Genomic DNA, 119,633 nt, shown 5'->3' with positions numbered 1-119,633 from the left:
ATACAAACCCACAAAGCGACATAGTAATATATAAATAAATAAATAAATAATCCTGAAATCAAATAAAAATGAATTACCGTACAAAAAAATTTCAAAATTTTCAAAAAAATAAAATTAAAAAGAGGAAAAGCTTTAAAAAAAGGCTTTTTTTATAGTTAAATTTTTATTTGTTGTGAATATTTTAAAATTCTTACCAAAATAATAATAAGTGGGCAGTGAAGTATATTCCATGGAGTTATAAAATAATTTATTTTTCCCTTCAAATTATAAAATATAGATTTGTATAAGAAACTTTCCACTTTGTTATATTATTATATTTTTATCATGTTATTGAGTAAAAGCTTCTCAACATGAGTACAATTTATTTCTTACTTTACAATAATTTGTTCAAAATATCTAAAACTTTGTTCGTGATTCAAACCTCGATCATCTATTTAATCACTATATACGATATTTTGAGATCTTACTTTCCTAGAAACGTAGTATAATATTAAATATAACTTCACCTATTAATTTAAGACTTTGTCTCAATCAATGATTTTAAGATGATATAAAGGGTTTGTTGGATTTTATGTCATAAAACTTTTAGTTTGTAATCATATTTTATTCAATAAAGTCGTTATTGATAAATTGAAAAATATAATTTTAAATCCAATAAACTAAGTCATAAGACTATTTTTGAGTAATATACTCGAACTCGATTCGCGTTTATGTCTCTACATAAAGTTTAATGTTTACTCAAAAATACCCTCAGGACTTAGTTTATTGGATTTAAGATTATAGTACTCAATTTCTCAATAACAACTTTATTGAATAGAATATGATTACAAACTACGAGTTTTAGAACACAAAATCCAACAAACTCCCACTTGGACTAAAACTCCTAATGGTATAAATCAACGTTGAATTTAATCATGAGAGAGAATAATATATATGAGTACAATAAACGTATAAATAATAGGGCACATGCCTAATAATTAAGTCTCCCACCTGTCCTAGTTTACAAACATTGTAGACCAAAACTATGTAGGTGATGTGTATAATGCCCGAAATTAGGAGGAAGACATGAATGAACTAGTATCACATCTGAATAAGAGGGATTTTGAGAACGTGAAAGTAATATTAAGAAAGAATCAAAAGTTAATACATATACCAACAATGTGCACCTTCCTTTTCAGTGGCTCAATCATAGAAACTCCAAAGAGCAATTCTATGTTGAGTGACCTTTTGGGAATATTCTTAGGATGCATGTGAGTGAGGATAAAACGTGATGAAAAGACTCGTGTTGGTTTGTGGGGAAATTTTTCACTCTGATAAGTCTTTAAGAACAGTAAGGATGATGCTGTTAGGTTGTAGGGGATGCAGGCGAATGTCGGAGATCCGAGTTTCAAATCCTGGTATGAATCTTGGCCTGGGGTGTTCAAAGCCTTGTAATATGATTTCATTCTTAATCTAAATTGATTTTCATTTATCTGATTTTTTTCATCCATCGAGTGATGAAGGAGACCACTTGATGACATAATATTAAATTTATATTCAGTAACTACCTTTAACTTTTGGGAGATGATATTACTAAGAAATATTTATGAAAAATTATAAAAAACACAAAGTATTAAAATAATTTTAAATTAGCAAATAACTATTTAAAGATTTTTAAACAATAACTTTATATGCATGATGTTATTTATATTATTATTTAGATAAGTGATAGTTTTTTGTTGTATTATGATAGTATCGATTTACTATTTTATCGATATCGAACTTATAGAAGGTAGAAATATGTGGACATGCAGACGTAAATTTAATTAATACTATAATGGAAGGATGATGTGAATAACATATCAAACTCATGTACTAACTTTCTCTTTTACTTATTTCTTACATTGTTTTAGATGCTTAGGATAAATTAACTAACCATGCATTATTTTATTTGAAAAAATAGAAGGCCATTTTAAAAACAAAATAGTGTGTGTGTGTGTGTGTATGTATAGAGAGAGAGGATTTCATTTTACCAAGAAAAGATGGAATCAATTCCAAAATGATTTGTTTGAAATGAGGAATTGAGTGTACACGAAAATCTATGCGAACCAAAAACCCTAACTTAACCTCATCACATTTTGTCCCCAATACATTTTTCTTAACATCTTACTCATATATATACACATTAAACTTAGAGTTAATAACAATAATAAGAGAAAATATATTTTACAACCTTGCTAAAAAAGTTTATTTTTACTTTTGGTGATTCATAATTCAAGTGAATCTAAGAAAGTTGCCAACCATGAGAAAATAAACTAAAATTGAAAGGAGTATTATGATGTTAATTTTAGTTGTAAGATAGATATGTAAAAAGTAGATAACAAAATAAGAATGTTAGGGAATTTGAGATTGGGTATAAAAGTGATATTTTGAGGAGTTTTGTGGTGGAAAACAAAATAATTAGTGAAGCAAAGGAAGGTAATTTCTTAAAACAATGATTAAATAGAAAAGTTTGGAATTAGAGAATAAAAAAGAAAAAAGAAAAAAGAAAAAAGAAAAAAGAAAAAAGAAAAATGAAAAATGAAAAGTTTAAAAGAAAAAAACAAAGATGAGTTATAAAAATGTCCCCATCTCTCTCTATAAGAATCCATTCTCCCCACGCACTTCTTCCTTCAAATCTCCTCTTCTTCAACCTTTGACCACTGCTCTAACTCTCACTCTTAACTTCATTTCTCTTTCTTCTTCCCCTGTTTTCTCCGGCCAACCAACACTGCTCACTCTTAAACACTCACTTAACCATTACTCTTCCACCATTTTCCCTTCACATCTCTTTTCCATTCTTTTCATTCCCAATGCCTTCTTTTTAACTCATTCATCTTCCCCTTTCATCCTTTGCTTCTGCTCTCTGTTCCCGATCGGGTTTTTTTTCTACGACCCTCCAATGGCGGAACCGGTTACAGAGCCTAAGGCATTACCCGAGCCCGAAAAGAAGAAAGAACAGAGCCTTCCCTTTCACCAACTCTTCTCTTTTGCAGACAAATACGACTGGTTTCTCATGATCCTTGGTAGTTTTGGTGCCATTATCCACGGCTCTTCCATGCCCGTTTTCTTCCTCCTTTTCGGCGAAATGGTTAACGGATTCGGCAAAAACCAATCCAATTTTCACAAAATGACAGCTGAAGTCTCTAAGGTTTTCTCAATTTCAACTCAATTTCTTTCTTTCACTATTCTTCTTAGTCTTTAGATCTCAGATCCGATTGTTTTTCTTCTCCCTTTAATGTGCAGTATGCTCTGTATTTTGTGTACTTGGGTCTCATTGTCTGTTTCTCATCCTATGCCGGTAAGTATGAAAACAAACTCCTCTGTTTTTTTCCTTCTCCTTCTCTCTTTACAAACCCAGAAAAGATGAAAATTTCTTCATCTTTGTGTGTACAGAGATCGCATGTTGGATGTACACAGGGGAAAGACAAGTGAGCACATTGAGAAAAAAGTATTTAGAAGCTGTTTTGAAACAAGATGTTGGATTCTTCGACACTGATGCAAGAACAGGGGATGTTGTTTTTAGTGTTTCAACAGACACTCTTCTTGTACAAGATGCAATCAGTGAGAAGGTAACTTCTTTTTTCTAAAATGGAGAAAAATCTAATAGTAGCTAATGTAGGGGCAAAATGGATTACTTCATTCAGCAAAATACCCATCTGGGTAGTTGCTATTTTCATTAATTAAAACCAATATGCGCAAATTAGCAAGAAGATAAGTTTTAACATGCGCCGTTGCAGAGCATCGCCATTAATACACTGATTCCACACCAAAAATAAGCATCTTTCTTCTTTTTTTTATTGAAATGGGGTTTCATTTTTTTTTTTTTTTTGTTTAGGTGGGGAACTTCATTCACTATCTTTCGACTTTCTTGGCTGGATTGGTTGTGGGTTTTGTGTCAGCATGGAGATTAGCTCTTTTGAGTATAGCAGTAATTCCTGGAATAGCTTTTGCTGGTGGTTTATATGCTTATACTCTCACTGGCCTTACTTCAAAGAGTCGAGAATCCTATGCAAATGCTGGCATCATTGCCGAACAGGTGAAAGATTTTTTCTTTTTTTCCCTTTCTTGTCTATCATTGTTGTAATGTTTCAGTTTCAACTCTGTTTCACTGTCCTGTTTTCCTTTTTGTTCTTAGCAACATGTCATAATTATGTTTTGATCATCATTTTTTGCTATTAATTTCATTCTAATCTTCATTCCCTAATGTTTCTCAAAGTTTGATTCTTTTTTAGTCAAACCCACAGTAAAGTAGAATCACAATCACATGGTATGTTGAACATAAACATGATATGTCTCTTTCATAAACGTTCTCTTATTAGGCGATTGCTCAAGTTCGAACTGTTTACTCTTATGTTGGGGAAAGCAAAGCTTTGAATTCCTATTCAGATTCAATTCAAAACACTTTGAAAATCGGATACAAAGCAGGAATGGCTAAAGGGTTGGGTCTTGGTTGCACTTATGGCATTGCTTGTATGTCTTGGGCACTTGTTTTCTGGTATGCTGGCGTTTTCATCCGAAACGGACAAACAGACGGTGGTAAAGCCTTCACTGCTATATTCTCCGCCATCGTCGGTGGCATGTAAGACTCTCAAGAAATTAGAAACTTTGGTTTAACTAATCATACATCAGGATTACAGTTTTTGTTGAATGTGGTTTTGTGTAATGCTATAGGAGTTTGGGGCAGTCATTTTCCAATTTGGGAGCATTTAGTAAAGGGAAAGCAGCAGGGTATAAATTGATGGAGATTATCAAACAAAAGCCTACAATAATTCAAGACCCATTAGATGGGAAATGTTTGGGTGAAGTTAATGGCAACATTGAGTTCAAAGATGTAACCTTTAGCTACCCATCTAGACCGGATGTGATGATCTTTAGAGATTTCTCCATTTTCTTCCCGGCCGGTAAAACGGTGGCTGTTGTTGGCGGTAGCGGTTCCGGGAAAAGCACTGTTGTTTCTCTCATTGAAAGATTCTATGATCCCAATCAAGGTTAATTATCAAACCAATGCATATAAACCAACACACACCTGTGAATTGTGTTCTTACTTTATTTCTTCTGTTTTCTTTTAAAAACAGGGCAGGTTTTATTAGATAATGTAGACATCAAGACACTGCAATTGAAATGGCTACGTGATCAAATTGGTTTAGTGAATCAAGAACCGGCTTTGTTTGCAACCACCATATACGAAAACATTCTCTACGGCAAGCCCGACGCCACCACGGCGGAGGTTGAAGCTGCCGCGGCTGCAGCCAATGCACATAGCTTTATCACATTGCTCCCCAATGGCTACGATACCCAAGTTAGTAAAATACCTGAATGAGTTTTCAGTATCGATATAATTTAGTTGTTTTTTACACAATATAACAAGTTTCTGATCAAAACCCAGGTGGGGGAAAGAGGATTACAACTCTCCGGTGGCCAAAAACAGAGAATCGCCATAGCCAGAGCAATGTTGAAGAACCCCAAAATCCTTCTTCTCGATGAAGCCACTAGTGCTCTCGATGCAGGCTCTGAGAGCATAGTTCAAGAAGCTTTAGATCGTTTAATGGTTGGAAGAACTACGGTGGTAGTCGCACATCGATTATCAACCATAAGAAATGTCGATTCAATTGCAGTTATACAACAGGGGCAAGTCGTCGAAACAGGAACTCACGACGAACTAATCACTAAATCCGGTGCTTATTCTTCGTTAATCCGATTCCAAGAAATGGTTCGAAACAGAGAATTCTCCAATCCATCGACACGTCGAACACGATCGTCACGGCTTAGCCACTCATTATCAACAAAATCATTAAGCCTCCGCTCCGGTAGTCTCAGGAATTTGAGCTATTCGTATAGCACCGGTGCTGATGGCCGAATCGAAATGGTCTCGAACGCCGAAACCGATCGGAAAAACCCTGCCCCAGATGGCTATTTCCTTCGTCTTCTTAAACTCAACGGCCCTGAATGGCCGTATTCAATAATGGGAGCTGTTGGGTCTGTTCTCTCCGGTTTCATCAGTCCAACATTCGCCATTGTTATGAGCAACATGATTGAGGTTTTCTATTACAGAAATTCATCCGCCATGGAAAGGAAAATCAAGGAATTCGTTTTCATCTACATCGGGATTGGGGTTTACGCAGTTGTAGCTTATCTAATTCAGCATTATTTCTTTACAATCATGGGCGAAAATCTCACAACCAGAGTCAGAAGAATGATGCTCGCAGGTAAAAATCAATCATTAATCATTGAGCTTATAAACCCTTATTAATATAAAAGAAAGTGAAATAAATCCAATCCTTTGCTGTCTTTCTTGTGTTATATTAGCTATATTGAGGAATGAAGTCGGATGGTTCGATGAAGAAGAACACAACTCAAGTTTAGTAGCAGCAAGATTAGCGACTGATGCAGCTGATGTAAAATCCGCGATAGCTGAAAGAATATCAGTGATATTACAAAACATGACTTCACTTTTCACATCTTTCATAGTTGCATTCATTGTTGAATGGAGAGTTTCTCTTCTCATCCTTGCAGCTTTCCCTCTACTTGTTCTTGCCAACATGGCTCAGGTAAAACGACTCAAAACTCAAAACTCAAAACCCATTTCCCAAAACTCCATTAATGTCTATTTCAAAGCATTTTAAAACAACCTACACAAAAAAGATTAGTTTTATATATCTTTCCTTTCAAGTCCTGCATGAGTTGACCCTAGTCTAAAAAGGTAAGCTGCAGTTAGTGAAAAATTGAAACTTTGAAGAAATGGGTCAGATTCTTTGAAGTTTGCTTTTTACAGCTCTTGGAATATAACTTCACTGCATTTGAAGTCCTATTCTTTTATTAAGCGACAAAGAACCTGAAATATTTAACTCTTGCCATCTCTGTGCTCTGCACGTGCCTGCTCTGCACTAACTTCTGAAGTCTTTGCAGTGATAAACATTAAAGAAATATATGTATTTAAAATGTTCGTAGCTTTTCAATTTTAATATGTAATAATAAAATAAACAAACAACCAACGAGAAACCTCTTCGAAATTCCAACATGATTCAAACTTTACTAAAAAATTCCTCACCCCCTTTTCATTTTTTCAAGTAGAATCCATTCTGCGTTTTTTGTTCTGTTTTTGGTTTTACCTTTTTTCTTCGAGCCCAATGCCTATTTATTTTCCTTCTTGGTTTCTCTGTTTTGAAATGTTTACAAACACCGACTCTTCTGCATCTTTGCAGTATTTTTTTTTTTTATTCAAAAGATTCAAGTTTTGACCATCTTTCACTCCCTTGAAATCCGAGCTCTTTCTCTGGCTTTTGACAGAAACCCCATGTGAAAAACTGCAGCTAAATTCTCACTCCCCGTGATCTTCATTCTTATAATATAAAGTTTTCAAACTTAGCTCGTCACATTTTTCCATGAAAATTAAAAAAAAAGGGGTATAGTATAGTATTTTTAGCTGCAGAGTTCTGTAACTGACTGACTTCATTATACATTGTTGTCTTTTTCTTATAGTAATTTCTCTTTAAAGTGATTTAAATCTAATGGTTTTTTTTTTTCAAACTATATAGTGTACTGAATCTGACCATTTGTCTTGTGTTGAACAGTATTGTAAAATTTGCGCATGCTTCTAATACAGTGAAAGTTACGATTGATTGCTAAAGGACATTACTTTCTGCAACTTATAAATGTCTTTGTCATTGTTTCTTTTTCCATGTTTAGTAAAAAGAAGAGCAACCCCCATGTTAATAGAACTCAGCTTGTTCTTAATTTAACTTTTATTAGTGAGGTTGATTTGAATTAAAGATGAGTTTAATGACTTAAATTGAACATTGTTATTTATTATGCAGCAACTTTCATTAAAAGGATTTGCTGGGGATACTGCAAAGGCCCACGCGAAGACAAGTATGATTGCAGGGGAAGGTGTGAGCAATATCAGAACAGTAGCTGCCTTCAATGCTCAAGACAAGATCCTTTCTTTGTTTTGCCATGAGCTTCGTATCCCACAGCGACAGAGTCTCCGTCGAAGCCAAACGGCAGGGATTCTTTTTGGTATATCGCAGCTAGCTCTTTATGCTTCTGAAGCTTTAGTGTTGTGGTATGGTGTCCATTTGGTCAGCAATGGTGGATCAACATTTTCTAAGGTGATCAAAGTCTTCGTTGTCTTGGTTGTTACTGCCAATTCTGTGGCGGAAACTGTTAGTCTTGCTCCCGAGATTGTTAGAGGTGGTGAATCGATCGGTTCTGTTTTCTCGATTCTCGATCGCCCAACGAGGATTGACCCTGATGATCCTGAGGCAGAGACTGTTGAGACGCTTCGTGGAGAAATTGAACTACGGCATGTTGACTTCGCATACCCGTCTCGACCTGATGTCATGGTGTTTAAGGATCTCAATTTGAGAATCAGAGCTGGTCAGAGCCAGGCATTGGTTGGAGCTAGTGGATCAGGGAAGAGTTCAGTGATTGCTTTGATTGAGAGATTCTACGATCCGCTTACCGGGAAAGTTATGATTGACGGGAAGGACATTCGACGCCTAAACTTACAATCCTTGAGGCTGAAAATTGGATTAGTACAACAAGAGCCAGCCTTATTTGCTGCCAGCATTTTTGATAACATTGCATATGGAAAAGATGGAGCAACAGAATCAGAAGTAATAGAGGCAGCAAGAGCAGCCAATGTTCATGGCTTTGTAAGTGGACTACCTGATGGCTACAACACACCAGTTGGAGAAAGGGGAGTTCAGCTATCTGGTGGCCAAAAACAACGCATAGCTATTGCTAGGGCTGTTCTCAAGGACCCCACAATCCTCCTCCTCGACGAGGCCACCAGCGCCCTCGACGCCGAGTCCGAGTGTGTGCTGCAAGAGGCTCTCGAAAGGCTCATGAGGGGCCGAACCACGGTGGTTGTAGCACATCGCTTATCCACAATCAGGAGTGTGGACAGCATTGGTGTGGTCCAAGATGGGCGCATTGTTGAACAAGGTAGCCATAACGAGCTGCTAAGCCGAGCCGAGGGGGCTTACTCAAGGCTTTTGCAGCTGCAACATCAACATATATGAAATGGGTGAGGGTCAAAATTTTCCTATGGAGCAACATGGGGTTGTTGGTTGTTAAACCAAATTTGGGGTCCCATTTTAGATGATGTTTTATTTTTTCTTTTTCATCCTTTTTTCTCTCTCTCTTTTTTTTTTCTTTCTAGTTGTAGATATCAATGTGGAATGTGCAATCTATTCTATATCATGTTGACTGCTCCATTTCCAATGGGAAAAAGGCAAGTATGTTATTATAATTGAACATTATGGTGCACTGCATGAACCTCTTTATCTAATTGTCTGTTTGGTCTACCAAGTCATCTTTATTATTATCCTAAAGGAAAAAGAAAAAAAGATGCAAAATCTTAGATCCAATTTGCCTTTTTAGAACTTGATGATAAGACTTGAACTTACTGTACACCTTTTTCCCACTATAGTGTTCTTACCTGTACCATCATTAGTTATGAAATACATGGTGATAAAAGATAACAAACCAAACAATTGAGAAGAACAACATAGAAACAGATATAGATTTAAGGCAAAGGACAACAAGAATCTAAATTTACAATTATCAAAATCCAAATCTGTTACACTTCATGGATTGTTGCATACACGGCATCTTAATAACTAATAACGTACTCCTTGCTTATCATGCACAGTAAACTGTTTTGAAAGGTCAAAACTAATGTTTGATGAATCTTTTGCAGATTGCTTTAAGCTAAACACACTTAACTTTTATATTTTCATTATTAAGTTAAGTACACAACAAAGTTATGATTAAGTGTAGATTCATTTATATATTCAATTTTTTCTTGAAAAAAAGACATGAAAATGAGTTTTTATGACTCTTTTCACTCTTTCCCTAACTATGCTACTTTGTGCATGAGTCATAGAATGTCCATTATGTCGTAGAGCTCCTTTAACTAAACTGAGGTATTACAAAATCAGTTTGTAAATAAAATAAACAAACTTTATAAAGTGGGTTAAGAAGATGGGGTGAATGATTGGAAAAGCAAGTGATGGGTATTATATATTAGACTTAAAGCAGAAGAAAGTGTGGAGGATGGAAAGTTGGGGTATTAGGGACCCCATCAACAGCACTTGACATCATCAAATGCACCTAAAAGCTCAAAAAAGAAGGGCAGTGGCAGTGGCTGTGGGCAAAGGCCAACACACTGTTTAAGGCATGCCCTTTCATATTATTTCAACTACTTTTTCCCTACTTACATCAAATTGCATCTTTTCTTTTTCTTTGTAAAAAGCTCTTAATTGAATCAAACTTATCACTTCAAATACAATTGTCCCACATGCATTCTTATAAATTAGTAATAATATATGTATATATAAAAAAGAATGTCCCACATACATGTGTGTGTCTTTCATCTATCAAAAAGCAACCAAATTTCTATCCAACTGTTTTTCTTCTTTTGATTCATGGTGTCCATTGAAATTAAGTTTGATTTAATATTGTAATCTTTGTCTCAATGTCTTTAGTTGCTTTTCATTTCTCCTCAAAATTTTCTTTTGATTAAGCACGGATGAAGCTTCCTTTTATGTTAAATATTAGAGATTCTAAATAGATAAACCCAACAAAAACATAAGTAAAATGTTATGTAACAATTGAAAAATTGAATCCGACAATATTGTCGATGAACAACACTTTTAAATCTTAAACTCAAAATTCTCAAATAAAGTCCATCATTTTTAGAATCGTTCCATAAATAAGATTGATCAAATCAAGCTTGAATGATTCTGAACTTGCGAAGGTCATGCATCCCAAAAGAAACATGGCATATAAGACTAAAAGAAAGTACCAATACTCTTTTTTCTACATTTTACACATCTCCCTCTTTTCAAAAATTACATTGCATTGCATAGATCTATAATCCTAAACATTTTAAGAGTCAGTAAATCTCATAATTTCACTTCATTGTAACATAAAAACACATTAATAATCTAAAACTTTTTTTAAAAAAAAGCGTTTAATAAGTACAACAAATTATCTAAACTATTTATTTTGCATCAGTATCCCATGCATTTGCTACCATTTCAAGAGTAATGAAGCCTTATCCACAGTAAATTTGAAGTATTTGCATATTCACCAAACTTGATATCATTTGACTTCACATCATTCAATTTCTTTCGGTTTATATATGCTAAGACAATTTTTATAATTTTCTCGAGGTTCGTATGACATGATTGAAATTCCACCATTCATGTCAAATTTAGTGTTATGAAATCGATAAACAAATAAAATAGAAAAGGAGTAAATGATAGAGAAATCAAAACAAAGATTCACGTATTTATCAATAGGGTGTTAGTTATGGCTACAAGCACAAATAAATATTGCATTATATTAGACGAAAATATGAGAGTAAAAATGTAAGAACTTTTTTTAAAAAAATGTTATTTTAAAAAAAGTATGAAAGAAAAATGGGTAGAAAAATTGTGAACCCGACTAAAGTTATAATATTAAAAATATATTTTCTTATTAAATTGAGATCACGTTTATAATTTGAAGGTTAATGTGGTTATTTACTTATTAACGACTTTTAATAAAATATCACATTTATAATTTGAAGGTTAATGTGATTATTTACTTATTAACCACCTCTAATAAAATATATCTTATGGATGGAATAGAAGGATATAAGTTTAGTTTTTTTTTAAAAAATCTATATATTTGTTTAATTGATGTTTAAACTTCTTAATTTTACATGTAAAAAAATGTATAAACTTTTTTCTTATTATTGTTTTTTTCTAGTTGTTGTTGGTCACATTGGACGATGGATTTTGATTTTATGACTATATTACTTGGTTAATAAGCCAATAGAGTAATTAAATTGTAAGTTGGTACATATATTGTTTTTACAATTCTCTCTTTTTGTTTTTTAATCTCTTATTTATGTTTCCTAAATTTGTTTTATTTTAGTTTTTTTCAACTCTATCGAATATTTAACTTAATTTTCGAACTTCCTAGAAATTGATTTTTGTTTCTCTTTAAATATTCGAACTTCGTAGAAATTGATTTTTGTTTCTCTTATTCATCGAAGATAATGTATATACAGTGACTTTTCATAGACATAATAACAACAAAGTTAATCAAAAAAACTTAATAGAGCTTGAGTCATCGTTTAGATTTGATTATATTTTAGTAAACGATCGTTTAGATTTTTTGATAACTAAATCTAAACGATTTTTTTCAAGATTTTTTTAGTATATATTTTAGAGATTTGATCCTTTAAATTTGAATAGCCAAATCTAAACGATTTTTTTTTATGATTTTGTATTTGTCACACGATCTTCAACCACCTGTTTGAAAAAAAGTTTGCATAAGAAGAGAAAAAGATGATGAAAAGCAAAAAAAAATAAGAGGATAAGAGAATAAAGAGGAAAGAACAAATTTAAAAAGTGACTAGTTTCATCTAAATTTTCATCTTGTTACACCTACAGACAGTAAATATTTTACGAATTTGTTAAATTTATGAAAATTAACTCCTCTCTATATAAAAAGAAGAATAAAAAAGTTTGTTAACAAGAAAACAATCAAATTAAAATTAGAAAGGTAATATTAATTTGATTAAAAGAATATTTTTGGGATTGGAATTTGGAAGTGAAGATATTTAGTATATATGTATATATAAAAGAAAAAAAAGATGGAACAAAGAAGATATGATATCTCATTCACTATTCTATTTTTGTTAATAATTTATCTCTTATCATATTTTTTACATTATTTTTAAAAATAATATATATTTAAAATGTTCTAAATATAGACGTGTTAATATAAAGAGTATTTATGTAGTGCATTCTTCTAACCCCAACCCCTAAATTATAAATATAAGACAAAGTAAGATCTTTAATTTCAAATGTTAAATAACATATTTAGATTGAAATTATAGTTTTATTTTACATCACATCCAACCTACTTGTAATTTATGCCCATTCTTGATTTTCTTTTTTAAAAATGTCCAGGCCAAAATGTTATTAGAAGAAATATTATTTTTAAATATAATTAAAATTAACTAAAATATTTAAATATATATAGCAAAATTTTAGAATATATCACATTATCATTAATAAATTATAAAATTTTGTGTTTAACTTAGCTTATCATTATCAAAACAAGTTTAACTCCACAATGAGTGACATAACTTTTACATTTTAGAGTTACGAGGTTCAGCCCCCTATCATTGATGATAAATTTTAAGTATGAATATAAAGATAACTATTTTAAATAACAAAACTACTAAAAATATTTACAAATATAGCAAAATATCTCTATTCAGTACGTATTGAAAGTCTATTTGTATTTATCAATATCTATTGGTGATAGATGATAATAGTTTATCAATATCTGTCATTGAATATCTCGATATATTTCTAAATATTTTGGTTCACCAGAAAATAATATCTGAATTAAGTTTGTTTGATAGTCTTTAAGTTTGAGTTCTGTCCATCCCTTGTTTGGATGCCCAATAGCAATGATAACTATTGTTGAATTGTAGAGTCCAACTGGAAGTCCACCTAAAGGCTTAAAGCCCAATATGTAAAAGCAATTGATCCACACACTCATCTTATATTCCTCTTCTTCTTCCCTTCAACTTTCTCTCTTTGTTCCAAAAAAAAATGTTTATATATACACCTTGATATATAGGCAAACATATATTATTATAAAATGTTACCACCAACCATATATTTGTAGCAATTCCTAATAATTAGTTTACTATCAAATGGGTTAATAATGATATATATTTAATCAATTAATTTCTTTTTTTTAAAAAAAGTGGAATAGGCCTACAAGCCCAAGAAGATTATTTTAAATTACTTAAAGAAAATCACAGGTTATAAATCACCATAGCCTATGGATTATAACATGCATTTTCAACCATTAATTTATACAAAGAGAATCAATTACTTACAATGTAACCTTTATATTTAAAAATAAAAGAAAGTCCTTTGCTATAATATTTTACACGAGGGACTATAAGTGATTGTAAAAAATTATTTGACTTCGCTTTGCCCATATATTTAGCATTATATTTACGTCACTTCTAGAGGAGTGACATGCATATCGATCATATGTTAATATTATTAACACAGAATTAAAAGAATAATTAATATAAATACTATATATATTAATAAGTTTCATATTTTTTGTTCAATGACTCTTAGTAATAGGAATTTTACAGTTTGGTGTGTATTTAGTTCATAAAAATCCCTTTGAGTAAGGAGTTTTCTAATTTCTTGGTAACATGATCTTGAGTCATCTTGATATTACCTAAACTTATAAAATTCGTTAGAGTTGACTTTCTAAATGCTTATAAACACTTATTTTGGACTTAGAAAAAAACACTAATTTAAATATTTAGAAAGACAATCTAAATTATACGCCATTAGAAGTTTTGTTGGATGAACTATCACTTTAAATTTCTCTTAAAACATCTTTTTTTAAGTCCTCGATTCTCACCCATTTTCTATTCTTACAAAAGAGTAGTCAAACATGTGATATAACAATGTATCTAAGCTAAGTCTATCTAAATATATAAACAACTGAACAAATCACTTCAGCAATTTTAGCCTAAAATTTATGCTTTGAGTAGGTTACTTAAGGTGTATTCATTTATGAGTTACAGGGCGTTTAAGAAGTTGCACTATACATAAACTCTTTAATCCTATTAATGTCTTTGCAATTTGTATTAAATGATATATATTATTCTTTTCTCTATTAGTGACATTGGTTACACTATTAGTGAACTCTTAGTAAGATTGATTACATTTTTTCACTTTCTTTACCTATCAAATTTTATAACAAAAATATCTAACTTCAAAATACACAACACAATGAAATACATCAAAACTCACCAACGAAAACAAGGGAAGACTGAAAAATAATTAAAGAAGATAGGAAGAATGAACCCCAAGAGTTTATAGCACTCTACACTCACTTTCATTGAGCTTTACTTTACTAGCTAGCATGTGATCATGTACAAACATCATTTGATAAAGTCAATTTGAAAGGACTTTTTAAGTGTAGCTAGAAATGTTTTTAATTAAAATAACACTTAGAAAACCATTTTAAATATGTTCTTACATAGTTAGGTGCACACGAAAACAACTGAGTGAACCAACATGATTCTCAAGTCTCTAGCCAACTCAGCAAATTACTGGCATGCCATGTCAATCGAAACCACACATCAAAAGCATTATACACGTCACAAAAACATTAACAGTCCATATATACACTCACAAAAAGTTTGCTATCCATCTCTACATTAATTAGCCAAAATAACAGTACATTGTTTAGAACCCTAATTAGAAAATAACAATAATGCAGAATTCAACGTCTTATGATATCAATAATTGAGGAAAAACCTGACAGAAAAACATTGTTTAACGATCAGTCGCATCCAAAGAAACCCATCAACTTTTTTTCTTTCAATATTCATTTATTTATTTTTCTTTCTATCAAACAAAAAACACACAGCAGTGAATGAAGCCGTACAAGTTCATGACACAATCACCACACAAACTCTTATGCCAAACCGACAAATTAAACATACAATATTACATAATTTTTTTTATTTTTTTTTAAAAAATATTTTGTTTCTGTTCTTTTAATTCTATATATATATATATATATATATATATATATAAACAATTTATGGTGTGATTTAGACAGAATGAAAAACAGTGTTGGTTAGCTTGTTCTTCTTGACACAACCATTTCTAATGACATGTCTATTCAAAATCCAAGGGCATGCAGCTTCCTTTTTTTAAAAAAGAAGAAATAAACATAAAAAATTTATAATCAGACCCACAACACCAAAAAAGTCAAATTTTAAAGATTTTTCTGTTGGGAATTAAATTGTTCGTATATATATTATGTGATTGTGAGAATTAGAGTTAAAGAATATATGACATATTGGTTAGGGTTTATAAGAAATTTGAGAAGCTGTCGAGAGATTGACCTTAGCTACTCGTCCTGTCTTCTTCGATTGTTTGTTATGTTGATCATAAAAGGTTTATGGGGTTTGGGATCAATAATATAATCTTCTCACCTTTCATTTCATTAGTTGTTAATTAAATTAAATTGGTTATGGGTTGACTTCGGTGCTTTGAAACCATTTCAGTTCTTGTTGGTTGATGAGGTTCTAAGTTGTCTCGTTGTCATGTTAGATTAAGGTTTTTGAGCCAATCACGATTAATAATAAAAAAAAGAATATTGGAGATGAGTTAGAGAATCCTCTAGAAAAGCTTAAGAGTTCTTTAGGTGAATCCAACGAAAGGGCATGCATGTCATAACATGAGTACTTTCATTTCAGTTGATTGATTTTAAGATAAAATTCTATGTTTATACAAAACATGAGGCCGATCGTGTGCCGGAACACTTTCATACGTTGATTGAATCTTTTTAGTTAATATTTATTTTAAATAAAATCAAACAAAGGGAATAAAGAAGTGTGTGCCATACATATTTCTAACTTGTAGAAAAATTCACACATAGGTTAAATAGGCGATTTAACTCATCTCTAACAAATACCAACACATATACTAATTTTACTCCACCCCTAAAAAGATTATCCTTAGGTAAGATGATCCAAGCCCAAATCTATGGGTTGGGTAATAGACAACTTTTAGAGTTTGGGCCAACTTGTTGATCATCCTTATTAATTAGATAATTTGAAATGGGTAGCTAAAATATTTTTTTATTTCTATGTATAATAACATTCATATTAAATCTAGGTATTTAAAATAACACTAAGACATCTTTGATATTGTTGATATTGTAGGTATAGTATGTTATCGCTCATAATTAACTCTATTCAAATCAACAAAAACCTAATTAAATTAATATTTGTACACGTTAAGGATCAAGAGGTTTGTGATTCAAATTCTCACCCTTACTTTGTATTAAAAAAAACTCTATTATATTCGAATATTAAAATTCTCTCACATCACTTTATATTAAAAAAAAACTCTACTATATTTAAAGTATATGTCAAATTAGTTATTGGGCATAACATTATTATTGTTTAGGGTTTATGACACTTTTATAAGCTCTCCTCTCAATTTAAGTTAATCAATGTATTTTATATTTTTTGTAAAATACTATATTTGCGATAATTATTTAAAGAATTATATATTTGTGTTGTGTTATATTAAACAATATATATAATTGTATAAGAAAATAGTAATATTAAAGTGCTAGGGGATCCAAAAATTTAAGGAAAGATTTGAAATCCACAATTTGATGGTTATGACAGTGGGATACAACCACTCTCCACCAACCATATTTTGTTTAAAATAAAATTTTATTTAATATATACCGTAATCTAACACTTGAAAATTAATATTAAAATACAAAAACCGATAATATAAGTGGAGATACGTATTCCCGCTGACCCCTACGTAAATCTGCATGTTGCTACACCTCTTGTAGCCTAATTAAAATTTCCTTTAATAGTTAATCAACAACAATGTTCTACTTCTCTAATATTATTAGAACATGCTATCTTTAAAAAAAAAAAGCTAAAATAAAGAAAAAGGGAAAAAAAAAAAAACTATGTTGGTGTTGGGATCTCGTTTGCATTAGGCTTTACTGTAGCTATGGTCGATATTCTCCCAAGCTAACGTGTGTACGAGATCCTTTCATCAATGTGGTGTCAAGCTTATTATCGTATATATTTTGATACTTAAGTTAGTGCAAAGAGTGACTAATTCAATCCAACACGAAAAAAAAAAAAGTAAGATCAGGTCTATACTAATTTAAAGATTATTTATTTTCTCCTTTAAAAATCAAATGAGATTATTTTAAGTTAGTCCTCTTACGTACATCTACGGTTTCAATGTGGCAATAGTGATGTTAGACATGTCTTTTGCACTAGAGATTAAATGATATCAATTTGAACCTAATTTATTATTTATTTGATGGTATAATCCAACGGTCTCGATTGGTTAGCCTAAACAATCAAGACATTGGTATTTTTCTTTTGGGACGAGCGACCCCATACATCCTTGCTTGATATCCGTTAAACTTGGACCCACATGTAGACTTTGGACCTTGTCTTGGACAATCCCAAACAACGTGCAAAACTAATTATACAATATAAAAACTAAAGTTTTTTTTTTTTTTTTGAAAAAGTTACCTTTTTAGTCCTAAACTTTTAAAGAACGTGTGTGTTGTGTTTGGTCCCTAAGTTTTAAAAATGTATCTTTTTAGTCTTATGTTTATAAGAATAAACTCATTTGATCCTCAAGTTTACAAAATGTATTCTTTTAATCATCGAGTTTTTTAAAAATAAGGTTTAAAAAGTCTCCAAATAACTTTATATTTTCATTTTAAATAATTATATATGACATTTTTGAATTAGAAGAATCATTTCTAAGATTATATCATCTCTAAAACTACTTTTTTTTTTAATTTTTAAAAAAGTACTTGTTAAACTCATGAATTAAAATCTTAAATTATCGATTAATCCAAAAACTTAATACAGTGAATGAAAGTAAATTTAATTATATATCTAATATAAAAAGATATGAAATGAATATATTTTTAGAAAGACGAAGGAGAAAATTACATTTTTAAAACTAAGCAACTAAACAAATCTTTTACAATATGAATGATTGTTAGGGTAAAATGAAATTGTGGAAAGTTATAAAGCTTTTGAGAGACCCCCTCCGGCCTCCCCCCAACTAATCTTTATAAAAGGTTTCGGTGGTTGAAATCTAAACAAATGAATTTCACAATCCAAAAAGTTATATATATAAAAACATAAGTTTTTGGGTTTTTCTTTTCTCTTTTCTCTTTTAGATAAAGTTTAACCAATAAGCACGCCTTAATTTCAGGACTTAATAACTAAGATATCAAAATAAAATATAAAAGAGATTGTAACACTAAACTTGTGGATTCTTATTGTAACCACTAATTAGCAACAAAATTAATTAAGCTAATTAAAGCCCTAACCATTCTCAATTATTATTATTTCTTTTTTGCCTTCATAAATATACCAAAAAGTCGGTGATTTATTAATAATAAAATAAGATTTTCTCTCATTTTTTCTTTCTTTTTCTTTTCCTTCAATAGATCTTATTTTACTTTGTGCCCCACACTCCTTTTCTTTTCTTTCAAAAAGTAAAAAAATGTTGGCATTAAGGTCTCTTTATGGATGAAAATTATTAGTTTTTCACATCTATTAGACTTAAAGGAAAGGATGATGGAGTTGAATTGACCCCTTTATAAATATCTTTCAAACTAACCCTACTTCTAAACCAACTAAGTTAGTTTCAACTTTCAACTAACCTAACCGCACCCAAATTACTTTATTTTACTTTTCACGATAAAATAAAACTCCTATTACTTCCGCATGAAATAAGGCAGAAAAATTTTATTACGTAAAAGTTATTATAATCGTATATAATTTTTCTCTCTCGTCCTCTCTCAAACATTACGTATCACTCTTACAAACTAAGCTTGTATTCTAATAAGCTTAAAGGGATTAACATTAAGATGATTTGAAATCAAATGTATAAACTACTTTTTTTTTACCGTGTTCGAAGCTTATCACTTTCTTAATTAACCCTCGTAGATGTAAGATCACTTAGATCTCTTCTAATATTTTTTCAAAATCAAAAGCATTTTTGAAACTATTTATTTAAGAGTAGGGATTGAATTGTCATTTTTTTTTAATTTAGAGACCAAGTAGAAAACTACCATGACTTTTAGATATAGAAGATAAAAAAAAGTCATTAATTCTACGATATATTCTCAAATTTGAATGAAATGATGGCGCTACATGCATGCATATTATCTATATCTTGTTCTAATTTCAAAGCTTTTCAAGAAAGGAAAATGAACATAATCTTATACCGACATCCAAAGATATGATAAAAATGTCAAAGTGTTAGATTATTCAAAACAAAAAGTACATGTAGATAATATATATATATGGATATATGTGAAGTGCATGTATATATAACTTTCTTTACCACAAAACACAAAATTAAAGTAGGGGGAGGTGATATATATTGTAAGATTCAAAAGTGTAATAAGAACATAAAATTTCATTGGAAAAGAAGAATCTTGTAGAACAAAAGAAGATGATGATTAAATAAGTAGAAAGAAAAGAAAGGAGGATCTTTGTATAGAGATCTACAAGATTTGGTCAAAGAGAACAACATGGGATTGTTGAAGAGAAATTGTGGAAGTAAATTAAGGAGAAAGGTAAGGTTTTTGCTGATTTTATGTGTTTTTAAAAACACTTTTTAAAGTGAATTTAATATTCAAATTGTCAAAAAGGAAGGCTTTTTTATTTTCTTTAATAATATTTTTCTTTTTTCAGGTGAAATTGTGAATATTTTAAAAGCCATTGGTAGCCAATGGGACATCATCTTTTTCAATTAAGCACTTCATCAACTTGTTGCTTTGATTTGCTTTATTAATTATTATTATTATTTTCTCTTTTTGGCATTTGTTGAGGTTAATCCACCTTAAAATGGTAGAGTGCTTTTTAAGATATTAAACAAAAAAGAAATTTTAATTTGCTAAGACTATGCATTTAATGATGCCTTTGCTCAAGGAAAAAAGAACCCAACAAAAAGGACAACAAGAATTATTATTTTTTCCTTTCCTAAAAGCTACATTTTGTAGTGGTTGAGATTTTGGTTTGAAAATGTATTTTCCTTATGCAATTACTTTTTAATCGTGGTTGAATTTGATCCTTCAACTTTTAAACTATCTATTTTAATTCTCTTTCATTTTAAGATCTCATTTTGTCTTTTTATCTTTATGTTGTTTAATTTTTAACAAATTAATGATAAAGTTTTGACTTTTGAGTATGTGTTCATAACGTGTAAATATATGTAAAAATTTCAAGCAATATTAGATTGGAGACAAGCATTTGGAAAGTAGGTATTTAGATCGATACATACCAAAATCAACCTAATTTGTTTAATGTTTAGGAACTATAATAGATATTATAAAAAAAATTAGGAGTTAAAAATAACAAATAAAATAGATAATTTAAAAGTTTAATCACTAAAATTGATTCCAAATCCAAAAATTTGTTTGAAAATTGAAGGTCAATATATTATTGAAGTAGTTTATAATTGATTTTGGGAGGGTGAAAAGTGTTTTTTATTCCATTAATTAAACAAAGCACTTTTTAGATTTTTCATAGTTAAATAATCCAAAGTGATTTTGAAAATTTTAAACTTTTTTTATAAATTAAGCTTAAAATGTCATACTCTTGAGAACTTTTTTCCTTTTCTAAAACTATCTACAAATAAGTATTTTAATTTGAAAGCACTTTTCTTCAAACTCATACCAAGAACAGTGAAAAGTGACCCATTAAAATTATTTTTTAAGAAATATTTATCATGTTTTGATTAATATTATATTTTATGGGTATTTTTAACTATTAAAATGTGCTTTCATTTGGGTTTTTTTTTCTTATCAGGAATATTTTATCATGTTTGATTAAAAGTTAAATATAGTTTCAGTGTCAAGTGTTCTTGTTAATTAGTCATAATTGTCTTCTTTTTTTGGGGTCAAATACACATTAAAATATTTTTATAAAAAATCAATTTATATGTGTTTTATAAAGTGTTTTTTTATATATAATTTAAATCAAAGACTTCTTCATTAATCTGTCATCATTACACATAATTTCTTCTTTTTTTGGAAAAAATAGAATATATACATTTGTAGGTAAAAAATTAAACTTAAGTGAAAGGAAAAGAAACTCATTATCATGTTTTGGTATGCCCTAGAAAATGTGTAATTGTAAATGAACATTTTTAATAAATAGAAAAGACATTGAAAGTAGAAGGCAAAAGAAAAGGGTTTAAATATTATTGCTTTAAGTCCTTTTATAGTTTTAGGTTTGGTTCATGTTACTCCTTCAAGTTTAAAATATTAATTTTTCATCTCATATTTTCAGTTTTAATTCAGTTTGTGTTTGAATTTATTTTTAAAAATGATTGTTTTGAAAATTAGAAGTTGAATTGTATGTAAAGTGGACTACCAAATATAGTAAAAATTTAAATTCTATAAAGAAAAAACCTTGGTAGAAGTTAATCAAAAATCTATTGATGCTTATCATTTATAATAATTTCCTTTTTTTAAAAGAATAAAATTACAACAATCAAATGAACAATAACCAAAATGACCATTTTAAAAGTTAAATGACTATTATGAATTCGAGTTGAAAATATGTATAAACTAAAATAAGCATTTTTAAAATATAAGAACTAAAATGAGCTAAAACGAAAAAAAAATGTATACGTACTTAAAGTGGGAGGGTCTAATCTATCTTAGTTGTCATGATTGGATTGAAAAAAATTGCAACATTTATTATAAGCAAATTAAATGGCATGGTGATGATCAATAATGTAATGGGACAAGATATAGAAGTTTGTAGAATGTGTAAATTAATTGTCACTAGATTACAAATTTTCACTTAATTTTTTCAAAAACAAATTAGAACATCGACTATTTCCTAACTATTATAAGTTAAAAATATGGATTCAATTCATGAAACATCTAACATGTAAACTATTAATAACATTATGATATATAGAAATTAATTATAAATTTGGATACATTTAAAAATACATTATGAACACAAATTAATATAGTACTAAATTGTACCATATAAATAAAATTATATTTAAGTAAATTAATTAAGTTAGGTTATCCGTACATAAAAAGGAAATGAGTGAAAATAAATAAAAAAGTTGCATGCTTAAACATCATTAATTTGCATGTCGGAAAGATTAATAAAAAATAAATATATATTATTCTGTTAAACAATCTTTTCACTACTTCTTTTATGCTATAATTACCAAAAACTAAATAACTAATTTTATGTAATTAATTAATCAAGTTTATGGGATTTATTAACTATCATTAATCATAGCAAATTTAAAGAGGAGGGGTAAAATTAATCAAATATAGAGATTGATTTGTCGGAGACTCATGGGGTCTTCCCACTATGGACAAAAACAAAAGTTAAAGGCTGAGGTTGGGTTGGATTAAAGTTAAGTAATTATGACTAACTTAAATTTAACTAACTAATTAATTAATTAGTCTAAGTTGAAGAATATATACATTTCCTTCAAACTAAAGGGTACTCAATATTTTTGGATATTCGCATGCATGGCTTAGCCACGAGGACCCATTTTCAAGTTAACTAATAATAATTCTTTTACTTTAATTAATCTCTCTTTTTCTTTCACTAAATTCCAATCTACATGCATGTCATCTCATGTATACAATTTTATTGGCAATTAACACTCATTTTCATCATGATCAATAAATGAAAATATCAACTTTATCATGCACATTATTTGAAAATAAAAATGAAACTTCATTAACGCATAGTATCATTTTTTTTTAAAAAAAAATACAGATTCAAATCATGTAATATTAATAATTGAAATCAAGCGTTCAAGATAATTGATGTCATATTATACATTTTTTACGTTGTTTATACTCTAAAGATTTTTAATTTGACTAGCGAATAGATTACTTCATTCTTATCTTTTTTAAAAGTAACGTCATTATGAGACTATCCTTTGATCCATTTGAATTGAATAGAATAGCACGAGAACTTAAAAAATGTGGCAAAAAAATTAAGATTTTCTAATTTATTATATAATAATAATTATTGAAAATCTTATGTTAAAAAATCCAAAAGACTTCACCCTCCTTAAAAGATGGATGAATTACTTTTTCTTATTTTTTCGATGAAAAAGTTTTGTTGTTTATATCATGACTTTCATTTCAATAACACAATTATGGATCTAATTAACAAAACTTGAGATTATATAGAATATTAAAATTTTTGGAAAGTAAGTAAATAAAAATTAAACGAAACATTATTTAAAAGTTAGGGAAAAAAGTTAACTAAATTAATCTATTTTTTGGAATTATTTTCTATCTTAGAAGATTATGTTGACATACCTAAAAAATTCTTGAATAAAATGATTAGTTGAAGGTAATAATGATTCAAATCCTATAATACTATACATGAAATCCACAAGGTTTAATATTTAAAAATTACAACAAAGATTAAGAAGATTACTGAAGCATGAAGATAAAGGTGAAGTGAATATATATATACAAATAGGATATATATATATTATATATAAATATGTAAGATACAATAATTAATAATAAATTGGGTTTAGACATGAAAATATATGATGAGTTTGATAGAACCCTAAATGTCATATATATTCTACTATGGCCCTCCAATAAGGTGATTAACAAAGACAACATGGTTTGCTTTTGCTTTGCTTGCTTCTACTTTACTCTCATTAATTCCCACACCAAAATTATATTAAATATTCAAAAACTAAAAATCTCATTCATAAATTTTAAAGATAAGAGAGCTCCCCATTGCCCCCACAAACTCTTCTTACATCACTTATGTCTCCCCTATGTTGATAATATTATACAACTACCCTATATCAAGGCAAAAAAAAAAAAAAAAAAAAAAAAAAAAAAACTAAAAAAACTGTCCAACTTTAATAATTATATTATTTAAAAAGAAATATATCATATTTCTCGACACAATCACTAAAATATGTTAAAATAAATTCAATCAACCAAACCAAATCTAACTCGTGTAATTTGAGTTGTGTTAATTCATTAATTAATAAAAGTTTTATGAATTAGATTCGTTTATGAGTTCTCCCCTATAAACTAACTCAACCTTATTATTAAGTTAAAAAGATTATAGCTTACATTTTGGCTACAATTATTCTCCCACCAATCCAAATATTTTTTTTTAACAATGGGTAAAGAAAAATGTAATAATGTTGAACTTAATTAAATATACAAAAAAAAAAATAGAACAAAATTTGTAGGTATAGAGAATGTACTTGTTTTGAGAACAAAATTTTAAAAGATAAGGTAGAATAAGGAGAAGTAATAAGGAGTGAAGTCAAATATTGAAGGATTGAATACACAGAGAAGGGATGAGGATTAAAGAAAAGGTTAGAAGAGAAGGTATAATTGATGAATGTTTAAAAATAATTGAATGTAGGGGGAAAATGTGGGTGCCCCTACAAAAGAAGAAGTTGCTGGTTGTTGGCAAAATTATAAATTTGGTTTTAGTCATACCAACAAACTAATAATAGAGAGAGATTAGAAGGGGAGAGTGTGTGTGTGTGAGTCACGTGAGTTTGCTATAAAAAAGTATGGAAATTTCACATCCCATCCCTTCCCTCTCTCTTCCTTTTCTTTTTCCACTTCCCTTTTTTTCCTAATTTTAAATAAAACTTTTATTTTTATTTTTTCAAATCAAATCTATGCCCGCCACGTGGCATGTCGTTTGCTCTTGAGAAATTGCATGTGACTTTGCCCTTTCATAATCTTATGCAAATCTATCCTTTCTCTCTCACCCCTTCAATCAAACCTTTACATATATATATATATATGTATATTAGTTTTTTAATTTAATTTATTATTAAAATATCATTATAAATACCAAAACTCTTCAAAAAAGTATTTACAAAAGTATCCAAATTTTAGATTTTATCATTAATGGTATAAATATTGCATGGAAAGAACTTCGATCAATCTATCAATGTCTATAGAGACGGTATTTTTGTAAACATTTTGATTTATTATATTATGTTTGAAATAAACATTTTGATTTATTATACCATGTTTGAAATGAAATGTTGATGAGTAGAAAAAGAGAAAAAGTTGGAGAAGTGGTCTTGATTTGAGGAATATTTAATATTTGTAAGAATCAAAATAAAAAATAGAGTTGGAGAAAAAAAAAAGTGTAGTGAGAAAATAGTAGAATTAAAAGCAACTTATACAAACATTAATAAATTGATCTAAAGAGTTTGAAAAATAAGATATTAATATATATTTTCAAAGTTAAAGAGTTGAAATAATGCTTTTTTGAGATAAAAGAACGGATGGAAGAATATTGAATTCTAAATAATATATAATTATATCTACATTTAACAACCATCTCATATTGAAAAAAAAAAAAAAAATCTCTCTCTCGATATTATGTATACTCACACAACCTAACAAAATTTAAAATCTACTAACCATTTACAATAAAATCTAAACAATGAAAAATATAAAACTATCAACACTAACACTAACGTGAGTGACATACTGTTTGTACCGTCAACTTCAAAATCAGAGATTTGATTTTCTCACCTCACGCTTTAATTACAATAATAATTATAGAAATATATGAACAGATCTAACAATATTCCTCGCAAAAAAATCTATTTTTCTTATCAAGTACGATAATGATAGGGTAATTAAGATAGCAATTAATGCTTATATCATTTTATGATCGATATGGAAACTAGAAGGGTGAATGAAGTTCTAATTAGAGGTTTTTTCTTTTCTTTTTTTCTTTTATCTCTCATGCCCTAATTAATTAAATTACAACACTTTTGGCTAACAATAGATTAGAACAATAGTTCGTATAAATAAATTCATCTCAAATTACATGGAAATTTGACAATATCAATAACAAGCACTCTATTTCATTCTAATGGTAAGATTGACAATAAAAATGCCCAATTAAATTCAACCAATATAAATAAATTTTTTAAAATAAATATTAACAAAAATAAGACAAGCGTGAAATTATTGATAAAAATAGTAGATCCAAAGTCATGCATTCGATATATGACTTCGTTAAATCGCAGACCGGGTACATGCTTACAAGCCAAAATATGACTAGCGACATTTGACATAAATCGTATACCCAATACACGATTTCAATACATGTGTACGTTCTTGCCGTTAATGCTACAATTGACTATCAAATTTGCACCAAAACCGGGGTCATATAATTCACAATTAAATTCAACCAAAATCCTAATCGATAAGATTTCCACCAAACTATGCTATTTTTTTTTTTGTCATTTTTCACAAACTACTCTATTTTTGTCATTATTTAAAAAAACAATATATTTTAAAATAACTCAATATAAAGAATTAATTTCAAGAACTAATTTTATTTTTAAATTAGAATTAAAATAGCTTAAATATCTATACTATTAATAGCATGACATTTCCTTGATGTTGTTAGATATTTGCTCACTAACTACAAATATATAAACTTTTATAATATTCATTATGAATGTCATATTAATTATCAATAAGGTAAGGTTTGTAATATAAATTTGAATTTAAAAGGTATGGATGAAAAGAAAGAAAATTGCTTTTGTAAAACAAACAATAAACCACACACTAGAAAAGTATATATATATATATATTATGAATATGTTGTAACAAATAAAAGGGAAGAAAAAAAAAAAAAAACTCTTTTTAACTTAGAGTAGCACATGATTTGAACAAATTGATATTGTTAGGTGACAATCTTAAAAGAAATTGTTTTGAAAAATATCCTAAAAGAAATTATTGATATTGTTAGAAAAGTATAATTATTTTATTTATTTTTTCTTTACACATTTTATTAAATTTAAGGCTTATAATTAATATGAATCTCTATTAAATTAATTTAACAAGGACAGGTCATGTATCAATACATAAAGTATCTCTATGTCGCTTTCTTATTATTTTAATTTTTGTAATTGAAAATATGTATGTACATATATATATATATATATATATATATATATATATATATATATATATATTATTATTTACTTATAAAATATTTTATTTCATGATTTAAAACTTTTTTTTTTAAAAAAATTCTTCAGTATCTTTTCAAGAATAATAATGACAAGAAATGTTTTTAGAAGTTGTGAAGTTCGTATAATAATGATAATTATGATACTATTCAACCTCAATTATTATAATTTTTTTTAAAAAAATATCAGTATATTAATGCATTTAAATTAAAATTTCCTCTTTTCTTAAAATTCTAAATAATGGGAAGAAAAATAGGCAAGGTTAATAAGATGGATAAAAATACTTATTAAGAATAAAATTTTGCTATTAATAGTTTTATAACCTAATAATACTTTAATCTCTACGTTTAGAAAGAAAAACTTGTACATGTATTAAAATGGAAAATGGAAAATTTAACGGTGAGTACACTCTAAATTAATCAATTTTCACGAAAATATTATATTAGTGTGAGAATTAATTGGCACTGAATTGAAATCCAAATTCTCTCTCTTTCGTAAAGTCGACGTTCTCCTACAACGTGGTAGCATCATTTTTTCTTATCGATTTTCAGTATGCTTTATCCTGCACGTCACTTAACATAGGATATATTGCTCCGAGCTAAACAACTTTGAAATTTTCATAATTAAGCCACCGAAACAAAATGTACACATGTTATTGTATATGTAGTTAACTTTTAGTTCTTTTGAATATTTTTTAATTAACTATACTTTCATATTCTCAAGATCTCTCTCAGTCAGATGTGATCCTAGTTTATTCGTGTTTCTCTCCTATACTTTATTCGTTGCGGTAACATTTTAATTACTATACACAAAAATAATTATTCCTTATGTTATTTTTATTTATGTGTAATTTGAATCAACTTGTAATGTCTCGACTTTAGGAGGGGAACGTGAATGCATCACGATCACAGTCGAATGTGAGAGATTTTGAGAACATGAAAGTACATTGTTAAGAAAATTTTTAAAAGAATTGAATTACAAGAAAAACTGTCTACAATGACAATTATTTTCTGTCGTAAATAAAATATGTGACAATTTTTTATAGTCATAGAATCGTCTATTATGGAAAGATCATCAATGACAGTTTTCAAAAATTGTCACAATAAGTGTTTTCATATCAGAAAATAAATGTCATTATTTAATATTTTATGACATCAAATAACCATCACTATTTATTTTTTTACGAAAACAAATAATTGTCATTAACCTATACATATTAGAGTAATTATCTGTCATCATTTGCATATTTTTTTTATGACAACAAATAATTGTCACGAATTCGTATAATTTGACATTTTTTCTTTGTCAAGGATACGTCAATCGTGATACATCTTTTTATAAAATTAAATGCCATTGTTTTAATATTGACGACAATTACAAAATGTCACGAATTCATATAATTCGACATTTTTTTTTCTATCATATATTCCACTATTACTACATTTTTTTTTACAATAAAATACATTAATGACATTTTTTGTTCTTCTTGTCATCTTGTCATTACACTAACCAGTTCGATCACAAAGTTGTTCTACACATCCATATGAAAACAAAAAGTCAACACTTTAATATATATACATGATCACTACCTATACCAAGAAGGTTCACTTTCCTTTTCGATCACTTAATCATAAGAACTTCAAAGTTAAGTGTGCTTAACTTTGTGCAATTCTATGTTAAGTGACCGCCTGAAATGTTTTTTAAAATACATGTTAGTGAGGAGAAAACATGTTGAAAGAACTTACTTCTAAAGCATTAACACCAAATAAAGATCTAGGCCCCAAGGAATTATAAAATTAGATCTCTTCATTAATGTGAAATGATATTGAACTAGATCACCCATAAAGTATGACACAATAAAGATGCCAATAGTTAATTTGAAATAATGTTCAACAAAATGGTCCAAATTCTAAGCATGAGGCGTTACATAACTAGACTTCTTCGTTAATTTAAATTAAATGTTGAACATGTGATCATTCTAAAGTATGATAATAGTTTCAATTATATCCTCAAACTTTTTACTAGCGTTAAAAATATAAGTCTATGGAATCCCTAAACTTATACAAGTGTTAGAATTTGACCTTAAACTTACAAATTATATAAGTTTGGTGTTTAATTTTTATCGTCTTGAGTGTTTGTTTTCTATATCAATTACAAGTTTGAGAGTATAAATTTAGCACATGGTACAAATTTGAGGAGTTATATTTCTTTTATAGTTGAAAGTTTAAAGATGTGTAATTGCAACACGACTATACTTCAAATGTAGTTTTTACAAATTTTTTTACTTATAGAATGGAAAATCATGTGTATTAGTGTCGAGTTAAGGTGAGTTTGAATATGAAGTGTTGAGGTGGGGAAAGGAAAGGTAGATGTAAGGGTAAAAAATGGTAGAAAGATGTGAAGATGTTATTAGTGAATGAAAATTGTGATTTTTTATTTATATTTTAGTTGGAGAGTAAGGTAAGGGGAGAGAGGGGGAGAGTGTCCTTTTGTAATTGGCAATCACATGGAGTTGTGGACTGAGACATGTACAAGCAAGGCCCACTATGTTTACTCCAAAACAAACATCATTTTTCAAGCCCACTTGAGTTTAATCCCTAACTTGGGAACATAAAAAACAACTACACTTGTTATATTACAAAAAACTCTTTTCCCTCTTCCAAAAGAAAAAAAGAAAAGAAAAGAAAAACCAACCCAACTCCCCCACTCCTTTCTCTAAATCAATTGTCTTCTTCACATCCAACATCTCCCATCTCTCTCTCTCTCTCTCCTAAGTTTATTTTTTCCTCTGTGGTCCTTCCCTCTTTATAACTCTCTTATCACTTCCCCCCCTTCTTCCTTCCTTCAAACCTTCCTCTCTTCTTCTTCTTCTTCTTCTTTCTCCACTTTCCATAACCACTTTCCCTCTCTTCATCCCTTTCTTTCCAAAACAATAACTTAATTCAACATCAATTTTACAACATGTCTAGCAGAAGATCAAGGCAGTCAAGTGCTTCTAGAATCAGTGACGACCAAATCATTGAACTTGTTTCCAAGCTTCGCCAACTCGTCCCCGAGATTCGCCATCGCCGCCCCGACAAGGTACTTATCTCTATGCTCAAAATTTCTAATGCTACAAAATGACAAGGATGCTATATAAATATGTGTTAAACAACGTAGTAGTTGAGACGACCCAGTACACCTACCCATACTCTGTTCTATTTCTCTAATTTCGTGTAAGGGTGTAGCACATTTTAAGCTTTTAACCTAGATGAAATCTTGGCAATAAGTTCTTCTTCTTCTTCTTCTTCTTCTTCTTCTTTTTTTTTTTTTTAAGAAAACTCAACTTTTAAAAAACTTAACTTGACCCGGATATCATGGGAAGAAAATACTAAGCAAGTTTTTCTTATTTTTTAAAGGAGAATTTAAAGAAAAATAAATTAGTAAAAAAGAAAGTAAATGTTGCTTTAAGCTAAAGATTCTCATTGTCTTGATGGGGGGTTCACATTTGACTCTATTATACACTTAATTCATGCCACCAATTGATAATGTACGGTCTAAAGAAACTTCATTGGTCTAGTCAATTAAAGAATTTAACAAATTAACATTAAGCTAAGTAAAGCAATTTATTAAAAAACATCTTTAATTTTCAATTGGATGTGCCATAAACATGATTAAATCAAACCCACTTGATTATTCAAAATAGGCAAAACAAACCATACAAAAGTACAACCAAATGTTTGCTTTTTTGTTTAATTTCATATTTGACTTTATTATATATTATTCTTTATTTTAATTAATTAGGTTTCTTCTTCTTCTACTTATTATTATTTTCTTTTGTCTTTTCTTCAGGTATCAGCTTCAAAAGTCCTTCAAGAGACTTGCAATTACATTAGAAATTTGCATAGGGAAGTTGATGACTTAAGTGAAAGACTCTCTCAACTTCTATCAACTATAGATTCTGATAGTGCAGAGGCAGCCATAATTAGGAGCTTAATTATGCAATAGGATCAAGAACAAGAACAAGAGCGACAAAGCTATTGGGTTTGGTAATCATATATATATATATATATATATAATATAAGATATTTATATATAAGATATGATGTTACTATGTTATCTATAAGGGTTTCTTTTCTTCATATTTCCTTTTCTAGGTTTTTGGTCTCTTAGATCAAAAAAGGGTGTATTTTTCCATGAAAAAGAGAAACGTCCCTTTATTATTATTATGCATAGGGGATGTAACTAAAATGTATAATAGAAGGACTTACATTAGTAAAGCCTTCTCTCTCTCTATATATATATATTTATATATATAAAGTTATATAAATACACCCAAAAAAAATGTACCATCTTCTCACTTTTATTAATTGAGAGAAATGAATATCTAATTAGTCTCTTTTTAATATCTTTTTTTCCTCTCAAAGTGTACTCTTTGATTCATTTGCAAGGACCTTAACTAATTAACTAATTAAAGCTAATTAATTAAGTATCTAAAGGGACAACCCTAATTAATTAAAATTAAAAGTCCTTAGCTTTATATATCACCACATTTTCTATGATAACTAATTCAAGGACAGAAAAGTAAGAAATTAAAGGGAAAGCAAAACAAAGGGCTTAATTCATGAAAAGGGTTTTGTTAACTTTTTGTTTTTATGTATGATGGAAAAAAGAAAAAGAAAAAGAAGAGGGAAGTTGGGCTTGGACTTTGGAGGTTAAAGAGTCAAAGAAAAGTGGTTGAATTTCCATGCATGGTGGAAGGTTTTTTTTTATATACCAATCAACTCAACTTTACTTGAGTAAAGAAGGATTTGAGAAGGAACGTCTCAAAAAAAAAAAAAAGAGAATCGTAAATGCGTAACCAACCTATCACAATGTAGCTAGCTATCTTATTGTAACCGATAAATATAAATTTAAACAAATACTACATATTTTCTATATCTATATCACATATAATGTAAATTATTTGTGATACTTTGATCAATCGTTTTGGTCTCATACTTTTTAACGATGTAAAGTTATGAACTACATTGTAAGTGACAACGTATTATTTTATTTATGACGATTGGAGAGACTATTTGAGATTGAGATCAGAGAGTTGCATGCATGGAAAGGTTTGGGAAATAAAATTACTCAATTTGATTTTAGAGATCAATCACTATTTGGAAAGTGACTCAACTTTTTTGCAAAATCTTGTTGCTGTCGGTCGTTGAAAATGACCCATCACTTTGAACACCTTAGCCACCCAAAATAAAGTTCTTGGTTCGACCAACCAAATATATATATATATAACAATTCTCAATAATATATTTTATTTTAGTTGTTTTCTTTTTCTTAATATAATCTTTATTCCATATGCACACACCTTCTACTTCTTGTAGCTAGCCTTATATACAACGTATTCAATGGATAACATTGTATGTGTGTTTCTATATGTTTTATTTTTCCTTTTTAAAATCAACGTGCTCGAGCATCTCAAGTAAGTTAACGTATTATTCTTTTGATCAAAATTGTCTCTAATTAACACGTTGCAAAACTTTTAATGAGATTAGTAAATTTTATTAAAGAATCTTATAAGTCAAAGACTTCACAATCTTTATAACGACGAACAAATTTTACTCCTAATCTCATTATCAATTATTAGCTTTGACGATATGAAATCTCATATTTGTCTTCTTGGAATTGAAATGAGTGATATTTGATCTAAAAAAGACACCATTTTAAAAATTATGACAATGATTAATTTTACCTTATAATGAATTGAGTTTAGTAAATTTGATTTTGGTTTAGATTTACATCATGTTTGAAGGAGAGAATTGTTAATCAAAATCCTTTAGAATGAGAGTATATTTGAAAATATCACTTAGAACAAAGATTTTCTGCCTTGGTCCAAGTAGGATTGATATTGAGAGATTACTTTTTGTCTTCATTGAGACCTTTTTTGCATTAATTTCAAAATTAATGGCTAACATAATTAATTAATTTATTTTTTCTTTTTCTCCAAGGGGTGTTCAAGAACTTCGATTTTTCAAGAATCAATTCAATTGTCACAATCAATTAAATTAATTAAACTGATCTCATCCTAAAAATCCTTCTACCTACACATTTCCATTTCACATATAAATTGCTTTTACATGCTTAACTCAATAAAAAAAAAAAAAATCTTAACGTCATAAAAAAAGTTTATGAAAAAGCATATATATTTTAAATTTTTGTAGAAAATCTGTATTAACACACCATTTTAGAAATTTCAATTTCTATAACCTACACCCTATGCTGAGTAACTGATTATTAGTTTCTTCTTTTGTATTTCTGTTCAGCGATTTTTTTTAGTTTCAAATTCCAAAATTGTATTAGTTTCTAGAATTCTTGTTCTCGAATTTGAAAATATTCTCGAAAAATAGATAAAACAAAGAAAATATATATAAGTGAAAAGAAAACGTTTAATTTATATACTTTCTCTAAACTCTAAAACCAAATTAAAATCGTAAATAACTCAAATAACACAATACAAATACAAATTAGGCCAGTTTAAAACGTCACATATTGAATTCAAAAGCATTTCACCCTGAAGATCAAAGGAAACCAAACCCTAAATAGTTAAGAAACGAGCAACGGTTCATAAATGAAATTAGGTCAAAAGGAGATGTGTGTGTGTATATACATACAAGGGTAAAAAAAGTTTGGTATATGGTATCAAAAGAGAAATGGGGGATTTTTAGAAGGGTAGTTAAAAAAGTTAAGAATTCAACCCGTGAAGGTGAAGAAAATTAGGAAGGGAAGGAGAGAGTGATTGATGGAACAAATATATATATAAGATATAAGAAAAAAGAGGGATGGAAAAAAATATCTTTAGGTATCTTTTTGATGAGGACATAAAAGAGGGGACAAAGAAACAGAGTCTTGCAGTGGGTAGTTGAGGCATTTTAGGGTTTGATCGAAGTTTTTATTTTTGTGAAATTTAGAGAGGAAAAAATTAAAAAGGCGAAGGGGATGAGATTTTTGTTGGCAAAAAGTGTGTTTCCATAATATGATGTTATCCTTCTTCATCTTCTTCTTATATTTTCAACCACTCTCTCTCAAAATCTCTCTAATAATGGGGAAAAATTATTGAGGGAGACACATCTTTGTTTTTGTAATCTATTAACTAACTCATATATTTTATTTCAATGGCTTTATACCAACTTCCCCTAAACCCAACTTTACTTCCTTCACACTTTACTTCCTTCTCTTTTGATCATTCTCTTACTATATGTTTGTACATACTTATTTCGATAGATATTTTTACCATAATCGGACAAAATCATGTTGAGTGCAAATGAGGCTCCACACTAGTTAGGAAAATAAGTGGTTATGGAATAATATATAAGTGAGGATCATTATCTATGAGACATTTTGGTTTATGTTCAAAGTGATATATCATACTATTATGGAGATTTATAGCATATACTAGTCTTAAAAAACTACTAAGTAGTTGTAGCAAATTACAAGAAGGAATCTATAAAAGTAAGTGGATTTCGATGGAGAGAGCAAACAAATAGATAGAGAGATTCAAAGTGGGTTTTGGTCTTAAAAAAACTCAACACTTCTACCACGTGGACAACCTCTAGTTTTTTAAGACTAGTTCTTTGCTTTGAATCTTCTCAATTTACAAAAGAAAAAAAAAAACTTAATTAGATGTGGTAAATAAGTAGAGCTCTATTAGATTTGGATGGAGAGTAAACCTTTCATGTTGGATAGCGATAGGTAAAAGGAGTATGTATATCTAATATCCAAGAAGAGGTGATTAAGGGTGCGATGGATGAAATATTAATTCCATGTATTCTATTTAGTTTGATAAGAACAAGCTTTCACAAGTGATTCAAGAAGCATGCAGAAGGTTAAGAGAAAGCCTCAAGATGGTTCTACTTTGTCCTATGCTAATTAGAAGAAGAAGAGATTATGCATATATATAAGTGATAACAATTATTTCTAGCTATGATATGAGACAATATTTTAGGTGGTTCTAAGAAGTAAAGTCATGAAGATCTATGTTTTAAATGTACAATATCATTTCACTAAATAAAGATAGGTCGAGGTTTTGATCATCTTCAATAATTGCCCCACGTTGATTTGGTCAAGTATATATAGTAGTAGAACTTCATTTTTTTTTCAATGAAACGATCCTCTTTTTTTCTTCCTCCAACGTAAAGATTGATCACCATTCAAAAAGTTGCACTTGGACATATCTCAACACACAAAAAGTTATAAGATCATAATGTTAATAAGCAAATTAAGGTAGCTAGCTAGAGGTAGGTACAAAATTCGTATGAGATACCATCCACGAGTTTGAAGAAGATATATGCAAATTTCTCTTGACCTAAATTGTACTAAGGATCACTTTAACAAATATTAATACCATGGTCACATCCATCAAAGACATTAGGCAAAATCTACTAAATTTCCTAACTATATTACTATCGCATGCATAGTCTACCATGCACAAAAATCTAAATTTTAAATAACTGAAAATATTTTAACCATTTTATAACTAACACAAACTTATTTAAGTCATGACATTGATAATGGATAGAAATTTTATTTCTTTTATAATCACGAATTAGAAAAATTATTCTTCAATTATTGTGTGGGTAGTGATTTTTTCTTTTTGTGTGTTTTCACCCTCTTAATATTTATTTGGTTGAAATAATATTATTGGAATGTTGCTATAAATAATTCTAAAATATTTCTCCTATCACATCACCCTTTTTCTCTCTCTCAATTCATTCAAATGGTTTTTTCGGTTATTCGAACAAGTTTCCAACAAAGTTTCACGAGTATTTTTTTTGACCATTTTCAACATTATTAGTATAGTTTTTGTTCTTTTTTGTATTTGATAATTCATTCCTTTTTTGTTTTTGGTTCTTGATTTTTAGTTTTAAAAAATGAGTGTATTTAATAAACTAATTCACTATTTTTTTTTAAAAAAATAAATTTTAAATTGCAAAGAAAAATTGAAAAAAAAGATCAAATATTTATCTAACGTATATGGTTTTCTTAATAAACAAAAATTTAGAAGTAGAATTTAAGTTAAAGAAAAAACAAAAACAAAATAATTGAAATAGTGACTAAATGAGGCACCCTAAAGTTAGCAGTTCTTTGTATTTAGTATTTTTTTTTCTCTACATTTAAATGTGTAATAATAAGATTATATTTGATTGGTTTTTTCTTACCCTTTAGGAAATGAAAAATCAGATTGTATAAATTATTTATAAGCATTATGTGTGTATACATATAGACTGAAAAAAGGCTTTTGTTATATTTTATAATTTATAATTTGTGATTCTTTTAACATTACATATTGTTATTTTAATTTTCAACTTTCATTTGATTATTTATGAAACATCTTGTAATCTATCATACACACATTATAATCTCTAAAATATAAATTAGTCTTAGTCTTTTGACGATCATGAGAAAAAGTATATAATTAAATGCAATTGATAAAATTTATGGAAACACTAATTTATTTTCAACTATATAATTTTTCTTCCCTTTTCTTTTTATAAAATACTAACACTAATATTGATACAAATTTAAGAAATCTTAAAACAATTCACAATGAAGTGGTGTGATCAGGAAGGTTTGTTGGTAAAGTTACAAAAGCTCACCTTTTAAACTTAGACATGACAACTTTTAATTGGATGAAGTAGGAATCACACAAGAAATAAGTGCATCATCGTAATAACACTCTAACAATTACCACTAAAATCGATAGTTTTATGCATATAATCATCCTTAATTTCTTATTTCTATCATTCATCTTTTTATAAGAGATGTAATTTAGATTATAGATATATTTCTATAGAAGTGTTAATTAAATTAAATATTGGACTTTTTTAAAATATAACAAACCACTAAAATATTTACCATCTATAGAATATATCAAAAAACTAAAAAAGTGTACATGTCCATGAAATACAAAAATGTCCCGTAACTAATTGGCAGAGCGCGTAATATATTTGAAAACTGTCGTTACCTTTGACTATTCTTTCTACGTGATCGTTTGGATTTGGAGCAAAACCTAAACATAATTCTGAACAAATTTTTTAAATTTAGGAGCAACGACATTTTTTTCAAGATCCTTTAATAAATAAAAAATAGATATTTTATATTTGGTATATGGTCTTGAACTAAATAACAGTTTGAAAAAAGATAAAAGAAAAATGATAGAAAAAAAAAGACGATGAAGAAAAAAAAATGACAGAAGAGGAAGAGAAGAAAGACGATGAAAATAAAAGACAAATTTAAAATATTTTTTAAAAAATGGTCAGCTTTATAGATATTTTCATTTGGTTAAGCGAATTGTAAATATTTTGATTGTTTTTTATATAAAAATATTATATAATAAATTTAATAGTAAACTTTAAATCACTCTTCAAAAAGAAATATATAACGTTTAATAATATAAAGCTAAAATATTTGCTGCCTGTCTAACAAAATAAAAAAGCTCATTAAATTGGCCATTTTTAAAAAAAAGTATTTCAAATTTGCTCAACGTTTTTATTGTTTTTTTTTCTATTATTTTTCTGTCATTTTTCTTTTATTTTTTTAAAACTCGGTTAAAGATTGTGTACCAAATATAAAAAATACATATTTTTTCATTATTTTTTCAAGAGGTTGTGTTCAATATCGTCTTCCAAATATAAATGATATTGAAAAGAACGTTGTTTAGATTTGGGAGAAAAATCTAAATGTATACATAGTTAAATTAAACAATCATATACCAAATAATCTTAAAAAAATCATTGAGATTTAGTCGGTCCAAATTTAAATATTAAATATAAACAGAATAGCTAGGATCGTGTATCCAAAATATTTTTAAAAAAATTTAGATATTACGATCAAATCTAAACGATCTTTTCGAAATATATAATGGATTGTATGTCGATTAATCGAGACTTTTTCTATTTTTGAAATTGTTCGATAAATATTTGAGCGCTCTGTTATATCTTTTAAAAGATCCATTTAATATTTTTGTTTTTCAAATGAACATATGAATAAAATATTTTATCGAACAACATCAATGGATATGTCGTGACTATTAAGTAATATTTGTTTGGACGATAGATTAAAATGTAATATATATATTTTTTTGGTTGAAAGTACATAGGAAAGTATTTATAGAATTTCTAAAATGTACTTTTGGGTATGTAAGTAAACATTGGGTTAAACTCGAAAAAGAAAAATTAATTAGTTAAACACACTTTTCACCACTTTAAGAATAAAGTTGAAATGACTTTTGAAAGTAATATATTTTTTTAATGAAATACCTTTAGAAGAATTATATATTATATTGGGTAATATTTTATTTTCTTTAAGCGTGAAATCCTCTCTTTTTGTATCACTTTTCAAAAGCATCTATTAATCTTATTGGTTAGGTAAGTTAATCAACCTCGTGATTAATTCCCTTTTTATTCTTTAAATATATCTTCTTCAAATAATTTTCTTTTTTAGGTAAGATTGGATTTCAACGTCAATGAATTAATATATTCTTTTTTAGAGGTCATAGAAGAAACACATGGTACCATTCAAACACATTTATATATATATAAATGTTAACTCCTTTAACTTTATGTTCTTTATATAATATATTTATATCTATAAACTGATATCATACCCAAAAAAAAAAAAAATAGTGTCTAGCTTGGTTCTAAAATTATTCTTTAGTCTCTGTCTTAGTTCGATAGCATTTAATTTCGATAATTTGAGTGAAAATCAAGTCAAAGCCCATTTCCACTTGCAAATATAATATAAGAGACCAAGGCATGTGCTTGGTGATTGATCTAAGATATTTTCTACACATTAAACTAAATTAATATATATGACAAGATTTAAATAAACAATAAAACTATATTAATTAAGTTTAATAATTTTATACCGACAGTTTTTTTTATTTGATTTAATGAAAAAAAATGATATAATTTGAGGATAACACAATTAGATAATTAAAGGATGTTATTTATATATTATTATTAAATTTTAGGAATGACTATGCGTTTTTAATTTCAACGATAAACAACATTTTACTTCGGTAAGAAATAACAAAAAATCTTATTATATTTTTAAGAAATGATCGAACAAAAATTTAAAAGTATTGAAGTCTGACTAATAGAGTATAATGACATCTTCACATTTAAAAATGTTTGGATCATGCTCATCCATTCAACTTATTAATCTCGATAATTTTATTGTTGGTAGTGAAGTGATCATATTGAAACAATGTCAATTGGTATTATATTATATGAACTTTTGTAGTATACAATAAGTAAGATTGGAAGATAGTTGGATTTCTTTTTTAACGTGGAGAAAAAAAATAGAAAGTCAATTGCTATTGATTACTCTCTTTTTTTTTAACTTCATGACTAACTTTAATTAAGAAATTGGGATGGAAATTAAAAGGGTTAGAAGCATATATAATTAAAATGACAAGTTTTTACAAATACAAATATGAAGTATGTATTTTTTTTTAATAATATGTAATGTTTGAAGTTCATGAGAAGAGACATAAATGAACTGATATCATATTTAAATGAGAGGAATTCTGAAGACATGAAAAATAAGGTTAAGAAAGACTTAAAGGAACTTAGAAGTTACTATATATTTTAATGAGATGCACTTTTCTTTTTGATATCTCGCACAATCATAGAACTTGAAAGTCAAGCATGCTTAGTTAATTTGGAGAAATTCTATGTTGGATGACCTGATTTTAAACATGCTGAAAGAACCCGTGTTGATTTATAACAACAACTTTCACACTGATAAACCTTTAAGACAAACAAAAATGATAATCAATATACAAAGTTCACTACGTTAGGTTAGTTAGTAGAGTTAGTAGAGTTAGAAAGTCTATACAACGTCCTCTTCAAAATAGCGAAAATCATAAACCCAACCTAAATTTTCAACTAACTATGTAAATATATATCATCAAAGTTTGGATTTGTAATGGTGACTCATTTTCAAAGAAACAAAGTACAAAAGTAAATCTTTCCATGAATCTTTGTTAAAGAGTTTGCAAACTTAAATTCCAATGTATACATTTACTTTTCTTACTATTGGACCATTTTAGTCCATTCAACATGGTAAATTATACTCTATTAAATGCATGTCCCCCCACATTTTCTTTCTTCCTTTTATTTTCCTTTTTCTTACTTTCCAAGTGGTCCATAACACAATTTAATTGAATGTATACTTTTTCTTTCTTTTAAAACCAAAATCAAATTAAAACAAAACATCAACTTTTCAAAACTACTTTAGTAATAGCTTTCAAATTTGGTTAATTTTTCTAGTTTAAAGAATTAAAGAACAATAGTAGATCAATTAACTAATTAAACAAGCTTTAAGTAGTAAAATTAAAACATAACAAGAATCTCTCTTTTACATCTTAAAGTAAAATTAACTTTTTTTTTTAAAAAAAAATAGACAACTACCTTCCAAAATTTTATATGTGACCGCTTGTGCTTTGTTATTATTTTAAAAAAGAACAATAAAGAAAGTATTGGTTTTCCAGAAGGAATAAAACAACAAACAAAAAGTGTAATTAATTAAATTAGACCGACCTCCATTCAAATAATTAAGAACCGAAAGTGAAAAATAAAACAAAGAAGATATATGTTGGGAGCTTACAAAAGTATTATAAGATAACATGTATGGATATGCTAGTCATGATATATTTGTAAATATTTTGGAAATGAATTGCTATATTTACAAGTGTTCGTAAATTAAATTGAATGATGCAAGAATGGTTGTCCATATTATATAATATATATATATATATATATATAGTAATAGATTGAATTGTGAAGTCATTTTCAAAAATTAATAGTAAGTTTGAAAAAAAGGGTGGAAATGGGGAAATTGATTGGAAAAAGGAGAGAATGAGAGTGATGGGGGTCTTCTTCTCTGCCCTTTATTTCATTCTCTCTAAAATCGCTTTCTACTTTTCTCGAGGGAAAAGAATTAAATTATTAGAAAGAATTAACAAATCAATGTCGGTTCTAATTAATATATATATCATCATATTCTCAAAGTTGCTTGAGAATTCAATGTTTGGAAAGCTCCACATGCTTTGCTCTCTCAACAAAAAGGAAGACAAAGAAAGAGAGAGTTCAATTTGATTCATTATTACATATCCAATTTTTGTAAAGGAAACTTGTTTTAGGGCAATATGAATGAGACATATATATTATGTTTGATGTTAGAACTCAAACTCAAACTCATCCACTATTAATCAATCATTTCTTATAGATATATATACCATCAACACCATTCGACTTGTATATATTGTTATATAAAAAGAAAAAAGAATCAACATGGAAAGGAAGCCAAACCCATTTTTGTAATATGGTATATTATTTTATCTTATGGGTGAAACTATCCACCATTGTTCCACAAACTCAAACTTGAAAATAGAGACGTAATAAAGTCAACCTATGACATAAATCTTATCTATAGAATTGGAGACTTAAGATGAAATGGGTAAGAAGAATTGGAGATGAATAAGGTATAGAATTAATCGGACCCCAAGTAATGTGGTCCATAAGTTTACAAGCCAGGGAGAAGTTGTGACCCACTATTGTGGGTCAAACAACAATAATGGTCAAGTCTCAAACCCTACAATAATAATGTGTGTCGTCAGCCTAGTCGAGACCCATCTAGGTCAATAAATCAAAGTGTTGGCCGTTACTTCCACGAAGGCTTGGTTCTGGCCCATTTCCCTATTTTCTCATATGAAGGATATCAAAATTTTCTATCGAGAACCTCATTTCTATTACTCTACAATACAAAAGAAAAAGGTGAGAGCTACACTACATTTGTCTAAGGATACTAATTTAAGAACTAAAAATGTATGTGTGGCCATATTAAGATTTTGGTATCCAATACCCCTTTTATTTCTTCAATTGTTTTAAAATGGAACACTCCCTTTAGTTAAGAAAAATGATTGAGTGTTTTCCGAGTTTACCTATATTTTTGCAACTCACACGAATATCCGATCACAAATTCTCGTGTGATATATAGATTTTTCTTGTATGTGTGTATGTCGTGATTAATATGGATACATAAAAATACGTGTAGCCTAAATTATATTAAAGTATTACTCCTTAATTAATTGAGCTTGCATGAATAATTTTTTTAGAACGAGCTCATATGAAGATATTAACCATAGTCAGTTTCATATTCGAATATGAATATGGTATTTAGTCGAACTATATTTTCATGTAGTATGAGTTGAAAATATATTGTATTGAAAGATGCAAGATTCAACCAAATTTATAGTTATATTTCACGTTTTCAAATGTCTTAAATATACCTGATAAAAAAATTATAAATAATAAACAATTAACTATATATTTAATTGAATATCAATTGTTATTGATTTATTTATTAACATATTATATGTCATAGTTTTTTTTCATATAGAATAGTATATATGTTTTCTTTTCTATTATTATTAATATAGGTTAAATAACTAATTTGATTTCTATACTTTGGTTTCATATACCTTTAAAGGTCTAAATTTACTGCAACATCTGAGTGTACTTGAATAAACCAATAAAAATGAACCAAAATCACATTCAAATGAGATTAGATCATAAAGATATGAAAGTATGATGAAGAAATGTTTACAAGAACTGAAAGTTATCCCTTGTAGAAATAAGGTGCACCATCTATTTAGATTGTTCAATCATATATAAGAACTCTAAAATTAAGTGTGTTTAGTTTACAGTAGATGGTCTCTTGAAAGTTTTACTAAAAATTAACATTTGAGTGAGAACAAAAGATGCAGAAAGAATCCGTGTTGGAAGGACCTACTCTTGGTCTGTGAATGTTGGGCCAATGGGCCTTCAAATTATGGATCCCAAATGATAAAGTCTCTCTTTGAATGACTTTGGACATGTGTAAACATTGGAGTGCATCTCCTTCCTCTATGTATAAACTTTTAGCCACAAGTTGTAATGAAGTGATGCCCAAATAAGACATAAGACATAAGAGATTGAAAGGGAAAAGGGAAAAAACTTAAGTTCTTATGACTATGGCGAATTGAGAAGTTAGGAGCAAAAGTAACCAAGGAAGTGTGAAAGAAGATAAAAAAACAACAACCAACAACTAGACTTACGTGATATGAGAACAAGACCTACATTCATGAAAATGAAACTTTCTTGATTAAGTTCTTTGAAATATTAAGAAGTAACAGATAAGTTTCACCTTAACATTATTGCTTTATTACTAAAGCAAATCCATTATATATCACTAAGATGTATACAAGAGTAAAAAATTAAACCACATGTACTCCATTAATCTTGACTCATTTGAAGAATATTTTAGAGTCTTTTCAAACGGTGTTACAGTAACCAATTTTTCTCTAGAAAACATTTGCCTTGATGTTGTTTTAGAATCAAGTTATAATCACACTGTACTTGACAATCGATTATACGTATGACGCTTTTAAAAGAGCGTCGTGTATACTTTTACTTGACATTATTTCTTTAGTAGTGATTGTTTATTGCCTATAAAGAATTCGTGGAATGTTTTATTTATACGGACGATAATAAATAGAATCTTCTCCGATTGTTGAGATATGCTCAATCTCTTTGAAGTTATAAGATGAATTTAGTTAAACTATACTTTATAAATATAATACATGTCCCCAAACTTAGAAGGTGTTTGATCTGAATGGCACAATTTTATAATTTTCCTTTGCAATTTCTTAAAACGAGTTAGTTAAAAGTTAATACCAAGGTTCAAAAGTTACCGCTAACCAAAATTCAAAACAAAAAATTGTACAAATTTAATTTGTGAGACTAAACAAAAACAAAATTTGAAATTGGGAAGAATGACTACGGACTAAATAGAAATTAAGGTCATGCGTTAGAGTATGATATTTTAACACTTAGTGACTAAATACATGGTTGGACTTAAAATTTCATGTGATGGACACACAAAGATAAAAATATAGCACATGAGCTTCTAGATTTGTTTCCTATTTCATACTTGAAAAAATTACCAATAAATCCATGAATTCATAACCTTTTTTTTTTTCTTTTTTGCATCTAATGCATTCAAAATATTAGGCATTAATTTTTTTCTAAAAAAAACCAGACCTTAAGTTTAACTTTGTGTCTAATAAATACTATTACATTTTTTTTAATTAGTGTATATATTAACAACAAAAACAAAGTTGTTGTCTAAAGAAACAAATAATCAATTTTCATATTTATTATATATAAAATTGAATTTCAAAAACACTTCATGAGAGTGATGATTGGAATTTACTATTCTAATTTTGGTCTTAGATATCGCTTAGCATTTTATGTACCATGATTGACTACAATATCCGTTTTTGAAATGTTAAACTTGTACTAAGGAAGTTGACGATTTTTCTTAAATTTCACTTGTAAAGATGATTTCTATTAGCCATCAAAGGTTAAATTAGAATAGATGTCAATTGACAGTTGTCAAACATTAGTCATATATTATAATGTCGATTATAAACCGACATACTATAAACCCAATAATTATAAATGTATCATGCTATGAGTATAATATAAAATCTTAGGATCGATGACAATGTGTAATTCGTCTATTACACAAATAGCTTTAACATATTTACGGAAGGATATCATTTTATATTTTATCTGCGTGAGAATAAAAAGGAGAAGAGATTGATAAATTCAAGAGAAAATGGAGGAAGAAAGAGAAATAGAGGAAAAACGAAAGTTGTCGACAACCAACTATCACAAGCGACCTATTGACGATAAACATATAGTAATCAGTCAAGCATCGATAGTGAAGATAGTGAGCGGTGATGGTGAATCATGAGTGTAAAGGATGATTATTGGATTGGAGTTGCAATTTCAATTGAAATTGAGACATGTTATAGTTCATCTCCTTTAATTGAAATCTAATTTGGAGAATACCATTTTTGATTTGGGATGGATAAAGGTGACCTAATGTTGATGGTAGAGTGTTGGAAGTTGGAAGTATCCGTTACAAAAAACGGTGCCGTATGGTGTTGCACTAGTGTACGAGAGCTTAAAAGCTACAGAGTTTGATGACGGGGGGATTCTCTGCCAACAGAAAAACTCTCAACGAAGAAGATAAGACTTTATTCCAAAACTCTTACCTTCTTCAATCACTCTCCCCCACACGCTCCAATACTTCTTCTCCGTGCCTTACACGCTCCTTTCAATACCAATTTTCAGTACAAATCACCAACCAAATTGATACCAAAAACCAAAAAATGTCGGCTTAATTTTTCTGGTTTCAGCTCAGCACCCCCTTCCCCGGCCCCCTTCTTCTCTTCTTTTCTCTCTCTGAGCTTTCAAACAGGTACGCCATGACAGAACTTCCTATTGTTATTTTTTTTTTTTTACTTTTCTTTTATTTTTCATGTCTTTCGTGTCGATTTCTATGTTTCTATCTCTTCGTTTGATTGTTTTGGATGATGGGTTTGCTTTATGTTTCCCTTTCAAGATCTGGGTTGTGGATTAATTTTGGGAATTTCTTTAAATTTTTCATCTTTTTTTGTGTGTGTGTGTGTGTGTGTGATTGACTTGCTCTTGGTTTGAACTTCCTCCTTTTCTATATACCCTTTTGCTCAAATATTCTGGGAATCTCTCATTCTTTACTTTTTCTTCACTTTTCCCCAATGTTCATATTCTCTCCCTTTAACCACCCGCATTGTTCATGCTATAGAGACTTAGTTTTATAATGAATATATAACAGTTTACAATTTTGGGATAAGCCTGCTAGTGATAAATTATACCTTTGGACCATTAATTATAATTATGGATGTCAGAGTCATCATATACCAAGTTGGAACATTTTGGTTGGGGGTTAAAGGTGTTAAAAAAAGTTTTATGAATATGAAGTGTAGGGGTAGTTGATATTTCAGTTTTCTCTAAACAAACTGGTGGAACACCCCAGGTATTTTGCTCTAATTCAAGTTTTCAACATAGAAAGCTGTGTGAAACAATGTACAATGGGGGCTATACTGCTGAAGTTACAAGTTTGTCACCGAAAGCCACAGAGAATGATGTTTATGACTTTTTCTCTCATTGTGGCACGGTCGAGCACGTAGAAATCCTCAGGTGAATTAAACATAAATCCCTTGGCTTAATGGTTTATTACAATTTGTAAGCATACGTGTACCTATTACCATTAGCTTGTTATACATAAATCAAAAGTTTTGAAACAATTTGTCAAGGTATGCTAAAAACCTGTTTCAGTTTTATCAACTTCAACGAGATCTTACATAGGAACTTACTGGAGCTTCAAAAATCAATTAATAAACTTGGAAAATATGAATTTCATATTTGTTATTGCTGTTGCTGTTGTGATTAGTAATTAAAAGTGTTAGAAATAGTGAGATTAGGTCATGTTGAAAGCCTAAAGGTAGTTAATATTTACTTTGCCCTAAAAAGAAAATAATAGAAAATATCAGTATAGTGGATTTTCCCCCGTACCAGGGTTTCCATGTAAATCTGTGTTTGTTATACGTTTCTACTTTCAAGTGAACTTTTTGAAAATGTTATAGAGATAAACTAGACTGATGATGAGTCTGCCTTTGAAGTCTACATTGATTTTTTAGTGTGCTACTATTTTCAATTAGCTGTAAAACCAAGCTACTTGAAAATGTTTTTTCTTTCTTTTGCGATAACAGATCAGGCGATTATGCATGTACTGCTTACGTGACCTTTCGAGATGCTTTTGCTCTGGAAACTGCTATATTACTTAGTGTAAGTGCTTGAGGATTATTTGATTTTGGTTGACTTGAGATTCTTCTGTTCTCCTTCATTTTGAAATGGCTAGCTTCTCTCGTTTATACTTAATGTATCAATCATAGATTTTTGTAGAGTACTTTCCTTTTGTTTCTCCTCGCTTGTGTGCTTTGATGATGTATGTGAACACACAAATACACTCTTTAGGGTGAGTGGATGAGGAGGAGACAGCTTTGCAAAAGGTTGATGTGCACAATTGGAGAAATGGTTCGAATCCTAGGATTGGGACAATACAATTTCATCTTTAGAGTATCAATCTCTTGCTTTTAGATAAAGCTATGTACATGTCTCTTTGTTTCTTTCTTTTTCACAATGTTTCAGTTTCTCCAACTTACTCATTCACTTTCCATTTGTACTTTCAAGCATTCCCATGAGCCAGGACACTAGTGGATATTTGTTCTTGTAATTCTTCTGATTCAGTTCATCTTTTAATGATGTCAAATAAATATTTTTTAAGTTTGAGATGCTCTCTCCTTGCATCATAGGGGCATGGTTTGAACTCTCAATCCACATTTCACTTTTTTAGAAGAAAATTGAACAGTTGTGATCTCTCAAAACACATGCCTACGTGTACGTTGTAACCATTCAAATTAGTTATCTTCAAACATCCCTTTTAAGCTTTTATAACGAATTCATTTATTGATTTTTTCGTTCCAGGGAGCTGAAATCCTTGATCAATGTGTGTTCATATCCCGGTGGGGAGCATACATAGATGAATCAGACAGTTGGAACAGCCCTGCGCAAATGACCAACGACAATACAAGCTTAATGGTAAGCGTAAATGGATAGGTACACATTCTTTAAATGTATCAACATGTCGTAATGCATCCCAAACCTACTTGCTACATTTTGCTTGGTTGGTCTTCTGGCTTGTACTGATGCACACAATATTTTGAATTGATCTCCTTAAATTTCTCTTCATGGAAATCAGGCGACCAAAATAATGCATTCTGTTCACACACCAGGGGAAGCTGTTACCATGGCTCAACAAGTCGTAAAAACAATGCTATCAAAGGGATATGTGTTAACCAAAGATGCTCTTGTAAAGGCTAAAGCTTTTGATGACTCTTGTCAAGTCTCAGCTACTGCAGCAGCAAAAGTTTATGAGCTTAGCAATAGGATTGGACTCACTGAGACAATTAATTCTGGCATGGAAACCGTTAAGTACATCGACGAGAAGTTTCACGTTTCCGATATCACTAGATCCGCTGCAGCAGTAACTGGAACAGCAGCTGTGGTGGCGGTGACTGTGACAGGGAAAGCAGCAATGGCAGCAGGGAATGCTGTTATAAACAGCAGCTACTTTTCTAAGGGCGCACTTTGGGTTTCGGATATGTTGAGCCGTGCTGCTAAGGCTGCAGCTGAAGCAGGTAAGAGTATCAGTAAATGAAAGAAAAGAAGGGTAAAAAATTGAGTCAAACCAACAAAAAAATAACTATCATTCTTTATCCCCATCATGAGAATATAAATGTACTCAAGTTTTTTTCTTGTTTTTCACTCAAAATCAGAACCCTGATGTGCATTTTTGTATGGCTATGTATAAGTAATCATCACAATGCACTGTTGTTAACTTGTTTGGATAAATATGATAGATACAACGTTCAACATCTGAACGATTTGTTCTACTTTTATATTATGTTAAATTGGGAAAATGGAGAATTACATTCACAATATTTGGTAAAACTACATACATATGTAGCTCTAAACTCCTCTATTGGTCTACCTAAAATAGGTTACGTTTCAAATAAAAGTAGCTAACCGGTAATTAGCATCTACTCATTCTTTTTAGAATTGAGATTCAAATCTTTATACCAAACTCAATATAAATAAACAAGGCATGTGACATAGTGAAGATTGTCAAAAACTACGGTAAACTTCTAATGGTTAATTAACTAATAAGTCCTTCAAATTTTCATACTTTAAAATGTTAAATGGAAATATTTAAGTCTCAATATTTTCAATATTGATAAAAATAACACTAAGATGTTGATGGTGATTAATATATATTTATGAAGGCAAATTATAAAAGAAATTTGAAATAAAAAATAATTAAATTAATGACAAATTTTTAGATTTTTAAATAAGTGAAAGATTATTATTTATATTATAGTTACATTTTGTTGTTTTTGTTGCTTATTGTTTATGATTTATGGATTGTTTTTACAACGTAATGGAAGAGATGATTGACAATCCATATCAATTTTGAACCATAGAAATGTGAAAGTGCCAAATATTGAACTTAATACCATGATTGCAATTGCAATTAGTCGTAAAAAATGAGAGAAGATTTTTTTTCAACATTTGGTTTAGTTACATCATTGGTTCATATTCCTTTGATTTCATTCCCATCCATAATTGAAAATGGGTGTATGGACCCTTTGATTTGTATGATCCCTTCATCTTCATTTTCATTTTCATTTCATATTAAAAGTGTTATATGGACCGTAACTTGAAGTTAGTGTCACTTATTTAATGAACCATTCTTTCAAACCATTGTCACGTTCACTTTTTCCTACCCATTCTATATTTTTCTATTTGTTTACTAAAGTAGTTTACCAAAATAAATATTTGACAATTCAATAATTTAAATACAAATTTGTGATTGTGCCATATGCCAATTGGGTCTGAATACTTCAACAAATTGATTAACTTTTCACTATCTACAAACTAAACATTGATTTTCTCAAAGATTTAAAGACTTCAATAAATTAATACAGAATCTTCAGTCTACAAACTAAAGATTGCTCGTTTCAAAGATTTGAATACTTCAACAAACTAATCACCTTCTAAAGATTGATCTTCTCAAATATTTAAAGACTTCAACAAATTAAATTGATCGTTTCTCCAACAAACCCAAAAATAAAATCATAAAGCTCAAAGGTTCATCATCATATTCAAGAAGATCAACAAACTTAAAAATTGAAATAATGTATTCAAGAATAAGCATTGAAAGATAAAACTAAACAACGTAACACTTATATTACAAATCAATAAAATTAAATTCATTTCCATAAATCAAATTACTTATTTTTCAAAATCTATTAAACTAAAGGAGCAGATAGATAATTGGTTTTCTGAATGCATTTGGATTGAAAATAAAGTATGGATTATTGACACTAACCCGTGAGTTTTGCATTCATTTGAGGGTGAACTTATTTGTTTTCGTTTTGGTTTTTTTATTACCTGGAATCTAGTCTTTTACGTAAATTTGCCTCATTAGCAATGATAGTACCGAAGAAAATAGGTTAGTTTGTAATAATCTTATGTCTTGTAGTCCTAACTTTCCTTTTATATGAATGGAAGTACTTGAAAAAGTTAGAACATAATTCCAACCAAATATACCTAAAACATTGTGGAATATATATAAATCCCATATGCTCTTATTTTCATCCTTACATTATATTTCACAATAATTTAGTGTAGTCCATTATCAAACTCTCTATTTCTCTACCAATCATTCCATATATTGTTCACTACATTAAGTTATGATATTAGACTACATTTGTCAAACCCTAATTCATGAATAATTAAGTCACAAATTTATGAAAACGTTGATAGAAATATCAACAATACGTCAAGTCGTCAACAACATCAATAGATATTAATTATAGTAAATCCGAAAAAAAGGTATTTATATTATTTTATAACATTTGTTTAATTTTCAAATAAGTTTAAATTTCTTATTATCAATATATTTAGGTAAATGAGGTTTAATTTTGTAATAATGACATAACTTTTGTTGCCTTAGAAATTGGAGATTCAATTTTTCGCTCTTTATCGTTGCACTGAAAAAAGATATAGACTTTAAATACATTTAATTTAAATTCAACTAATTCAACCAAGGAATAATGATAGTGAATGGATTGAAAATGCTAAGGAGTGATAATGATATGTAATATTATATGTAGGTTGTTTTAAATAGGTGGACATATTATATATTAAGATTATTCTTAGAGATTTATATATGTTACAATCAGAAAAGAAATGGTCTCTAGGGTTGAAATATTATGAATCAATCCAAATCAAAAAGCCAAATTGGTGGAGTTTCAGCTTCTCCTCAATGTCTTTTTCCTCAACCTCTCCAATATGAGGATTGGGCATTGAACCATTGACCATTCTCCATTCACTTCACCCAATCTTATCTAAACAATATATTAAATATGTTATGTATTTTTAGTAAATTTAATAAACATTCGACTCAAAGAAAACCAATAGTATTGATATATTTTCTTGGTTTAGCTAACAAAAATTTAAAAACAAGGTCTAAAAAAGATGACCTCAATGAGCCCATATGGAAAGAAAGTAGGGCCAAAACATTTTTCTAAGAATGAAAAAATAAAATCAACCTATGAGTTACTTATAAAGAAAATGGGGAGAAAAGCAATCAACCAAACATTGATATGTGTATTGCACACACAGTCTTTGTTGATTTGTTTTCTTATCCTCGAAACACGTGATGTATTATATCAAGCAAGATGTTATGTCATGACAACCAAATTCTAGAAGAATTTTTTATCCGAGTATAGATGTTAAGGGTTTGATAGATTTTTTAAAAGTAAAATACTTGAGTACGTTGTTTTTTATCACTGTGTATACCTCGTTGTTGAGGGTGTTGTTGAATATGGTACTAGGTTAGGTAAGAGTATAATTATTGTTTGTAAGCCATTATCATGAGTACTAAATTTTTTTTCCCATATTTAGGGAGTCTTTATTTCATTGCATTGGAAGGGTCTCATTCATATGTTTTGAAGAAGCTTATCCATGAAGGTGAGGGAGCTCACTTTTGTTGTAACTTTGAGTTTACAACCAGAAGAAAATTTCACATAAAAGGTTGGGAGGAGAAACTTTATTTGGAAACGGAGCTTGTACTTAGAAGAGTCTTACAAATAAGTATTTTGTTGTAATTGTTAAATAACTCTTTACATAGTGAAGTTTCTTTTCACCATACACATAACCCTCATCTAGAGATGATATTGCATGAAATTAGGTTACCAATCTCTATGTTAATTCTCTATTGCTATTTTGTTTTTTCAAATGTTCATTTATATTGTTTTCTCACTTAACTTGCCTCTCATTTTGAAGACAAATTTGATTTTACTTTACTATAATAAATGGGTAAATTAGGTTACTTCTGATTCTATTTTATTTAGGTTATCTACGTTCTTTTATTATTTGCCTCTCAAATCAATCAATTTGTATTCATGTTTTATTATTATTAATATCAATTCAAATATAGTAAAATGATCATAATTAAAATATTTACAAAATATAGAAAACTATTATAAAAGTAAAGTCTATCCAACCTTTGTTATTTAAAATATTTTTTTTACAAAAACCAAATAAAACTACCATTTTAAATATTAAAATTTTAATTTTAATTACTTAATATGGAGGAAGGAGTCAAATAAATTTTTAGAGAATTTTTAAAGTGAAACCCCGAAAAGAAAAGAAAAAAGTTTCTTTCTAAATGGCTTTTATTTGTAACGTGTGACTTAAAATTTTAAAAATCATTTTTAATTATTAAAATGTTACAAATATTTGCAAATATTTGAATTGGTTAGTTATAAATTTAGTTCAATGATAATTGATACCTTCGTTAAAGATGGAACATTCTATTAAAAGAGAAATCTTTGGGTAACCTTTGACTTTACCTAATACACCTCGAAGCTTAAGTTTAGTATTAAGAGTTACTCATTCAACTAAGTACTAAAATGTATTCACCAAGCTAACATTTCTTAAAATCTCTAAATTAGTGTTTGGTTTGAAGAAATATTACTCCTATGAATTGATGTTTTTTTTCTTAGTACACCAAAGATTAGAAAATTGAATCTTCAATCTAAAGAAAAACTATAGAAGATAAGTAAAAGTCGAGATAAAAATACAACCAAAAACTATTATTGGTCTTCTCTCGGGCTCCTAAAAGTCTCAAACCTACCAACTCCCTACGTTTTGTACTCTGTCTTTCCCCTCCCCATGATTGTTAGCAAACTCAATTTGAAAATAAAGCAACAAAGAGATTACTTTTTAGAAAAATTATTATTATAAGTCGGAATCATTTCATAACAGCTTGCCTAAATAAAGCTGTATTTTTCTTAGCATCAGTTAGAAAAATTTTACATCTCAAACTCTCAAACTCTCCCAATCAAAAACCAAATCCCCTTTTTTCACTGTACACAACAAACAATCCAAACAAACCCACAAATTAAATCTGAAGCAAATCGAAAATTTTGTTTCAAATTACACTAACAACAACAAATCGGACATCGAATTAACCCATTTTCATTGCAATCCGGACATCGCTGAAATCCCCCTTCTTCTTCTTCTTCTTCTTCATCTTCTTCCTCTCTCTCTTCCTCTTCTTCATAGTAAATTTTGCAGCTTCCACTACATCTCTCACATGGAACAAACCTCACATCTCCACAACATTCACAACTCCCTCCCCCGTCTCCTCCCACACCTTCCTCCGCCGCTCTCTCACACCCTTCCAAAATCTTCTCCAGCTCTCCATCTTCGTGAAGTCTCTTAATTTCCTCTGCCCCACCAATGTACTTTTTTCCCGCGAACACTCTTGGCAATCCCCCACGGTTCATCCCTTCTCCTAGCAGCTCCTTCAATTCCTGTTTGAACCCGGAATCCATCGACACGTCCCGTTCGTCCACTCGGGCTCCCATTGATTTCAGAATCATCCTTACTTCACAACAATCCTCGTATGTCTTTCGAACCCCTCTCAGGCTCGTGAAGTACACTACAATTTTGTCTCTGTTTTTCCCTTCTGTCGTATTTCCAGCGAGCTTCTCAACCGGTGATTCGTCCTCCAGTGGCCGGAGATCAAATGGGTTCTCAAAGGATTTACTGAACGAAGAAATCACTTCAGGGTCCAACTCTGAAACCAAACCATGAAACAAAGAAACTCAGATTGTTAAAAGAATGATCTAAATAATTTGAATTGAGATAAATAAAGTAAGGATTGTTATTAATTACCCGATGGTTGAAGCCAGAATGGTTTAGAGGAAGTGGAGGAATGGTTAACTTCTTTCAAATTTGAATTCCCCTGTTCTGAGGAATCGCATACCGGAATTGCACTGACATCGAAGGAGAAGCTCCGGGGACGACACGTCGGACGGAAGGGACTAATATCGTCAAGACCTTCCATGACTTCCCAAACATTAATAGTCTCGGGTTCGCCGGGCGGCGTCATGATCGGAGTTTTGGGGGCAATTTTGGGAATTCTGTCATTGATCAAATTAGACCAAGTTTTAGCTTCAATTAAGGCCATCGAAGCTTCATTCTTAGATTGAGATTCATCAACATCATCAACGGTGTAGATTTTGTTATCGAAGTGAATGTTTTCGAGCTTGAGAGAGCCGAGATTGGAGGAGGAAAAGGCAACGAGGTGGTAGCCATCGGAGTGGCGGGGCGGGGATCGGTGAGCGTGGAGGGAGTTGGTTCGTTGAGTGAGGGAATTCCGGCAATGGGGGCATCGGCGTTTTGGCTTAGAGGTAGCACAACCCATTAGAGAAAGAAATGAGAGGGAACACAGAAGGATTGAGGGAAGAAATTGCAAAAGGAAGAGGAAATTTGGGGGAAGATGACAAAAGGAAGGGGTTTGAAATTAGAGGATTGAATTGAGGGATTGAAAGGAAAAAAATAAGTGGGAAAAGGGGGGGTTGAAAGTCAAAGAAAAGAGGGGGTTTTATTTAAATTTTAATTTCATGGGACTTTTTTGTTATTATTGGCCTTTTAAGCCCTCTTAAGGCTCAACTACTTCCAACCTTGGTCACACAAACAAATTCATACAATAAATTAAACAAAATATAATAATTAGATTTAATACATTAATAATTATTTATATATGTAATAAAGATTGACAAAATTTATCAATGATAGAAACGGCTATAGAAACGTTTGTTACGTAGGTTTAGAATCTTAAGTATGGAAATGTTAAACACAAAGTTAGCAAATTTTGTTATCCATTACATTTATATTTTATCCAATTTTTCAATCATAATATGATTTACTTTTTTTCTCATGGTGTAATACTTAAATATCTATCTTTTATGTATGTGGTGAAAAGAGATACACGAAAATGACTTAACTTTATTCAATTTTAATTTTTATATTTATAATGTCCGATTATAATTCTACCCACAATCAATAACTCTTAAAAATTAACCTCTATCGATTGATTAACAATAATAATAATTTTAATGAAAAATAATGATAAACTAGTATTTAAGACTAAAATTAAAAAAATAAAAAATAATAAAAAGATTAAACAAATACCAAAATATAAAAATATTTTTAAAAAATTATAACAAACTGTGCAAATATTTAGATGGGGTAAATACAAGAAAGGGGATTTGGTACTCCATTCTTTTTAAAACTTTTTTATTTAATAGAAAAGTTTACAAAAGTAGCCAAAAAAAAATTATGATAAAATAGCTCCAGTATATTTTCAAAATTATAAAAATAAAAAATTTTAAAGCATACTATCGTCCATTGTCAAATTTACGGTATAAAAAAAATATAAATATTTGAGTGTTTTTTATATTTATAAAAATTAAGGAAAAATAGAAGTCAAAATTATAGAAAAAGAAAAACTTAATGGGTGGGCGTCGAACGGAACGGGTAGCCGACGAATTTCCTTTTCTCAAATAAAATAAAAAAGTGTTAAAGTTTTCCATATAAGTTCGTTTTTGGACGTATGGCTATGAACCGAGTCAAATGAGGAAGAAAGCTAAGAGATATCTAGAAACCTTTTTGTGTTATTCTTCTTTTCTTTTAGGTTTACATTTAAATTCCATTACATCATTTTCTACTTCATACAATAAATTAACCTTGAGGATTATAATACAAATACCCTTCAATATACCAAATTAGAACTTTAGGTATTTGTGGAAATATATGGCTTGAGGTTAGTGCAAAATCAAGCAAAATTTTCATATGACAATTTTTTGTACTTCTTTTTATTGAAGGTTTGGTCCACTTCTATTAATATGATATCTACTAGTAATTACAAAGTTAAACTTATAGTGTGAATAAAATTAATATGGTACTTTAATATTACTAAAAAAAATGTTGTTTCAATGTCATAAAATTTAAGAGAAATAGAAAAATAATGCAAAACTAAGAAATAGCTAAGTTTCATTCAAAAGAAATTTGATAATAATTATACACATCTAATAGTCTCTACTTAGATCATTTAAAACCAAATAACTAGCTCCTACCAATTAGGATTTTCAATCTCTATCTCTCTTGTTGATTCTTTTAAGCAATATCTCAACCAATAAGTCAACTACTAATTAGTTCTAAAAAAATGATAGATTCACGATACAATGTTAGGGGTTACATTAAATACATAGACCAACTTTAAAATCAAAACTTTGGAGATAGAGAGCAAGTAACTACAAGAGTGTATGCTTTTCTTTTTTTTTTTTTTAAAAAAAGACTATAAATCACTGAAAAAACCCATATCAACAAAGAAAAGGTCATTGACATCGAAAGAGTTTTTGTCGACAATAAAACATGAAGGTGTCAGAATATAAACATTTCTCTCGACATCATATATATGCAATCAATGTAGGAATGATTACATCTTTCGATGTTGTGTAGAAGAGACCACTGAAAAGCTTTGGTAAATGTGTGACCTTGATCCACATCCAATACTCTCTATTACGAGATAAAAATGAAATAAGATTAAACATGTTTCAAAGTTTTGTTTACGTGCAACTTAAGGCAAAAATTACAAAAGAGATCATGAAGCTGATTGTGATTTGTCATAATTTCTTTAAAAATCTAATTATAAACAATGTTTTAGATGAACTTCAACAATACTTTGGATATCAATACATTATCAACTATAATAAAAAGAAAAAAATACTAAAATACTCCTATTTAGAATGTTCTAAAAAGAATAAAGTTAAAACTAGTTCCAAATTATTAAAATATATGGGGAAAAATTTAAATGTATGCATGGGTGTAATTTATATCAATAATCTAAAATTCTTACCCTTAGATACAAGGTGAAAACTAAAATGTATGGTTTGAGAATAAAATATAAAAATGTGAGCCATATTTGCAAATAGTTTCTTACTAAATAAACAAATTTTATTGTTTTATCATAAACTTTTTTATGTCATACGTCACCATGATTTAATCATAACATACTTAGAGCTCGTTAATTTAACATGTCTTACTTAATTTAGAGTGTCAAAAAACATTCGAATTTCTTTAAAGAAGTATCATATTAATTAGTATAATTCACTAATACAATACAAGTGATATATTACTTAAATAGTTATAATATAATCAAAAGTAAGTCGTGAATTGTTTGACTTTAAATATCTCCACAATAAACGTTAATCATGTCCAATGTCATATTATATCATAAATTGAACTTGACCGAATAGAATAGACAAACAATCCTAAAGAATGATTTTGAACTTTATAAAAATAATTATCCTAAAAGAAGAATAATTCACTATCAAAATACATTCATAAATGTAGAATTTTAAACTTAAATTTTCATCGACCAACTAAATATATATCCGACAACATTAACATAGTTCAACTGAAATAGTGTTTGTACTATTATCCTCGAAAACAGATATTAAATTCTCCATATCTTAATTACAATACCTTTGAAAAGAAAAACCCTAAATACATCGGCTAGAAAATACCCCAAATATATTGCAAGGAAATTTCAACCTCCAAGATCTCAAACACGTCACCATATGTTACTATTTTATTGTATTAATTTGAAAATAAATTTAGTCAATCTATAGAACACTCAAATGTCATATTAATAATTGATAGAAATTTTAGAGATAGTAATCAAGTATATAACAACATTTTATAAAAAATGTAAATATAACAATCTACATCATCGATAAACTTTTATCATTCATAGACTCTGACATGTTTATTTATATTTATAATTTCATGTTTTTATATATGTTAATATTTTGAATCGAATTGTTATATTTTGAACTGTGGTATCGTTGATCAATAAACAATATATATGTGTATAAATTAATCTTAAACGTGGGTGCTACTTCCACTAGCCAATTGGCTCAAAACCAGGAGTTTGTTGTTTGGGAATGGGCAGCCCTTAATGACCTATCTTCTTCTTCTTCTTTTTTATAATAATCCTATTTTAGCTATTTCTTTATTAATCTATTGACCATATAATAATAATAAATATATGTCTCTTTTTATTTTTATTTGACTTGATTTATATATTTATTTATTTATTCGTGGCCTATACTAAGATTAAGATTAATTTGATCTTTTGAAATATGAAAAAAACAAAAAGAAAGAGAGTTAGTGGCTTAATCCACGGAATGTCTGTCATCTGTTGCTTTCTTTCTTTTACTTCATCTTTATTTAATTCATTCATTCATACATTCTTTGATTAATTAGCCTCCAAATATATTTTTTGTTCACTTTCATGGATTCCCACTATGTTTTCTTTTTGCTATCACTTTGAGGTGGATTTTATTTTATTCCTTGCTGGGTTGTTCTCAATTTTACACTTTTTATCAGGATTGAAACAAATATGCACGATACAGTGAAGATCTTGAGAAGAAGAGTTTACCGCCTCTAAGAGAAGTTCGTGGCGTTTAGATAGACTTTATTTTTCATATTGTATATTAATTTTGAGATAAAACTTCCTATTTATATATATAACACGAATCAAACAACATGTACATTTTATATTCTCAATATATGAAATCTTTGTAAAATTGTAAACTCATAAACCAAACGGGACTTTTTGTACACTACAAAAAGGTTAATTGTTTCCCATTTCTCTCTTAAGAATTAACAAAATATAGTTAGAAAAAAAAATAATGTTTATCATCTCGCAATAACTAATTTTTTTTAAAAAAAGCTATTGCCATATGAAAGATTATCAGTCTCATATATCTCCATCACAAGATATCTTCACTTTGTCCTAAGTGTTTTAATTTCCTAGAATGATTAGACATACGCTCCGTCTATCATTTATCCATGTTTCTATCTTTGAAGATAACAGTTTCATAAGCATAGCTTATATATATAACCCTTATGCACTGCTTTCTTTTGTGTATAATTGTGATAAAATCTGCACCTAATTGCCTAAATATATATACTATACTAATTATTGTAGTTAGTTAGGTTACTATTTATTAAACCATGCTTTGCATCATAGTATCTTACTTTCTACGTACATTCATATTCAATTGAGTGTAATTCTAACCTTTTATCAAACACTATCACTTGTATGTATAATTATGGTCGTATTTATTGTTGGATCTTTAAATAAAAGTCATTAATTATCTTCATCCCCACAAAATTTTCTCACATTTATAGTGAATACTTCCCACCTCCCTTTAGTAGATATCCAACAAGGAACAATCTCTTGATCCAATAGCCATTAAAGAGGACTTAATTAACATCACACCCAACATTAAAAATAGGAGGTGTGTGCAACTTTGTACACATCTAGACATGTTAGTACTACTGTTGCAGCTAAAAATTTAATCATGCATTAAATTTCAAAATGTGATGCCGCAAAAATTAGATGTATTGATGTAAATTATGATTATAAACTTTTCTAACAAAACTATTGGATTAACATGTAAGATAGATAAATCAAACTTAGTATAAGTAGTACTACATGTCCGTTGAGTTATGCTTATTTTAGACATTATGTGACTTTTCTCAACTACCTATATTTCAATTTGACATTTCTTATAATTTGGGGTGGTGGAATAATTATTGGAAATGATACGTTGAGTATTTCATTTGAAAATTATGGTCGAATCATGCATGGGTTTCCATGGGCCTGAAATGGATGCTACTCAGCCTATTTTCTTGGGCTTGGGCCAAACTAGGCCTAAGTTCTTTTAACTTTGTTTATGTGGCCAAGCTTTAGAAATATTTAATTTAGAGTCAAAATTTCAAAATAATTACAAAACTAGGTTTAGACTTTTTTTTATCTTAAGTAGAAAAAATTTAAGATTACAAGAGAACTTAAAGATGAAAGGTAAAAAACCGAAGAAGCAAAATTCATCCATGGAAAGTGGTCTTCAAGTTAAAATGTCAAATATTTATTTGAGGCTTCAAGTTAAAAATCTTCAATCTCACTCGTCTAATTTATACTTCTTCATTCTTATCTAAAGAGCTCAATAATATAGGAATGTTTATTTCCCTAAAAAAAAGGGGGGGTAAACATGGTTGGATTTAAATTGGCCAAAGACTCATGTTATAATCATAAATCATAAAATTTAAAAGAATTTTGATTGGGTCATCCATCCAACTGGCTAAAAAGAGCTATATTATTATTTTATTTCTCTTTGCCCATGCAACTTATTATTAGCAATGTGGGGAGAAAAAGATTCATGCATGCATTTGAGAAATATATATACCAATCATCAAAAGCTTTAAATGAATTAATCATTAAGTAGGCTTGTCAATGATCATATATAGATAAAGTATATGCAAAAAAGGTAGCATAAAGTCAAAGCTTTTATTTACACACACACATATATATTGTGTCCATAAATCATGATGATCATATCCCTCAAGTTGGCAGAAATAAATTAATTCACATGCCTTTTGCCTAGCTACTGCTATTTAAGCCAAGCCTCCTATGTTTTTCGTCACACACCAATATATATAAACATATTACAAGAAAAATGTCTTTTCAAAATAATTCATGAAGAGGGAGAGCTACACAATGAACCATAACTCCCATGAAAAGTAAGCAGTGTGTGTAAAAAGCAGCACTTTGTATCAACATACTTTTGTCCATTTTTTTATGTAGTTTGGAAGGAAATTAAAAATTATATATCCTCCAAATCCATAAATTGAATATGTATATATTTTTAATATATATTTGAATGTTTGAATGGATCTAATTCTTCATAGGATATATTTTATTTTAGATATTTAAATGACTACTGTGGATTAAAGCTTTAATCTCTTAGTCTTTTGATCAAGGTAACGCCACACATTTAACTTATCAATTATCCTCCAAACCCAAACGAAATACCATATCTATTCATTGTCAAACAAAATACATGTCAAAATTTTCATGGGCTAAAAGGTGAATAATTAAACTTAAAGAAAGAGAAAGGCTTTATGTATTAATCTGAGCTCTAACATAATATTTGGATTGTGGGAATTAGATTAGAATAAAGGTTGTCTTATCCAAAATCCATGAAGGTAGATAGTATGAATATTGGAATTTGAGGCATAAATGAATTAGGGTTTATAAAAATATATATATTAATAATAAATGTGTTAGTGAAAAGAAATGTTATTCAATGAATTTGCCCACAAAGAGATGATCTCCATCATGAGACAAATGCCTAGGATTGCTCTCCAATTGTGCTTTCAATAATTAGAAACAACCAAAATGAATTCTTTTATGTATATGCTACACTTAATATAGGATTATTGTTTTCAATTGGTTGGGTAAGAATATATTTAATTAACTTTTTAATTTTGTGTTTCCATTGTGATTGTTTGTCCTTTTGCAACAAATCCCCCTACTCTTGTATTACTTTTAGGGCCCTCTCAGTACCCCATTGGTATTACATATAAAAAAAATTGAGGAGATATAAACATATTTGTTCATAATATCAATAGGTTCAAGTTCAAGTTTACAAGGGTCCTTTTGTAAATTAAAAAAAAAAATCTTAAGAATTGTCAAGCTTAACCTTTGATATATAAAACTCGACCATAAATTTAAAAAAGAAAATTAAATACCAAGATTGAAGCAAATTTTGATAGGTAGATTGAAGAATGAGTCCAAGAATAAACTGGGTTTGAACGGCCAACATATATAGCATAGCCTATGTAAGGGATGAAACCCTAGCGCGTGTCGGTTGGGTCGATCAAAGAATATCCACACACAATTTGTCTAATATAAGAGGTAAGGGTTTGAGCAAAAAATAGTGTATAAAATGGTCGAGTTAAGGAAAAGAGCTAAAACAATGGAACTTTGAGTCAAAATAGTCTAATTGGTCTTATCTCAACTAAGGATAATGCGATCAAGGCTAACCTTCTCTATTCAATGATCAGAGCATATATTATGACCTATTTTGATTGAAGATGATGGTATGACTCGAAATTCCAAATCAACCACCTTTGATCTAGCCTTGGCCAAAAGGATGAACTAGGATGTCAGATAGACAAGTACCTTCTCCATTTTGGCATGCCTTGAATAGAGATAACCTATATATGGTTAGAAAACTCATATACTGATTTTAGTTGAAAGGTAAATCCTATAGAAGTTCCATATAAATATATTCAATATGGTTCCATACGTGGTAACTTAAACTTCTAAATTCATTTCTATTCGGTAATTGATCTCTTGCTAATTACTTAGTTATCACAATAAATATATATATATATATATATATATATATATATATATATATATATATATATATATATATATATATATATATATATATATATTTATTTATTTATTGTAGATTCTCTCTCCTCCAAGTTACAAGTCAACCGTTGGTGTCACATGAGAGTCACTTGCATTTTTCCTTGGCTGAAATTTGACATCAACAAAATTAAAATTATTCCCACACACAAATGAACTATACAAAAAGTCGTAAAATATACTAACAACATGACCACCTCGTAGTTGTGCTAAATGAACCAACATTTTTTGGATTCTAAATTTTAATTTTATTTTCTATCTAGACGGAAGTTTGAATCAAACTAAAATTATTTTTCATAAATCAACTATATATAAAAGGCTCTCAAATGCACTTTTGGTGTAAGTGGTAGTTTACATTACTATTAGTTATACTTTTCTATTTTAGATCTTAAATTTAATTTCTATTTATGATAGGTGACCTATTGAATCTGCAAGTTTGATTTTGATTTTTAATTAGGGTTGATCAGTAAATGTCAAATGGGTAATGATTAACCCCCTCTTACATCTTCTTTCCATTCATTAGAATTTAGATGTTATTGTATGAACTGCATCAAATTATTTTATAAATGACAAAATGAATAGAGTACGATCTTAACATAACTTTTTGACCTAATTTTTATAGGTAACACGACGGGAAAGTAATTAGAAATAAGCTTTGATGGTATGTATTATTTTTAAAAATAAGATGTTAGAATATTTTTGTGTATGTATTGTTTTTTTAATAATTATAAGGTACAAGTTATAGATTAAACCAACTTTCTTTTCAAAAGAAAAAGAAAAGTTAGAAAACCTATTTTTCTGATTTTAATGCAACAAATTAAACTTTGATTTTATTTTTTAGAAACTATTTAAGTAGAAACCAAATCCTAGGTGAGATCAAACATATAATGCAACTCTTAAAAATTTAATAAATTGAAACTAAATTTAAATTTTAAAGACAAAATATAATGTGTTAGGTTTTGAAAATTCAGTAACTCAAAGTAGAAATTGAATTTGGATCGAAAGGGTAAAAAATGTAATTGCTTTATATAACATAAAGTCACAAAAAAAATATTCAAATCCAAATAAAGAAAATGCTAACCTAATTAAATACAAAAATCAAAGAAGTTGACTTACTTTAAAGCAAATTCAAAAGGAAAGAAAAAGAAAAAAGAAAAAAAAAACTCACACATTTCAAATAGAGAACATCCCATACACACACTCAATACAACATTAAAATAGTTACCCATAAAATAGTATTATCCTTCTCATACACTCCAACAAAAACATATCTTCAATGAAGATATACAACTAATGATACATGGTTAATTTTATCCACATATTTAATTATATTGTCTGAAATTTACATTTTGTTTCTTCGATATAAAAAAGAAAGAATTATTTTATATCAATTGAGTTATATTCAACCCAACTTAACATTTTAAAAAAATTATTACATTATAATATAATATGTGGTATTAAAAAATTCATTTCAATTAAAATAGTATGGCCATAACGAATATTTGTAGACATGTATAATGAAAAAAGAAAGTCACTGCCCAAAAAAGAGGGTATAATATAAAAGGCTGAAATCTCCATATATATATATAAATTTAAAATTAAAGGAAATTCTTTCTTCAACTTTATATATTTATTCTTCTCCATCAATCTCTCGATATGCTTCCATTTTATCAACACTTATATCGATCGATTATTCTTCCTATACATATTAACATTGTTAATAATATTAATGGGAAAGTTTTAAGAATAATATTTATAATTTTTATGGAGCTTGGTAGATGGGAAGAATTCAATATAATTAACTTTTGGGTTAATATAATGATGGACATTTTTTTTATCTTTGCTATTTCACAAAACCTAGCTAAGATTAATGAGAAATTTTTTAAAAAGAGCCTTTTATGGAGAAGTTCTTGGATTAGACAAAAATGGTTAGTATTTCAAGTTTAGTGTTAAATCAACACAATTTAATTTAGTTACATATCCAAGGTTGCTTTTCTCATTCCTATTTCATTGTTTTTTAGAAAAGAAAAACTATTTCGTTTTCTTAAGAAAGTATACAAGGAAAATGTGAATTCATTCTTCACATGTCAACGTTGAACTAACATATGCAAAGAAAAGTTAAATATCGATGGAAATATCAACATGTTGTGAAAATTTATAATGCATTCGTTTTTTAATAATTATAATGAATTACCTTTTTATTGAGAAAGAAAAAAAAAAATAAAGAATACGAAGACATACATAAAAAGAATTATCTAAAGAAATAGTTCTTAGCTAAGTAAGATGCATTTATTCAGGGAATAATTATAAAAAAAAAAAAGGCAAAACAAAGCAAAAGGAGATCCAATCCTCATTAGGGTTGTTATTCACACACCTCTAAACATTCTATTCTTCAATTTTTATGTTATTTTGTAATAAGCTATTCTTCCAAGTCATGCATGTATTTCTATATATTTATTAATCGATAGAATCTAATTGAAGGACGACAAAAGTGTTACAAATGTGTCAACCTAGTTGAGATATTTTGCTATACTTACAACCTCCTTTCTAGGTGTATTTTGATTAAAAAAACAAAAAGTATTCTATATTTTCATTTTCCTCCAAAGATATAACAACAACGCACAAGTCGCACACACCTCTACATACCACTCTCACTCGTGGACTCAAACATCTGTAGAGTACTCAACTAATATCAAGACTAATTTGAAGAAGATAACGACATTGAAGAATTTGAACATTAGACATACGGTTCGATGCTATATATATTAAACTACTAATCAATTCAAAAGTTTAATGGAATAGATTACCATAATTAAAATTAGTTATATCAATCACTTATTCAATTCACATGACTATTAAAAAGTAATAAGAAGAAGAAAGAAAGAAAAAACTTCCTTTTCCCCATGCATTGTCATTGGTTGTGTGTTTTCAACTTTCTAGCTACTTTGATAAAGATAGTTTCAAAAAGTGAGAGTTTGAATTTCACTTTATCTACAGGAATGTAAAAGTTGAAACTGATTAATTAATGCATTGCTTTTATAATTTTGCTACCCATGCAAATGAAAACAAGTAACACTAATAATGTTTGTTTTTTGGACATATTTTAAATAACACTACACAAATTGGACGAACACCATGATCAATAATTTAATTTTCTTATCTAATTATGTTACAAAATCATACCTCAAACTTTTGGGATGATGATGATGATGAAATATAAAGTAATTAATTGGGTTGTGTGTGTTCTTGATTTGGTTTGGTTTTCCAACAAAAAACATGACAAGATGATATGAAAGGAAGTTGTTGGTATTGAAAAACAGAAAACCAATTAGGGTTTTTGATTGGTTTGTAAAGAAAATTAAAGAGATAGAGAAATTAGAATAATTGAAAAGAGAAAAGAGTTTGGTATTGAAAAACAAATAAAGGAGGGAGGTCCCCTAAAATAATAAACAATTACAACTGTTGGAGAATAGAAGAACCACGTTGTGATGTGTGAAGAGAAGTTTGTAACTAAAGAAAGAGAGAAAGGGCAAAAGCACATGGGAACAGGGAAAGCAAGTGGAGAAGATTCAAAGCACTTTCTCTTCATCAATTCCATTTCATTTACAAATTTAGGTTTAATTTACTAGCTTCAATCTCTTAACTTTCATATTCATGTGCTCCTTGTTTGTTCCACGTTTAGTAATAGTTTCTTTTTTCATCTTTTATAAGTATAATGGTTGAATTTTTTTTTGAAGAGGTACGTTATGAGAACTTCCCAAGTGATCATCCTACTTACTATTGTCCTTTGGTCAAGTATGCTTATCTACGAAGTGCTAATGAACCCCGACGCACATGATCACACTCCAATAGGCTCGTAAATTTTGAAACTTTCAAAAGTAGTTCATAAACTAAACTAATAATTTTGAAATTTTTCAAAAGCTAAAATATAGATACCAAATTTCAAAAGAAATTATTTTAAATGACAAAACTCTTGAAAATATTTACAAATACAACAAAATATTATACAATCTATATGTGATAGAACCAAAATAAACTACTATATGAATCTATCGTGATTCAAATAGACATGCATAGTAGTCTATCTAGGTCTAATATTGCAATCCATCGTCAATAGACGGTGATATATTTTGCCACACTTTTTAAATATGTTGCTACATAAAATAGCTCAAAATTTCAAACTCTCATATAATTCAACTAAGAAGGTTAAGAGAGAGAGAGAGGGAAAGAGATGGTAATGGAGAGTTTTGGAAGAATTAGTATATAGCAACAAAAGAAAAGAAAAGAAAGAAGATGAAGAGAGAAATATCCACACAATATCCTTTCCCTACCCTTCCCTTAGGGGCATGCATCCCCTAAATCTTGCTGAAATTCACATGTGAGCAGCTTCACTATATGGCATTTTTCTAGGACCCACCCTCCCTCCATTTCCCACAAACACTCCATTTTTAAGTGTCCCCCAACTCCTTCCCTTTCCCCCTTAAAAATAATCTCCCACTAACCCTTATCTTTCTCTCTTCTAATACACACAAAAATAAATACATTTTAAATCCCCAAATAATGTTCATCTTTCAAATAACCATTTCCCTTTTCCAATCAATTATTAATAAAAAAATTTACTTATCAATATTAGGGTTTAAGGTAGGATGTCGATAGAAATTTAAAACTACGTCATTTAACATTTATATGTGTATATGTATAGCACTTGAAGAACAAATAACTTATTTTAACATGTTATAGAATACATATGTGAGCTCTCCTCTAACTCACTGTATTTATTTTGGATGAATTGAATGCATCTACCACATCTCAAATTACCATATATGTGGATGGTTCTTAATCTTTTCTTTTAATATATCTTGTTTTTTTTTTGTGAAAAAAGGCATTTCATAGTACATACTTTTGTTCATATAGATAATATTGGAGGTATATAATATTAATTAGGGTTTAGATGATTTTTTTAAATTAGTGATTCACATAATCTTTATATTATATTTACAAGAACTACTTTTATTTATAATTATAAAATTTAATTATTCTCATTCTAATATTCCTAACCTCGACCCCTAAAAGATTTTAACTAACAAAGCTACATTATTATTATTTTCTTTCTAGCTACAAATAGGTCTCAAATGCTATAACACACTAACTTCATACTCTAGTCTCACCTAAATAAAATAACATAGGATTAATTTAGAGAAATCATATAATATAAGTATTAATTTTGTAGATCCCGAGGTACGTAGCCCTAGCTTTAAGAGAGTTTATATATATAACCGAAATTCTTGCAGCAATTAAATTCCAAATTAGAAAATGAATAATAATGACATAATAAATAAAATTAATAAAGAGAAGTAATAATGTTGGTGTTTTGGATTATATTGATTTAGAGGATGGCCCCCTCTTCTTCTTCTTCTTCTTCTTCTTCTTCTTCTTCTTTTCTCTTTGGCCCTTTGAAACTTTAAACTATTTGACTCCAAATGATTGTGTTCTTGCAAGAAACTCATAAAAAAAACTAAAATTAAAAGAAAAAAGATGAGTTTTTCTTTTATTTTTTTGATGATGATCTTTTACTTTTCATGTTGGGCGGTTTAATTTACACTTCTTTTTTCTTTTTTTGATTTGTGTGCAAATTGGATAGATATTTCTATGATTTGTCAGAAGGGTTAAAAAATTGATTTTTATTATTTTATGTGTTTTCTTTCTGGACCCTTTGCTGGCCACCATCTATTTTTCTAATCCTTTCCATGTTGATATAATATATTATATTTATTTATCATTGTTTTGATTCTTTTTAATAAACATAAAAGCAAAAAGGCATGGCTAATTATTTGAATTTTTTTGTTTTTAGAATTTTTGTGAGTATTTAATTATGAGAATTTTGATTTCATTTGATAACCTAGAGTTGAGATAATGGTGAGTTCTAGGGTTTTGATTATAGTGTTTTTATTGTATATTCATCCTATAATGTAGGCTTTATAAAATTAGATTTTGGAAATAATGATGTTTTCTTCTCCATAGATTCAAAATAAATTACCCAAAAACTCAAACTTTCTAATCTTTTCAGTGTGTAAAAAATTGCCCAAAACAACTCTATTTCCTATAAGAAATTTGTGAATTATTTATTCATCACATCATCTTCCACATAAAATTTTGCTTTAAAACCAAAAAAAAAAAAAAACCCCACACAAACCCAAATGTTCTGTTGAAAATATTGTTGATATGTAAACAATAAAATATTCAATGTCATAATTATTCTTTTTTAAAAAAAAATTGGGACTAAAGTCAGCATCATTATATATTAAACGGTAAATACAAAATATATTTGCTAATGAAGAGGCCTTTTAATTGAAAGATATAGTTGTTGAAGTATTACATTTAGAACACCAATTAGAAGGGACTAGATTGATGATATCTTTCCAATTGTGAAGGAGATATTTTTCAAAACTTTGAATGTTAAGTTAAGTATACTAGTTGAGCTATATACGCTCATTCGAGACCATACGTTACTATACAACAACCGTAAGAGATAGTGAAAAATTAAGTCTTTGATCTTTAAGAAGTAATACATATCATTATAATACTATTGAGTTAAGTCTATTTTGATCGACGTTATTGTTATTAGTTACCTATGTGAACTTATGGATATTAATAAGAAAAAAATAATGATAATATTTGGTCATAGGTGACGGAAAAAGAATTATAAAAATATGAGACACACCCTTATAATATGGTATGCATGTGACAGCCAAGTTAGGGAGAGAGATCCATATCATGGGATGGGTCCACGAAACCTCCCTTCCATGACAAAAATATACAGCAAAATTTCTCATTTCTTTTTTCTCTTCTTATTATTTTTTATTTTTATTTTTATTTTCTCATCTCTCTCTCTTTACCTAAAATTCGCTGTCTTTCAGACTTCTCTGCCTCCACACTTCCAAAATCCATCTCTTCTCACCATGAGAGTGAGAGCCACACCATTTTCCCCCTCCTCCTCCTCCTCCTCCTCTTCTTCTTTATCTTTCTCTCTAATTTGATCAATCTCAATCTAACTCACAAAATAGTATTGAGATCTAGCATGCATTGCCATTCCTATGGCTTCTCCTCATCACCATTCCCATAGTTTCATGTTCCAATCCCGTCCCGCCCCCGATCACCACGAATACATCCCATCCGCTTCCTTCAACACCATCCCTTCCTGCCCTCCTCACCTCTACTTTCACGGTCTCTCTCTTCCTCCTTCCTCTTTTCTTGTTTTTGCGCAGTGCAGACCCATAATTTTTTTTTTCTCTGATGACATTCTATCTTTTCTCAATACTAAAAGTTCTTTTTTATATATATATATAAATAGGACAAGGGAAATACTGTATAGATGATCATATTTTTCATCCAGAATATTTGAAGTATGATGATGAGAGTGATATGATTGTGTTAACTAACTTAGTTGAGAGGTTGAGTGTACCTCTTTCCTTTTCATTAGTTTCTTGTTAAAGAAAAAGTATCGACTTTATGGCTTTTATCTTTGGTTTCTCTCTTTCTTCTTCTCTTTTCTTCTTCCTTTTGTATTAGATGATATAATATTAAATATACTTCTTCGCTTAAATTTTTTTAGTTTGGTTTGTGATTCAGCATGCTATTTACTGTCCCCTTAAACTTCGAGTTAATTGCTATTTTGGTTTGCATGCATTTTCATACAAATTTAGATGACAAGAGATTTGATTTTGAAGTAAGGTTTGTGTGGTTTAATTTAGTATTATTGTGTTTTTAGATGGGGTTGTTCCGGTGATGATGAAGAGATCGATGTCATTTTCAGAAGTTGAGAATGGGTGCGAGGATGTGAACGGCGATGAAGGGTTGTCAGACGACGGATTGGCGTTGGGAGAGAAGAAGAAGAGACTGAATTTAGAGCAAGTGAAAGCATTGGAGAAGAGCTTTGAGGTAGGGAATAAGCTTGAGCCAGAGAGGAAAATGCAATTAGCCAAAGCATTGGGGTTGCAACCAAGACAAATTGCTATTTGGTTTCAGAATAGAAGAGCCAGATGGAAAACTAAGCAATTGGAAAGAGATTATGAGGTGTTGAAGAAACAGTTTGAAGCTCTTAAAGCTGACAATGATGTACTTCAAGCTCAAAATACCAAACTCCATGCAGAGGTAATAAAAAACAAAAAACATTACTTTCAAATTCGACATCTTCCTCCTTTGCTAATCATTTAATTTTTTAAAAAAAGAAATTAATTTTATTTCTACTATTTTTTTACAATCATTTTCATCCTTTTTTATAAGTAATAAAATTTAATTCTTAGTCAAAATTTTAAACATAATTACTTTTCAAAAACTATTTTTTATCAAAGCAAGGCTTGAATTTTATAACATTAACCAAAATTAGATAATAACCAAGTTGAAAGAATGTTTATGGATTTAATTTTTTTAAAATAAAAAATTAAAATTTCCTTTAATAATCCTTTCATCTTTTGATTTTAGTTTTTAAAAAATAAATTTATTTTCTTTAAATTTTTCGAGAATATTTTGCATGTTTATTCATAGCCTGAATACTATGAACGAAAAAGGCGTAGCATGAGATTAGGTGTAATATATGTTACCCCTAATCCTTGTTCATTTTCATAATAATAGTCCAAGTTTAATGTGTTAATACAAATGAAAATATCATAATCTTAACTTATAAACTATATGTGTTAGAGGTGGATCAAGCTGTGGTGTTTTAAGGTTTCAAAAATAAAAATCAGAAAACCGATTAATTAATGAACTAAGTCAAATAATTATTGAATAAGGCTTAGTTTTTTAAACTTGTTTTTCTTTTTCTTTTCATACTATCTATTTACAACTATTTTCATCTTATTAACACCTTTGAATTCATAGTCATATTTCAGATACAATTTTTTTATTAGAAAAAAAACTATTCCTTAATTAACAAATCCAAAGAATAATTAATGCAATAAATTTCAAAAGGGAAAGTGGAATTTAGCTATCTGTTCAAAATTCCTGAATTTGTGGGTTATTAAATTTTCCTTAAGGAAAAATAATAATTCTTTCAATTTAACCCTAGTAGGTATAAGTAAGAGTTCCTTATTAACCTAATTTTATTGAGTGTGTGCATCAATATATATTTATATATACTATGAATTAAAAATTATTAAGTAAAAAAGTGTGTCTGTTCGAAAAAAAAAATGCAGAAAATATAAGTAGACAAGTAATTATGAAGTCGTAAATATTCAAATTTATTAATATTAAATTCGTTGAAAATTTTAATTTCAGCTTTCTTATTTTATTGTTTATAAAACAAGTGATATGAAATCTTTTTAATTTAAATAATTCAGAAAATATTAAGTTGAATTTAAAATATAATATCAATAGTTGGTAGATTAATATAATTTAGGATAAGAAATATGTTGAGATAGGTAAATTGATTTATTTGTCAAATATATAGGGGTTACTTTAATTAGCAATCTTGTATCATACCAACCTAGATAATCTGTTTGGATTATTCTTATGTAAATTAATTATTCTCTTAATTCATTTAGTGATTATGTCTAATCTATTAAGTAAAAGTAAGAGTTGTTTTCACAATTCCATTTTGATTCAAACATATCTTTTACCCAACCTAAAAACTGTCGGTTAATTTAAATGATAACCAAAATTTTAAAATGTTAAACTCGACAAAAGATCTAAATTTTACAAAATTGTCGATAATAATATCGATAAAATATCAATGTCAAGTGATATTTTTTTTAAAGAATTTATGAAAACAAAAAAAGAAAAACTCAATTATGAGTAAATAGTTTTTTTTATGATTTTTATTTGAATAAACATGTTAATTATTCATATTGTATCTTTTTTTAGTATAAGACTTGTTTTGATTTATTTATATTATATTTATGCTAGTGATATATTGTTATTTTTTTTATATGTTTGATGGAGTTTAGTAAGATATAATAAAAATTTTGATAATAACCTATGATTTTTTTTTGTAGTTATTAGCATTGAAAACCAAAGACTCCGGCGAGACAGCGGGGGGCGGCGGTGCCACCATGAACTTAAAGAAAGAAAACGAACGTTGTTGGAGCAGCGATAACAGTTGTGACATCAACCTCGACATCTCGAACACACAAACACCAATAGGTGGCAGTGGCGGAAGAGGATGTTCTCAACCAGGAATGATCAAAGATCTTTTCCCCTCTGCGGCGTTCCGATCCGCCGCCATAACGCAGCTGCTTCAACATGGGTCATCCCGATCAACGGTGGATCAGCATCCTCAAGTGATTCAAGAAGAGAGCTTCTCTCAAATGTTCAATGGCATTGAAGAACAACAGCAAACTGCAGCAGCAGCTGGGTTCTGGCCATGGAGTACTTCGGATCAAAATTCTCATTTTCATTGAAAACCCATCACTACTACACAGTTTTTTTTTCCCCTCTTATAAATCAGCTAAAGTTTTAAATGAATTAGTTCAGTTGTAATATTGTTATTGGGAATTTGGGATTAATTTATAATGATTGGAATTATATAATTAAATTAAATGATACGCATCTGTTTCGTTCGATTTTTTCTAATCTTGGTATATATATTTTTATAAAAGGAAAAAAAGAAAACTATTTTGTGGAAAATAGGTGACAAATTTTGGTGGGTTGGATCTGATGAAAGAAAAAAGAAAAAAAAGAAAAGAATAATAGTAAAAGAGAGAACATGTGAATTTGTGTATGTGTGTCGTGTGGGTTATTCAGTGGCTTTCCAGCTCTCTGCATGTGGGATGGGCTATGGAGGTTTTTGTTTTTATTTTTATTTTTATGATTCTCTTTTTATCTTCTTCTCTTCATTTATGAAGATTTAGTATTTTAAATGCAACTAGTTCTTTAGCAATTATAAATTTACTTTTTAAAAAACTGCTAGAATATGATATAAGGTTGCCTTAATAAACCATAAATATAATAAAATTTTGAATTCTATCAATTATAGATATTGATAGAGTTTATCTATCGTATCTATTTTTTTAACAAGTCACAAGTGGAAAATCGAGATTAGGAGGTGTACCCCATCATCTCAACTAAGTTGACACACAATCGAGCACTCACATCAACATCCAACCCCATACAAATGGAAATTCATGGCTACAAAAAAGAGTTTGTAGAAATAAAATAAATATAGATCGTCATAGAGGAAGATAGGTCTCCAATAATGAGCAGATAAAGATAAAAGTTATCTAATCAAAACATAAAAGTTATCGTGCTGTTCAGCTAATGGATTGTAGATCAATCAAACCAAAGACTCAAAAAACCTAGCAACACCAAATAGAAAAAGAGAGAGTGCTAATGAGGGAGGTAGAGAGATAGAGCAACAGAGCAACCAACGAAAATGGACACCCAAAACACCATAAAGATCATACGTAACCTTTTAATCTGAGATGGTCTAACTGTATATATCATGTCCAGCTTTTACATTTCCAGGCATATCCATGGTTGATTGGAAGCTATTGGTATTAAACAAAAATTGTTTTCTTTGAGCTGAGCGTTAAGATCCCATTGAAATTCAGTTTCTTCTTTCTTTCTTTTTTATCCTTTTGGTTTTTCCTTGTGCTTCTTTTTCCTTTGAGGGTGTTGTTCTATCTTTCCTCTTTTAAATCAACTACAACTTCTCTAGGATTGATGAAGGTGATGTCATGATTATGGAGTAATATTCTTCTATATTTTGAAACTCTTTCAAATGGTTTCTCATCACTCACGTGTATTATTCTAGAAAAAACATTTAACATATAAAAGCTAAGCACACTTAACTTTAGAATTTCTATGATCAAGAAGGTATTAACTCTTAATTCTTTTAAGCTTTTCTTAACTTTATCTTCATGTCCTCAAAATCCCTCTTATTTAGATGTGAAATCGATTTATTCGTGTCTCTCTCCTAAACTTAGAGTGTGACTGATTTAGAATTATTTTTTAAAAATATTAAAAAGTATATAGGTGTCTTAAAAATAAACTTTGCATTAGTAATTTTTAGTATTTGAATTATTACGATTATGTGTAGAAAAAAATACAATTTATTACGAACATGCATGTTTTTTATTCAGAAATGTGAAACAAAACAATCAATATAATCTTGGATTTGGTTCTTGGGTCGTCCCAGGAAGACCGAAACCGAACCTATGATTTTTATTTTACTACTTGGTAATAGTTAACTTATCATTTTGATATCTATATTTTAAAATTTGTTGAATTTTAGTATTTGTACTTTTAATAAGTCCATCTTTTATCTTATTTTCAATAAATTTTAAATTTTAATCTTTGTTAAAGTTAATTTTTAATGAAATCGATTCAATAATAAATACAATTATGATAATTTACCTGCAGTAGATTAAAATAGATAAATAACATTTTTCTAAAATTTATAGTAATAATGCAATGCTAATAAAATTAAATGGTCGTGTGAATAGTAAACAAGAAAATAGCAAGAATAAAGAAACTATATTCAAGACTCATTAAAAACACATTAAGTATTTAAAAATAAATTGTCTAAATTAAAGTTGAATGAGCTTTCAGCTACAATTAAAACTTAATTACGTTAACCAATATATACTATATACTACACAGATACATGTATATTACTACCCATGTATTGTATATAGGTATATATATGTCTAACACATAACTCCACAAGTTTATATTGTTTAATAAAATGAGCATCTATATAGTAGAACTAACATCATCAAAGTATGTATACTTTTCTTTTAACTTGACCACGAAAAAATATCGTTTAATTGGAAATATCACATGATGGGCCAATTAAATGACAATACATGCTTGGTAAATATAATATATAGAATCTTGACAAAAGAATATATATATATTAGATTTTTGTACAGAACGAAAATAATGGAGTTTATGGTATAGGATAGTATTTCATGTGTGGATGGGATTTTTAAAATTGAAAATAACCTCTTTTTTTTTTTAATTTTTAAAATCAAATTTAGAAGCAAACATAATAATTCAAAATCATTTGTAAGTATATTTGAAAATTACTTTTATTACATATAGTTATAATTTGATAGTTAGTTTATTTACAGTTGCTTATTAGTTATTAAATATTTTGCTCTTAGTTAAAGTTGTATAAAAATGCCTTGGAAATTCATCCATGATTAAGATTATTATTTTCCATCTTCAATTCTCTTCTAATCACTTTTAAAAGTTTGAACCAAATATAAATTTGATGGTTAATTAAAAAATTAATTGTACATACATTTCTTATTCTAAAATCACAATTTCAACTATCATTTTCAAACAAACTCTTATATTCTAGGTTGGTAGCCAACATTTAAAAGAGAATTTTTCAACATTTAAAAGAGAATTTTTTAATAATATGAGTACAAGTATTATACGCTTTTCTTTGTTCAAACTATATACATTTACATTCATAAATATTTATATACCGTATACCTTACATTAATTTTAATGGATCCTACTCTATTTTTTAAAGATGCATGGAACAATTCATACCATGAGTGGAGCTAATATAGAAAATTTTCCATATATCACCAATAGTATAGGAAAATACTCATAAAATAGAATAAGTAAATTCACTACATGCATGCATTCATATGTACAAAAGAATATGTACGGTAGTGAAATAACTCACACTATAAATTGCACGTCCTATAAGTCGTTGTAGCTAACAAATTAGAGAAGAAACCAAATTATAGATAATTATACACAAACTACGCATTTACTATATGTGTTAAACATCACGATGTCTTTTATAACTAAACTTAATTTATTGAAAAAAATTGGATACTACTAAACATCCAAATAGTTTGAAACTAGAGTTACAACAATATACAACAATATAAAAAAAAATATACGCATTGTAGTTATAGACTATAGTTGATGTACCATTATTGTTTTGAATTGTTTAATCAATTACACGTTACAAATTTGAGAGCACATGATTAGTGAATTATTAGTCAACTTTGAGCAATATTAAAAAAAAAAGGTCAACTTTGCTCTACTTAAAGAAAAAAGAGAGCAAAGAGAATATGAATTTTTCTTCTAAAAATATAAAAGGGAGAGAAATATAGAAGTAGATACGTATCCTCCTCCAATGGAGGAAAGAAAAAGGAAGATAATTAATTAATATAATTTCTTTCTCTTTTTTTTATTTTATTTTTTGACATAATATAATATAATTTCTTTATGATTCCTAGTTTATGGTCACTAAAATTTCTTTTTAAATCTCAAAATGGACAACAACCTCTTACCTTTATCTTTATATTTTTTTAATAAAAAACAAGTGTCGGGCTTTTGAATTGTAGCCAAAATGAATCAAAATATTAATAAAATATATATAAAAAGTTTTACTATATTTTTTAGTTTTTAAGCAAATTTGCTAGTTGATGATATTTACCCTTCATTAATGGACTACATACACAATGTTTCTTTCTTTGAAATTCATCATCGATAAATAAGAAAATATGAGAAGGTGCCGCTATTTTAAAAGAAATCAAATGGTAGCAAACAATTCAAAGTGCTAGCATTGATGGACAAAAAAGATTTGAACCACATAGATCTTGATATTGTTACATATTGTATATTACTTGTGTTTTGTTTGCTTAAGTTGCCATGAGTATAATTTAACTATTTAATTAATGCTTGAAAAGCTATTTTATACGAGTATATATAGGTGCATTTCAAACTTTGAATTTTCACGGAATAAGAGAAAAAAAAACATTAGGTGTTTGAGGTATTTTTAGGTTTTTTCGTAAAATATTTTTTTTAAAAAAAAAACCTGGAGAATAATGTTTTTCTTAGGTGCAACATTTGTGGAGAGGGGAATCAAACCTCATAACTCTCAATTATACAAGACATACTTACAGCTAAGCTAAAAGTTTCCTTCAACAAGAGATAAAGATGATTTATTTGAAGGAAATTTTTTCGAAATAATTACACTCTAAAAAATAATTTATTTTCGCAAATAACTTGTTAACTAAAACAATTTTTCTAAAGAAATTGTAAAAAAAAAAAAAAAAGTTGCATTAAAAGTGTGTATATTGTCCTTCCAAAAACAATAAGAACTTCCAACTTTATTGCATGTATTTTATCTGTTGGTCAAAGTTGTTTGATGACAAAAAAAAAAAAAAAAGGATCAACCATTCATTTATATTACAAGAAAGTTAAATTAGTCCAAGTGCACTCTAAGACGGAGGAAATTAAGCATCGAAATGGTGTCAAGCTACATGTAGATATTTCATAAAGCCCCTTTCATAATGTCTCGCTTGAGGTTTCAATGTTGTTAAAATGTACTTTATATTCATACCAATTTAGATCCATCTTCATACATTACTCTCAAATGAATAATCATAATTTGACATACGACAAATTCTTAATTACTCCTCTTTTTTATAAAATATTATTTGTTTTACCTGTGACGACGATAAATACATCTTAGATAAAATATTGCTTATATGATTGAGGAATAAATAATAATTGAAATTCATTTTCCTATGCAATAGTTTGAGTTTGATCACTTATGTCCTCATATGAAGACCAACTCTTGTAGTATTAATTTTGGTGCCCAAAAGGTTTCTTGATGAGTCAATATTGTCATGGGGTACATCACAACTGACTACTCTTTTTAAGTCTTTTAACTCATTGAGCTATTGATTCATCCTACCTTATAGGGGCTACTATAGATCTTCTTTACACAACAATTATTTTATAGATAAAAGGATATGTTTGAATTTGTTTTCAAGAAGTTGTTTTCATTTATAAGTTTAAAACAATCATGTAAACGTTTATATATAAGTTTATGGTTTGTTATATGCTAAATGTATTTTTATTAATTTCAAATTAGGGTAAAAGATGATGGTAAAATGTTATGTACTAATAAATTCAAATAATAGTTGTTAAAGTTGGTTATTTTGAGTGGTCGTTGCAAGAATTGGTGATATGGTATTGGTTTATGCAAGTGGTCGTTGGGGTCGGTGGTCACATATGGTACGGTTGCCGAAAGTTTCTCTAGAGGTATAGTTGGTGACCATGACAACGTGGTGGAAGTGGGGTATAGGACTAATGAAAGCATTTTGGTAATTTCAAAAATCATTTTTTATTAAAGTTATTTCATAAACTCATTTTTTCGAAAGTTATTTTAATTGATTATTGAAGACTATTTGCTTTTGTTAAATACTTCAAAAGTTAAACCAAATCCCACATCTCGAATTTAGTAGCATATAAGTCGTGTTTTAGTCCTCCAAAGAAAACTAAATTGTTTGTTGTTGAAAGATAAACAATAAATCTTGGAGTATATATATATATAATTAGTGAAAAAATACTTTTCGTTATTCATCTTCCATACAAAGTGTATACATATGTATCACTTTGTTACTTAGTATTGATTTAATTTCTATGGTTGGATATCCTTATTCCATCAATTATTTTATCTGCATCTTTGAAATTAATATCTATTGCGCTTTACTCCATTTAAATATCCAATCAATTAAGAATGAGTAACTTAAGTGTTACATTTATCTTCATGCATTTTCTTTCATTACAAAAGAAAAATATAGTAAAAAAAGTATTATTTTTTTCTGTCATATGAGTTTGTGATTACAAACACTAAGGTAGTATGCAAAAAAATGGATATCATCTATCATGCACCCAATTTTTTTTATCAAGTATTCAATATTTAATATTTTGCTCAATTAAAAGAATAGTTCTTTGTCTCAACATAGGAATTTGATTATTTTAACATTTTACCTCAAAAAAGGAGTATATATCAATTACCACTAAGTTATGTATGTTTTGCAATGACAAGAACGCTTATCATTTAACTATATATAGTTGAATGAAGATTTGAATCCCGAACACTTTGTTAAATACACATATTCTTAGTCAGTTAAATTGGGAAAAGTTTGGTATGTTTTGTTAACAATTGTGGAGCATCAATCAAATTCAAATAAAGTTGATTTTTCATGTTAGGTTTGATTTACTACATTTTCAATGGGTAGATGTGGGCCTAAATGCTCACCTATTACGATGGTTGCAACATAAAGAGTATTGTTTCCAATGGGCTCAGCCCAGTACTGGAGACTTGGGCCATGGGCCGTGGGCCGCCATATTTATAAAACAGACCAATCTACTAAGCCCTCCAACCAATTCCTCCGCCCTAAACCATCTGTACGACGTCGTCTTTATCATCGAGCTCGAGCTTCTTCTTCATCGTCCATGTTCTGACCAAGCAGAAATTCGCTTCTTATTCAGGACCTTCGGGTTCGAAAGCTCCAAAACCCCAACAATGGGTTTTCTGAGAAAAACTTCACAAAACATAAGTCCTAAATGCTTTCATCTGTGGCGAGCTTCCTCTTTTCTTAGAGCCAGTATTGTAAATTCTAAGCTTTCTCCTCATCGTTTCGCTTTGACCCAATCATTTTGTTCTCCTTCTCGCCAAAACCTCAAAGAAGCTGGTATTGATTTAACGCAGTACCCTCCTGAACGAATTAGAAACTTTTCTATTATTGCCCATGTGGATCACGGCAAGTCTACACTGGCTGATCGTCTCTTGGAGCTCACTGGTACTATTAAACGAGGCCATGGTCAGCCTCAATACCTCGACAAGTTGCAGGTTCGTTGGTTATGGTTTGTGAATATTATTGGATTTATGGTTATTTTTTACTCTTTTGCATTGTCGCCAACTTTTGTTGATGACAATTGTGTTTGTTTTAGGCTGTTTGTGTAAATTGACGAGAAACCATACATTTGTGGTATTTGAATATGGAGGCTTAAATTACTTTGATAAGACCATTGTTAAATTTACTTGGAAAAACCAAGTTTGCCAATGTTGTCATTTGCTTGCTTTTTTCATAATAGTGCTGAATCTGTTAAGCAATTAATGTTGGGGAAATGATGTTACATAAGTATGAAATACACTAGCAAACAATATTCAAAGTTTCAAACTCAAAAGTCAGATGGTATAATAAGGCTTATAACTTGAAACAACTCTGTACCAGTAAAAACCTAAAAAATTTGCGGAGAATCAAAATTTAGTCGATGCACACTTTTGAAAAGCATTGTTGTGAAGACAATTACTTCTTTGCACGAGCTACAAGTAGACTATTGTGATCATCTCAGTAGAATACAACAATTAATTATGGTGGAACTGCAATCTTGAACTACACGAAACAGGCAGGACTCTTGGATATTTGTGAAACGAAGAAAGAATCGAATTCTTTTTGAAATGGGATGGACCAATGAAGAAACAAGTTTGCTATTGATAGATGAGAAGCTCGTTTTAAATTTTTTTTTTTTATTGAAACAACAACTTTCATTGAGAAAAAAATGAAAGAATATAGGGGCATACAAAAAACCAGCCCAACAAAACAACCCAACTGCAAGAAGGGGGTCCAACTAAGTAAAATGTTACCAATGGAATAGTTACAAAAAATCTTCAAAGTAGAAGACCAAAGGGAAATGTGAAATCTAATCAAAGACTAGACCTCACTACGATCCCTTTCCCTACCACAAAACACCCTATCGTTCCTCTCCTTCCAAACATCTCAAATAATAGCACACACCCCAGCCAAGCACAAAAAACGCCCTTTCTCTCTAAAGGGTGGATGGAGGAGGAAGTCCTCTATTGTCACCCAAATACATGGATGATCAACATAGGTAACTTCAAACTCTTTCATAGAAGAGCTCCACAAACCCCACGCATACTAGCAACCCCAAAAAAGATTATCAAGGTCTTCCTCCACCTGCTGACAAAGCAAACAACAAAAAAGCCCTACAAGGAAGATCCTTCTCCTAACAAGACTATCAACACTGTTAACCCGACCAAGCAAGACTTGCTAGATAAATAACCTGACTTTCTTGGAAACCTTAATCCTCCAAACCTCGTTAAAAATCGACTCCCTAGGTGGGGAGGGATCCAACAACAAATTAAAAATGGATTTACTCGTGTAGACGAGAAACTTCCAAAATACAAAGTCAAATAAAATAAATACAAATTAGAACATTTACTATATTAGCTTAATTTAGTTGTTCCTTGACCAAATTCAAACAAAAGTCATTTGAATTGAAGGAGGTGCAAATTTAACTTTCATATATGTTAAATTGTACATGTAACATCGTTTAATTTGATGATTTCAATCCAATTTGAAGTTTCTGACCATGAATTTAATCTACATAGTTGAGTCCATTATTTTATATTTCAATATTCAAGAATGTTTCAGTTTCTTTCTCTACATTATAAATATAAAACAATTAGGTCCGAATGTTATGATTGCTTGAAAGTGATCTTATTTTATTCTTCATGAGGTCTTTGTTTCAATATATTTCAATATTCAAGAATGTTTCAGTCTCTTTGTTTAACTCGGCGTGGGAATTTTTTTTTTATTTTCTTTTCTTAGGCGGGTAATTTACCTTCATTGACTTCTCTGTCACCGTTTGCTCTAAAATTGATTGCCTTATTGTTTTTTCATTTTTTAACTTGATGAAGCCCAATTATTTAGGTGGAGAGGGAGAGGGGAATTACTGTTAAAGCTCAAACTGCAACTATGTTTCACAAGTGTAATCTTGTTGGTGACAACACTAGCGAACAGCCTCCTTTCTTGATAAACCTTATTGACACACCTGGCCATGTTGATTTCAGCTATGAAGTATCTAGATCCTTGGCAGCTTGCCAGGGTGCTCTTTTAGTTGTAGATGCTGCCCAAGGTGTTCAAGCTCAAACAGTGGCTAATTTTTACCTTGCTTTTGAATCTAATTTAACAGTTATACCAGTTATCAATAAAATTGATCAGCCAACTGCTGACCCTGATCGTGTCAAAGCTCAACTGAAATCAATGTTTGACCTTGAACCTACACATGCTCTGCTGACATCTGCCAAAACGGGGCAAGGTCTTGAGCAGGTCCTTCCAGCCATCATAGAGCGCATACCTCCACCTCCTGGAAAGAGTACTTCGCCATTGCGAATGCTTTTATTAGATTCGTACTACGATGAATACAAGGGAGTGATTTGCCATGTTGCTGTTGTTGATGGTGTGCTGCGCAAGGGGGATAAGATTTCTTCTGCTGCCACTGGTCAAGCTTATGAAGTCTTGGATGTTGGGATCATGCATCCCGAACTTACCAGTACAGGAATCCTTCTTACTGGTCAAGTGGGTTATGTCGTGAGTGGAATGCGTTCTACTAAAGAGGCACGAATTGGGGATACACTTCATCAGAGTAAAACTGTTGTTGAACCCCTTCCCGGTAACTCTTCATTTTCATTTTCACAATGTTTTATATCTCTTTTCAGTCCCAATGAAAGTTATGTGTCAGAAGTTAAGCTTCAAGGCGATTCTTTCTACTACTAATGAATGGCAGTTATTTAGGTGAACAGATGGGATATATTTTATGAACATAAGATTTCAGTAATGTAGCATTCTGTTTTTTGCTAGGTTGTTGTATGCAATGGCCTGTATGTTGTGTTTGCTTCTCTTAGTGACATTTTCCCTTGTTATAGGTTTTAAGCCTGTAAAGCACATGGTTTTCTCTGGTCTGTTTCCAGCTGATGGGTCAGATTTTGATGCACTCAACCATGCAATAGAGAGACTTACATGTAATGATGCCAGTGTCTCTGTGACTAAGGAGACTAGCACAGCATTAGGGCTTGGTTTCAGGTTTGGCATTTGCATCCACTGACTGAAGTTATTCCTTTTGCTATCAAAATAGATTTATATTAGCTTTATTCATACATGCCAACCCATGATAATTGAGTCCCATACACAGGTGTGGTTTCTTAGGATTACTTCACATGGATGTTTTTCATCAGCGGCTTGAACAGGTGACGGTTTTTATTCATTATTAATGTATGTGATAAAACGTAGGCCCACTTTTGTCATCAGAAATTGAGAACTCGTGTTATTTCTGATGGTTGACAGGAGTATGGAGCTCATGTTATTTCTACTGTTCCAACGGTGCCCTATATATTTGAGTACTCTGATGGAAGGTTATCTCAGTGGCATATTCTTTTCTCTATGTTCCCCATTTGTTTCCAAGATCTAAATTAGTATTTTCTTTCCCTTTTAAGCAAAGCACATGTTCAGAATCCTGCTGCTTTGCCATCAAATCCCAAGAAGCGAGTAATTGCTGGCTGGGAACCTACTGTGTTGGCTACAATTATCATTCCTAGTGAGTAAGCTCTCAAACTCTTTTCTATCTTCTTCCCCTAAAATTTTCACATTAAATCATTCAAAATTATTTCTTGTTTATTGCAGATATGTTGGGGCTGTAATTACACTTTGTTCTGAGAGGAGGGGTCAACAATTAGAGTACTCATTCATTGATAGGTAATGAAGAACTAAATAGTATATGTTTTGGTGCAACAAAATTATCCTATTTCTGATGCCACCATGTTACTGGACTAAAAGAAACATAATGTCATTTGGAAAATCTTCAGAAAAATAAAAACTTACATTTAACGCCACTAGCTGGCAGAACTTGCAAAAGGCACTTGGTCGAAATTTGCTGTTTGGCCTCTAAATGTTCATTTAATTCATTCTTTATATTACAAAATTGTTAACGGCTTTGCATCTGTTGTGAAGCTTTCATGACACTAGAAAATGTTGCTCCGTCTTCCTAACCCCATTTGTGTCCTCAATTTTTGCCTTGAATCCTTGATCCTAATTAAAAATTGCCCCAAGTTTAGTATACCTGTAATACCAACAATCTCATTTATTTATTTCACGTTTGAGAAGCATTCTTTTTTAAAATTATTTTATTTTAATAATAAATTGAGTTTTGATAGAGAATAAATGGAAGAGTATGAGAATACAAAGAAACCAACTCCCAAAAGGAGACAAGCTAGCATAAAAATAATAATAATTAAGTAAGAACTAGTCTTTGTTGAAATTGTTGGTAATCTGTGTTACAATTTCATATTTACATCACCTTATAATATAATCTGAAGATGATGTGAAGCTTTTTATATTATTTGGGAGTAGTCTGGTTTTCTTTTTTACAACCTCTTGCAGTTCCCCCTATCATGTCAAGTTTGACAGTAATCTTAGAAAATAATTGGTTAGATATTGAATAGTACTGTATAGTTCACATCCGTTTTCATTGCAACTTGTCTGATTTGATGGGAATAAAATTTGTTCAAAAGGTTTTTTTGTCTGTCTGAAGTTGCTTAAATTTAATATACATACCCATGCCTGTTATTTTGCATAGTCTCAAGCCTGAAGTTCATCTGCATATTCTATTTGCATTTGAAGCTTTGGCACGTGACATAATCTTGTGGCATCAGCTGCTTACCATGTAGCATCAACAATCTTGTGATTCCTGCTATTAGCTTCAACAAAAACTCACATTGGATTGAGGCATAACATCTCACTTGAAAAAAAAAAACTAGATCCTTGTTTAATTATTTTTTCTTCCTCCATAGACATGACTTTTCTTTTCTTCTTAAAGCTTAGGAGTTAGAAACTGCAAGTACCTTTTGTTATTGCGTATCTGTTAACAGTAACGTTCTTGCTTGTATTTTACTAAGAACTTCCTTTACAAAATATTATTTTACTAAGAACTTAATACCTTGTTTTTTGTGTGTGGCTTTTATAAAGATTAATCCTAAGTTTTGTGCTGCAGTCAGAGGGCATTCATGAAGTATCGCTTACCTTTAAGGGAAATTGTTGTTGACTTTTACAATGAATTAAAGAGTATAACATCAGGATATGCATCATTCGATTATGAGGACTCGGAGTAAGTTTATTGCCCTTTCTTTTCATTTACATTAATAAACCCTTGATCCTGAGTCTCCCTGGTCTTTTCTGCATGGGCATAATGAGAGATGACTGATTTTTGAAATTTGTCAAATAATTTTCTTATTCAACATTTGATTCATAGTCAATGCGTGTAGCTTAATATGTTTCATCAGTTATGTGAAAAACCTGATATACTAGTATTATAGGCTCTTCGTAGTTGACTGTGCTAATATGATGAGTCTTTCAAAGTTAGGGGTAGTGGTTGTGTCATCTTCATTCATATATTGATGTATTGACGAGGGATGTGGTTACCAGGTATCAGGAAGCAGATTTGGTGAAACTGGATATTCTATTGAATGGGCAGCCAGTTGATGCAATGGCAACCATTGTTCATAATTTGAAGGCACAAAGGGTCGGCCGTGAATTGGTGGATAAACTGAAGAAGTTCATTGACAGGTATGTGCTTACCTTTTCTTTTGTTTTTTCCTTCTTCCTGTTCTTGTGTTATAACATGAGCTGTTTTTATGCTGACAGGCAAATGTTTGAGATATCAATACAAGCTGCGATTGGATCTAAGATTATTGCAAGAGAAACGTAATGGTCTTTTTTATTTACTTGTTTTCTTTAAAAGGTTTTTACTTAGAATTTTATTACATATTCAAAGTTTGAGTGACCTAAAATCTTACACTTCCTTTCTAAACAACTGGAATGCTTAGTATAATACCATGGATGCATATATATGTATGTATATATATATATAGTGTTGTAAACGAGCTATTTTGATTGTTTGATAGTGTTGTATGATTACTCATTGATGTTCTTCAACTTTGATTGTTAGGCTGAACTATTTATGTTGATTTTAGGATTTCGGCCATGAGGAAAAACGTTCTTGCAAAGTGTTATGGTGGGGATGTTACACGGAAGAGGAAGCTGTTGGAGAAACAAAAGGAAGGAAAAAAACGAATGAAACGTGTTGGATCTGTTGATATTCCTCAGGAAGCATTTAATGAAATCTTGAAGGTCTCATAGGTGGAAAAGCGGAATAAATTAATGAACCATACTTAATACAGGTACAGTTTTCATTTAACTACATGAATCACATGTGGAATACATTTTCACTTTGTATTCAATGATAATCATGAAGTTTAAGTTTAAGTTTAAGATGTTCCAATGGCAGTTTGTTCAAGAATATTTCAGAGGACTGGCATTCTATTATGCAGTTTTAACCATTTACAACTCCCTTCTACCTATACTTGTGACAAGAAATTGGTTGGAAAAATAACGAAAAATCCAAGGAAGACTAGAGTGCAGATTGATATTTCGTGGCAAATACTCAGCCATCTCGTTAATTCTCAAGACACCAAGGTCAGAAGATTGTTGGTAGAAACTAGAAAGATTAGTCTCAATTAGAGATCTGTTTTGGTGTTGCAGTTTATCATAATTTATTTTTCCTTTCCCGTGTCTTGTAACTTGTAGTTGATTGATTGATACAATATTGGAAATTTTGAGATATCTTGATTAGAATGTGTGCCATGGAGTTGGCTTTTATTGATTGTATCAATAATCCCTTGATTTTGTGCATGCATGTATTTGTGTTTGAGATGCCTCCTCCCTTTGGGCCTTTTTCCGGCTTTTGCATTTGACTCTTAAAGTATGAAAATCAAATTTGTCATATTCAAGATTACTTTGAGATACGACTTCAATTGACATGGGTTGGATTGAGCCAGATTATGATCAACCCAAGAATCCGGATTGATTATAATCCTAACTCTATTGATTGTATATAAGAGTCAACCCAATCCAATAACATATCGGTTCTAATGTTCCATTCTTAGAGAGAGAAAAAGACTCAGAATAATGATTTGATTCTTTCCTATGTTTTCTTTCAATCCCTAGCCATTTAACAATACTCATTTACATCTTTTGCTCCCTATACCTACTACCAAAATAATTACAAGAATGATCATATAATATGATTGCATGATGTATCTTTCTTTCATCATTCTTACCATGAGAAGTAATCATTCAATATGATTTACTTAACTTTAACACAAACTTCTTTTTATCATGAGTTTATGTCAAAGAGATTAAAAAATATTTCTGAGATCCATATCTAATGATGCCCAAAATAATGATCACCTACATTGAATGATAATTTTTACTACAAGTGTTTTCTTGATTGCAACACCCTTTTTTAGTTCTTATATAACCATCCCATGACAACGAAAACAATAAATCATAATAATCTTCATTTTACTCTAGGCAAATACATTGTCCACCCAGACTTTAATAAAACAGGAGGAAAAAAGAGAAGGTTTAATGGAAAACTTTTTCACAAGTATTTTTCTCATATAATTAGATTTTGTGGACAGTTCTACTTTCATGGGAGAGACAATTTATTAGTCATGAAACTCAAGCACAAACGATAACTTTAAGTCATTGAACTTAATGCATACAAGGTTATGTATTTTCTTATTTTTTTTATGATAATTCTTATAACAATTATTATTTTTTTTTTGAGAAAAAGGGACATTATCTTGATATTTCGATCAGGTGCGGTTCCCTCTACGTTGAGGAGATGCAAGGTTGGGATTACAAAATATGACTAAAAAGCATTTTAGTCTAAATCTCTATGATAGAACTGTGCTTTTTCCAAAACCAAAACAAAAGAGCCAACTCTAACTTCTTACTTATGAACCAAGATATATCTTATAATATACAGAGAAATGACACCCTAAGCTTCAAAAAGATGATTCATGAGCAAAAATATAGTAAGAAGCATACTGCAATGTATGTTATCTGCATCGAACTTCACCTCTGAGTCGATATAGCATATCATTTGATAGGAAAAAGAAAAACTGGGGATACAGTTGGAGAAAGGATGTTGACTGTGGAGAAGGCACAAACACACAACTCATTGATGATAGTTACAGCAAACAAATAGGATTTACAGATTAGCTTCATAACAATAGCCTTCTTCAAATCTACCATCATTTTTCATTTTCTTATCTACTTCTTTCATAACTTCAAATCTCAATCAATGGCATAAAAACAGTCCCAATCAACCTTCCTTTTTCACTTCACCCCCTCTCCTCCAAATCTAAAAACAAAAAGGAAAGAATAAATGGACAAAAGGAAAAGTCTTTTCAAGGCTCTAATATGGACATAAAGTCAACTGTATAGACATGAGGCTAAACCATCCTATGTGCTAATGAACTTTGATTATACTTTCACAAATAAGTGTTAGATTTCGAGGTACTAACTTGCTTGAGCTGGTTATTAAGGTTATCTCCTGTCAGGTTTTGGTGACTGATTGGGATGATTATATGGAGAAGCATGAGGACCATTTGGACTTGATAAGCTTCTAATGTGTTGCCCGTTCCTTGCCACAAACATCGACTGCGTGCGGACGACACTTTTAGCATTGGGGGTGGACCTAGCACGGTCTGCTTGCATGGTTTGGAAGTAATAGGAAGAACTTGCCATGTCTTTGAGGTTTGGCAAAGGTTTTAAAATTTCAACAACTTCACTCATCGGAGGTCTGGCTTTAGGATCTCTACTAAGGCAGTGAGCTGCAAGCTCTGCAGCTTTTTGTGCACCTTTGATTGAGAAGTGACATTCGAGGCGAGGATCTATAAGCCGGTAGAACTTCCTCTTGTCTCCAAGCAGGGGTCTAGCCCATTCAACAAGGTTGTGTTCCCCATTCGGTCTATTTTTATCCATCGATCTTCGACCGGTTAGCATTTCAAGCAAGACAACTCCAAAGCTGTAGACATCGCTTTTTGATGTCAAATGCCCTATGGAGATCAAGAATATTAGAAGTTAGATAGATGAGTAATAAAACGTGCATTGTTTTATGACAATTGTTCAAGTTTATATCCCAACACCCAAGACTACACAAAACTTAGAACATCTTCTAGAAAGTTAAAGAACTTTGCAAAAAGTTCTTTTTCATTATTAGTGAACGTCAAGAAAATCTTGTCAGCGAATGAGTTCTACTTGTAGGGTGTAATAGGGAGGGTTACAGTGGGTAACAATTTTCTCAACAATATACTTCACCCTCTTCACTGGGCAGCTGTACTTAAAAGAAAACTGCTTAATGGATGACAAAACGTGCTGTCCAAGATGTCGCTGATATTTCAACATTAAGCATTGATAAAACATCGATATCTATGGATGTTTCTGAAAAAAAAAATTGTAAAATAATTTTAAATAACAAATTTTTAATCTCAAATCATGTTATAGATCTTGTTATTCTTACTAGTCCATATCTTCACGTTGAGATTTAAAGATGATATTTTTTCTTATGTTTAATGAGTACATTAAAATCTATTGGTTAATCCTTTTCCTTATTATCAATTATGAAACCCTCCGATGTACAAGGACCAACAATTTAAGACATTGCAATATACTTTTCCTCCTAATGTGTACATCAACCCACCACGACCAAAAAAAAACCAACCAATATATGTGTTTGTGTGTTTGTGTGAGGATACATAATGAAATGAAAAAAAATAGTAAGAATAAGAAGAATAAAAATAATAAACTAATTGCCAATAAATAAAGAAGGAAGAACAAATATATACTTCAACACTAATTGGGAAAAATGGTAACCCCTTGACTTTGATTCCTTTGTAGTGTTCACGAAATTATATTTCTTATTCAATTAAGTGTGAACTTCAACGAAATGCAGGCTCCTTTTTGTGAAGGGCTTCTTTATTATATATTATCTTTTTGTGTTCTTTAAGTTATCTAAATGAAAGTTTGTTCTTTCATAGAAAAAAAAATATAGAAATGCTAGAAGTGCTCACATAAAATATGAAAGAAGTCAAACCTACCAGTCATCACATATTCTGGAGCTGCATAACCATATGTTCCCATAACCCGAGTTGAAACATGAGTTTTGTCACCCTCAGGGCCATCTTTTGCAAGTCCAAAGTCTGAGAGTTTAGCATTGTAGTCCTAAAACAACATTTTCAACCTTTTATAGGAAAGGTGGGCTTGAGGATAACAAAGTAAAAAGACACATAATTTAGTAGACATACCGCATCTAATAGAATATTAGACGTTTTAAAATCACGATATATCACTGGTCTTTCAGCTTCTTCATGAAGAAAAGCAAGGCCTTTAGCAGCACCAAGCGCAATTTTCAATCTGATAGACCAAGGAAGTGGCAAGGGCCCTTCTGTGCAAAATATGGTAATTACCATCGAACATTAAGCATATGAAATAAATTACGAAGTATAGAAACATTAACATTCCTGAGATCACATCACTAATAGAATGAATGTCAAAAAATCACATCATACATAGAGAACAATGTGCTTTAACACAAAACCACACCATATGTACATATATGTAACCCTTAATTTCAATAAGCTCAAACAGAGCAAAATTATATATATTTACATAATTTATAGCTCTTAAATTTCAATAAGCTCAAACAGAAAAAATTCTAGAAGTTTAACAAACACTTCAATTCATTTAAAAACTTCACATGAAAATAAGAAACAGAAACTCCAAACTGTATGCCCGATATTGCATGGGCTCATTAATAAGGTATTTAAGAAGAAATGTTTTGAGTTTTAACTTTATGTCATACTTAGAGCTTGGAGGAATAGTCACTTTTTAATGATAATTTGAAACATAGTGACTTCATGTTATATTTGTTGGGACTAAGGAAAAGTAGAATTTATAAAAGGTTACGTCACATACTTCTGAAGAGGTGGTTCTCCAAACTTCCACGAGGCATAAACTCATAAACTAATAACCTTTGATCATCTTCAATGCAGCAACCAATCAATCTTACAAGATTAGAATGGTTGAGGTCACCGAGGAAGTTAACTTCAGCCTGAAATGGAAAACCGATTAAATTTTAACATGGAAGAGAGAAAGATACCCCAAAAGTAACTGTGATTGTGTGAGACAGAGGCGAAGAGTGCCCATACCATCCACTCCTTGTGACCTTGTAGGCCATCGTGATTAAGAGTCTTGACTGCAACTGTAAGCCCAGTTCCAGGTTTAGCAGGAGCAGTTCCATTCTCCTCAATCCATCCTTTGAAAACACAACCAAAACCTCCCTCACCAAGAAGGCTCTCGGGTCGGAAATTTCTTGTGGCTAACTTAAGCTCATTAAAAGTGAACTTACGAAGCCGAGAAGCAACCTTCAGCTCAGCACTGAGCTTGGGAGTGGACGAACTACTTTCGGCATTATCAGTTGTCGCTGATGACCCCAATGCAGTAGCCAGTATATCTCTTTTTTCGTCCAGTTTAGATTTACTATCTGCTAATTGAAAATGACTATAAGCAAATTTATAAACTTATAAATAAGAATAGAAATTAACCAGATTTCAGTTACATCTATCGCTCATTTCCCTTGTTTTACATGACCAGCAATAGCATATTTCAATCGATAATGCCAATGTAAGTATGCAAAACATATTGCTAAGCAGAGTTTAGCTCTATTGGCCTGAGGCATTACTTACCTTAAAGGTCGGAAATTCAAATCCTCACTCTCGTGTTAAACTAAAAAAGAAATAGGAAAAAATACAGACCACATTATAGTATAAAATGTATTGAAACCAAAAGAACAGTGGAAAGAAAGTGAAACATGAATATAGAAGCTTTTCAAAATCAAGAAAACTTTCAAACGCTTCATTTTCAAGAAACAATCTATATCACTTTTTAAGACAACAACAACAATCTTCGAAAACAGTAATACCCAGCTTTAAATAAGGATAGACTTAAAATTGTATAGCTAGGGAACTAAATTTTACAAACCCATGAAAATCCAAAGTGGTAAATTTTCCCAAAACTCTCAACCTAATCACCAGTTGAACTTAACCATTAGCTTCCAATGCTCCAAATTTACAATAACCCAAATTAAGAAAGACAAAAAGATGAGGATAATTTCCAATCTCCAAAACGATTACATACGTTTCAAACTTATGTTGACAAAAACCAACAAAAACCAAAAGAAGAAGAAGTTTACCGCAATGGGTACTAGTGCCACTGATAAAGCTATCAACCTTTGATCCACTCAGAGAACTATCAACCTTTGATCTAGAAGGAATGCAACTCCCAATAAACTTCAACTTAACCCAACATCCAGTCTCCTCCTCCAACTCATTCTCCTTCTTCTTCTTCTTCTCGCTAGCTGTTCTTGACTTACCCTCAATCCATGTCTCAACCTTGGAATCATTAGGAGCTAAACCCATATCCTCCAATCTCTTAAAAAACCAAAATTTCAATAGCTCAACCCAGAAATCTTACCTTTCATGGAAACCCCACTTGGAAAAATCACCTCATTAACAATAAATACCAACCGATTAATCAAACGAACAACTACCCAAATCGCAAAAATAGCAAAAACAGAATCAAGATCACATAGGCAAATTTGTGAAGAACAAAGAAAGGGGAAAAAGAAAAAAAGGAGAAAAAAAACTCAAGCTCACTAAAGAAGAAACTTAGTCAAAAGAGCCAAAGATGGGGAAAGAGAGAGAAATGAGTGTGAAAAGGAGGGCGCTTCTGAAAGAGGGAAAGCGCCCCAACAACGGGCAGGGGTCGGGCAGGAGATGACAATGGGTGGCAGTTGGTCGGGCAAGTGAGAGAGAAAGAGCCATTGTTACACAGTAGCTATCGGATATTCTTCATCAAATCAAAGTACTAATTTAAAGAAACAAAACAAAAAAGAAAATTGAATTTTTGGCAAAGCATCGAGACTCGTGAGATTGCCACTAAGAAATTGCCACATACATTATAGTGATATACTAGGAAGCACTACACTGTTTTTCTTTTCTTCTTGCATTAAATTGGTGCTATCCACATCTTCTATACGTAATCATTACGTAGTTCCTAACTTAATACTTCCATTTCTTTTTCATTTCTTCATTTTAAACTATATGATTCAATAATAGTAGTAGTAGTAGTAATTATATATAAACATCAAATGATGTATACCTTTTAGTATTCTTTTTATATTTCATTTGTCATACACTCATAAATGATGCCTTCCCCTTATGGAAGTCTCAATAAATTGACTTTCAAACAAATTTATGAGACCATCAAAATTCATCAAGTACATCTTCTATTGATAAATTAATTGTAACCAGTCTCAATCTATATTTTGTTACTTTATGTTTATTCAAGAATTTTGTAACTGTAATTTGATTACTATTGAGATTGTTTAATTATTTTGTCTTGTATAGTATCATTGTCTTCTTATACCATTGTTTGTAATTTTATTATCTTTTTAATGGGTCCCACCTTATAGAAGAGATACGAACAAAACAACAACAAACTTAATGAGATGAGGTTTACTTTTTAGATTATCATTGATGAATAGCATTTTTAGGAAAATAACACGTTACTTAATGTAGTAAACCAACTACGAACCAAATTCAAATATAATTAGTAAATAAGATACTAATTATCATTTAAAAAGTTTACATACTCGGAGTTAGATTGAAATGAAAAATAAATTATTATTGTTGCATGAAGGTTTTGATTGATAGGAATGGAGTAATAAAAAATGTATGATTTTTGCTAAATTTGTGATAACATAAGATATTTTAATTTTATGGTCTTTCATACCCATTGATTTTTGGATGTTTGATTCTTACCTATCTTTTCAAAAACCAAATAAGCTTTGAAATTAAAATAAAAATAAAGTAGTTTTTAAACCCTTCTTTTTTGTTTTTAAAATTAGATTAAAATCAAACTTTGTTCTTAAAAGAAAAATCTCAAGTATTATAATAATTAAAGCAAAAAAAAATATGGCTATGAAATTAAGTTGGAAGTTATTTGAATTTTGATTACTTTTCTTTTAAGAAAAAAAAAAGGAAAAAGTGGGATATTGACAAAAGGAAGAAGAATCTGTGTTTGTGTAATTAAGAATATATTATAGTTAAGTGATAACACACTGATTTGATGGAAAAGTGTTTAGTGATTAAGAAGGATGGACACACTTCACATCTATGTGTCTATTTATCATCGCCCTAACACACATAAAATAATGCCTCAACCCTATACTTCTCTCTTTAATAAAACAAAAACTAAGAATATGAACTATATATGCTTTTCTCTAATTAACATTATAGGTTGAATTTTGTACTTTCTGTTCAGAATTATTTATTTCCAAATTTCAAAATTACCCATCAATATCTTGTTTTAAAAATACTCTAAATTTTTAAAAGTTCAAAATTGTTTTTTCTACCCTTGTTGTCATTGTTAGTACATGAACATAAATCTTTTGTTGAAAAAATATTTTAAGCTTTCCATAATTGTATGATACTTTTGACATTTTTACGGTTTATAACACCTAATGATCATCATAGTTTTCCATTTTTCTCTCTTTTAATTCCATTTATGAGCTAACAGTTCTCTGTTAGAGGAATGGAATCACGTTTGAGAGTGTGGTCAATTGGTAGGAGACAAAAGAAATAAACATATGCAACACCAATGGGCAAAATTGTCCCAAGATACTTGGCAAACATTAAATCAAAATCGAAGAAAGATATCTAGAACGTATAAAACAACACATGAAATCCAATAGGAGATCTTAGGGATGGAAAAAAAAATGGATTGAAGCTCATTTCGAGCTTTTTGACCTCAACCTGTGAATCGATATCGACCTTGTGTCTGATGAATAAGCTTGAAAATTAACTCATTTGTAGTGGCTAGCTAGTCCAATGAAGGAGGAAGCTAAACTATGAGCTAAGTCCATTTTGAGCTACTCACCATCAACCTAAGCAACCTTTCCAATAGATTTTAAAACATGAACTCTTAGAGGATTAGGACATGATAACCTATAAATACACTTCAAACCTTGAGTTGTTTTCTAACTTTAAGTATTGAAGGGGATATGACATAATGAGCACAATTGAAGTCTTTTTTTCTTTTTTCTTTTTATCATCTTAACAATTCAAATCACTTTATTTATTTATGATTAGTTAAGAAAATTTCCCATGACCAAATATAATATTCTTTCACTACTACAAAAATTGGATTACTTGATGTTGATACAGTGTCAAGTATATATCTAACGTTTTAAAAAATGTTAAGTAATCGACTATCAAGTATAATTATATTATTTGACACTAAAAAATCATCCAATATTATATTTTCTGATGCCATTTTCATGTCAACTAAGATATCATACTTAACGTTTTTTACGTGTCAAGTAAGATAGTATACTTGACGCACTTTATGTGTCAAGTAAGATAGTATATTTGTTTTTTTTATATGACAAGTAAGACCGTATACTTGACACTTTTTACATTTCTTATTTTCTATTTTTCTATTTTTTTTTTGTATTATATTCATTCAAATAAAGACAAATTTATCAACAAAATAAACTCTCCAATGAACGATAATTTTATTCTTCAACACTAAGTCATATGTGGATTTTTAGAAAGTGCTATAAAAAAAATAAACAATAAAGTTTTAAAAAGTGAGGAATTATGTGACAAATATTTTAATAAGTTTATTTAATGAAAGGAAGGAAATAAAAAGTATTTTTATATTTTTATAATTTTCAAACTTGACATTTTTATACTTCAGATTTTCAAAGTCTCAAATAAAAAAATTAATAATACTTAGACATTTTTTTGTGTAAGTAAATGTTAGTTACACTGATGATGAGCAAAAAAAACATTAAGTAAAATCTTCACTAAACTTGAAGCAAAAAAACCATTAAGTAAAAACTAACGTAAAATAGTTAAAAAAATATCGTAAAATTTTACTTTTAAAATTATACTTGACTTTTTTTTTCGCATCGAGTAAATGTTCACTATACTTGACGGAAACAAAACGTTAAGTAAAATCTCACTTATACTTGATAAAAAAAAAAAAAAAAAAACATTAAGTAAAAGCTAACCTAAAATAGTCTAAATTTTTTTGTGGAAACTTCGTTTTTTTTTTATTATACTTGACGTTTTTTTTTTTTAAATGATCAATACTTCACGTTTTTTTAAAATAAAAACGTCAAATATGTAAAATTGGTCTATTATCAAGTAAAACAGATTTTGAAGCGGTGTTTTGTCATTTCTTTATTTATTTAGTTACTCATCATTTTGCATAATTGTATGGAAAAATTTTGATTTTAAGATATTATGGAAGTTGATGGTTAAGTGAGTTTTGATTTATATTTAAGGAGAAAATAATTGATGTAAAAGTATGTATGTGTATTTAAAATTGGTTTTTTTTTTTTTTTTGGATTTAGGGTAACTTTGAAAGAAATTTTTTAGACAAATTTGATTTTTTAAAAATGGTTAAAGAGTATTAATGCAATTTTTGAAATTTCATTAATAATTCTCCAATTAAATGATATGAAATTCCTAGCAAGTTGGAATTAATAACCAGTTTGGGACTCTTTGGATAAGAATTATGTAAGACTATAATAATTACCATGTGCAACAGTAATTATTATTTAAAAGTTTTCAATTAGCGACTACAAACAATATTTCGAACCCTCAAGTTATAATGTTTTTACTATTTGCTACACGTTTTACAATTTTTTATATTCCCAATTTGATTTTGTTTTTTTGTTATAGTATTTACAATTTTTTTTCTCAAACTAAAATAATTTACACATGAAAAGCATACTAGTATTACAACTTAAACTAAAATAATTGACACACAAAACACAAACTACTGTAACCGAACTATAATAAACTTAGGATTATAATAATCTACTCTTTGCTCCAAATGCACATTTAATTCTCATTCACTAAAATTCTCAAATCAAGATGATTTAAATTTTAAGGATTAGGATAGACGAACTATCCACCCAAAAATTGAACGCTCTATAAGATAGACTAATCAGTCTCACTTAATGTTCTATTGTACTTTTGAAAGAAGCATAAATACCAAACTATATTGTTCCCTCTTTTAAACGTCCATCCCTACCTAACTAAAGGGATTCAAAAAGTACATTATACCCTTTAACTTAAAAAAAAACTAAAATTCCAAATAAACACATATATGGCTCCAATGATAAAAATGTAAAGAAAAAGGATGTGTTTTTACGATTAAAATAAATTTAAAAAGTTCAATCGATTCCATTTTGTAAGATAAAACCAATTATAAAATTTCTCCATGAATCCCTTCAATTGAGTCCATTATTGGAAGTAGTAAAAGAAAGTTGAAAGACATGTTAAATTAAAAACAAAGTATTGGTTATACATGTAACAAACATACATAAACTCACATATATACATATGTGTGTGTACATTTATGTAAAAACATATACCATATATATGTATATATTTATATATATGTGAGTGTATGTATTATTTTTACTAATGGAAATTAAATGGTATACTTGTGAAGGCATCTTTGTAATTGATGTGTTTATCAATGAATTATGAAGCTTTCTTAACCTAAATAATTAGAAGAAAAAAAAAAAGGTTTGAGAATGTAAATTTAAAATGTTTTCCAATGGGCAGGAAAAAAAATTGAAATCCCAACCACCTTGAGACCTTACCCTGAGTTGAAAAATAGGTTCTAAATTATTTATGTTATAGTTATAACAATAATCTAAAGTGAATATACATGGTTGTTGGTATATAAAAAATCTTTCAATTTATATAATATTTTAACCTCCTGGAAAATCTATATAAGCACCGTAAAAACCCAAACACAAAGTCAAGTCTCAAAATTGCTAAAACAAAAATGGAACTCTTTTTTCTTATTTTGATAATTTCTCTTCAATTTCTCCAAATTAATTCATCATCAAAAACTTTCAATGTACTTGACTATGGAGCTGTTGGAGATGGAAATACTGAAGATACTCAAGTAAATATGAAAATTTTCAATCTCTATTTTTGTTTTCGTTTGGTATCATTTTGTTCATTTTAATATGAAATGTTTGCATGCATAGGCTTTTCTTGATGCTTGGAAAGCTGCATGTAAATCTTCAAATTCAAAGACTTCTCCAATAATGTTGGTTCCTCCTGGCAAATCATTTTTACTTCAACCTTTCACTCTCGATGGTTACGATTGCAAGTCTACAAAAACAAATATCATTAGTATTGTGGTTCGTATTCTTATTCATATATTTTAGGTTTATTTTGATGTGATTATTATGATTTTTTTCCCTTTAATTTTTAAGTTATCATTTCCTTTTTTATTCAAAAGAAATGATCTTGTGGTGATACTTAGTTATGAATATAATATGTGTGTTTCAAAATGGTGAAATTAATTAAGAATTAGGAGTTACTTAATAACAAATTAAATTAATTGAGCTTTTTCAGGTTAAAAATAGTTTAATTTAATCATCTTTGTTAGACCTAGATATACTCAAATGGTAGAAGTTAAAATACTCTTCTAGGGTTTTGCTAGGATAGTTAAATTATAATTTAGAAATATATTTATAGGAATATGACCCGAAAATATAATGCAAAATTAGTTAGTTACTATTATTATTATTTAGAAAATTGGATAGATATATACTCAATATATTATTTAGAATATTTAACTTTTTTTTTCTTTCCAAATCTCAACCTCACATGAACGGTATATATATAAATGATAATACAAATTAGGGATGAGTTAGAGTTTAATTATAATATTTTGTGTAATGAATTTGAATTTTGGTTGTAAAATTACTAAATTAGATTGATGGAGAATTAATTGCACCAAAAGATCGATGGGCATGGAAATACGAAGGAAAACAATGTCGACAATGGATTTTATTGAAGCATATGAAAGGTTTAGTAGTTAAAGGTTCTGGCACTATCAATGCTCAAGGAAATACATGGTGGGATCTATGCACAAATGAAGAAAAAGTATTTCTCTTTTTCATTCTTTTAATTTATTATTTGTTTCACTTTCTTTTTATATTAATATTTTTGTTTTTGGCAGGTTTGTACAAGAAGACCAACTGTGAGTAATCTTTGATTTCATTTTTCTTTTAATATATGAAATTGGATTTTGTGCAAAAGGAAACTTATTTATGTTTGGTAATTGCAATTTCAGAGTTTAATTTTGGAAGATTCCGAGAAAGTGCATATAAAAAATATAGCTTTTAAGGATAGTCCCCAAATGCATATGGCTATTGAAAACTCAAAATATGTATTTGTTAAAAACCTATATATTGAAGCACCGGGTGATAGTCCTAATACCGATGGAATTCATATTCAACATTCTCGAAAAATCTCCATTACTAGTTCTAGTATTCGTACAGGTAACACACTTTTTCTTTTTCTCTCTATATATACATTATCTTATGCTTTAATGTTTAGTCCATCAAATGATCCAAATATAATTCTCACATGGTTAAATATTTTAATTAGGTTAAATACTGTATATTTTGGTACCTAGCTAATCTTATACTTTATTTAATTATTTTCTTTGTGTTTAATAATGAGTGTATCTTATTGATGTACCTCCAAAATGCATGAATTTTTCTAAGTATATTAAAGTAACTATATGTTATAAATTTTTTAGGAGATGATTGCATTTCAATTGGGGATGGTTCATATAGAATCAACATCTCCAAGATTGCATGTGGTCCGGGACATGGGATTAGGTGATAACCTTTAATTTAATTATTCTTCATTTTTGTCCCATTTAACATTAATTTCTTATTTAAGTTTACAACTTAATTTGTTTTCTTTGTCAGTATTGGAAGCCTGGGTAAACATGGCAATCATGAAAAAGTTGAGTTTATTCACGTGAAAGATGTAACTTTTACCGACACAACTAATGGAGTTAGAATTAAAACATGGCAGGTACGAGTGTTGGGGTGTTTTATTTTGAAAACAAGTTAAAAGATGTTTGAAACCATTCTATAGACTTTAGAAACTATTTATATAAAAACGATTATTTTTAAAAATAATTACATTTTTTTTAAAAAGAAAAATAACTATTCTAACAAATTTTCTAAAATGAGTTATGAAAATGAAAGTTTTGTTTTGCTAATTTGGACAATTTCTCTAATTTTTTCCCCTAATCAATTAAAAACCCATAATCACATATTATACTCTAAATTTATCTACCTTGAACTTGGCTATTAGAGATTGTTTTTTTATCGTTAATTATTTTTATTTTGCATCCATCAATACAAACTTTTTCTTCTTTTTTTCTTTTTCTTTTCAAAGAATCCACGGCTACATCTAAGCATTATTCTTTTTCCCTCTGTCTATTATTATTACTAATTGATATAACTTATGTAAAAGAAATTGTAATTGATTTGGAAAATAATTGTGTTATGCGAATAGGGTGGGAGTGGATATGCAAGAAACATCATCTTTGAAGGCATAGTTTCTCGTGGCTCATTAAATCCAATCATCATCGATCAATTTTATTGCGACCATGAAAAATGCAAAAACCAAGTATAGTAATTTTCTTTCCCTTAGTAATAAACATTTTAGTTTATTTTGTTGTATTTGAAAATATTGTTTATTTTGTATATATTGCAGACTTCGGCGGTAAAAGTCAGCAATGTATTGTACAATAGAGTATCGGGAACATCAAAAAGTAAAATTGCAGTGAATCTTGCTTGTAGCGAAACAGAACCATGTAGAAATATCTTGATGAAAGATATTAAATTAAAATCTATCATTGAAGATGAAGAAGAAGAAGATATCACATCATCGTACTGTAAAAATGTTGTTGATGGACATAAAGATGGGTCTGTAATTCCGAATGTTCCTTGCTTAAAGCAAACGAATTAGTCGATTTCTTGAGTGTTTAGTATAAACGTGGAAGTGAAAAATCGAATCATCGAATTATGATGTGATGATCGATCTAGTTTAATAGAATTAGTTTGAAGTTATATTTTTAGTTGATGGCCGGTTGATAGTGCTACTTTGCCATTTTTAGAAGGATTGTTACCCATTTGAATATAATTTAGTAAGTTCAATTTTTGTTGATTTAGAAAAATATTATTAACCTCTAATATCACAAAGCATTATTATATATCAAACGCTTTTCATTCAAAGAAAAAGGCTAAGAAGATTCTTAATTCACAAAAATATAATCACTTCCACAAATGTTAAATACAATTTATAGGTTATATTATAAACCATCACTTTCATGTATTATCACTTTCATGTATTCAACTAAGTTCTAAAACTTTAGAGTAAGAGAGATGGTCATTTAGACAAAGACTTGTGATAGCGTTCTAAATTATCCTTTTCTCTCGTATTCGTCGGTGTCGCAAAAGTCTAACACACTCTTTAGTCTCTAACTTCGTCCTATCCAAGTGATTTTCAACACTTGTGACTTGTGACATGGTCATTTAGCTCGTTTAATTTAATTTTTTTTTTATTGTTTCATCCTTGAAAGAAAACCTCACCATTCAAATACAAAAGAAATGATGTTAGATTCTAAATTTGTGTAATATTTAACTAAAACCAAACCAATCCTCAACTATCAACAACTATTTACAAGACAGTATTTCCCTCTTTGTATTTTTTTTTTTTTGGTTATTTAAGCTTCCAATAACGGAAAAAATTTGTAACCCTAAACTAATAGAATCACAAAGTTTTTTTCACCGAAGAAAAATTCAAACTTTTATCAACTTAGTCAAAAATATAAGCCTTACATCAAATGAGCTATGCTTATACCCGCAGTAAAGTTTAAGAATTGAAACTAAGATTGACATGACAATTGATACCTCTATCTTTGGCTAACATCTAATAATTTTAAAAAATCAACCTTCATATTTAAAATTGCACAGTGCATCACAACACAAATTCCTGAAGTATATCTATTCACATCTAATGCCTACACAATGATTTTTGACCTCTGAAAATTTATGGTTCCCTCTTTTACTTCCTCTGCCCTAATGTCTCAAATAAAAGAAACAAACTTGTGGTATTGGATTTCAGGTCTCAATCCAGGTTAAGGTTCCGACGATCAAATACTTGCCTGGAAGTTCCCCGGCCGATGGTGCAAGATATGTAATTTTCTTCCTGTCATTCACAAACTTCATTGTTAGATTCAAAAGAAGCTATTGTTTCAACTTATCATATGCATTTTAAACCAAATCATTGGGATATTGTTTAGTTCAAACCTTTGGATGTCGATGTCAGTAATATAAACAAATCCAGCAACATTGCTGCACCCAAAAAAGGAAATCAATTATTAAACTTGGAAAGTAAGAAGTTGCATTACAATTTGTCTCCAATGCTTTTAACCTTAACTTCACTTTTAAAAGTTTCATCCTCATATCCCAATGCTTTGGCTAAAGCTCTTCAAATTAATAGCCCCACCATTTTGAGAAGTGCTAGTAAAGTAATCCAATGTGGAAAGTTAATTGTAGATGTAAAATATGAACTAATATGATGTTATGTTATAGTAAAATGGAAATCAATATGAATTTGAATCAGGTCTTAAGTAAAAGGGGTTAGAGTTGGATTCTATTTTAGTGCATAACCAATGATGACTGTTGGCTTTCTTCTACTCTTTTTGGAGTTCAGTCACAAGTAAAGCATGTCATTGGTATTTACCAGTAATATGAAAAAAGGCATCTGATATTTGGTAAGCTGTCATTATCGTCAAAGGAAAGGAAAAGGATGGTAATCAAACTTTAAAAAAGAAGAGACTAGAAATGTGATTTAATGAAGAAAAGAAAAGAAATATTCCAAAAGAGATTCGATCACCTTGAGATAATTTCTTCGGGTTCTTTAGCAAATGAAACAGCAAGAACCAAATGGAGCAAATCCCGATTAATGTTGACAGGCACTAATCTAGTGGGGTCAGCAGCAGGTTCTGCCCCAATAGGCAGAGCTGAACGCGGGGCCTGCGGCCCACCTCCAATACGATAAATAAAAAGATCACTGAAGTTTGCAATGTTCGAGTGTGGTGAGAGATCATTTGCAGGACCATAAAAATATTCCTGAGAACACCACAACAGTTCACGATAATCTTGTCAGTTTGAAAATGAAACAATAGGAATTCCATGACAAAAATACATTTTGGTATGTGGGTCAGATACATTGCATCAAGACTGAGGAACCCAAGTCAGTTGCCATTTTCATTTGAAATGTCGAAATAGGAGTGTGTTAGAACAAAACCAACCATCCATCATTTTTACTGCTCGCTTACCCTTATTCTGTAACTCCTGGCCTTTTGACGAAATTTAGCATTTCGGGATACAACTCCACCCGACTTCTGAAGTTTCACAACATCTACATTAGGCTTGTTCTTTAGTACATCTTTGAGCATGCTCCAAAGTTTCTCCTGCAAAATAGTAGAAAATGAAAAATGTAACAGTAAATTATTCCAGAAACTACTAGCTAGTATATTGCTTCAAGAGGTTGGGTACTTGACCGTATAATATTTTTTCTATAAGAACATTTTCATTTGAATTTAGAGAGTATCTTATATTCATTTGTTTTAACTTTTCCAAATTGATCACAAAATGTACTTCATTTCCTTCTTTCTAACCTTTGATACAGAGGGAGTAGAATCTCATTATAATATTAAAAAAACGCTTGTTTATAGGCAACCAATACATAAATGAAAACACAACAAAGTACAAGAAGAGATCGCACCAATTTCCAATTTCCAGTTAAAGCAAAGCAAGTATAAGAATTGAGAGGAAACAAAAAGCAGCAGCTTACCTGACCCAAAACCAAGACAACATTTGCGTTGAGTGTATCAATTGCATGTAGAAGCAGCTGCAGTAAGACAATACACAGGAACCATGATGCATAAGCAAAGCAATAATGGTAATCGCAATTAGCAAACAGGATGCGTAACAAAATTGCATAATTTGTATGGAAGCTTCAGTACCTCATAGCCTACTCCCTCAATCCATCCCATTGTGTTGATAACCATACCAGCAGCTCGAGATTCTGCATTGCCAGTAAATTGCCTCTCCAGTACTTGAGCAAGCTCCTTCACAAGCACTTTGTACAGATCAACATTATTGCTGTTAAAGAACCTCAAACTTAGGGCATTAGTACATATTCCTATTGGCTTAAAAATAAAAACTGCTGGGTCAAGAAGAATAAATACCGATACTTAACTCAACAAATTATTTACCTTGGAGTAGTGTGTCCATAAAAGTAAACCAGCGGCATTTCAAGTGGAATACCTTCCACGGGATCAATGGGCAACTCAATAGGGGTAGCAGCAATGCATCCAGGAATTGTTATAGAACCTTGGCCAATATCCAAGTCCACAAATGTAGGCTTCCAACCCTGTTTTGCAGCCCAACTAAGAAGCATCCTTGACAAGGTGCTCTTTCCCGAATCGGTAGGTCCCACAACAATTACCCTTGGACCCTAATAAATTAAAAAACAGTATACTAATATCAATGAGAGCACATAAACACAAGAATTATGCCAAAACTGACTTTATCACATCAGATCAACAACTAGCTGAGACAAAAAAAAACTTGATTCAAAAGGAAAATAAGAACCTGAGTAGAACCAGGATCATCAGATGATGATGCTCTAGCACGGCTTCTTCGTGCCTCAAGTATGGCATGAACATTCACATAACCAATCATGGGTGTCTTCAACAAAAAATAGAGAATTGGATCTTAGCTATTGAAAGAAGAATTGCTAGTGCAAAAAGAACCATCTCCTTCATAAACATAAATAATAAATACAATCCATAGCTACTACAAACCAGCAAAATTTATACCTCATCTGCCGTATAATCAGTTTCAGTCGCCCCATCCATTTCAAGTGTGGCTCCATACCAAGTGAAGACCTTTAACATCAAAATTAAAACTTCACAAGAATTGAAGGACAAAGCAGAGGCATCCTCTTACATAAATACAATCTTCAAACTAAAAGGCATGCTAAAAATGATAATCTGAGAAAGACGATAACTCAAAAAGAAATTTGAAATCAAAATTAGTTCTAAAACCTCAGTAAATCAAATTGGGCAACAGGAAAGCCTAGTTCATTAAAGCTTACGGCAATTTTCAGCCTTGGTGGCAAAGTGAGCCATATTTCAGGAGGAAGCTCAGTGCCGAAGATCTCAGCGTTACCGGAGAGCAGCCGCAAACGGAGAGGCGAGTCACTTCCAACTTCAATCCTGAGCTCGCTCTCTCTGTCCAGCTTGACCTGTCTGATTGAAGAAGCCGAAGCTGAGCCAGCCACTGTGGCTGGACCACCATACGCCATGACTAACCCGAAAGCGAAAATTTCCCCAGCTAGATCAACTAATTTCAAATGGTGACCTTCTGACTGCACTCACTGAGACTATAAATAGCGCCTCTGCACCTCCGCCAATGACACAACGATCGAGTTGTACGAGGCGTCACTGATTCGTTCAATAAATTGATTATAATTAAAGAAAATAGTTGGCGGGTCTAGGGGTTTGAACCCGCAGTTCTTACAAGAATAAATTGAAAAGAAATCAATTACAGGCTCGAAAAAATGACATTCATTACCAAAGTTCATACTAGAAATTCGAAGTGGGAAAGTTTAGAAAATTATTCGAAAGGCAGAAAGAAGAGTACTTTCAGAATTTAGAATGGTCTTCATTTGCTGATATTGCTACTAATACTGATGATTTCAAAGTAATGAAGAGAGTATTCACCTGAAGATAAAATTGTGGGTGGATTCTGAGCTTTGGCACTGCCTCAAAATCGGAGATGAAGAGAGAGGAGGGAGGGAATATGCAAGGGCGAGCTTGCGGCGGGATATGGAGAACGACGACAACTGCGCGACGGCGTCCGACGAGAGGTGCTGAGAATTGAATTGAGAATAAAGAAGAGGGTAACTACAAGTTACTCACTCCCAGTTGGGATTTACGAAAAATTGAAAACCAAAATTTGAAAATTTTTGTAAGAATGATTTTTTTCACCGTAACCTTTATGAAATCTAGAGTTTGTAATTTATATCCATCGTAGCCCTAAACCATTGTATATATGTATATGCATAATAATCTATACTATATGTAAAACGATTTGTAGAGAGAAACTTTCTCTTTTTCATTTTGCCACTTTCATTTCATCTAACCACTTGTAAGTATAACATTAATAGTAATTTTGTTGATTTTAAAAATTTGTTAAATAAAAATTCAAAAGAAATTTCTAAACTAACGTGAGTTGTTAAATTAATTAATAATTAAAATCTAAATACTAATTACCCTTTATTATTTTAAATTCCAAAATCCTTCTAACTTCCTATATTTTCATTTATTCTTTTTAGACATGATTTTCATTAATATTTTTATAGTTATAAAATCATCAACTAACTACGTTAATTGTATGAAACTAGTTATGCTAATTGAAAAATATTATTATCTCAAGCATGCTATATGAACAATGGTATAGAAATACAAGAATATTTGAGGTCACATCATTGGAGCATTAATTTATGTAGAAACAAGATAAAAAGGGTGAATCTAGGATTTTTTTTATTGTATTTCTTAATCAACGCAATTTCTTTTTTTTAACTCTATAGAAATAAAAATAGGTTATAAATATAAAAAAAAAATGTTAAAATTTTTGTTGGAAAAAAATTGTTTAAATTTTTTAATAAAACCTTCCACATTTGATTTGCATTAACACGTGTTGTATAATACAATACATTTATACATTTACCTAAAAGAGACGACTCCGTAATCAAAATGTGTTCATAATATATTTATGTAAAGTTTGGGAGGATTGAGACTCTTCTATTCTTTTCCTTGGTTTTTGTTCTATGACTTATTATCCAAATAATTAGCTGCAGATCAATTAAAAGATTTGAGATTAAAAAAGAATTTGAAGTTAAAAACTTGAGAGTGGGGTTAGACGTTGTAAATAATAGTGCGCCTTCCCTGTGGCCATTCTTCCGCTCAATTGCGCTACACAATGCTGACACACCTACTATCGCGGGCTCTCGCTCGCCGCTTTGCAGCCGCTGCCCACTACTCTACCACTCCCATTTTCGCTTCTTTCCATCCTCCAAGTTCGTTTTTTTCTTCCTCTTCTTCCTCTCAGATTCCGGAAGGTACTGTCGTTCAGCACCTGGAGAATGAAGACCTCCTTAATCAACGATCCTTCTCTTCTGAACCTTCAACATCCACAATCTCCATTGATCGCTCTGGACTCTGTAACCCACCTGGTAATTCTCATTTGCTTACGTTTTTCTTTTACATGTCGAGATGAATGAGATGGTCTTTTGGGTGGTGAATGGCAGAGCACTCTCATGAGCCTTCTTCGGACACTGAGCTTGTCAAGCATCTCAAGGGCATTATCAAGGTTTTATTTTTTATTTTTTCGTTTTCTTTCGTGTGTTTCTTGTGAGTTCTTTCCGCTTTATAATTGTAGATGGGGTGTTTGTAAAAATGCCTCTGAGTTCCTGCTTGGTTGGGATACTGGCCCAAGAAGAAATTTTTTGTTCGTTTTTGTGGGTTAAGTTCATTCATTGATTCCTTTTTATGAAATTATTCTGAATTTTGTCTTCGGTTTCATGCTGACTATGAGGGGCGGGACTTCTTTGAGTAATTTGTAAATCCTGGAAGGATGAGTGTCTTAATCGTATTGAATATTCTATGTTTTATAAATTATCATGTTGATGGGATTTTAAAGAACGCAAATTCTAGACGGAGTTTGTTAGTTTTCCTCGATGAATAATTTTTCGTTCCATGCCACAAACTTTTTCTTGTAAATGTGGCAGTTTCGTGGAGGACCTATTTCAATTGCTGAATATATGGAAGAGGTTTTGACAAATCCTAAAGCTGGGTTTTATATTAATCGTGATGTTTTTGGGGCAGAGGGTGATTTTATAACATCTCCTGAAGTGAGTCAGATGTTTGGCGAGGTAATTCATCAGGAATTTTATGTTCTCAGTATTGTATTGTCTTTCATGTTCCACTAGTATATTGCAGAGCCAAACACAATGAAATATATTTATATTTATATAAACCAATGTTGTCTCAATACTGCTTACGCTTACCAACGTCAGATGGTTGGTGTCTGGGCTATGTGTCTCTGGGAGCAAATGGGACGACCAGAAAAGGTGAATTTGGTAGAATTGGGTCCAGGAAGAGGAACTCTCATGGCTGATCTGCTACGTGTAAGGATCATACTTCTTATAATTGATTTCTATTTGCATTTGCCTTATTTTATTTTATTTTTATATGAAAGTAAATAAGGGACCTTTATTTAGTTTCCATTAATCAGTGAAACACCTTTGTCAATTCAGGGTGCTTCCAAACTTAAGAACTTCACCAATTCGTTGCATGTGCACTTTGTAGAGTGTAGTCCAGCATTACAGAAGCTTCAGCACTCTACCTTGAAATGTAGAGATGAAGCTAATAAAGCTGATGGGGTTGAAAAAAGCAGCGTCAGCACATTGGCTGGAACCCCTGTGTCATGGCATCCCACATTGGAGCAGGTCCCCTCTGGATGTGTGTATCTAGATTCTTTATTCATTCCCATATTCTTAGTTCCCTATCTGTGCTAGTTCTCTTTTTCTCTCAATATACTTATTCTACAAAGCATGATGCAACTGAATTTGAGTTCAGCAATCTTTATTTCATAGCAAGGCATTGAGAAATTAGATTCCAAGAATGTTCAAAATCATTTATAAGCAATTCTTGGTTTTTTTAATAGCTTACTGGAATGAAATACCATTCATCACCATCTCATCCGAGCTGCAGTGACAACCATCCTACTGTGAACTGATATATATATAATATATATTCTTGTGTCTGACTCTGCGCATTTCTTGTGGCTCTAGAAATGTGAATTAGGATAACAAACTGCTGGGGTGGATTCATATTTAATTATTAAATGTTAAATGCTCTCGTATATTTTTCTATTTCATTTGTTAGTAGTCTCACTTCGTTTTCTCCTTCCTCTGTTTACGACTCTCTTTTCCAGTGCCCACAATCATTATTGCTCATGAGTTTTATGATGCCCTACCAGTACACCAATTTCAGGTTCGTATCCTATATCCTAGCTTTGGCATGATACATTGTATTGATTGTAAGTGGTGGATTGGGAACTAGCTTCATTGTATTGATTATAACTAAATTGACATCAAGAAGATATGCTTGCAAATCAACACTTCACTATACTCTGACGACCTTGGTTATTCAACATTTTACTTACTATCGGATTTTGGTTCTTCAACATTTCTTGTATTTTTTCTACTATCAATGGAAAAAAACAATCTTGCCAACTTTTTAATGAAACTTTGTTGCCGATTGTCTACTATCTTGTTGCCTATTTTCTGAGTAAATGAATATATTGTCACACATAAGTTGTAGATACTTCATGACAGATAGATCATTGGCATATCCATGCTTCTGTAGTCAAATCTAGTAAATTATTCATTTTCATTGAAGAAGACACTTCAACATTTATTTATCTATTTATTTAATATTGAACTTGATATCTCACCCTATCCAGAGAGCTTCTCGTGGCTGGAGTGAAAAAATGGTAGATGTAGCAGAAGATTCAACGTAAGGATTAATAGTTTTGTTTTCTGATTAGTCTCTTTGCAAATCTAATCTTATTTATTTGACAATTTTTAACTGCATCATATAGGTTTAAATTTGTTCTTTCTCCCCAACCAACACCTGCAGCTCTCTATTTGATGAAACGATGCAAATGGTCTTCAAGTGAAGAGATCGCTAAACTCAATCAGATGGAGATTTGCCCCAAAGCAATGGAGTTGACTCAAACTATTGCGGAGAGAATAAGTTCTGATGGAGGTGGTGCGCTTATTATCGATTATGGCCTAAATGGAGTTGTTTCAGATAGTTTGCAGGTTCAGAAAATTGCTATTGTCAGTCGTAAATTTTCTTTTACCAAATAGATGATTATACTGCTAAGCAAGCATGCATGCTCGTAACGTCTATTATCAAAGTGCAGGTTCTATTTTTTTTAAATAGACAATAATCTATCATAAACTTAAAATGGTCTGGTTCCCTATGGACTTTTGCAGGCAATTCGAAAACACAAATTTGTTAACATCCTCGACAATCCTGGTTCAGCTGATCTTAGTGCATACGTTGATTTTCCTTCAATACGGCATGCTGCTGAGGAAGTTTCAGGTGCTCGTCTTTAGCATTTCTTAATATTAAAGTATCGAATCTAACATGATTATCAACTTGAGCTTTTAGTTTCAGGTGCTCTTCTTTAGTTACTCGGCTGTACTCTCATTCTTTCAATTAATACAGTACTCTTCCCCTAAAAAATTCTTGCTCCGTTTCTGGGATGTTTAAAGATTCTAGTTTTGTTGGTTTTAATTTGTGTTTTCTATTGTACATATTTATTTTCTCTGAAGGGAGGATTGAAATCAGATTGTTATTCTCTCTCTCAGGCGATGTTGCTGTGTACGGCCCCATGACTCAGTCTCAGTTTTTAGGTTCACTTGGCATCAACTTTCGAGTCGAGGCACTTCTGGAAAATTGCACAGATGAGCAGGCCGAGTCTCTAAGGACTGGATATTGGCGCTTGGTAGGTGAAGGTGAGGCACCCTTCTGGGAGGGGCCTGATGAAGAGGCACCCATCGGAATGGGCACTCGTTATATGGCCATGGCCATTGTAAACAAGAAGCATGGCACTCCAGTGCCCTTTCTATGAAATCTAATTGAAATATTTATTACGGAGAATTTTTAGTGCATCGTGGATAGAATGGTGTTTCCTTACCGACAAAAGAAACCAATATTTTATAGATTATTTTTCTGCCGCAGGGTTTGTAAGTTTATGTTCGTAATTTGTACAATGTGGGAACGAACTTCACCTGATATTCATCAATAAAGAGTACATTATTTTCCCAATAGCTCATACGGAACTCTTTGACAAAAATGCTTCAGGTCTTTTTAATCAAATGGATATATATTCACCACCTGCAACCTGACACTTTCTAATAATATATTGTCGCCCTTTGAATAACTTTTCAACTTCCAGGCAATAATCATGGAGCTACACAAAGGGAATGACACCAGTGATGATCATTACAGACATTCATTCTACGGATTTGGAATCACTTGTTCTAGTATGGAAAATTATATGTTTGTAAGGACTTTTATACACCAAATAAGAAATACGGATGGATCTTCTCTCTATGATTTGTAAACTATACTATGCAGCTATGCAGATTTGAAATCCTCTGTTCTCTATACTGTGTATGACTGCTGAATCGTGTTGATATCAAGACCTTTCAGCCTCACCACTGATTCGACATGACCTTTCAGTGTGTGCAGCTCTCTCAGCCTGCGACAAAACAATATAAAGTCAGCTGCACTTAATCCTTCTTTTGAAGTGTTAAAAATGAATCCAGCACCTGTGGTAGCTGAAGGATTAGGCTGCGATAATACAGTGGGAGGCTCTTAAACTGGAGTTATTCATGTCATTTCATTTTTAGCTTTTATAATAATTTTCTTAGTGGTAAGAATTCATTTAGGCATTAGTAGATGCATAGACTTCAATTTCCAATTGATTTTACCTTGCAATTTCAGCTCGGCGTTTTGCTTCCTCTGCCATTTGATTGAGTTCTGTATAAGTTGTGCGGTCCGAGAACATCTTAGCCTCAGGTGGCTGCAGGCCATGAAGTGTCCTTTGTGCATGTGCCCATTTGAGCTCGCGCTCTTCCTTCCCAAAATCTTTCTTCCTTGTAAAGGCAATCTGTAGGAGAAGTAAACTCAGAATCAGAGAAATGAATAATTCTAACTCAAGTATGTGATGTCTAAGGAGCAAAAAGGCTCATACCCTTTGTTCAATGACAAGGTCCCATGCCCTACCACTAATGGCATATCTGATTGCAAACTTGATTATGTCAAGTGGGAAATAAAAGATGAGGTTGTAAAGCCAAACCACACCAGCCCAACCCCAGCCAATTCCTTCAATTGCAGCAAAACTCCAGTTTGCATAGACAGCAATCAGTGTAGCAATCTGTTCATGTATGATGATTAATAATAAATCAAAGATACCAAGTCAAAAGTTAAGATGTGGCTAGAATTTAACAGTTCACTTACTAGCTGAGCAATAATAAAAGCTGCAACCAATAACAAGCCAGGACGCTCCACAAATGACCAACTTCGAGATCTTGTCACAAAGATGAGGGCCTGACTAATTGTACTCACTTGCAGGTATATTGCTGAAGCCAGCTTTCGGAAATCATCCTCGTCCTTCTTTTGAAGACTAGAAACCCCAAATGTACGCTGAAATTAGGCAGAAAGGTCAATGCGTGTGATAATGAAACTCTTTCTAAAGATTTTGATATGGAATGATTCAAAAAGGTTAATAGCATTGAAGTTCTTCAAATGACATGTTTGTGAAAGATCAAAATGGTAGTTTTCCATGTGACCATCTCTTCCTTATTCTTTTTTTTTTTTCTGAAAAAAACCTATTTTTAGGTTAAGATGGGTTCAACCCATGATGCATCCAATTATTGCTCGATCTATTCTTATCAGGTTTTTGGGCAACAAATGTATAATCCAATCATCGTGCCACTGGAACTAAATATTTTGCTGACCATAAACTGGGAAAATTTGGACAAAATTACTAAAACTCACAGGAAAGAAGTCCGTTTTGTAAGCTGCCCAGAAGAAAATAACGGTCATCATAGCCAAATAACCTCCAAGTATAATACCAGTGCCAAAAATCTCTGCCAGTTTCCAGCTATCTGGCAGAGGAGATGGTTTCACTCTATCCTTCGATATTGTCATTATGGTACCTGGCAAGCATAAATGTATTTTAAGATAAGACAGTTGAGCTACAAAATATCAATACACATACAAAGCTATATTTCTCTCTGTTTACTAAACAAGAAGGAAATCTTAATGTCTCTAAGTTTAGGAACCAATTGCATACCATCATTTAGAATAGCAATGATTAGAACCATGAAAGGTGGGAAATCAAATTGATATATAAGGGCCAGCAGCATGAATCCAAGCTGTCCAAAAAGAAAGGAAAAACCAAATTAGATGAGGGTGATACAGGGCCATGGTTGTATTTGTTTTCTTGACAATAAGATTCTGTACTTACCACGATACGAATTGTAATGGAAACAGCATAAATCTGCAACAGTAAATTGATCAAATGCATTGTCAAATTAAATATGAATTCAATCGATCAGTAATGGAATCGGCATTATAACTAACTTTGTACTTGAAAATCCTTGTGTCTAAATTGAGAAAGCAAGTGTACCGTGTAATTTTTCATCCTCTGGAAGATGGCTCGGCTGGTTAGAACGGCACTTATAATAACACTAAGACCAGGCTCAGTAAGAACAATGTCAGAAGCACTACGAGCTGCATCAGTTGCATCTGCAACTGCTATGCCAATATCGGCCTTCTTAAGAGCAGGGGCATCATTAACACCATCTCCAGTCATTCCACATATATGTTTTCGAGCTTGTAAACGTTTCACAATCTCATATTTGTGCTCTGTACAATGTAGCAAGCATTGCAGTCAAGCAAATACCGATAGTAGATAACATTATGAATGACATAAGATAACAATAGTAGTAACTTGAATATTAGCACTGACTAGTAAAGTATACAAAAGTCACGAGTCCCTATGTTGCCGTGTTGCTAGACTGACTATTTTGGGCTAATTTTGTCTTAGTTTGTGATGAAACTAACATGATGAGTTATACTTTAAAATAGAGAATTACCAGGAAATACACCAGCAAATCCATCAGCCTTTTCAATTAACTCATCAACAGGCAATCCAGAAATTGATTCATCTTTGTTCTGTCCTAATAATGCAGATGAAGGGTACATATTCGTTCCCATCCCAAGCCGGCGTCCTGTTTCCTTTCCTATAGCCAGTTGATCACCTAAATTGACAACAAAATTAGAAGCAAGTTCAGTTAAAGACAAATTTGTGGGGGATTAGAAGCAAAGCTGCTTCTACAGGAAGCACTACAATTTTAACAATTTAGTGATAGATATTTTCAAATTTCTCTGGTGTGTTCAAGTGTTAGAACTATAAAAGTAGACCTGTGATCATTTTAACATTTACACCAAGATTCAAAGCCCTCCTAATTGTCTCTGCACTATCATGTCTAGGGGGATCAAACAGAGGCATTAGACCAATGAATTGCCATGGGCCACCATGACTCTCCTTTCTTCCATCTGAAACTTCCTGTAAAAGGTATTGATGATGTTGTGAGCAAATACTTAAACGATAACTGACTACCGATTGCAAATGAACTGAACGGAGAATTGAACAAATGGAACCAAAGCAGTTACTTGGTATGCCACTGCAAGAGAGCGCAATCCTCGCTCTGCAAACTTATCGATCACAGCGTGAACTCTTCTTTCTATCTCTGATTTGTTGTGTGCAAGATTCAAGATCTAATGTCAAAATGTCAAATATTTTTAGTATTCATCCTGGAAAGTGGGAACAACAAAGAAACAGAAAAAATGTGTATTTTTTTCTACCTGCTCTGGAGCACCTTTGCTGACTCGATGCATTTTACTATCAGTATCAGTGTATGTTAGGGCAGTTCGCTTGTCAGTTGGGTTGAATGGAAGGAAATGAACCTCTTGAATGCCTGCTCGTGCCTTTTCTCATCACATATGAAATAGAAAGAGGAGGGGAAAGGATACACATATTAATCATGAACACAAATAGCAGTTCATTTTCTGTTCATAACACAGTATTCAAAATGAATTGAAAATATCCAGCTTAGATTTTATTGAAGGTGAAACGTTATTTCAAACTTACCTCTTTTGGATCACTTAACATCCCTACTATAGCAGCATCAATTGCATCTTGATTTTCAACTCGAGATGCTCGAGCTGCCATGAGAACGACAGTATCCACGTCCACTCCCTTGGCAAAAACCTAATGAGACCAAATATTAGTGAGTCAGGACAATAAAGTAGAAGAATCAAATTATTACAAATGTAAACATGGATAGTGGAATCCTCAAATAACCTCTATCAGAGTCTTGTCAACAGTAAGCTTATTTAAGGTCAGTGTTCCTGTTTTGTCACTACAGAGCACGTCCATTCCAGCCATTTCTTCTATTGCAGTCATTCGTTTAGTGATAGCTCCCTGTTAAAGACATCAAGATAAGTTGACATCCACCATAAACAATCAAATTTAAGCAAATATATAGCAGCAAATGTTTTAGCATTGAGATTTAGCTACCTGTTCAGATAGACGGTGTGACCCAATCGCCATTGTGACCGACAAAACAGTTGGCATTGCAATGGGAATTCCTCCAATTAGGAGAACTAGGAGATTGTCGATTCCTGGTCGATACGGCCGATGTTGGATTGGGTACATGACAATAATCTCAACAACCATACCCACAACAATGGAACATATGCAGAAATTTCCAATCGCAGTCAAGACCTATTTGACAAAAAAACAACCCTTAACAATGTCAATGGCTAGCAAGATATTTACATTCAAACTTTATCAAACAATCAGACTTCATAGGACATCAGATGCAAAATGGTCAAGTCTGTAATTTCATCCCTTAGATTAAAGTACATTTGATCCTTCATGGCCGTCTATTACCTTTTGGAAGTGACCCACTTGATTCGTGGAGTCTACAAGATGAGCAGCTTTGCCAAAGAATGTATGAACACCAGTAGCAATAACCACTGCTTCAATTTCTCCCTGCTTGCATGTTGAACCTGAATAGACACTGTCGCCAGGGCCTTTAGTCACAGGAAGCGACTCACCTGTGAGAGCAGACTGCAAACTCGACCCAGACACTCAAGTAAGTCATCTCAAGAACAGTAAAGGTTGTTTGAATATTTATCAAAAGACAAGGAAGGAAAAAGGAGACTAGAAATGGTTATAACATTACTTGATCGATCTTTAAAGGATCACCTTCAAGGAGGCGAGCATCAGCAGGAATAATGTCACCGAGTTTGACGCTAATTATATCACCAGGAACAAGGACTGATGCTTCCTCCTCTACCCACTTCCCATCTCTAAGAACCTACAAATAGTGAAAAGTAATAAAGATACAAACATGCAGGACTTGAAATACAAAAACCTTTTATATGATGAACTGAAAACCAATTGAAAAATGAACATTTCAGATACATTATATTCATCTATAAGAGTTCATGATTTATAAGCATGGGGATCATAGTGAACCTTAGCTTTCGGAGCAAGGTGAGCCATGAGAGCGGCTGCAGCATTTCCAGCATTGTTCTCCTCTATAAAACTAATAGTCGAATTGATAAGTAACAAAGTTATGATCCCAACAAAATCCTGCCAATCTGGAGGTTTCCCCTGCAAAAAAACATGCACTTAGCCCATAAAAAACTACAGTCGAAAACTAAACATCCCTGGACAAATTCAATAGAATATTCAACATGATCACCAGTGACCACTAACTGATTTATTTTAATTGCATCTTCATTTCTAAAGGAAAACAGTTCAGTAGTTGATCAGAAATGGAAATTAAAAACATAAGTTAGCATAAATATTTCCATTTCTCATTATCAATAAATTAAACTAAAGAGACTAAAAACTCACTCCTCCATTAGCTAAAGCAATAGCCATTATAGCTGCAGCTTCCATGACCCATGAGAGAGGGTTCCACATAAATCCCAAGAACTTCAAAAGCTTACTCTCCTGCAACATAAAGAACCACAGAATCAACAAAGATATCACAAGAACTAAATTTTAACAGAGAAATCCAATATATGAAAGAACTTACTCTCTCCTTGCAGTACATATCTTCCAAAAACAGAGGATTCAAGCTAAGTATAATTGAAAAACTTTATTATAAGCAAGATAAACTTAACATCTTTTTCTTTCGAGCTTCACACAAAACTATACTAAGTAGTGAAGAGAGGGGTGAAAAAACCTTCTTTTCTTCAAGCTTGTTATGCCCAAAAATGGCCAACCTCTCATGAGCAGCCTCTGTTGTCAAACCATTTTTATTACATCTCAACGTTTGAAAAACCTCTTCAAGTGGAACGTTCTCCTGAAAATTCAAGAAGCTCAATAAAAACCCAAAACAAAAATAACCAAGAACACAATAAAAAAACAGGACAAACATAGAAGGAAAAAAAAAAACCCATATAGCAACAAATTAAAGGTACCAAATCAACAGCTTCCTTCACAACAGCTTCCAAGACTTCATCTTTGTCCCCCATCTTGAAGGTTTAACAGAGGAAAAACTTGAGAAGATGAAGTGGAAATAACCCCAAATGCAAAAATAAAACAGGGGTCAGGGGAAAAGGGTTGGTGAATGGTGATGCTTCGGTTTTTCTTCTCTTTCTTACAAAGAGAAGAGAAGTTCTTTTGGTATTACTCAAAATTTCTCTTAATCACTCTGCCCAAAGGCTGTATAAAGCTGGCAAATTGTTTTGGCGTGGCATAGAAATGAAGGCTCTAAGAAGATTATGTACTTGCGGGTACATTTGGTTTCCATAAAAATTCCACTTTTTTGAAAAAATTATTCAGAGATTTGTAATTGACATCATTTCATTGCATTATAGTGGAACAAGTTTGTTGTACAGGTGTTTCAATGTTGGTGACTGCACTCCTACTTTTGGTAAACTATGTCATCTCACAAACTCTCTCTTTCCCTTTCTGTCACTCTATTACAATTATTTAATTATAATTTTAGTGTCTAAGCCTACAAAAACTGAAAGTTTTGCATCTAACTCATCTTTAGGTGTATTTAGAGTTCACGATTGTTGAGTTATGAGGTCGAAGATACCGAATTAAAATTTCTATATTTGGAATGTGGAGTTACCAAGATAAGCTTTTGATGAACATGCAAAAAGTGAAATATGGAAACATGATTTTTTTTTTTATTATTAGGGTACGAATGTTATTCAAAGTTAGTGAAATTATTTAACAAACCATTCTCAAATCGGTGGACCAAACACCTTTTTAAAATAGTATAATTTGGTATTTGAGTTTTTAATACTTTTAAAAATTAATTTAGACTCATAATTGATATTCCTTTAGTTCTTTACTAATGATGTTTATTAACATAATTTTCATCCATCCATCTCTATTTTTCGTTCTCTAGTTTTTAACATCATAACAAAATTTTGAAAGCAAAAAAAATCAAAACTTTGTTTTTATTTTCAAAAATTGGTTAAGAATTTAAATGTTCATAAAAAATTTAATAACAAAAAAAAAAAAAACTTAGATGTATCTTGTCGAGATAGTTGTTTAAATAAATATATCATGTGGCAAATATTTTCTTAAAAGAAATTGAATTGCTTTTTTTTTTTTACTACATAATGAAAGATGATGCATGAGATGGATTATTTGACCAATCGTTACCCAAAATGAGAGAGTGATCATTGAGTTTGATTGTTCGACTATCGAGTCTAGGAGAGTAGTCTAACTTGGTTATGAGTGTCCGAGTTTTTAAACTCTACATTTTGTTTTGTTGAGAAGGATCTTTGCTAGTCTTTCTGTTCGTATGACTTTAAAAAAAATTGTTTAAACAATCATTAATTGGCTCATAATCTCTTTGGTCAAACAAAAAGTGGAGTTAACAACTTGATTCTTAAATAACTAGTCATCATTGGAACTGATAGTTATTTCAACCGCACCAAGTGTGTATTAGTAATATGTCCAACGTATATATTAGTACTACATTAAATGTATAAAGTGTATAAAATCTCTTAAGGGTATATTAGTGATAAGAAGGTAAATAGTGGGTTGTACTTATTTTTGCCATTTTTGTGAAAATAACAAATTTGGTTATAGACCTAATTTCTTAAAACTTATTTTACAAAATATGGAAGAAATCTTAAAATTATTATTTTAGCTACTATATATGTTAAAATCCTAAACCAATTATTAATTTCCTTTTATCATAAATGAATGATATTAGTTTTGATGAAAATAGAGCATTGATTAATAATTAAATATTTAAGAAAAGTTTTAGGAAACTATATTATTCCACGAATTTTTTATAAGGGAAAAAGAAATAGTTTTAGATTGAATTGGAATTTTTGAACAATTAACTATTTTCTCTAAAAAAATGTAATTATGATTATGAAAATAGCAGTACCTTTAAAAAGGTAATAACTATAAATTTAGGTTTTATAAATGTCATTTAATCATTGACATAATAATAGTAATTGTTTTATTTTTAAAACATTATTACACATTAACAATCAATTC

At 30.3% G+C, this 119,633-nt stretch overlaps 11 protein-coding genes and 1 long non-coding RNA gene across 16 annotated transcripts; 7 read left to right on the top strand and 5 right to left on the bottom strand.

Annotated features, from left to right (window-relative positions):
- The first annotated feature begins 2,620 nt into the window (after nucleotides 1-2,620).
- On the top strand, nucleotides 2,621-9,329 carry LOC101212585 (ABC transporter B family member 19). Its single transcript, XM_004148643.3, has 10 exons — nucleotides 2,621-3,169; nucleotides 3,265-3,319; nucleotides 3,415-3,590; nucleotides 3,857-4,057; nucleotides 4,341-4,600; nucleotides 4,693-5,009; nucleotides 5,097-5,320; nucleotides 5,408-6,227; nucleotides 6,328-6,569; nucleotides 7,836-9,329. The coding sequence occupies exons 1-10, from the start codon at nucleotides 2,921-2,923 to the stop codon at nucleotides 9,042-9,044; spliced, it is 3,753 nt and encodes a 1,250-aa protein (XP_004148691.2). The 5' UTR covers nucleotides 2,621-2,920; the 3' UTR covers nucleotides 9,045-9,329.
- A 21,019-nt stretch (nucleotides 9,330-30,348) lies between these two features.
- Nucleotides 30,349-32,035, top strand: LOC101221024 (transcription factor PRE6). The gene is made up of 2 exons (XM_004151153.3): nucleotides 30,349-30,746; nucleotides 31,497-32,035. Exons 1-2 carry the CDS (start codon nucleotides 30,627-30,629, stop codon nucleotides 31,650-31,652), a joined length of 276 nt encoding a protein of 91 aa, XP_004151201.2. The 5' UTR covers nucleotides 30,349-30,626; the 3' UTR covers nucleotides 31,653-32,035.
- Nucleotides 32,036-45,746: 13,711 nt separating this feature from the next.
- LOC101212338 (binding partner of ACD11 1) lies at nucleotides 45,747-49,100 on the top strand. 2 transcript variants are annotated; one of them, XM_031886264.1, is made up of 5 exons: nucleotides 45,747-46,013; nucleotides 46,643-46,774; nucleotides 47,347-47,422; nucleotides 48,122-48,235; nucleotides 48,396-49,100. In XM_031886264.1, the coding sequence occupies exons 2-5, from the start codon at nucleotides 46,659-46,661 to the stop codon at nucleotides 48,852-48,854; spliced, it is 765 nt and encodes a 254-aa protein (XP_031742124.1). In that variant the 5' UTR covers nucleotides 45,747-46,013; nucleotides 46,643-46,658; the 3' UTR covers nucleotides 48,855-49,100. The 2 variants fall into 2 exon arrangements, with proteins under 2 accessions (XP_031742124.1, XP_004148690.1); XM_004148642.3 differs by having other exon boundaries at nucleotides 45,748-46,013; nucleotides 46,611-46,774.
- A 4,381-nt stretch (nucleotides 49,101-53,481) lies between these two features.
- Nucleotides 53,482-55,132, bottom strand: LOC101216345 (uncharacterized protein At3g28850). The gene is made up of 2 exons (XM_004148659.3): nucleotides 54,446-55,132; nucleotides 53,482-54,347 (listed from the first exon to the last, which is right to left on the bottom strand). Exons 1-2 carry the CDS (start codon nucleotides 54,975-54,977, stop codon nucleotides 53,707-53,709), a joined length of 1,173 nt encoding a protein of 390 aa, XP_004148707.2. The 5' UTR covers nucleotides 54,978-55,132; the 3' UTR covers nucleotides 53,482-53,706.
- A 14,649-nt stretch (nucleotides 55,133-69,781) lies between these two features.
- LOC101212093 (homeobox-leucine zipper protein ATHB-20) lies at nucleotides 69,782-73,467 on the top strand. The gene is made up of 3 exons (XM_004148641.3): nucleotides 69,782-70,133; nucleotides 70,678-71,060; nucleotides 72,899-73,467. Exons 1-3 carry the CDS (start codon nucleotides 70,004-70,006, stop codon nucleotides 73,301-73,303), a joined length of 918 nt encoding a protein of 305 aa, XP_004148689.1. The 5' UTR covers nucleotides 69,782-70,003; the 3' UTR covers nucleotides 73,304-73,467.
- A 6,601-nt stretch (nucleotides 73,468-80,068) lies between these two features.
- On the top strand, nucleotides 80,069-87,239 carry LOC101216107 (translation factor GUF1 homolog, mitochondrial). 2 transcript variants are annotated; one of them, XM_011657688.2, is made up of 12 exons: nucleotides 80,069-80,523; nucleotides 82,409-83,150; nucleotides 83,404-83,560; nucleotides 83,670-83,724; nucleotides 83,822-83,889; nucleotides 83,971-84,075; nucleotides 84,158-84,229; nucleotides 85,524-85,637; nucleotides 85,955-86,095; nucleotides 86,174-86,233; nucleotides 86,503-86,709; nucleotides 86,817-87,239. In XM_011657688.2, the coding sequence occupies exons 1-11, from the start codon at nucleotides 80,197-80,199 to the stop codon at nucleotides 86,666-86,668; spliced, it is 2,007 nt and encodes a 668-aa protein (XP_011655990.1). In that variant the 5' UTR covers nucleotides 80,069-80,196; the 3' UTR covers nucleotides 86,669-86,709; nucleotides 86,817-87,239. The 2 variants fall into 2 exon arrangements, with proteins under 2 accessions (XP_011655990.1, XP_011655991.1); XM_011657689.2 differs by having other exon boundaries at nucleotides 80,385-80,523; nucleotides 82,396-83,150.
- Nucleotides 84,200-85,524, bottom strand: LOC116403822. The gene is made up of 2 exons (XR_004216665.1): nucleotides 85,088-85,524; nucleotides 84,200-84,919 (listed from the first exon to the last, which is right to left on the bottom strand). It is a non-coding gene; the product is annotated as an uncharacterized LOC116403822 (long non-coding RNA).
- Nucleotides 87,240-88,379: 1,140 nt separating the features above from the next.
- On the bottom strand, nucleotides 88,380-93,323 carry LOC101211851 (probable serine/threonine-protein kinase PIX7). 3 transcript variants are annotated; one of them, XM_031885437.1, is made up of 7 exons: nucleotides 92,631-93,323; nucleotides 91,588-91,922; nucleotides 91,355-91,490; nucleotides 90,685-90,824; nucleotides 90,478-90,601; nucleotides 88,903-89,436; nucleotides 88,380-88,739 (listed from the first exon to the last, which is right to left on the bottom strand). In XM_031885437.1, the coding sequence occupies exons 1-6, from the start codon at nucleotides 92,854-92,856 to the stop codon at nucleotides 88,925-88,927; spliced, it is 1,473 nt and encodes a 490-aa protein (XP_031741297.1). In that variant the 5' UTR covers nucleotides 92,857-93,323; the 3' UTR covers nucleotides 88,380-88,739; nucleotides 88,903-88,924. The 3 variants fall into 3 exon arrangements, with proteins under 3 accessions (XP_031741297.1, XP_011655988.1, XP_011655989.1); XM_011657686.2 differs by having other exon boundaries at nucleotides 88,397-89,436; nucleotides 92,631-93,321; XM_011657687.2 differs by having other exon boundaries at nucleotides 88,397-89,436; nucleotides 90,685-90,821; nucleotides 92,631-93,318.
- A 5,060-nt stretch (nucleotides 93,324-98,383) lies between these two features.
- Nucleotides 98,384-101,518, top strand: LOC105435712 (probable polygalacturonase At1g80170; the record flags this gene model as incomplete). Its single annotated transcript, XM_031885909.1, has 9 exons — nucleotides 98,384-98,434; nucleotides 98,520-98,675; nucleotides 99,256-99,426; nucleotides 99,503-99,523; nucleotides 99,617-99,824; nucleotides 100,088-100,169; nucleotides 100,263-100,371; nucleotides 100,861-100,974; nucleotides 101,062-101,518. Coding segments are annotated over 9 exons (1,167 nt in total), but the record flags the coding sequence as incomplete, so codon positions are not given.
- Nucleotides 101,519-102,128: 610 nt separating this feature from the next.
- On the bottom strand, nucleotides 102,129-106,448 carry LOC101211613 (protein CLP1 homolog). Its single transcript, XM_004148639.3, has 11 exons — nucleotides 106,148-106,448; nucleotides 105,520-105,868; nucleotides 105,242-105,310; nucleotides 105,015-105,110; nucleotides 104,636-104,877; nucleotides 104,384-104,522; nucleotides 104,212-104,268; nucleotides 103,694-103,828; nucleotides 103,249-103,484; nucleotides 102,660-102,704; nucleotides 102,129-102,558 (listed from the first exon to the last, which is right to left on the bottom strand). The coding sequence occupies exons 2-11, from the start codon at nucleotides 105,727-105,729 to the stop codon at nucleotides 102,471-102,473; spliced, it is 1,317 nt and encodes a 438-aa protein (XP_004148687.1). The 5' UTR covers nucleotides 105,730-105,868; nucleotides 106,148-106,448; the 3' UTR covers nucleotides 102,129-102,470.
- A 901-nt stretch (nucleotides 106,449-107,349) lies between these two features.
- LOC101211365 (protein arginine methyltransferase NDUFAF7, mitochondrial) lies at nucleotides 107,350-111,333 on the top strand. The gene is made up of 10 exons (XM_004148638.3): nucleotides 107,350-107,661; nucleotides 107,737-107,798; nucleotides 108,217-108,360; nucleotides 108,505-108,615; nucleotides 108,745-108,949; nucleotides 109,425-109,483; nucleotides 109,956-110,008; nucleotides 110,094-110,316; nucleotides 110,494-110,602; nucleotides 110,872-111,333. Exons 1-10 carry the CDS (start codon nucleotides 107,409-107,411, stop codon nucleotides 111,132-111,134), a joined length of 1,482 nt encoding a protein of 493 aa, XP_004148686.1. The 5' UTR covers nucleotides 107,350-107,408; the 3' UTR covers nucleotides 111,135-111,333.
- Nucleotides 111,334-111,362: 29 nt separating this feature from the next.
- Nucleotides 111,363-117,634, bottom strand: LOC101211115 (ATPase 11, plasma membrane-type). The gene is made up of 21 exons (XM_004148637.3): nucleotides 117,581-117,634; nucleotides 117,343-117,462; nucleotides 117,009-117,107; nucleotides 116,625-116,762; nucleotides 116,329-116,463; nucleotides 116,034-116,213; nucleotides 115,659-115,865; nucleotides 115,443-115,562; nucleotides 115,230-115,349; nucleotides 114,944-115,066; nucleotides 114,752-114,856; nucleotides 114,500-114,644; nucleotides 114,172-114,336; nucleotides 113,703-113,941; nucleotides 113,541-113,573; nucleotides 113,367-113,448; nucleotides 113,069-113,229; nucleotides 112,529-112,714; nucleotides 112,263-112,445; nucleotides 112,000-112,178; nucleotides 111,363-111,767 (listed from the first exon to the last, which is right to left on the bottom strand). Exons 1-21 carry the CDS (start codon nucleotides 117,632-117,634, stop codon nucleotides 111,671-111,673), a joined length of 2,871 nt encoding a protein of 956 aa, XP_004148685.1. The 3' UTR covers nucleotides 111,363-111,670.
- Nucleotides 117,635-119,633: the final 1,999 nt, after the last annotated feature.

Source organism: Cucumis sativus, chromosome 5 (genome assembly GCF_000004075.3).
Source record: "Cucumis sativus cultivar 9930 chromosome 5, Cucumber_9930_V3, whole genome shotgun sequence".
Classification (NCBI taxonomy): domain Eukaryota; kingdom Viridiplantae; phylum Streptophyta; class Magnoliopsida; order Cucurbitales; family Cucurbitaceae; genus Cucumis; species Cucumis sativus.
This window is presented reverse-complemented; position numbering and strand designations above follow the sequence as displayed.

What these genes read in the sequence shown, in the direction of transcription:
- LOC101212585 (XM_004148643.3), top strand. Translation starts at nt 2,921, where the DNA reads ATGGCGGAACCGGTTACAGAGCCTAAGGCATTACCCGAGCCCGAAAAG. An exon ending in TGACAGCTGAAGTCTCTAAG is followed by an intron (nt 3,170 to 3,264) that starts GTTTTCTCAATT and finishes TTTAATGTGCAG; the next exon opens with TATGCTCTGTATTTTGTGTA. An exon ending in CAGAAGAATGATGCTCGCAG is followed by an intron (nt 6,228 to 6,327) that starts GTAAAAATCAAT and finishes GTGTTATATTAG; the next exon opens with CTATATTGAGGAATGAAGTC.
- LOC101221024 (XM_004151153.3), top strand. Translation starts at nt 30,627, where the DNA reads ATGTCTAGCAGAAGATCAAGGCAGTCAAGTGCTTCTAGAATCAGTGAC. An exon ending in GCCATCGCCGCCCCGACAAG is followed by an intron (nt 30,747 to 31,496) that starts GTACTTATCTCT and finishes TCTTTTCTTCAG; the next exon opens with GTATCAGCTTCAAAAGTCCT.
- LOC101212338 (XM_031886264.1), top strand. Translation starts at nt 46,659, where the DNA reads ATGTACAATGGGGGCTATACTGCTGAAGTTACAAGTTTGTCACCGAAA. An exon ending in GAGCACGTAGAAATCCTCAG is followed by an intron (nt 46,775 to 47,346) that starts GTGAATTAAACA and finishes TTGCGATAACAG; the next exon opens with ATCAGGCGATTATGCATGTA. An exon ending in AAACTGCTATATTACTTAGT is followed by an intron (nt 47,423 to 48,121) that starts GTAAGTGCTTGA and finishes TTTTCGTTCCAG; the next exon opens with GGAGCTGAAATCCTTGATCA.
- LOC101216345 (XM_004148659.3), bottom strand. Translation starts at nt 54,977, where the DNA reads ATGGGTTGTGCTACCTCTAAGCCAAAACGCCGATGCCCCCATTGCCGG. An exon ending in ATTCTGGCTTCAACCATCGG is followed by an intron (nt 54,348 to 54,445) that starts GTAATTAATAAC and finishes GTTTGGTTTCAG; the next exon opens with AGTTGGACCCTGAAGTGATT.
- LOC101212093 (XM_004148641.3), top strand. Translation starts at nt 70,004, where the DNA reads ATGGCTTCTCCTCATCACCATTCCCATAGTTTCATGTTCCAATCCCGT. An exon ending in TCCTCACCTCTACTTTCACG is followed by an intron (nt 70,134 to 70,677) that starts GTCTCTCTCTTC and finishes TTGTGTTTTTAG; the next exon opens with ATGGGGTTGTTCCGGTGATG. An exon ending in ATACCAAACTCCATGCAGAG is followed by an intron (nt 71,061 to 72,898) that starts GTAATAAAAAAC and finishes TTTTTTTTGTAG; the next exon opens with TTATTAGCATTGAAAACCAA.
- LOC101216107 (XM_011657688.2), top strand. Translation starts at nt 80,197, where the DNA reads ATGGGTTTTCTGAGAAAAACTTCACAAAACATAAGTCCTAAATGCTTT. An exon ending in TGTTGTTGAACCCCTTCCCG is followed by an intron (nt 83,151 to 83,403) that starts GTAACTCTTCAT and finishes CCCTTGTTATAG; the next exon opens with GTTTTAAGCCTGTAAAGCAC. An exon ending in TTCATCAGCGGCTTGAACAG is followed by an intron (nt 83,725 to 83,821) that starts GTGACGGTTTTT and finishes GATGGTTGACAG; the next exon opens with GAGTATGGAGCTCATGTTAT.
- LOC101211851 (XM_031885437.1), bottom strand. Translation starts at nt 92,856, where the DNA reads ATGGGTTTAGCTCCTAATGATTCCAAGGTTGAGACATGGATTGAGGGT. An exon ending in TGGCACTAGTACCCATTGCG is followed by an intron (nt 91,923 to 92,630) that starts GTAAACTTCTTC and finishes TTCAATTAGCAG; the next exon opens with ATAGTAAATCTAAACTGGAC. An exon ending in TCCAGAATATGTGATGACTG is followed by an intron (nt 89,437 to 90,477) that starts GTAGGTTTGACT and finishes TGATCTCCATAG; the next exon opens with GGCATTTGACATCAAAAAGC.
- LOC101211613 (XM_004148639.3), bottom strand. Translation starts at nt 105,729, where the DNA reads ATGGCGTATGGTGGTCCAGCCACAGTGGCTGGCTCAGCTTCGGCTTCT. An exon ending in CACCAAGGCTGAAAATTGCC is followed by an intron (nt 105,311 to 105,519) that starts GTAAGCTTTAAT and finishes TTGATGTTAAAG; the next exon opens with GTCTTCACTTGGTATGGAGC. An exon ending in TATGGACACACTACTCCAAG is followed by an intron (nt 104,523 to 104,635) that starts GTAAATAATTTG and finishes GTTCTTTAACAG; the next exon opens with CAATAATGTTGATCTGTACA.
- LOC101211365 (XM_004148638.3), top strand. Translation starts at nt 107,409, where the DNA reads ATGCTGACACACCTACTATCGCGGGCTCTCGCTCGCCGCTTTGCAGCC. An exon ending in TTGTTTCAGATAGTTTGCAG is followed by an intron (nt 110,317 to 110,493) that starts GTTCAGAAAATT and finishes GGACTTTTGCAG; the next exon opens with GCAATTCGAAAACACAAATT. An exon ending in TGCTGCTGAGGAAGTTTCAG is followed by an intron (nt 110,603 to 110,871) that starts GTGCTCGTCTTT and finishes TCTCTCTCTCAG; the next exon opens with GCGATGTTGCTGTGTACGGC.
- LOC101211115 (XM_004148637.3), bottom strand. Translation starts at nt 117,634, where the DNA reads ATGGGGGACAAAGATGAAGTCTTGGAAGCTGTTGTGAAGGAAGCTGTT. An exon ending in CCATTACAATTCGTATCGTG is followed by an intron (nt 113,449 to 113,540) that starts GTAAGTACAGAA and finishes CTTTTTGGACAG; the next exon opens with CTTGGATTCATGCTGCTGGC. An exon ending in ACCTTGTCATTGAACAAAGG is followed by an intron (nt 112,179 to 112,262) that starts GTATGAGCCTTT and finishes CTTCTCCTACAG; the next exon opens with ATTGCCTTTACAAGGAAGAA.